General features: G+C 43.7%; 1 protein-coding gene across 1 annotated transcript; it reads left to right on the plus strand.

Annotated features, from left to right (window-relative positions):
- Positions 1-37,851: 37,851 nt before the first annotated feature.
- On the plus strand, positions 37,852-96,297 carry CTTNBP2NL (CTTNBP2 N-terminal like). Its single transcript, XM_075264062.1, has 5 exons — positions 37,852-37,963; positions 68,092-68,198; positions 86,608-86,841; positions 93,374-93,481; positions 94,351-96,297. The coding sequence occupies exons 2-5, from the start codon at positions 68,100-68,102 to the stop codon at positions 95,812-95,814; spliced, it is 1,905 nt and encodes a 634-aa protein (XP_075120163.1). The 5' UTR covers positions 37,852-37,963; positions 68,092-68,099; the 3' UTR covers positions 95,815-96,297.
- Positions 96,298-144,179: the final 47,882 nt, after the last annotated feature.

Here is a 144,179-nt window from a genome sequence, read left to right on the forward strand (position 1 = left end):
CCCACTATCTCCCATTTTCTATCGTAGCCTGAGGCCTCTCATAATGGACAGGTCTGCAGATCTGTCCTCCCAATCCCTAGAGAAAAATCATACACATGCAGCTTAGGCAAAGTTGAAGACTGTGCTGCCAAATCTTTAGATTGAATGGGGAGTGTAGCGATTTGCCACACAGATCAAGCCAGGTCACATATTTGTATCAGAAAGCTGCATGACAACATTAGTGATATTAGTAAGTATTGTAATATTTAACATATCAATAGAGTGTGATAATAAAACATCAGCCTATGTGTGCTGATATACAGATAGGAAAGACAAATAACAGTAATATATACAGCACAACAGATGTATTGTAAATGAAATAGTGAAGGCATTTAACTAATTCATGTACAAACATCTTTATGTCATTGGAAAGGTTTTCTGGTTCATGTAACTAAAATTTAGTAATTATAAAACCCTTGCCCATGCTTAAGACCCCCTCTATGAGCCAGAACAGAGATCTGCATTGTGGCGATGAAAGACCCTTGGGGGGCATGAATGGCTGAATTTATTTGTTTTACACTACATATTTCCTCCATAAGTACAAGTGATTACAGCCCTGTATTTGGATGGCTGTCCTGGCTGTCACTGGGATTAACAGGGGCAGTAGTGCTCTTTCGTAGAGTACACAGCAATTGTTGAGCACAGTGCACACAGAGATTGAGAAAAAAGAAACTGTATGAAAACTTCTAACTTCTTTAGTAAATGACATATAGCTGGACACCTACCGTATTTTTCGGACTATAAGACGCACTTTTTTTCCCCCAAATTTGGGGGGAAAAGAAGGGTGCGTCTTATAGGCCGAATGTGGCGCCTGGCACCCGCTCTAATAGAGAGGCGGAAGCCGGCAAGTGATAGACGCCATTACAGGTGCCGGGGCCTGAGACATCGCTGCCCTGCCCTGCATGAAGCCAGCAGCAGGGGCGATGCTATTCCGCTCCTCCGTCTCCCCGCCGCTGGCTTCATGCAGAGCAGGGCAGCGATGTCTCAGGCCCCGGCGTCTATCCCTCCCCGGCATCCGCCTCTCTAGTACAGCGGATGCCGGGTCAGTATCAGCGGCCCCTTCTCCCCCGGGGCCGGTCCCCACCGGCCCCGTACCTGTAAAGATGCAGGCCGGCTCCTGCGTGGCGATATCGCAGGAGCCGACCTGTTCGGGTGACAGCCGGGAGCCTAATGAGGCTCCCAGGCCTGTCACTGCTATATTAGTATTGCGGCTGGTCTTTATGACCAGCCGTAATACTAATAGACAGAATGTCCCATAGACGGCAATACAGTTGTATTGCCGTCTATGGGACTTGCAATCAAGTGACCGCAGGTTCAAGCCCCGGGGGGGGGAATAAAATAGTAAAAAAAAAAAAAAGCTTTAAAAATATATAATAAAAATATGAAATAAATAAAAGTTCTAAATCACCTCCTGTCCCTAGAATATATATATAAAAGTAGAAAATCATATATCATAAACCACCGGGTTTTTTTTTTCAATAAAAGGTGATCTAAGCAATAGATATTCCCCAAAATGGTATAACTAAGAAGTACTTCTGGCCCCGCAAAAAAAAACACTCTATGCATCCCCGTACAGCTGCAGGGTCACCTGTCAATGTGGCCTTGCAGCTGTTGCAATACTACAACTCCCATATATTAAATATTTTACCAGTTTTTGCTTCAAAATTTTTTTCCCCTATTTTCTTCCTCTAAAACCTAGTCCGAAAAATACGGTAGTTGTGTTTTTACATCACTGGAGAATAAAGCCCTTTAACAGTTATTATTATTATTATTATTATTATTATATGCCAATTAAATGCCAATTTAGGGTCCATTCACACGGAGGAAAATGGTGAGGAATTTGGTGTGGAATTTCAGCGCTGAAAAAAAGCCTCCCATTGACTTCCACACCAAATTTCTCACGTACAAATTCCACACCAAATTCCTCACCATTTTCCTCCATGTGAATGAACCCTTAAGCCGAGGCCCAATGTTACGAAAATGCAGTGTTTTGGCCATGGCAAAAAATGTTGTGTTTTACATTACCTCCAAAGTGGATAGGATTCTGGTGAATCCCATCTACACATTGCAGAAAAAAAATCTGCATCGGAAAAGCTGCAATTTCAAAATCACTTGCATTTTTGGAAGTCACATCATGCTTATGGGATTCTACCATTAAAAACTTTTTTTTTCTCATTGACACGTCGGAATAGCCTTAAGAAAGGCTATTCTTCTCCTACCTTTAGATGTCTTCTTCGCCCCCCCCCCCCCCCCCCCGTTCAATTAAAATTCCATTTTTCGTCGGTATGAAAATTAGCTTTCTCGTAGCACTGGGGGCAGGCCTCAATGCTCAAACAGCACTGGGGGCACCCCTAATGCAGTGAGAGAACTCTCTCCAGCGCCGCCTCCATCTTCTCCTGGAACGTCCTCTTCATGGGTCTTCTTCTGGTGCTGGTCCTCTTCTGGCATACAAGTGTGACCCCAGTGCCGGAAGAAGACCCATGAAGCGGACGTTCCAGAAGAAGATGGAGGCGGCGCTAGAGAGAGCTCTCGTGCAGCATTATTGAGCAGTGTAGCTGTGAATCCAGCCCTGTGATGAAACAGTAAAACACCCACCACTGAAACCAGCCACTCTGAGCAGGAGGTAGAGGAAAGAGATGAAGTGGTGGAAAAGTGAAGAATGCTAAATTTTCTTTAAGATATATTGCAGTGTTTCTCATCTTTTTGTCTTTCATTTTGTATGTTTTCGGGTTTGTGAAAAATTGATGGCACACGGAGGTCATCCATTTTTTTCATAGACCCATAGACATTCAATGATGTTATGCATCAGAATCAGTGAAAAAAAATGCTAATTTTTTGTGGATTTACAGTTCACAAAAAACTGATGTCTGAATGAATACATTGAAATGAATGGGTATGTATGGCTTCTGCGAAAATGTAGACACCACATGCACGTGTGAATAAGCCCTTAGCGATGTGCAACCTCCTTGGTCACACAGGACATATCACCTGCCCTGCCAGTGTAGAGGATAAGGGGATGTGTCTGTGACTTACAGAGAGTGTCCCTGGATTCCTGTGACCATTTAGTAATGAAGAATTGAAAGAGCTCATATCTGCGAAGACAACACAGTAGCCTAAAGCGAGGGCACCGGGTAAATATCCTTCACTTAGGTAATGGATGGTTAAACAATGGAACTGGAAATGAATGGAACTGAGCTGCAGCATGGCCTTATGACCATGTTTTCTACTGCCTTGGTACCAGCACTCCCCCCATTTTGCCCAGGTGTTTTTAATTAGCAGGAGACTGCAAAAAGGGACCCACCTACTAGCTCTCAGTCCTCTGACTGGGGCAATATGGTAAGGTGAATTTTTGAGATCTGTTCACATGGTGTGGTGTTGCGTGGTGTCTGCTGCTTCTGTGGTGCGGTGCCCATGGGGCGGCGCGGCCCGGAGCCCTGGGGGCTTGGTCTGGTGGCAGGGGTGTTGCCGGACCGCTGGGTCGCTCGCCCTGTGGGCGCCGTGTTACGGTTGTGGCGGTCGCTGTGCGGCACCACACCCAGTAGAGTAGGGACCCACTATAAAGAGGTCGCCGTGAAGTGGCTAGTGGGCTTATACACCTTGATCAATATGTATACTAAGAACCTCATGTTCAGTATTGTAGAATTTGCTGAGAAGCACTACTAGATCAATGTATAAGATTGGGATGTGCGGGCCATGTTTTTCTCTTTTTGTATAAATCACTATGAAAAGCATGCTGTTCTAAGCTCGATAACAAGGATCCTCAAACTACGGTCCACAGGCCTCATGTGACCCGCTGAGGACATTTGTCCGGCCCGCCACATGTAGCCCATGCGCCGTCGCCCGGATCCTCAGTCTACCGGGCTGCTATGACAACCTAACAACCCCCTGTCATTCTATCATGGGGGGCCATAGAGCGACAAAATAACAAATTTCCTTTTAATCTTTATTTACAAAAATCTAGAAAACCTCTTTCTGTGCAGTCCCTGTAAAATTCCATGTAGTTATACTGTTTGCTATCCGATACCAGCTGCAATGCAAATGTTGCTGTAAACAGGACATCAACATTTTTATAGATCTCATAGGTCAAAGCACACAATGTAAGATCATCATTTTCTATTTCCTCTGAAAAAGCAGTAAAAGTCACATTTAAGACAAATACACATGCAATCATTTTATGTCATCATGAGCACACGTATAAGAGCCAAATAAACATTTCATTGCGCCTTGTATGTGTGTGTAGAAAGTTTACAGAAGCTGATGGGGAAGATTGGACATCATACTCAGTTTATATGTGGAGTATTTTATTAGATAGATTAGTGTAAACTGTAAAAAAAACTATCCACTAAATTCAGCAAAATGATCCCACTTGGTATAAACGCTTCGGTTTGGCCGCGGTGGGAACGTTGCAGAAAAAAAGCTGAATTTTACAAACTGTGCAAAGTGGATTCTAGTGAATCCCATCCACATGTTGCAGAAAAATATACGCGCAGCGGTGACGCTGCAGTTGCCAAAACTGTTGTGATTTTGGAAATCAAAGAATGTCACTTTTTCCTACGCAAATGCCGTCGGTTTCCCTATAGGTATTACGGAAGCAGAAAGTCCGCTGAGTAAACCTCTGTGGCCTGGCTTGGCACCGGTTTGGAGAGCGTTGGCTGCTCAGTGCTGTTTTGCGTTAGTAAGCAGGGGTCTCTGGGTGCTCGGGACTAACTGTCCATTATATATTGAACTAGGTTCCCTACAGCTATAGAAATACCAGCCCCCATTTATTGTTCAGTTGATGCCCAGAATTATATCAGTGCTTTGGAGAAGCTTAGTTGGTACACCATAGTTGGTACACCTGCTCCAAAGCATTGATTTAGATCTAAGGAACCTTTAGGACAGGGGTCTCAAACTCGCAGCCCGCGGGCCAACTGCGGCCCTCGGGAAAATAGTTTGCTGCCCCCGGCGGATGCCGGGTGTTTAACCCCTTCCCAACATCCGCCGTAATAATCAGTCCCTGGACCGATCGGAGGCATTAACCCCTCCGGCACCACGGTCAAAGGCGCCGGAGGTGCCATTTTCCCAGCGGCACATGGGCACCACCATTTTGCCGATGATCGCCGGCGCCTGGAGCAAGCTCCAGGGCCGACGTCATGTTGCCATGACAGCCTTGTTAAAGGCTCCCCGGCCGGTCTGCAATCTCTTTCTTTTGCAGGCTGGTTTATGCACCCTGCAAAAGAAATGATGATTTTTTGCAATGCATTAGCATTGTAATGCATTGTATTAGTGATCAGACCCCCTGGGATTCAGCACCCCTAGGGGGTCTAATAAATGCAAAAAAAATTTAAAAAAAAAGTAAAAAAAATATAAAAAAATTTAAAGAGTATTAAAAATTCAAATCACCCCCCTTTCCCTAGAACACATATAAAAGTAGTTAAATACTATGAAACACATGTTAGGTATCCCCGTGTCCGAAATCGCCTGCTCTACAAATCTATAAAGATATTTTTCCTGTTTGGTAAACGCCGTAGTGGGGAAAAAAACTCAAAAGAGCCAAACCACCATTTTTTCACTCTTTTGCCTCTGCTAAAAATTTTAATAAAAAATGATCAAAGCAAAAGTAATTTCCCAAAATGGTAGAATTAAAATGTACACCCAGCCCCGCAAAAAAAGACGCTCTATACAGTCAGAATATGACTTAGAAAAAAAAATTGGGAAAAACCTCATGCGGCCCAGCCTCACCCAGACTTTACCTCTAGCGGCCCCCGGGGTAAATTGAGTTTGAGACCCCTGCTTTAGGATTACCTTTAGCTTGACTGGTGCTGCATGAATGTGTAGCTAAGAAGTTCTGGATTGAGTCGATATTGGACCTGGAGGAAATAAAACGGCAGAAGGAACAACATGACCATGTTTTTATAGGTGTAATTTTTTTCACTGTCCATTTGAGCAATTCTATGGGGGTTCTGTCTCAACTATTCTCTATCAGGCATCACCAGCAGAATATGGAATTGATAGCTTAAAGGCATATTTTTATGTACATATGTTAGAAAAGATTCGCACAAGCGCAGGGCTCTCCATTGTTCATGTCTGCCAGGGGGACCTGAAAGTTGGCGAGACCATTAAAACAGAGGTTACCTGCAGACACCCACAAACCTGCCAGGTGTCCATCAGGTTTCCACCAATTTTATACAGAAACCTGTGGAGAGAAAAATCCTCTTTTTGACGGAATCTGTGGTGGATTCTCCTACGGAATCTCCAACGTAGATGTGAAACTAGTCTAACCTTGCAAATTAAATAATACAGGTTGTATCACAACCTGAAATCACTTTCCTTACCATTAATCGTTTTGTTGTTTTTTTTTATGTAGATTGTGAGCCCCACATAGAGCTCACAATGTACATTTTTCCCTATCAGTATGTCTTTTTTGGAATATGGGATGGAAATCCATGCAAACACGGGGAGAACATACAAACTCCTTGCAGATGGTTTTTTTGCCCATGGCAGGATTTGAACACCAGGACTCCAGCGCTGCAGGGCTGCAGTGCTAACCACTGAGCCACCATGTGGCCCCTTGTTTTGTATAATAGTAGTGTCTTGTATGATTGCGATAAGATACTGTTCAGATCACAGTAGATGTAGATTATAGAAATACAGGATATTTAGAATTACTTCTTGCTAAAAATTTCCATATATATGCAACTATATATTAAAGAGATTGTATAAAATAAAAAAAATGGCTGTTTTTGAGGATACAGTACAACCTGGGCTTTGCCTGGTATTGTTGCTAAGCCATATTAAAGATAAATGTTAGAGCTCCGGGCCAGAATTAATAGTCTACGGGGATTCCAGTTTCCTCCTGGGACCGGAAACCTTGGTTCTGGGGTCAATGGAGGTGAGCGGCAGGCCGGAGGATATTTAGGCCTCGTTTTGGCTCCGGTCCACCACTGGTTATTCAGTTCTTCTGACTACAGCTATCCTACTCCTGATTCATCCTGACTCCATTCCTTCTGCTCCTCCTTCTGTGTTCCCTTTGTTTGACCTTCTGTGTTTGAGCTCGCCTTGCCTTCCAGACCACCTCCCCTTGACCTTCTGATTTCAATACCTTTAGACCTCCTGTGGATGACCTCGGCTTGTTTCCAGACTACTCCTACTTTGCTTAGCTACTTCGTAACCTCTTGTGTATGACACGGCTCTCCTGACTACTCATTTGCTATGCCCTCCTGTTACCTTGTGACCTCCTGTGTACCGACCCAGCTTGTTGACTTCATCTTAGCTTTCCCTGGAACCTGTACCGACTTGGCCTGTATGACCTTCCTGCAGTGCTTCCGCTATCTCCTGGCATTCTGAACATGACTCTCCTTGTGGACCAGCTCCTTCCATTTCTTCATCTGCTGAGGTTGGTGTTATCAGGTTTTCTGGGTCCTCTGCTACTTGGGGTGTGCTGAGCGTGTGGTGCTCTCTGGATGGTTGCGGTTCTGGGTCCCAGAATTTACCAAATCCAACTCCACCATCAGGAGCTCTGGTGAAGACCTCTGGGGTCTGGTTCCACTCTGGTTAGGAGAACGTCGTACACACTCGGTGCTGTTTGGCCTCAGTGTGTGGGGATTCTGGTTGCCCAGGACTAACTGTACATTGTTGTTGCATCAGGTTCCTAACAATAAATGAGGCTGAACTGCAGATTTACTATAAGTGGAGTGGTATTATTTTAGGAACAAATCAGCTATGTATCGCATGCAACGTTTTAATAGGTATCTTATAAAATGGATCTTCTTATTACTTTTTATGACAGATGACATCTTCATTTTTTTAAAAAATTTCAATTAATTTCTGATATATTTTAAGTTCTATATATAATGTATTTCACAAAAGTAAGCTCACCATCGTTGGCTTGCTTAGTCACACTTACAGGAAATGAGTACAGCAGTAAAAAAGGAAAGGATGACAGTAGATTTCTGACACACAGTATAGAAAAAATCTGATTTCTGCTCTTTATGTAAATAGATGAAGCCAAAAATTTACAGACAAGGTATATACAACCCTTTCATTGCCAATAATCTGATTTTGTCTAAGGCTGTTGTGCAATAGAGCTGCTTCATCTGTATACCGAGTGCTTAAATACAATTATTACCTGACAGTCAGTCTTGTTACTGAAAAATCTTTTGGTTTTTTTGGGAAAGGGTTTTATTTTTTTCCCTTAAATACATAGAAAATGATGATTCTGACTGTACTAATATGAAAAAAAAAACCCTCTAAGTGGGGGGTTTTATGCTCATAAACACATTCTTGTAGCCTGTGCTAATCTAAAAAAAAAAAAAAAAACCTGTTATAGGCCTGGGCCCCACAGGACGTAAACGCAGCGATTTTATCGCAGCAGAGACGCTGCGGGAAAAATCGCAGTGTTTTACAGTGCAAGCAAAGGAGATGGAATTCATGCGAATCCCATGCCCACTTTTCGGAAGAAATCGCAGTACGGACATGCTGTATTACGTTGGGATCCCTGTCAGCTTGCGATATGCGGGAGCTGACTTTTTCCCATAGGAATGCATTGTCCAGTGTTGATTGGCCGAATGCCATACAGAGTACAGCATTCGGCCAATCAACGCTGGTTCTGCCGGAGGCTCGTCTGTGAGGAGGCGGAGTCTAAAATTGGACCAGAATGGAGACTGCTGTGGACCGATCTTAGACTTCGCCTCCCCCGGCAGAACCAGCGTTGATTGGCCAAATGCTGTGCTCTGTATGGCATTCGCCCAATCAACACTGGTCAATGTATTCCTATGCCGAGATGTAACAGTGCTGGCCGTGCGCTCAGCCTGGCTACATCGGAGATGCAGCCGAGCTGAGCGCATGGCCAGCACTGCTACACTGGAGATGTGAACCCTGCTGCACACTCAGTTCTTCTGCATCAGAGATGTAGCAGATCTGAGTGTGCGCTGAACCCTTCTGCACACTTAGCTCTACTGCATCAGAGATGCGCTGAACCCTGCTGCACACTCAGCTCTGCTATAGCTCTGATACATCAGAGCTGAGTGTGCAGCAGGTTTCAGCGCATCTCTGATGCAGCAGAGCTGAGTAACATTCCCACCTAAAAAAAGGTAATCCCTAGCTAACCCTGCCTGTACATCTATCCCTGTCTCACAGTCACATAGTTCACAGTCTCAAATTAACTGAATGTTAAATCCACCATTCGTATAAATTGGAGGTCACCTGATTTAGCCAGCCAATTACTTTTTCCGATTTTTTTTTCCGATGCCTCCCTTGTCGTAGTTCTTGTCTCACCTCCCCTGCGCAGTTATCGGTGCAAAAAAAGCGCCAGGGAAGGTGGGAGGGGATACAAATTTTTAGTGCGTTTGCCTTGTGGTATTCGATTGGAATGAAATACCAGTGTTCTCTCATCTCTAATCCTTAAGTGCTTTTGTTATTAAGCCTTGCAGCATGCACTAATCTAAAAAATTCTTTTATATGAGGGTTTTTTTCTGGTCTACTCACACAATAACAGTGTGAGGGAGTGTGCTAATCTTAAAAAAAAATATTTCTTTAAGGGTAGTTTTTGCTGCTCATATACATTCTTACAGCCTGTACTAATGTGAAAAACTTTCCAATTGTTAAGGGTCTTTCTTTTTTTGGTTACCTAACATACAAACTGTCACCATTGTAAAGTCAAAATAAATACAAGCTATTACTCTTCTATTCTGATCACTTGGGGTGTGTGTAGTTTTAACTTATAGTATTGTGACGTCCAGTAGGAAAATGGCTACTGGTCGTCAGTTGTCAAAGCAGCTTAAAAGAAGCTGCAATAATCTCTTTAACATCTGTATCTGAACATTTCTTTCTAACCAAATGCAATGTACTTGCTGACATAGCTATAATACATTTCAGAACAACATGAGTAAGCTCTATTGGTATATAAATGACTGTAGTGTGAGAGTAGTACACATAATGATATTTTATACGTCATTCAAATGACTTACCAAATCTATACAAGGTTCCCAATGTACCAGACATGTCTATTGTACTTTCCCCCTTGTGTAATGCAAATGAATTCCAGAAATAAAAACAAGTTTGGTGGTGCGTCAGTAGACAGCCTGTAATACTGAACAGTCTGATCTGCATTTAGATAGGATGTTAAAGAGCAGAAGGAACTGAACAGATTATAAATAGATAGATAGATAGATAGATAGATAGATAGATAGATAGATAGATAGAGTCAATGACAAAAATTCTGTCGCTTATCCATGTTGTGGAATCAAAAGCTTATAAACTGACTTTAAATCCATCCATTGGTTTTAGAAATGGTATGAAAAGCTGAAACCCTCCCAAATGTTTTTGTTATTAAGAAAATAAATTGGCTTCACCGCTGAAATATTGATCATTTAATGAACACAGAAAGGTCAGATTTTGGCAAGACAAAAGTTTTGTCGCCCACATAAAGTAATGTGAAAATCAAACCAATAGTTCAGTTCAACTACAAAGATAGTTTTCATAACATTGGTGAATGAAGTTGTGGTGCTATTAGAGCCATATTTAATATTTTGTGTGACATCCATGAGCTTGAAGGACGGCATCCATGTGTTTCGATAATGATTCATACAATTTATTGATGAAGTCATCAGAATAGTAGAAAATGCAGTCTTACATTATTCCCAGTGTTCATCAAGATTCTTTGGTTTTGTCTGCCAAGCTTCCTCTTTCATCCTACCCCGAACATGCTCAATGATGTTCATGTCTGGTGAGTGGGCTGGCCAGTCTTGAGTACAGACCTATAGGAGCGTATTGCGCATGCACGCATATGCGGCCGGCCACCAAAAAAATGGCCGCCCGCATGTGAAGTCGACCCCGCACGCGGCCCGTGGGCAGAGATGACTTGCACATGCGTTTCACTCTCACCCAGCCAGAAGAAGACGAAGATGGAGGCGGCACTGGAGCGAGTTCTCTCGCAGCATTGGCGCCGCCCCCAATGTTGTCTGAGTGCAGAGAACCGCCCCCAATGCTGCGAGAGAACTAATTTGCATACCAACAAGAAACGGGATTGTAGGTGAACGGGGACACTGAGAAGACGACGAAAGGTAGCAGACGAACCGCCTTTCTTAAGGCTATTCCTACGTGGTACTCAATAAAAAATGACGTTCAATGATAGGATCCTTTTAAATGAATTGAGTTGAAGTAGTCAATCCTTTCCGCAAAAAGATATATATCATTCTTCCAATTCAACACGGCAGATTCCCTTTACCTGTATCACTTTTTACACACTTTCCATTGTAGATTTAAAAAAGGGAAGTAGCTCTGTCTTCATTATTTACTCAGTTTACCATCAAGTGGTTCCTATTATCATTATTATGTTACTAGGGAAGTACAACGTCTCTATGATATTACCTAAGAACTGTTCTTTGACTATAAAAAAAAATCCATAAATCATTTCATGCTGTACAATTGCCTAGTACAGAAACTACTTGGATGCTCAAAACTTAACCCCTTCCCGCCGATGGCACTTTTTGACTTCCTGACCAAGCTCGATTTTTCAAAACTGACATGTGTCACTTTATATGGCAATAACTTTGGAACGCTTTAACTTACCAAAGTGATTTTAAGATTGTTTTTTCGTAACACATTGTACTTCATGTTAGTGGTAAATTTTGGTTGATATGTTTTGTGTTTAATTATGAAAAAATTTGAAATTTGGTGGAAATTTTGAAAAATATGCATTTTATAAAGTTTGAAATGATGTGCATTACATACAGATAGTCAGACCTCCAAAATTATATCATAAATCTCATGTCTCAGATCTCTGCTTTATGTCGGCATCAAACTTTAGGCGCCCTTTTAATTTTTACGGACATTATAAGATTTACAAGTGAAACAACAATATTCAAAATTTTCAAGAAATTTCCAAAACCCATTTTTTAAAGGGCCTAATCCAGTTATGAAGGGGTTTTGAAAGACCCTTGTATTAAAGCCCCTCATAAATCACCCCATTTTCAAAACTGCACCCCTTAAATAAGCCAAAACAACATATACCTAGTAGTTTAACTCTATAAGTGCTTAACAGGAATTAATACAAAATGGAGGTGAAATTTTCAAATTTGAATTTATTTTACTAATATTTTTGTTTAGCCCTAGAATTTGCACATTCACAAGGGGTTAAAGGAGAAAACGCATCCCACAATTTGTTAGGCAAGTTCTCCCGATTACCATAGTACCCTACTTGTGGGTGTAAACTAATATATGGACGCACAGTGAGACGCAGAAGGGAAGGCGCGCCAAAGAGCTTTTAGAGGGCAGATCTGGCTGCCATCAGTTTCAGGAGCCATGTCGCATTTACAAAGCCCTTAAGGTGTCAAAACAGTGGAAACCTCTAGAAAGTGACCCCATTTTGAAAACCGCACCCCTCAAAGAATTCATCAAGTGATGTAGTGAGCATTAGTAACCCCGAAGTGAATATGTAAGCTGTGCGGAGTAAATTGGGCACACCAAATCCTATTTTATTTTCCCACTAGCTCCTATGACACGGACGGGGACGAGGGGCATTCTGGGGGGTCAGCGCTGGTGTATTATCTCTCATAAGCTCTAAATATGCCCTGAAAACACTCGCACCGCTTACACGTTTCCTTCTAGTCGCAGCCACTTATGTCCTAATGATTTGGCGACTTTTGGGGTTTTTGTCTTCACATTGTACAAGCTAGATTTTTATTTTATTTTCTGGCAATGTGGCCATATGAGGGCTTCTGAAAGGCATAACATTTTTATTTTTTGCTAGACAGAGCTGGTTGAGGGCTTATTTTTTGCGGGAACACCTCTTCTTTTTATTGGTACCATTTTGGTTTTCATCTGACCATTTGATTACTTTTTATTGAGCATTTTGTAAGGGAAAGGTGGTGAATAATCATTATTTTGTGCGGTTTTCTACGGGGTTTTTTTACGCCGTTCGCCGTTCGGGTTAAATAATGTTTTAATTTTATTGTTCAGGTTATTACGGACGCGGCGTACCAAATATGTAATGTTTTTTTCTATTGTTCTTTATTTTACATAATAAAACATTTTATATGGGGAAAATGGGATTTTTGGGGCTTTATTTATTTATAATTTATTTTAAACTTATTTAAACTTTTTTATTTTTACTTTTTTCTAACTTTTTTTTTTCTGTCCCCATGGGGGATTGAAGCAGTGATCGGCTGATCACTGCTTCACTACATATACACTGCAATACACGTGTTACACGTGTATTGCATTGTATAGGAAGCTGTCAGCCTGTGTAGACGCACAGGCTGACAGCTTCATTTACGGTAGGATCAGCCAGGAGCGAGGACGGGGTAAGTGATGGGGCAGACCCGGGGTCACTGATCAGACCCCGGGCTGCCCCCTACGAACACCGGCACCCCCCGAAACCGGCGCGGGGGGTGCCGATCGGCACCATATTACACTGTAACCCCGGAGGTGCCGGCGGTCATGTTGACTGCCGGCATATCAGGGGTTAACACCCGCGATCGGACCCGGTTCCGACCGTGGGTGTTACAGGGCATTGTCAGCCGTGTATTACGGCTGACACCCGCTGTGCATGGTGCGCACACAGTTTCTGTGTGCGCACCATGCATCCGCAGTAATAGTACGGCGGTTTGCGGGAAGCCCTTCCCTGCAGCGCCGTACTATTACGGCGAATGTCGGGAAGGGGTTAAAGGACTTTACTCTAACTTTTATTCAAATATATATATATATATATATATATATATATATATATATATATTAGAGATGAGCGAACACTAAAATGTTCGAGGTTCGAAATTCGATTCGAACAGCCGCTCACTGTTCGAGTGTTCGAATGGGTTTCGAACCCCATTATAGTCTATGGGGAACATAAACTCGTTAAGGGGGAAACCCAAATTCGTGTCTGGAGGGTCACCAAGTCCACTATGACACCCCAGGAAATGATACCAACACCCTGGAATGACACTGGGACAGCAGGGGAAGCATGTCTGGGGGCATAAAAGTCACTTTATTTCATGGAAATCCCTGTCAGTTTGCGATTTTCGCAAGCTAACTTTTCCCCATAGAAATGCATTGGCCAGTGCTGATTGGCCAGAGTACGGAACTCGACCAATCAGCGCTGGCTCTGCTGGAGGAGGCGGAGTCTAAGATAGCTCCACACCAGTCTCCATTCAGGTCCGACCTTAGACTCCGCCTCCTCCGGCAGAGCCAGCGCTGATTGGCCGAAGGCTGGCCAATGCATTCCTATGCGAATGCAGACTTAGCAGTGCTGAGTCAGTTTTGCTCAACTACACATCTGATGCACACTCGGCACTGCTACATCAGATGTAGCAATCTGATGTAGCAGAGCCGAGGGTGCACTAGAACCCCTGTGCAAACTCAGTTCACGCTAATAGAATGCATTGGCCAGCGCTGATTGGCCAATGCATTCTATTAGCCCGATGAAGTAGAGCTGAATGTGTGTGCTAAGCACACACATTCAGCACTGCTTCATCAAGCCAATACAATGCATTAGCCAGTGCTGATTGGCCAGAGTACGGAATTCGGCCAATCAGCGCTGGCCAATGCATTCTATTAGCCCGATGAAGTAGAGCTGAATGTGTGTGCTAAGCACACACATTCAGCACTGCTTCATCAAGCCAATACAATGCATTAGCCAGTGCTGATTGGCCAGAGTACGGAATTCGGCCAATCAGCGCTGGCTCTGCTGGAGGAGGCGGAGTCTAAGATCGCTCCACACCAGTCTCCATTCAGGTCCGACCTTAGACTCCGCCTCCTCCGGCAGAGCCAGCGCTGATTGGCCGAAGGCTGGCCAATGCATTCCTATGCGAATGCAGACTTAGCAGTGCTGAGTCAGTTTTGCTCAACTACACATCTGATGCACACTCGGCACTGCTACATCAGATGTAGCAATCTGATGTAGCAGAGCCGAGGGTGCACTAGAACCCCTGTGCAAACTCAGTTCACGCTAATAGAATGCATTGGCCAGCGCTGATTGGCCAATGCATTCTATTAGCCCGATGAAGTAGAGCTGAATGTGTGTGCTAAGCACACACATTCAGCACTGCTTCATCAAGCCAATACAATGCATTAGCCAGTGCTGATTGGCCAGAGTACGGAATTCGGCCAATCAGCGCTGGCCAATGCATTCTATTAGCCCGATGAAGTAGAGCTGAATGTGTGTGCTAAGCACACACATTCAGCACTGCTTCATCAAGCCAATACAATGCATTAGCCAGTGCTGATTGGCCAGAGTACGGAATTCGGCCAATCAGCGCTGGCTCTGCTGGAGGAGGCGGAGTCTAAGGTCGGACCTGAATGGAGACTGGTGTGGAGCGATCTTAGACTCCGCCTCCTCCAGCAGAGCCAGCGCTGATTGGCCGAATTCCGTACTCTGGCCAATCAGCACTGGCTAATGCATTGTATTGGCGTGATGAAGCAGTGCTGAATGTGTGTGCTTAGCACACACATTCAGCTCTACTTCATCGGGCTAATAGAATGCATTGGCCAGCGCTGATTGGCCGAATTCCGTACTCTGGCCAATCAGTGCTGGCCAATGCATTCTATTAGCTTGATGAAGCAGAGTGTGCACAAGGGTTCAAGCGCACCCTCGGCTCTGATGTAGCAGAGCCGAGGCTGCACAAGGGTTCAAGCGCACCCTCGGCTCTGATGTAGGAGAGCCGAGGGTGCACTTGAACCCTTGTGCAGCCTCGGCTCTGCTACATCAGAGCCGAGGGTGCGCTTGAACCCTTGTGCACACTCTGCTTCATCAAGCTAATAGAATGCATTGGCCAGCGCTGATTGGCCAATGTATTCTATTAGCCTGATGAAGTAGAGCTGAATGTGTGTGCTAAGCACACACATTCAGCTCTACTTCATCGGGCTAATAGAATGCATTGGCCAGAGCTGATTGGCCGAATTCCGTACTCTGGCCAATCAGTGCTGGCCAATGCATTCTATTAGCTTGATGAAGCAGAGTGTGCACAAGGGTTCAAGCGCACCCTCGGCTCTGATGTAGCAGAGCCGAGGCTGCACAAGGGTTCAAGCGCACCCTCGGCTCTGATGTAGGAGAGCCGAGGGTGCACTTGAACCCTTGTGCAGCCTCGGCTCTGCTACATCAGAGCCGAGGGTGCGCTTGAACCCTTGTGCACACTCTGCTTCATCAAGCTAATAGAATGCATTGGCCAGCGCTGATTGGCCAATGTATTCTATTAGCCTGATGAAGTAGAGCTGAATGTGTGTGCTAAGCACACACATTCAGCTCTACTTCATCGGGCTAATAGAATGCATTGGCCAGCGCTGATTGGCCGAATTCCGTACTCTGGCCAATCAGTGCTGGCCAATGCATTCTATTAGCTTGATGAAGCAGAGTGTGCACAAGGGTTCAAGCGCACCCTCGGCTCTGATGTAGCAGAGCCGAGGCTGCACAAGGGTTCAAGCGCACCCTCGGCTCTGATGTAGGAGAGCCGAGGGTGCACTTGAACCCTTGTGCAGCCTCGGCTCTGCTACATCAGAGCCGAGGGTGCGCTTGAACCCTTGTGCACACTCTGCTTCATCAAGCTAATAGAATGCATTGGCCAGCGCTGATTGGCCAATGTATTCTATTAGCCTGATGAAGTAGAGCTGAATGTGTGTGCTAAGCACACACATTCAGCTCTACTTCATCGGGCTAATAGAATGCATTGGCCAGCGCTGATTGGCCAGAGTACGGAACTCGACCAATCAGCGCTGGCTCTGCTGGAGGAGGCGGAGTCTAAGATCGCTCCACACCAGTCTCCATTCAGGTCCGACCTTAGACTCCGCCTCCTCCAGCAGAGCCAGCGCTGATTGGCCGAATTCCGTACTCTGGCCAATCAGCACTGGCTAATGCATTGTATTGGCGTGATGAAGCAGTGCTGAATGTGTGTGCTTAGCACACACATTCAGCTCTACTTCATCGGGCTAATAGAATGCATTGGCCAATCAGCGCTGGCCAATGCATTCTATTAGCGTGAACTGAGTTTGCACAGGGGTTATAGTGCACCCTCGGCTCTGCTACATCAGATTGCTACATCTGATGTAGCAGTGCCGAGTGTGCATCAGATGTGTAGTTGAGCAAAACTGACTCAGCACTGCTAAGTCTCTGCATTCGCATAGGAATGCATTGGCCAGCCTTCGGCCAATCAGCGCTGGCTCTGCCGGAGGAGGCGGAGTCTAAGGTCGGACCTGAATGGAGACTGGTGTGGAGCGATCTTAGACTCCGCCTCCTCCAGCAGAGCCAGCGCTGATTGGTCGAGTTCCGTACTCTGGCCAATCAGCGCTGGCCAATGCATTCTATTAGCCCGATGAAGTAGAGCTGAATGTGTGTGCTTAGCACACACATTCAGCTCTACTTCATCAGGCTAATAGAATACATTGGCCAATCAGCGCTGGCCAATGCATTCTATTAGCTTGATGAAGCAGAGTGTGCACAAGGGTTCAAGCGCACCCTCGGCTCTGATGTAGCAGAGCTGAGGGTGCACAAGGGTTCAAGTGCACCCTCGGCTCTCCTACATCAGAGCCGAGGGTGCGCTTGAACCCTTGTGCAGCCTCGGCTCTGCTACATCAGAGCCGAGGGTGCGCTTGAACCCTTGTGCACACTCTGCTTCATCAAGCTAATAGAATGCATTGGCCAGCACTGATTGGCCAGAGTACGGAATTCGGCCAATCAGCGCTGGCCAATGCATCCCTATGAGAAAAAGTTTATCTCACAAAAATCACAATTACACACCCGATAGAGCCCCAAAAAGTTATTTTTAATAACATTCCCCCCTAAATAAAGGTTATCCCTAGCTATCCCTGCCTGTACAGCTATCCCTGTCTCATAGTCACAAAGTTCACATTCTCATATGACCCGGATTTGAAATCCACTATTCGTCTAAAATGGAGGTCACCTGATTTCGGCAGCCAATGACTTTTTCCAATTTTTTTCAATGCCCCCAGTGTCGTAGTTCCTGTCCCACCTCCCCTGCGCTGTTATTGGTGCAAAAAAGGCGCCAGGGAAGGTGGGAGGGGAATCGAATTTTGGCGCACTTTACCACGTGGTGTTCGATTCGATTCGAACATGGCGAACACCCTGATATCCGATCGAACATGTGTTCGATAGAACACTGTTCGCTCATCTCTAATATATATATATATATATATATATATATATATGGTACCTCAGTAGAAACAGTGGTGCGGACCCAACCAGTTAGAGACAGGGACACAAGCCTTGTTGCACAAACCAGTTCATTTATAAAATAGCAAAATAGAAAAACCTTTATGTCAGGAACAGGATAAACAAAATAAAATACAGCCGTAACTTCAGGCAAAACAAAACCTGCTCATCTGAGTGCTAACTAAACAGCAAATACTAACTGTATGAGTGGCTTACTATCAACCACATAAATCAACCAAAACAACACTGTACTGGAGCACAAGGCTCTCAGTGTCAGGGCAGACCCAGCCACTTCCTCTCCTCCCAGGATCTGCCCTGAAGTGAAGGATCTGCAGGATTTTATGGCCCAGTAACAAGCCTATGACTCACAACCGGGCTGCAGCTTATTCAAGATCCACCCAGGACCACACATATGTCAGGAATCTGGGGGAGATATACTGGGACTCCAGCACTCTGCCTGTCACGTTCAACTTTATATATATATATATATATATATATATATACACACACACAAAGTACAGAGCAAAAGTTTGGACACACCTTCTCATTCAAAGAGTTTTCTGTATTTTCATGACTATGAAAATTGTAGATTCACACTAAATGCATGAAAACTATGAATTATATACTTAACAAAAAAATGTGAAACAACTGAAAATATGTCTTAGGGTAAGTTCACACGGAGTAAAATGGAGTGTAATTTGGAGCGTTTACGGAGCGTTTACGGAGCGTATACGGAGCGTATATGGAGCGTTTACGTAAACGCTCCGTAAACGCTCCAAATTACACTCCATTTTACTCCGTGTGAACTTACCCTTATATTATAGATACTTCAAAGTAGCCACCTTTTGCTTTAATTTCTGCTTTGCACACTCTTGGAATTCTCTTGATGAACTTCAAGAGGTAGAGGTAGTCACCTGAAATGGTCTTCCAACAGTCTTGAAGGAGTTCCCAGAGATGCTTAGCACTTGTTGGCCCTTTTGCCTTCACTCTTCAGTCCAGCTCACCCCAAACCATCTTGATTAGGTTCAAATCTGGTGAGTGTGGAGACCAGGTCATCTGGAGTAGCACCCCATCACTCTCCTTCTTGGTCAAATAGCCCTTACACAGCATGGAGGTGTGTTTGGGATCATTGTCCTGTTGAAAAATAAATGATGGTCCAACTAAACGCAAACCAGATGGAATAGCATGCTGCTGCAAGATGCTGTGGTAGCCATGCTGGTTCAGTATGCCTTCAATTTTGAATAAATCCCCAACAGTGTCACCAGCAAAGCACCCCCACACCATCACACCTCCTCCTCCATGCTTCACGGTGGGAACCGGGCACATAGAGTCCATCCGTTCACCTTTTCTGAGTCGCACAAAGACACGGTGGTTGGAACCAAAGATCTCAAATTTGGACTCATCAGACCAAAGCACAGATTTCCACTGGTCTAATGTCCATTCCTTGTGTTCTTTAGCTCAAACAAGTCTCTTCTGCTTGTTGCCTTTCCTTAGCAGTGGTTTTCTGGCAGCTATTTTACCATGAAGGCCTGCTGCACAAAGTCTCCTCTTAACAGTTGTAGAGATGTGTCTGCTGCTACAACTCTGTGTGGCATTGACCTAGTCTCTAATCTGAGCTGCTGTCAACCTGCGATTTATGAGACTGGTGGCTCGGATGAACTTATCCTCCGCAGCAGAGGTGACTCTTGGTCTTCCTTTCCTGGGGCGGTCCTCATGTGAGACAGTTTCTTTGTAGCGCTTGATGGTTTTTGCAACTGCACTTGGGGACACTTTCAAAGTTTTCCCAATTTTTCGGACTGACTGACCTTCATTTCTTAAAGTATTGATGGCCACTCATTTTTCTTTACTTAGCTGCTTTTTTCTTGCCATAATACAAATTCTAACAGTCTATTCAGTAGGACTATCAGCTGTGTATCCACCTGACTTCTGCACAACACCACTGATGGTCCCAAACCCATTTATAAGACAAGAAATCCCACTTATTAAACCTAACAGGGCACACCTGTGAAATGAAAATCATTTCCGGTGACTACCTCTTGAAGCTCATCAAGAGAATGCCAAGAGCGTGCAAAGCAGGAATCAAAGCAAAAGGTGGGTACTTTGAAGAACCTAGAATATAAGACATATTTCAAGAAAACAATATACAGAAAACAATGGAGACTGCTGTGGTCCGATCTTAGACTCCGCCTCCTCACAGACGAGCCTCCGGCAGGACCAGCGTTGATTGGCCGAATGCTGTGCACTGGCCAATCAACGCTGGTCTATTCATTCCTATGAGAAAAAGTCAGCTCCCTCGTTACATCAAGCTGCCTGCTCTCCCGACTAGCAAGGATGAAGCTGCTGCAGAACCAACGTTGATTTGCCGAATGCTATACTGTATAGCATTCGGCCAATCAACGCTGGTTCTGAATAGAATATTTACTGCGAATAGCAGCAGTAGTATTCGATCGAGTACGAATATTTCGAATACCGTAGTATTCAATCGAATACCTACTTGATAGAATACTACTCGCTCATCTCTAATTGTAGATATTGCAGCGCTGTGCCGTAGACTTCAAAGGGACAGCGCTGCAGTACCAATACTTGCTGTTACAGTTTGTACAATGAGAGCCACACTGCCTTGGTACTAGTGATGTAATGTGGATGACCTATCCTAAGGATAGGCCATCAATTGCAAAAATGGGTAACCCCTTTAATGCTTTAAAGGAAAATATTTAAAAACCTACATAGAGCAAATGTGCTACTTAGTCAATTTTTATTCATTTTTCCCTAGTCCCTCATCTGTAGTTTCTGCCCTAGTTCCAAAGAAGAACTTGGTTCAGCACCCTAGGTTGGTGTCCCCAGGGATCAACCACATTCCCCAGCTTCATGTCCCCCCCCCTACAACGGCCCCAGTGTAGTTGGACTCACCTTGCCACGCTCCCCCGCCGCTCTCTCCGCTCGCTCACTGCACATAGGTGTTGGGCGGCTGGCTGCGTATGGCAGGTAGACTATAATAGAGGCGCCGGTATTCTGCAATGCACTGCAGAATACCGGCGCCTCTATTGCAGTCTACCTGCCTAGGCTGCAATAGAAGCGAAAGACTGACAGGCCAGGGAGGCAGCGCAAGGCTTCTGGCTGTCATAACAACCTGACGCCGGCCCCCGCTCTGCCTCATATATGCCACACACAGCCAGCCGCCCAACAACTATGTGCAGTGAGCGAGCAGAGAGAGCGGCGGGGGAGCGTAGCAAGGTGAGTCCAACTACACTGGGGCCAATGTAGGGGGGGGGGACATGAAGCTGCATAATGTTTTCTTTTTATGGAATGTTAATATTAGTATTTTACTAGCCTCTGCTCGTGACTTTGTATGCGTGTTGTTGATGTCGATGAGATGCCTATATTCAGCAAATTACTGCCATCGATGGTTTGCCTTCTTCGGCATTTTAGCAGCTGTCAAGTTGTCCTGCTGCTGAACTTGTCGCTCACACCGTGCCTGTGATTGTTTCGGCATCTCAGCAGCTAGCTTGAAGACTATATAATGAGCGTGTTGATGATCTTCATGCTCTGGCGTTTCAGCAGCTGTCAAGCTGGCATGCCGCTGAACTCATTCCTCGCGCTTTGCCCGTGATTGTTCCGGCATCTCAGAAGCTTGCTGGGAAGCCATGTAATGAATGTGTTGTTGGTGTTGATGATCTGCATGCTCCGGCATTTCAGCATATGGACCAAAGCAGCACTTTTCTCTCTGAATCTTTTATGCGGAAACCGAACGGAAACCAAATAGACCTCATTATAGTCTATGGGGTCCATTTGGTTTCTTAGGTAACTGCTTTTTAATGCTTATAGGTTTCTGTTCGGGAGGTCCCTAAGAGGACTCTTCGAATGGAAACCCGAACTCTGATGTGAACCGCGCCTGACAAACCTGTATATGTCATCAAACTTTTCACCTGAATGGACTTCCCATTGAATTCCATTGAATTCTGCATCTCAGTCTGTTATTCTCATACATGCTCAATCATGGCTGTTTTATAGAAATATAAAATAGCCATGTTGGATTCTGAGCAATACTTGCCTTTGCTAAAACAACACATTATAAACCTATTTAAGACTGTTCTGCAAATGCTGGATTAGTTGGTTAAATACAATATATAATATCAATTACATTGCAATATTGAGTCATTTACAAAAATATTATACAATGGCTGGAAATGTATTGAGACCTCAGCTGAACTCATTTCACAGAGCTCTGGACTGTAGACAAGTAGCATAACTTTACCTGCATAATACTATATCATGTGTTCAAATGATCTATGAGAGCGAAGTTTCACATCTGGAATATTGTTACTGGGAGGTTTTCTGCTGAACAGTGATAACTTTCCTGCGGTATGTCTCATTCTTTAGTTTCAATGCCATACATTTAACCTACACCAGGCTTGCTGGTCTCTAGTGACCATGATACTATGCGGGGAAAAAAATTTTGACCATCTCTAAAGACAGCACACACCATATGAAAGCAAAAGCAATACATCTCTATTTCTCACAAAAGATACCTTGAATTAAGCATATGGCCTGGATCTATTTCTATTTCTTATCTTATCTTATTGTACCAGATGGGTCTGATTTACCAGCTTGCTTATCTTATTCATTTTGGTATTGCAAGTCATTCTTAAAGGGATTCTACCACTAAACTAACATTTTTTCTAATTACCACGTCGGAATAGCCTTAAGAAAGGCTATTTGTCTCTTACCTTTAGACGTGGTCTCCGCGGCGCCGTTCCTTAGAAATACCGGTTTTAACCGGTATGCAAATGAGTTCTCTGCAGAAAAAAAAAAGCGAAACCAAAAAATGGCCTGGTCCTTAAGGGGTTAATATTTCACTGCAATTCCAGCTGCAAGTCTTTTGGGATATGTCTCTACCAGCTTTGTGAATCTACATCATCTTTGCTCAAGCTCAGCCAGAATGGATGGAGAGTGTTTGTGAACAGCAATTTTCAGGTCTTGCCAGAGAAGTTCAATAGGATTTAGGTCTGAACTTTGACTGGGCCATTCTAACACATGAATATTCTTTGATCTATGCCATTCCACTGTAGCTCTGGCTGTATGCTTAAGGTCATTCTCTTTATGGAAGAGGAATCTCCTTTCCAGTCTCAAGTCTTTTGCAGCCTCCAACAGGTTTCCTTCCAGGATTGCCCTGTATTTAGCTCCATCCATCTTCCCATCAACTCTGATCTGCTTCCCTGTCCCTTCTGAAGAAAAGCCTCCCCCCAGCATGATGCTACAGTCACGTTTCACAGTGGGGATGGTGTGTTCAGCGTGATGAGCAGTGTTATTTTTCCACCACCCATAGCACTTTGCTATGGTCTCAACATTAGTATCATTTGTCAGAGCACCTTCTTCCACATTTGCTGTGCCCCCTATATGGCTTGTGGCAAACTGCAAATGGCACTTCTTATGTCTGTCTTTCAACAATGGCTTTTTTTTCCCACTCTTCCAGCTGTGGATTTCTGCAGCTCCCCCAGAGTGACCATGGACCTAACAAACCACTGAGGCCTTCACAGAACAGGTGTAATTATACTGAGATTAAATGACACACAACTGGACTCTATTAACTCATTAAGTGACTTCTGAAGGCAATAGATTGTGCTGGATTTTATTTAGGAGTATCGGAGTACAGGGGGCTGAATACTTATGCACGTCACAGTTTTCAGATTTTTAATTGATTAAAATTTTGAAAACCATGTATGATTTTCATTTCATTTCACAATTATCTGCTACTTTGTGTTGGCCTAACAAATATCAATAAAATGCATTTAAGTTTGTGGTTGTACGGTAACAGAATGTGAAAAAGTTAAAGGGATATGAATACTTTTGCAAGCCACTGTATGGATAGACAGATAAAACTACTGACCTGTACTGATGTGTGTAAAATGCTTTTATTGTAATAATATTTCTAAATATTAAAGATGTAAATTCTTTTTTTCTTTCTCCATTTGCTCACTGTTCCGTTCTCCATAAACGTCTATCGGCACAAGTCATCAGAGTCATGTCACCTATGGTATGTCTCGAGACAAATATACTGTAGCAAGGATTTTCAGAGTGATTTAAGCAAAGGAAGGGAAAGCAGTGAAACAGTCTAATAATAACAGAAAGAGGCATTTCTCTTTGATAGGATATGTTACACTCTTTCTTATAGTCACTGTACTATTCAAAGTTTATGCAAAATTTATTAAAATGACAGTCTCTATTTAAATAAACCCTTACTGCTTCCATAGCAATTAAGAAGGTAGGAAGTAGCCAGGAGCTGATGATCAAATGATCAGCAAGTATGACCACTAGAGATGAGCGAGTACTGTTCGGATCAGCCGATCCGAACAGCACGCACGCATTGAAATGAATCGACATAGCCGGCACGTGGGGGGTTAAGCGGCCGGCGTCAAAGCGGAAGTACCAGGTGCTTCCATTCATTTCAATGCGTGCGTGCTGTTCGGATCGGCTGATCCGAACAGTACTCGCTCATCTCTAATGACCACCTCTATGAAGTAGATTTAGAAGTATACTGGTCTGGGGCATTCACTCATGCCTTGACCCCTGCATTGTTATGATCTTAATATGAATAATAATAATACATTTTATTTATATAGTGCCAAGATTTTCCGCAGCACTGTACATTTGTAAAGTTCAAATACAGATAAAAAGATACATTACAAAGAAATAGTCACTTCACACAATGGGACTGATGGCCTGCTCGCAAGAGCTTACAATCTACAAGGTAGAAGGGGTGACACAAGAGGTAGCAGAGGCGCCATCGGAGGTAGCATTGCTTATACAGTGGTCATACAATTTTGTAATAGACATTACTACTGTCATTACACAAACAAAACTTTATAAGCTGTCACCAGTTGTGTCCCTATGTTGTTAGATTATTGGGATACCAATATCCATGTTATCATGTTCAATTATAATGCACTTTTATCACCTCTGTTAGCTACATGCTTAGGTACTTGTATTGCTGTACTCTATGCTGTATAGCAATATGTGACTACAAACCCTTTCTAAGAGCGAATCATCCTTTACAGGTATTACGTAGCACGGCAGGATGCACAGCACATGAGAAACCCTGTCGTACACATGAAATGGCCATAGTTTGGCATGTCAGCTATAATGCCTGGCAGATTTTATGATTTGAAGAAATAATGGACTTTTTATGGACTGGTGAGTGCCACCCTTTTACTCTTCTCTTTTATTGTTAGTCATGTGTTAACACAATGCCAGGAAGGAAGGACATCAGCAAGGATCTTAGAGATGTAAAAGTTGCTGCCCATCAATCTCGGGAAAGGTTGTAAGACCATTTACAAACAGGTTGTGAGAAAGATATTGACAATCTGCCCATGGGTCCCAGAAAATTCACCCCAAGGACAGACTGTGCAATGCTCTAAGGTTTTGCAAAATCCCATAAGCTATAGATTGAACAATTACCAATAGAAAGTCTCTTCTTTCTAAAAAGGACCTGGAAGCATGGCTTAAGTCTAAAGGTTGCACCTGAACAAACAAGAATACTTCTGAAACAATGGAGCAGAGCCCTCACTGGCACAGGGAACAAATGATTTATGAAGAGGATCTGGCCTCTTCTTAAATCTGCTGTACACCCCTGTGCCAGAATGGAGAGATACGCCATTTAGGAACTGGTGTAGATTTTCATAATAACTCACGTCAGAAAACTGGTGTGAATTCTAATGAATATGTTGAGCCGAGGCATCCCCATATGAACGCCCCAGGGATATGGGTAAATATACATTTTTTTATTAATAATGTTATTTAGAAATTAGGAGGGAGGAGGGTGTTTAGATTAGTGTAGGGACTTCAAAATATCCCGGACAACCCCTTTACGCGGCAATAAATGTATTATTATTATTATTATTATTATTATTATTACAATGGTCCAGTCAAAGTCCACACCTAAACCTAACTGAAATGCTGTGGCAGGACTTTGAGAGTTTTGCATAAATCAATGCTCACAAATCTGAACTGAAGCAACATCATAAAGAGTCAGCCAAAATTCCTCTATCACAATGTAAGAGACTAATACATAAAACCATTACTTTAATAGGACTATCCGACCTATTCGCATGGATTTCAATGGGACAGCGCTGCCGTACCTACACTCGCTGCTATAGTTTGCATGGCGAGTGAACAGCCCGGATCGCAGTATGTAAACAATACTTCGAACTGCACTGTCTCGGGGGTCCTGGGTCACTTGCAGATCTAATATTGATGACCTATCCGAAGGATAGGCCATCAATGTTAGAAACCTGATAACCCCTTTAAGTTATTATAGTTAATGATAATTCTACTAGCTATTGATTCATGGTGCGCACACATGGATTTTCCAGTTTGACTTCATGTTTGTTAAATAAATAATGACTTGGTGAAATCTGTTGTTTGTTGTTGTTCATCTTAGGTTGTATTTTCCTAATTTTAAGACCTTCTAAGCATGTGATTTTTTTATGTTGTGACAGATCACCCACATAATAGAATTCAAAGAGATTGTACTTTGAATTGTACTGACGACTGTATATATATATATAGCATAAATTACTGTATATTTATACACCAGATAGTCCCTTCATACTTTATAGAAAATCTACAATATATGTGGTTCCTTTATATTACTGCTGTACACGATTAGATGATATAGATCACATATATATCTTGTAGCCCCTGATTACAGTAGATTTATACACATAGCATAAGCTATAAGAGGATATATACTGTATCTTTCCCTCTTTATAGTATGGCTCCTATTGCTTAACCCTGCTGGAGTGTACAGATGTAATGAGTAGTGGGGGAGGAAGGGGATGGACAAGATGATCCTAAACTATTGTTTCCCTGTGTGGCTGTGTCAGCTGCCTGCAGCTTTGTATGTATGTGGCCTCTCTCAGTCATGTGAGTGGTCCAATTATTTCTGCTGGCTAATGCAAGTCGGTCCCGGATCTGTTTACTTGATGATGTACAGCCTTGCCTTGATGGTTGAATCTAAAGGACCAGATCCCTCTACCCACTAGAATGTAGCTTATTCTATAAAGGGATGCTAAATCATATTAATCTAAAAGATTAGGTCCCTCTGCCACTAAGATTTACAGTAACTTGTCCTAATAAGGAATCTAGATCCCTGCAGGTTATTAACTAAATAAATGTTTTTTAAAAAAGAAAATGGTAAGGACAATGAATATAGCTTGTTTGGGGTTTAAGGACCTGGTCTCTCTGCCCACTAGAATACAGCTTGTTTTATCGTAATATGAGATACTAATTCTGGAATGTCTAGAGGGACTGCAGAATCTCATATCCTGTATAAGACAAGCTGTATTCTTGTGGGAAGGCCTTTTAGACCAGTTCTATATAGAGCAGGATCAATCGTAGTAGGCAAAGGGACCAGTACTGATTTAGCTTTGATGATGATGATTTGGGGAGCTACCTCATACGACAGTTGGTCACCACTTGGAGTGATACGAGGGACACCATTAACTCAGAGACATCTTTCATCCATATATGTTGTCTCTCATTTTCAACAGAATAATACTCACCCTCACAAGGTAAGAGTTTTCCAGGAATGTCTCCAAGTGATTGTAATACTTCCTTGGCCTGTCTGGTCACTAGATTTATCGTCTATTGAGCATACATGAGATCAACTGGGATACTAGATCAGAAACTTATAATTGTACAAGATCTTCAACATCTGTGGGCAACTGTGCCGCAAAATACCATACAAAACCTGTATGCCTCCATGCCCAACTGTATCTCATCTAGAGGTGGGCCAAAAGGGTACTACTGCAAACACAACTGCACTATGTGCCCGCTTATTATTTGTGCACTAGAGCTAGTCACATTTAACCGGTTAAGGACCGCCGTACGTAAAATTACGGCCTGCGGTCCAGGTACCTAAAGACCGGACTATTGTAAAAATACGTCCTGTCTTTAGGTACCTATTTCGCGGGGGGATGGGTGCGGGGAGGACGGGGGTTAGGTGTTACTAACACCTAACCCCTTCCTCAATAACGTCCAGTCGGAACTGAGTCCGACTGGACGTTTTAACCCTTTCGATCGCGCCGTGAAACATCACGGCGCGATCGAAAGGCATCCGCCGACAATTGAATCAGATCGGCACCCCCCGCGGCGAGATCGGAGGGTGCCGATAGCAGTAAAAGGTAGTCTGGGGTCTGGCCAGTGACCCCAGACTGCCCGGAGCCCCCACATACCTGGTGATCCTGCCAGGACCTTCTGATGTCAGGCTGTGCGTCTACACAGCCTGACATCCTGCTACGGAATGCCATGTGGGACACCTGCAGGCTGTGTCTCACATGGCATTCTATATCAGCAAAGTATTGCTGATTGAAGTGTCCTAAATGGACACATGAAAAAGTAAAAAAAAATGTAAAAAAAATAAAATGAAGTGTATGAAAAAAATTAATAAAGTTATAAAGCCCAAAAATCCCTTTTTCTCAATAGAAAATGAATTATATAAAAAAAGAACTAAAAAGTAATAAAAACAATGCATATTTGGTATTGTCGCGTCCGTAACAATCTGTACAATAAAACTGAAATAATATTTAATGTACACGGCGAACGCCGGAAAAAAAAAACGGAAAAAACTCGCCGGAAGTAATGATTTTTCGCCATCTCACCATACAAAATATGCTATAAAAAGTGATCAAAAAGTCATATGCATCCGACAACAGTACCAATAAAAAGCGCAGGTTGTCCCGCAAAAAATAAGCCCTCAACCAACTCTGTCAACCGAAAAATAAAAATGTTACGCCTCTTAGAAGATGCGATGCAAAAAACATTGATTTATGTCCGCAAATGTGTTTTTCCTCTGCAGAACTAGTATCACATAAAAAAATACTATAAATGAGGTATCGCCGTAACCGTACCGACCCGCAGAATAAAGGGAACATGTTACTTATACTGTACGCTGCATGGCGCAAAATTAAAAAAGTAAAACTCAATGCCAGGATTGATTTTTTTTTTTTTAAATCCAGCAAAAAAGGGTTAATAAAATGTATTCAATAAGATGTAGGCACTCAAAAATGGTGTCATTACGAAATGCATCTCATCCCGCAAAGAATAAGCCCTTATATGGCCGCGTCACCAGAAACATAAAGAAAATATAGCATCTCACAATGTGAAGACAAAAACCCTCAAAAATCGCCAAATTATTAGAACACAACTGGGTGCGTCATGTAGGGAATATATAAGCTGTGTGAGCGGATATCAGGGGACACCCCAGATTTACAGCTTATGAGGGAACAGACACCAGAAGTGACCCCTAAAGTGACCCCCAGAGTGACTCCCCCAATCATAGGAGCTACGGGGACATAGTAGGGAATTTGGTGTTTGCAATGTCCTCCGCACAGTTTATACATTCCCTCTTCGCCATCCGCTGTGCAGTCACGTCCGGGATACTAATACTCACTACACCCCCTGATAAATTCTTTGAGGGGTGCAGTTTTCAAAATGGGGTCACTCCTGGTACCCCATGGAATCCACTTTTCTGGTACCTTACAGGCTCTACAAACATGACATGGCGTCCAGATACCAAACATCTGAATCTGTGCTCCAAAAGCCGCATAGCGCTCCTTCCCTTCTGCACCCTGCTGTACGTCCAAACTGCAGTTTATGACACATGTATGACACATGTATGACACTGGTGTACCCCCGGATAACGGACATAATGTCATATGTGGGTATAAACTGATACTAGGGCACAGCCGGACACAGAAGGGAAGAAGGGTCATTTGGTTTTTGGAGCACAGACGGTTTGGTTTTTGGATGCCATGACACTTTTGTAGAGCTGAAACGCCAGTAATTTGGAATCCCCTGATAAATTACCTTATTTTGGAAACTACACCCCTGAAGGATTTATCCAGGGGTACAGACAGCATTTTTAACCCCCAAGTGTTGCTATAACTTTATATATATAACTATAACTGTAGTGGATTGTGAGAGGTGAAAATGACCATTTTTCCAGGAATACGTCCTTTCAGTGCCTAATATATTGTGCCCGACTTGTATCAGAGATGAACGCTCTAAAAGCTGTTGTGCCTGGGATACCCGTTTAACAGTTTTTGGAGTGTCTCTGCTGACATAAGTCAGGCACAACATGTTGCACACTGAAATGGCAAATCTGTAAAATTTTCATTTTTAACTTCTCTATCAGTTGCGATTTCATTTCTGGAAACTAAATAAATGCAACACTCAAGGGTTAAAAATTCTCGCTACACCACTTGATAAATCCCATCAGTGGGGTAGTGTCCAAAATAGGGTGACATGTCTGCGGATTCCACTTTATTGGCAATTCAGGGGCTTTGCAAAAGTGGCAAAAAAACCCAAACTGTGCTCCAAAAACCAAAATAGCGCTCCTTCCCTTCTGTCCCCGGTTGTGCCCAAACAGCCGATTCTACCCACATATGGCATTAAGTACGTTATCCGGGGTACACCAGTGTCATACATGTGGGCATACACTGCTATTTGGGTACCCAGCAGGGTGCAGATGTGAAGGAGCAATATGTGCTTTTGGAGTGCAGATTTAGATTCTTCGTTTTTGGACACCACGTCACATTTGCAGAGACCCTAAAATTGCCCCTACAAAATGGGGTCACTTCTTGGTGAATTCCAGTTTACTGGAACCTCCAGGGCTCTGCAAAAACATCATGGCGCCCAGAGGGTCCCTCTAAATCTGTATCCCAAAAGCTAAAACGCACAGTGGTCCTTCCCTTCTGAGCCCTGCTGTGTGCCCAAGCAGCAGTTTACACCCACATATATAATTTTTTGACCCCCGGGATGGCCCACTTAATAGTTTTAGGAGTGCAGGTCTCTGACAACACAAAGTGGGTGCAACGTATTGGGCACCGAAATGGCATATTTTTAAAAATTTCAATTTTCATTTTGTACATTAATTTTTGGGAAGCATTTTAGGCTCAAAATGATAATACCCCTTGATACATTCCTTGACAGGTGTAGTTTCTAAAATGGGGTCACTTTTGAGGGGTTTCCATTGTATTGATACTTTAGGGGCTCAGCAAATGCGACATGGCACCTGAAAACTATTCCAGCAACATCTGCCCTCCAAAATCCAAATAGCGCTCTTTCCATTCTGAGCCCCAGCATGTACCCATACAGCAGATTTTGGCCACATATGGGGTATTGCCGTGTTCAGAAGAAATTGTGTAACAAACTGTGGGGGGCTTTTAATTCTTAAACTATTTGCAAAATTAAAACTATGGCGCTAAATGGACAATTTATTGGGAAAAAAAGTAATTTTTCATTTTCACGTCCCAATGTTAATAAAATCTGTGAAACACCTGTGAGGCCAAAATACTCACTCTACCCCTAGACAAATTCTATGAGGGGTGTAGTTTCCAAAATGGGGTCACTTATAGGGGGTTTCCACTGTATTGGTACTTTAGGGGCTCTGCAAATGCGACATGGGACCTGAAAAATATTCCAGCAAAATCTGCCCTCCAAAAGCCAAATAGCCCTCTTTCCATTCTGAGCCCCGCCATGTTCCCATACAGCAGATTATTACCACATATGGGGCATTTCTGTGTTCAGCAGAATTTGTGTAACGAACTTTATGGAGCTTTTTCTCCTTTATCCTCTTGTGAAAATTAAAAATTTGGGGCTAAATTGACAGTTTGTTGAAAAAAAAGTAATTTTTCATTTTCATGGCCCAATGTTAATAAAATCTGTGAAACAGCTGTAGGGTCAAAATGCTCACTCTACCCTTTAATATGTTCTGTGGGGGGTATAGTTTCCCAAATGGGGTCACTTTTAGGGGGTTTCCACTGTATTGGTACTCTAGGGGCTCTGCTAATGCGACATGGCACCTAAAATTATTCCAGCAAAATCTGCCATCCAAAAGCCAAATAGCGCTCCTTCCATTCTGAGCCCCGCCATGTTCCCATACAGCAGATTATAGCCACATATGGGGTATTGCCGTGTTCAGGAGAAATTGTTTAACAAACTGTGGGGGGCTTTTACTCCTTTAACCCCTTGTGAAAATGAAAACTTTGGAGATAAAGTGACATTTTAGTAATTTTTCATTTACACATCCCAATGTTAGTAAAATCTGTGAAACAACTGTAGGGTCTAAATGCTGACTATACCCCTTGATGAATTCTGTGAGGGGTGTGGATTCTAAAATGGGGTCACTTTTGGGGGGTTTCCATTGTTTTGGTACTCTAGGGTCTCTGCAAATAAGGCATGGCGCTGAAAATTATTCCAGCAAAATCTGCTGTTCAAACACCCAGTGTCGCTCCTTCCCTTCCATGCACTGCCATGTGCCCAAAAATCAGTTTACACCCACATGTGGGGTATTTCTGTGCACGGGAGAAATTGCACAATAAACTGTCAGATGCATTTTCTCCTTCAACCCTTTGTGAATGTGTTAATTTTGGGTCTAAATGTATTAGTGAAAAAAAAATGAAATGTCTAAATTTCACTGCCATATTATTTTTATTCTTATGAAATGCTTAAAGGGTTAACAAACATCCCAAATGCTGTTTTGAATAATTTGAGGGGTGCAGTTTTGAAAATGGGGTAATTTATGGGGGTTTCTATTATACAGGCCTTTATAATTACTTTCAAAACTGAAGTGGTCCCTAAAAAATTGGTTTGGAGAATTTTCTTGTAAATCTGGAAAATTGCTGTTACACTTGTAAGCCTTGTGACGTCCAAAATAAATTAAAATACAATCAAAAGATGATGCCAATATAAAGCAGAGATATGGGAGATAATATTTATTCATGTATTTGGATGGTATGACTATCCGCCTGAAAAGCAGAAAATTTCACATTTTGAAAATTGCAATTTTTTTCAAATTTCCATCAAATTTCCTAGTTTTTTTATAAATAAATGCAAAAATATTGATTAGTGTTTACCACTAACATGAAGTATAATGTGTTACGAGAAAACCATCTCAAATTCATTTGTGTAAGTTAAAGCGTCTCAAAGTTATTGCCATTTAAAGTGACATGTCAGTTTTGAAAAAAGAGGCCTGGTCTTTAACATACTTTTGGGCCTGGTCCTTAACCGGTTAAAGGCAGTTGGAACTAAGCTCCACAGCATGTTTCACTTGGGAACTGGCTTCCTCAGGGTTATGGGGCTTGCTGTTCACAGGGGTTATAAACCTCTGATGCCACCAAGACGTGTGTCTAGAGTTCAGCCAATTGGTGTCACATTCAGGCAAAAACCTGTGCTTTTCTTTTAGTTGCATTCAGCTTGCCATTTTCCTTTAAATTGGGTGGGGCATAGGTAGAAAGGTGGGGCACTTCACGACAGAAAAATTGCATAATTAATGGATGGAATCTACGGGAGCCCCAAGTGGACATAGATTTCAATTTTTGTTGCATGGAACGCCAGAGATGTTCCAAAATTGAGAGGCCTATGCTAAAAACTGTAAAAAAAAAAAAAAAAAAAACCTGTAATAAAAAAATATCAAAATGTGTCTGGACCCCAGAGTGGTACCAACAATGATTGTGCATGGTAACTGCACCCCTGTAGCTATAGCCCTCACTGCAGAAACCAAGAATTCCTAGGGATCGCTTACAGACAAGATACAAGCTACAGTATGCAGGAACTCCATCTCATGTCCAGCATTGATGCATCCTTCAGTCAAGTGAACTCCACTTGGAAGGGTGAGGTTGTGCACAGGCAGGATGTCCACACCAGGGGATGGTGCTTGTTATAGGTTTTCCAGTATAACTCTATTTTTTAAATATCATATTGCTTCACCAATAGAGTTTCCCCATTGAGTCTTTCTGCATTCACATGAAGCAGCCATGCTGTATCATTACATGTAAAATAAAAGGAAAAAAGATCTGTACAATATTGGTGCTGCCATTGTGTTTGTAACAACCTGTAAAGTGATCAAAAAGTTATATATACCCTAAAATGGTAATGAAATGTACATCCTATCCTGCAAAAACAAGCCTACATCCAGTCTTTACAGCAAAAAAACATTATGGATTTTAGAAGATGGGGATAATAAAACATGCTAAAAAAAAGGAAAAAGAAAATAGCATTGTATAAAATTAGCAATACATAAAAAACTGTGTAAATTAGTTGCTGCAATCACACACCCTGGGTCAGAAATGGGTCAGAAGAGAGATTTGACGGACTCTGAAAAGTCACAAATTGTGCGGTGTCTTGCAGAGGGATGCAACAGTCTCCAAATTGCCAAACTTTTGAAGCGTGATCACTGAACAAGCGTTTCATGGCAAATAGCCAAAAGGATCGCAAGAAGTGTGTTGATAAAAAGGTAAGGCGCAAAATAACTGCCCATGAATTGAGGAAAATCAAGCGTGAAGCTGCCAAGATGCCATTTACGACCAGTTTTGCCATATTTCAGAGCTGAAATATGGAGGTGAAATGAGATGGGTATATATTTGGTTTTTATTAAGTTGCCTAATAATTCTGCACAGTAATAGTTACCTGCACAAACAGATATTGTCCTAAGATAACCAAATCTAAAAACACTTCCCTCCAACTTTCACAAATATTATGCTTTGATATTTATGAGTCTTTTGGGTTGATTGAGAACAAAGTTGTTGAACAATAATAAAAAGAATCCTCCCAAATATAACTTGTCTAATAATTCTGCACACAGTGTATAATGTGAGGGCGTATAATGTACGGGTGACTGTAGAATTATACTTTGTGGGGGTACATGGAAAGATGATTGAGAATGGGCGGGGTCAGCGTAGAAGTGGGTGGAGCTAAATTTGCCACGGCACGCATGACCCTATAGAACCGTTACAATTTCTCATGTGGCCCCATGGGAAAATTAATTGCCCACCCATGACATAGAGGGATTTGCCACAGATTTTTGTTTTCAATGCGGCAGGAAACTGAACAAAAATTCCACTATTTCTCACACAGCCTGCTCCCCCATCTTCTCACACAGTCTGCACCCCATGACCCATCTTTCTCCTTTATGCTGCACCCCGTCTCCTATTTCTAACACAGCCTGCTCGCCATGTCTCCTATTTCTCACACAGTCTGCTCCTCCATCTCTCACACAGCCTGCTCCCCCATCTCCTTACACAGCCTGCTCTCCATCTCTCACACATCCTGCTCCCCATGTCTCCTATTTCTCACACAGCCTGCTCCCCCATCTCTCACACAGCCTGCTCTCCGTGTCTCCTATTTCTCACACAGCCTGCTCTCCCATCTCTCACACAGCCTGCTCTCCCATCTCTCACAGAACCTGCTCCCCCATCTCTCAGACAGCTTGCTCCCCAATCTCCTCACACAGCCTGCTCCCCCATCTCCTCACACAGCCTGATCCCCCATCTCTCACACAGCTCGCTCCCCCATCTCTCACACAGCTCGCTCCCCCATCTCTCACACAGCTCGCTCCCCCATCTCTCACACAGCTCGCTCCCCCATCTCTCACACATCCTGCTCCCCCATCTCCTCACACAGCCTGCTCTCCATGTCTCCTATTTCTCACACAGCCTGCTCCCCCATCTCTCACACAGCCTGCTCTCCGTGTCTCCTATTTCTCACACAGCCTGCTCTCCCATCTCTCACAGAACCTGCTCCCCCATCTCTCAGACAGCTTGCTCCCCAATCTCCTCACACAGCCTGCTCCCCCATCTCCTCACACAGCCTGCTCCCCCATCTCTCACACAGCTCGCTCCCCCATCTCTCACACAGCTCGCTCCCCCATCTCTCACACAGCTCGCTCCCCCATCTCTCACACAGCTCGCTCCCCCATCTCTCACACATCCTGCTCCCCCATCTCCTCACACAGCCTGCTCTCCATGTCTCCTATTTCTCACACAGCCTGCTCCCCCATCTCTCACACAGCCTGCTCTCCGTGTCTCCTATTTCTCACACAGCCTGCTCCCCATCTCCTAACACAGCCTGCTCTCCCATCTCTCACAGAACCTGCTCCCCCATCTCTCACACAGCTTGCTCCCCAATCTCCTCACACAGCCTGCTCCCCCATCTCCTCACACAGCCTGCTCCCCCATCTCCTCACACAGCCTGCTCCCCCATCTCCTCACACAGCCTGCTCCATCTCTCACACAGCCTGCTCCCCCATCTCTCACACAGCTCGCTCCCCCATCTCTCACACAGCTCGCTCCCCCATCTCCTCATATAGCCTGCTCTCCATGTCTCCTATTTCTCACACAGCCTGCTCTCCCATCTCTCACACAGCCTGCTCTCCCATCTCTCACAGAACCTGCTCCCCCATCTCTCAGACAGCTTGCTCCCCAATCTCCTCACACAGCCTGCTCACCCATCTCTCACACAGCCTGCTCCCCCATCTCTCACACAGCTCGCTCCCCCATCTCCTCATACAGCCTGCTCTCCATGTCTCCTATTTCTCACACAGCCTGCTCTCCCATCTCTCACACAGCCTGCTCTCCCATCTCTCACAGAACCTGCTCCCCCATCTCTCAGACAGCTTGCTCCCCAATCTCCTCACACAGCCTGCTCCCCCATCTCCTCACACAGCCTGCTCCCCCATCTCTCACACAGCTCGCTCCCCCATCTCTCACACATCCTGCTCCCCCATCTCCTCACACAGCCTGCTCTCCATGTCTCCTATTTCTCACACAGCCTGCTCCCCCATCTCTCACACAGCCTGCTCTCCGTGTCTCCTATTTCTCACACAGCCTGCTCCCCATCTCATCTCCTCACACAGCTCGCTCCCCCATCTCCTCATACAGCCTGCTCTCCATGTCTCCTATTTCTCACACAGCCTGCTCCCCCATCTCTCACACAGCCTGCTCCCCCATCTCCTCACACAGCCTGCTCCCCCATCTCCTCACACAGCCTGCTCCCCCATCTCCTCACACAGCCTGATCCCCCATCTCCTCACACAGCCTGCTCCCCCATCTCTCACACAGCTCGCTCCCCCATCTCTCACACATCCTGTTCCCCCATCTCCTCACACAGCCTGCTCTCCATGTCTCCTATTTCTCACACAGCCTGCTCCCCCATCTCTCACACAGCCTGCTCTCCGTGTCTCCTATTTCTCACACAGCCTGCTCCCCATCTCATCTCCTCACACAGCTCGCTCCCCCATCTCCTCATACAGCCTGCTCTCCATGTCTCCTATTTCTCACACAGCCTGCTCCCCCATCTCTCACACAGCCTGCTCCCCCATCTCCTCACACAGCCTGCTCCCCCATCTCCTCACACAGCCTGCTCCCCCATCTCCTCACACAGCCTGCTCCCCCATCTCCTCACACAGCCTGCTCCCCCATCTCCTCACACAGCCTGCTCCCCCATCTCCTCACACAGCCTGCTCCCCCATCTCCTCACACAGCCTGCTCTCCCATCTCCTCACACAGCCTGCTCCCCCATCTCCTCACACAGCCTGCTCCCCCATCTCCTCACACAGCCTGCTCCCCCATCTCCTCACACAGCCTGCTCCCCCATCTCCTCACACAGCCTGCTCCCCCATCTCCTCACACAGCCTGCTCCCCCATCTCTCACACAGCCTGCTCTCCCATCTCCTCACACAGCCTATTCCCCCAACTCCACACGCAGCCTGCTCCCACTCGTCCCATTCTTCCACCGCTTTCCCCAGGCTCAGCCGCAGCCTCTTCTAGTGTCCTGTAAACTCCAGACTTGCTCCTCCCACAGAAGAGTGCGGTCACATGGTCATGACGTCACCAGAGGTCCTTTAGCCCACTAGCAAATAGCATCTACCTTGCCGTGATTGTGTGGAGCTGGGAGGAGACGTGCCCGGAGCCTGGCTCACTGTGTCCTGCTCTACAACAAAGGACGAGAAGTGTGAGTACTGCGCCGGGATTACTTCTCTAACCGAGGTTTATGGGGGGCACTGGAGGGGCAGCTGCTCCGGGGGTGGCGGGGATGCTGTAGTGATGATGGGTATCGGCGGCCTCGCTGGCGGCTGCTCTCAGATGACACTGGAGCTGGATGCCCAGTGCAGGGACTGCTGTATAGTATGTGCCGAGGTGTAGAAGATACACAAGAGACTGGTGCTAGGTGGGCCCTATGTGACTATATGTGTGTGACACTGTATATACTGCTGGAGCAGGACTGGTATATACTGCTGAGACTGGAGCTGGATGTAGTGACTAGTATATATGTGTGTGTCAGGGTATATACTAATACTGCTGAGACTGGAGCTGGATGTAGTGACTAGTATATATGTGTGTGTCAGGGTATATACTAATACTGCTGATATTAAAGCTAACTATAGTGACTAGTATATATGTGTGTGACAGTGTAAGTATTAATACTGCTGAGACTAAAGCTGTGGATGCCCTGTGTACAGAGTATTTGTATATGTCAGGGTATATACTCGTGCCAATAAAGCTTGTTTGATGCTTGATTCTTACTACTGGTCCTGGAGCTGTATATCCCCTGTGTGGGATAGATGTGTGTGCCAGGTTATATACTAATACCGCCTGTCCTGGAGCTGGTACTTGTATGTGCCACAGTGTATTCTCATACTTCTTGTACTGGAGCTGTATACCCCCTGTGCGGGATAGATGTGTGTGCCAGGGTATATACTTATAACGCCTGTCCCGGAGCTGGATGATCTGTGTACAGGATACTTGTATGTGCCACGGTATATTCTAATACTTCTGGTACTGGAGCTGTATACCCCCTGTGTGGGATAGATGTGTGTGCCAGGTTATATACTAATACCGCCTGTCCTGGAGCTGGATGATCTGTGTACAGGGTACTTGTATGTGCCACAGTATATACTAATACTTCTGGTACTGGAGGTGTATACGCCCTGTGCAGGATAGATGTGTGTGCCAGGGTATATACTAATACTTCTTGTATTGGAGCTGGATGACCTATGTACAGGGTACTTGTCTGTGCCACGGTATATTCTAATACTTCTGGTACTGCAGCTGTATACCCCCCTGTGCGGGATAGATGTGTGTGCCAGGGTATATACTAATATCGCCTGTCCCGGAGCTGGATGATCTGTGTATAGGGTACTTGTATGTGCCACGGTATATTCTAATACTTCTGGTACTGCAGCTGTATACCCCCTGTGTGGGATAGTTGTGTGTGCCAGGGTATATACTAATACCGCTGGTCCCAGAGCTGGATGACCTATGTACTGGGTACTTGTCTGTGCCACGGTATATTCTAGTACTTCTGGTACTGGAGCTGTATACCCCTGTGCGGGATAGATGTGTGTACCAGGGTATATACTAATACTTCTTGTATTGGAGCTGGATGACCTATGTACAGGGTACTTGTCTGTGCCACGTTATATACTGATATTGCTGATCCTGCTGGATAACCCCCCTGTGTGGGATAAGTTTGTGCTCCAGGTATATACTAATACTGATGGTACTTGATGCCCTATGTGCAGCAACTGATACACAAATACCGCTGATACTGGAGCTGGATGTCTCCTGTTCAGGTATCTGTACCTATAATATGTGTGTGCTGCTGTTTTGATGAAACTGTGTACCTCTCATGCAGGGTACATGCAGTAATTGTCAGTTGTGTGCTAGGGTGTAGACTTGTACTGCTGACAGTGAAGCTGGATACCCGCTATGCATGGTATAAGTGTGTTGTATGCCAGGGTATACACTAATGCTCATTTTCATTGCATATTACCAGATAACCTGAGCCCACCATTCTTTTGCCTGGTACCTACTTTAGACTGGGTACCGTGTGAGCGAAACTAGAAGGTCACATGTCCAAACACCGCTCAGCTGATTGGTTGTCACTATAGATGACAACCAGCTACATAAAGTGGATATTCTCTGCGGTGAAACTACACAGTACCCTAACCAAACTGAGTGGAGCCGGTACTATACTGTGGAAAAGGGGGCTTAATACTAATAACAATGCCCCCTCCCTCCTTATGATACTAGAGCCAGGTGCTTTCTATGCAAGGACTTGTTCATATGTGTGCTTGGTATACACAAATGTTGCTGATGCTATTCAGGGTATATATGTATGTGATGTGTGGGGGCATATGCCCGAATGCTGTTTACATTGCAGTCTTATACCTCCTATGCAGGATATACATGTCTCCTGTATACCAGGGGATGCCCCTTTCAGGAACTGGAACATATGTGTTTGCTGTGTGCCAGGTTATCTACTGCTAAATCTGGATGCTTCTCATGCAGGGTATACGTGTTTGTGCCACACAGTGCAGTAGTCCTTCAAGTTACAATATTGATTTATACCAACCATTGTAATATAAAACTTTTGTAACTTGAGACCATATTTGTATGGAAATATAGTAGATTATTCTGCAGACCCCCAAATCTTTACCCAAAATAAGAAAAAAACTGAAGATTAAAAGTAAGCAGGAAACCAGCCCAGCTTACAAGAAGCTTTGTGATACCTGTAAAGGGCAGTACAGGGCATGTGACATTTTACTAGGCAGTGCCCATTGTATAACTTTGTGACCCTAGTGTGATCTCCCCATCAGTTAGGGAGCGTTCACACTACCGTCGGTGTCCAACAGGTAGTGTCCGCTCCTAGTGTCCGCTCAAAATCTGTCACGGACACAAGGAGCGGACACTAGCTGTGTCCGTGACACCTGTCATTCATTTCAATGGGCATCGGGTGCGTTGTTTTGCACTCCGTGCCCGTCCTTCCCTGTCCGCAAGTGAAGATGTCCAACTTCTCAAGCGGACAGAAGAACCCTGGGGTTTTTCTGTCCGCTTGAGAAGTCGGACATCTTCACTTGCGGACAGGGAAGGACAGGCACGGAGTGCAAAAGAACGCACCTGATGCCCATTGAAATAAATGACAGGTGTCACGGATACAGCTAGTGTCCGCTCCTAATATCCGTGACAGATTTAGAGCGGACACTACCTGTCGGACACCGACGGTAGTGTGAATGCCCCCTTAGATACTGCCCGCTGTTGGTGTTGTTGTTTATTAATCCACATTAAACAAAATTGAGTGAATGTAAAAAAAAAAAAAAAAGACTGCGTGTCTGGTATTGCTGTAATAAATGGCCATTGACGTTTCTGTCCTATTTACCTGGGGTCAGGCTGTGTGTATGGGGGGGATAGCTATGGCACTAGATGCACTTTTTAGCTAGGAGTCTTAAAACATCACCTACCCCCCTGTTGATCTTGTTACAACACTGCCCTTTGGTCTCTTTCTTGCTTCCAAAATGATACGCCTGATGGGCATTTTTAGGAATGTGTTAATTTGGGACCTGAGCAGTGTCAGAGGTGAGTTCTGCGAACTCCTGGAGATCTTATATTGTTGGCCTATCCTAAGGATAGTCTGTCCATATATATTAGACAATGGCTGAGTGCACCCCTTTAAATACCAAGCTAAGCCTTTTTATAAAAATACCGCAGCACACTTAAGGAATATCATTCTACTATAATAAAGTAAATGCTATGTACTACCCCCGCTGTGTGCCCATCAATGGATGGCTCTTCTGCCCTGTAACGTCGTACCTAACATTTTCCAGGCAGGCAGTAAATTAGAATAAAGCTGCGCTATTAATACTCCAGAATAATATTTTCCAGTTGTTTTGTCTCCTTTGCCTCCTGCACATAGACTATTTTTTCTCACACACATTTACTCAGGGATCACTTAGATTTTTCACTTGACTTTGTGATTTTGCAGTCTTGTAGTTCACCATCATTACTTCTATGCACGACTCCCCATTTGGGATGTCCACCTGGGTACCCCCCCCCCCCCCCCAAGCGGAAGCCTATATACATAGAAAAGCGGTTACCTGGGAAAACACATGAACCCCATAGACTATAATGGGGTCCGTGTGGTTTCCATTCGGTTTCCGCATGAAACATGCGGAGAGAGAAGTCCTGCAAGCACCACTTTTCTCTCCAGATGCGGAAACCGAACGGAAACCACACAGACCCCATTATAGTCTATGGGGTACACATGTTTTCCCAGGTAACCGCTTTTCTATGTGTATAGGTTTCTGTTTGGGGGGGATGGGGGATCCCCAAGCAGACTCCCCTAATGGAATCCCAAACACAGATGTGAACCGGACCTAATGGAGCGCTTATACTTCTCCCTTCTGCTTAATCCACTCCTGGCTTTGGCTCAAAAACCACAGCAAAATCTGCAGCAATAAAAATCTGTGTTTCCACGATGTGGGATTTAAGACTAAGGCCTCATGTAGCATTCCTGATCTGATGTTGTCCAAGTCCTTGGTGGTCTTTACTTCCTGGTCCTGTCTTGATGTATAGGAAATGCCCTCGAGCCAATGGCTGGTCGATAGAGGTCACTGCTGCAGCCAGTCATTGGGCATTTGTCACAGTTTTCACCTATAATGCAGATTAGGAGACCATTATAACCAGGAGCCTCCTGACAAGCCAGACCCATTGAAAAGATGATACTTATTGGAAAAAAAGAAAAAACTTCTATGTTCTGAGTCACCCTCTATTTATAGTGCTCTGAATATGGAACCAAACTGTTATACCTGTGAGTGACAGACAGAAAACAGCGCGTTCCACTCTTCACAGCTCTGTTCCCACCAGATGAATATTTCCAGCGCACGACTACTCGTGTACCATCTGGCCGCCTGCCACTAAGAGGAAAACACATCACTCACGTGTCCACAATGTACACATAGATTAGACATCCCTACTCGGCCACGGCAGTTCATTCCTGAGATTAAAACCTATTCATGTTATGATGTGACCTGGTTATTATATATGGCATCTCGTGTTCTGCATTTCCCTATCTATCTATCTACCTATGGGCACGGGAAATACTAACCTGGTTTTTGTTTTTTTCCTAATTTTTGGCTTCACTATAATCGGTGACCACCGCATTGTCTGATTGGCCTGTTGATGCAGCTTGGATCCCTCTTCCTGTCTCACCCACGACTACTACTTGTCCCCATACTTTACACTGCAGTTTTTCTTATTAAAAGAATTGCCCTGTTGTAAACAACTTTTCTTAAAGGTATTATTAAGAATTAGAAGAACGTGGTTGATTTTGGAAGAACGTAGCCATGTTTTTCTAATTCTTGATAATGCAGATCCATTGGTACTCAGCAACTTTTCCCATGTGTCTGGCTGCTGAAACCTTAGCAGACAGCTGACCTAGTATATAGCTGTGTTGAGACTCTCTGTGTCGAATAGAGATTTATCATGGGGAGCCTGTAAATGATGTGTGCCAATGTAAGCCTGTACGGTGTTATGCATAGGTAGTATTTGTTGCCTGTATTTTACAATGTATACCTCTGATATACACAAAGTAAGGGCTAAGGCTAGGTTCACCTCTATGCATGGGTTTCTGTTTCGGGAGTCCGTTTGGGGACACCCTGAACGACAACCTAATCCACATAAAAAAGCGGTTACTTGTGTGGTTTCTCTCCGCATTTTTTGTGCGGAAAAGTTCTGCACACCCTCCTACTCCTTCTCGGGTCGTGTGCTGTCTGTGTTCTTTGGTCTGTTTTTTATGTCCAATGGATTAATTGTTCCTTATCTCTCTCTGGATCTGTCAAAAATGGACAGCACATGGGTGACATCTTTGTGCTGCCTGTGATTTTTCAGACCCATAGATTTTAATGGGCATCCCCGCTGTACAAAAAAAAAAAGACCACAAGAGAGCATGTTTCCACTCTTTTTTTTTTTAGATGACTGTATACATGAGTCCCCCTTTGACAACAATAACAAAGGATTAAGTCCCGCCCTTCCTATTTCCGGTCGAAGATCTCTTTCCGGTTTTGAGAGTTTGCCATGTCTAGCAGGGGTATAGGCATACTGTTTCGTGGTTACGACGAGCCTGCTGCAGAACCTCATTTGCTAAATGCTATACAGTATATATATTTATTTGCCGAATGCTATATATATGTATAGCATTCGGCAAATGAACACTGATTCTGCAGCAGGCACGTCCTTGCCACGGGCAGGCAAGAGTTTTTCTCATTGGAATGAATAGTCCGATGTTAGACTCCGCCTCCTCAGACGAGCCTCTGGCAGAACCAGCGTTGATTGGCCAAATCACTGGCAACTGGCCAATCAACGCTGGTCTATTCATTTCAATGAGAAAAAGTCAACTGGTAACAGCATACTTACCTGCTCGTAGCAAGGACGAGCCTGCTACACAATCAGCCTTCATTTGCCGAATGCTATACACTGTATAGCATTCAGAAAATGAGGTTCTGCAGCAGGCTCGTCGTAACCCGAGGACCATACCCTGAAGTACATACCCAGCCCTGGTTAATTCACTAAGGAACAGGAAGTCTTCTTGCCGCCCTTCCATTGCGCATGTGCCAACCGGAAGTTCGCAGGGGGACTCATGTATACGGCCACTAAATTCAGTTGGTTTGCATGCATGCTGGGATTAACATGGACATCACATGTTTCTTTATAGACAGGTGAATAAGCCCTAAGGCATGTAGAAAGGGGTTTCCATTATAAAACAACTAGCCTCTGCCTGCGACTTCGTCTGCTTGTTGTTGGCGTTGATGATCCGCCTATATTCAGCAAATTGCTGCCGTCAATGGTTTGCTTTCTCCGGCGTTTCGGCAGCTCTTAAGCTGTCCTGCTGCTGAACTTGTTCCTCACGCCATGCCTGTGATTGTTCTGGCATCTCAGCATTTTGCTGGGACACCATATAATGAGCGTGTTGTTGGCGTTGATAATCTGCCTTCTCCGGTGTTTCAAGCTGGCCTGCTGCTAAACTTTTTCTTCGCGTCGTGCCCGTGATTGTTCCAGCAGCTTACTGGGATGCTATATAATGAGCGTGTTGTTTGCGCCGATGATCCCCGTCAGCTCCACTTGAGGAGAACTCTGTTAACTTCTGGCTTCCTTCATAACTCTCGTTGTTTTAGAATTTTGCAACAGATTTTCTTTTTCCCGTCGTGTTTAAATGTAGCAAACTGCCAATTTGTATTAAAGGTGTTTTCTCATCCAGTGTGTCGGCACTGTCTGGAGCAGATCAGATAATACGCAAATAAATGTACAGAATGGACTGAGGGTCAGCTGTGTATTTACATAGAGAGATAACAGACCTGGCTTTATCAGAACCTGATATAAACTGCTGCAAGAGCAGTGTAATATAGTATGTGAACATAAATTCATAACAGTCGTGAAGTCATGTCATTTACCGGGATAAAAATTAGCCTATGTGTTAATTGAGGTTACAAACTATCTATTTGCCAAATTTCACATTTATAATATTAGTAGGATTTACTTCAGTGGCAACACAAGAAGCAACCCATGGAGATATGCGATTTTTGGAAGAAAGTGGCTATGTTTTTGTAATGACTGGCTGTTGTGTATACACATGAGTACATTAGTTCAGAAATTGGGAGAATTATCTTATCCTTTCTATGTTATCACAAGTTGATAAGTGCAGGAAGTCATGTGAATACAGGATGAGCGCCCTGCCAGAGACCTGTCACTTCAGCCTCCACCAAGGACTAAGCTCTTTCCCCATTTTAGTATACATCTTTTGGCAGTTCTGTACTCCTCTTTGTGCATTTAGATGCGCCTATTGATTGCTGGCCCAAGGGGTGAAACAGCATATGTCTAGCACAATTATAGGATTATCCTAAATGATAGGTAATTCTGTTCTGACTCATTTACCCTGAGGTTTTAATGTCTTTAGTTCCAATGGAAAAGTAAAGTTCTTGACGCTGCCCACACATATTAGATTAGAGGAAATAAAGATATTGATGACCAGTCCTTAGAATCAATATCAGATTGGTGGGGGTATGGCACTCAGCACCCCCAACTCCACAGATCAGCTGTTCATGAGGGCCCTGGAAGCAGAGTCATCCATTCTCCATGTAGTGGCCAAGCTGAGTCAGTGGAAATGAAGGCAATGGGAGCTGATCTGCAGTAACCAAGCTTGGCCATCACATGGGGATGGAGCCATTCTCTGTATATCTTTCAGGGCCAGCATTGGGAGTATAGGGCAGGGCTGTGGAGTTGGAGTAGGTTATCAACTCTGGCTTCAGGATGAAATGACTATATCATACAATTTTTAATATTGTGTAATTAATTTGTTGCATAGTTCGTGTATTTCCTTTCATAGTAATTCAATCACTGGCTTTTGGGTTTGTAGCTTCTGTAAGCCATTTATGAAGTTTGGCTTCCACAGGCTTGACTGCCCTCTGAAGGGTAATGTTGGGTATATTTCTGTATACTGCTTTAACCACTTCATGACACCGTTTGGCCTTCCAGGCGAGGCATAATGTTTTTCAACCTTATCTTTAGAGACCCATAACTTTTTTAAATTTTTCCATTGACATAACCATATGATTGTTGGATTTTTGCCAAGGCAAGTTATATTTTAATGGAACCATTTTGGAGTACATATAATGTTTAGTTTTATACTGTATGGTATAACTTTATTGAGCTGCTGGGAACCAAGGGACTGGCAGATGAAACCCCTTCCTTTTCTCCATCTGTTTGACTTACCATAGACCATAGTCACTTTTGACTGTGCCATGTAAAGGCCTCAAGGGAAGTCTGTCACCAGCAAAATCAAATCAAACCAATGACATTACGTGTAAAGCGCGTTCTACACTTTCAAAAGATGCCTTTTTTATTCCTCATTGCGACTCCAATTTTATGAAAAATCTTGACTTTTCTGGATATTTTTATGCTAATTAGATGAAAAGGGCTATAGGGGAGTTTCTTCTCCTGCTGACTTCCTTTAAACTGCTGGGGATCAGTTATCTGCCCCAGAAATGTGACTGGGACCTGGCTATATGTGACAGCCAGGTCCTGCCGATGATCCTGTGAATACATTCACAGTGCCTGTGACACCACCATGACAAGTATATCAGTCTCTAAGCACATACTGTCTGTCTGTCCAGTCCTAAAGAATATGTTGGTGCTCTATAAATGATGAATAGAACAAAGCATGTGAGGGAAACTGCTATGTGTATACGTTCTAGTATTTATAACAGGGCTGGACAATTCCCAGTAGGTTATCCTCTGTTTATGTCTTTGCAAATTTGTATTTTTAAGCCACTAAACAATTTAGGTTGGCTCTTGGAGTGATCTAACTGGTTCTTAAAGAATACAAGAACCTGATCTGTTGCATTCACTAATATGTGTTGTAGATCTTGATGCAAAGTCTCCGTACAGGCATTCTGTTTGCCTCTCCACATGAAAAATATGGAAATCACACAGGCCCCATTCTAGTCTATGGGGTCCCCAGGTTGCCTAAGGTAACCACTTTTTTTATGCAGGGGGACCCCCCGAAATAATTTTTTTATTTTTTTTTCCTTTTGAGTTATTTTGGTCAGGCAAAGGATAAAATAATACTACTTTGACCTCTGTGCGGCTAATACAACACTGTAGATTTGTTTCCAATGCTTTTCAGGAGCTTTCCCAGCATACATCCTAAACTTGTATCACAAATGTGACGTGAACTCAGCCATAGGTGAAGTTTTGCATAAGCGAATTACCTAGACCGGATATCTTTGTATGCATTTCTTGCCTGTGAGCAGTACTGGATATGTGCACGTCTGCCATCTGTGAATGTAAGCTATTAATAACCATCTCAATGAGAAGCTGAAATACAAAGAGTTCACGTTTATCAAGGAAAATGCGGCAGAATTCTGGCAGAATTTGCACTAAAAAAAAAACTGTATTGCTCTATTGAGATCATTATTTTTTTTATTTTATTTTACATTTGTCTTACAGATGCAACAAAACAGACACAAACTTTTACATAGACATCATTGTTTAAAAAAATAAATAAATAAAAAATCATTGATGTCTAGGTAAAATGACGTCTCTGTATCTGTTTGCTTTAATTCTTCATATAAATGTAAAAAGGTGATATGATTAGAGCCTAAAATGCCACATTTTTTAAGTGTGTGAAGCACTTTTTAGACACTTTCACAACTTATGCGAAAGTCCTAAAGAGAAAGGGGTAATCCAGCATTATAAACCTGACATTAGGAGTCCTCTTTATGCCTCCTGTACACAGTTGAATATAGTCTGCAATATCTGGTCGTTGTCTTGAGACCTGAACTCCGAGCATCATAGTCATCTGTGATGCTAAGCGTCCCGGCCTCCCCACTGGATAACCGTCTAGTCCTCTATTCATGACCCTGCTGGTGTGCACCGATGCCCCGGAGGTGATCCTTGCAGCCAATCACAGGAAAGCTTTCTTTGCTTTTAGTTCTCTTGATAAAGGAAAGTTGTCCTCTGATGGGTTGTTAACTCTTTCAGAAACCTACTCCGCTGTATTTTTAGGGGAGAGAGGAGAGAAAGCCTCTAGTAGACACATACACCATTGACTTGTCATCCTTTAGAACAAAAGGTTTGGTAATGAAATCCAACATACTCATTGCTTCTATCTCTCCACATCAATTGTTGCCTTCTCAGTCTTGGGTGGAAATTAGATGGTGACTGCCATGTAGACTATCTTTCTCTTTCTGGCTCCTAGAGCTTCCTAGAGAGTCCTGTTTTGGCTGGAGTTGAAGGGAAAAAAATGATTCCCTCTAACTCTGGCTTCTAGATAAAATAATTTTAAGTTCTTTTGTACAATTATTCTGATTGTGTACGTGATTAGATGCATAGTTTGTTGCATACTTTTACTTAAGTTAAGCTTTGACCACGGCAGGGGGAGAATAGGAGCGTGTGCTTTGGCCTACCGACTCCACAACACTGGTTCCTAGTACTGTACTTCTAATTAGAGATGAGCAAGTAGTATTCCATCGAATACGACTATTCTATTGAATACTCATATCGGTCGAATACCTCACGGGAAAAATCCATTGAATTCAAAGCAAAAACCTCCTCGTGCTCCTCATCCTGCTACTTCCGAAACTTGGAGGATCCAAGGTGTCGAACTTTGGTTTCCATGGAAACCGGTACAACATTCCCATTTTTTCCCATAGACTATAATAGGATTTGATATTCAAACGAATACTACTTCTGAGTGTTTGGTCATCCCATATTTGCTGTTCAGTTTCTCATGTAGGACTGTCCCTAGAAAGGATGGCTTCTGCATCTAATTTCCAGGCAATTATGGACATCTGATTGAATCCGTATGGCACAGGCCTATATTTAGTCATGAACGGAGCTCTGCCTGTTTATTTTCCTTAAATTCCTCACTGACCCAGAGTCATAGGGCTGAAATTTCCATTATGTGTACAGAGAATGAATAGGGCATCTCATCACTGGAGAAACACACAACGTTGCTCCAGATTTATTACAAATCTCGCTTTCCATACAGAAGCTCTTATGAGTAATAGTAAATAAAAATATCATAAAACTGCCGGAGTAGAAATTTCCAGGATTTTTCCAGTTTTATTAGCATCTGACCTGTTAAAAAGTAGCATTCAAAATAATTTAAGACCTTTTTTTTTTTGCAGGCTTTTAATAAGTCTTGTGTATGTTCAGAGACATTTGGTGGTCGTTGCTTTACCTTACGACGTAGATGTCAATCTCTGGCCCATAGTGTAATTCTATTTGGCCCGTGAGAACATGCTAAATGTCTAGTAGAGTAGATCAGAGTGTAGCAAATTGTATTAAACTGCTTGTCCCAGATTCTTCGTTTAAACAAAACTTAAGTTTGTTTCCTTATGAAAAGGGTCATCGTTCTATCAGATAAGGAAAAGCTTCCGCAATTGTAGATGTTTTTTCAATGAATATCAAGGTTGGCTTGCGACTTAGTCCAAGTTCTTAATTTTCTCCGACTATGTATTTGAGTTTGACACCCTTGCCTTAGGATATAAGATAAATTTCTTCACCATGAGTCATATTGCAAGGCCTTTAAAGGGTCAGGCATTGACTTATGTGGAAGGGAGCCAGTAGGCGGCACTAGAGGCAGTTACTTCCTTCTGGATAAGAGCCAATTTGCATACATTTGTCAAGACATTAACTACCCACGAGTCTTTATGGCCCAATTGTAATGTCATTTGTGCCCACATTCAAAATGAAAAATATTTAACTTACCCATCATTTGTATTCCTGGCAGCGGCTCAGTTGTGCAGTAAAGCCAGAGGAGTACACCTTGGGGTTGGTGCATATCGGGCTCTTGCACAGGGAATCCAGACTGTATGCCCCTGTTTTCATTGAACAGCCATCGGGAGCATAGAGAATGAGTGCAATGAGACTCTTCAGACTCCTCTTTAGGTTGATTGATTTTGTTGATTTGTTTCAGTGATTGATTTGTTGATTCCAAGCAAAAAGATTTCTAGTAAGGGTTTCTGGGTATGAGTTAGACTCAAAGGCACGTCCATGACAGGTGTAGAGTCGCTAACCACTTTCGGTGCCAAGGTGTTAAGTACTTGCTAGAGGAGGCATAATACCCTCTCTAACTTATGTGCACTTCAGAGCCTGTCTTCAACAGGTCTTATAAATTCTTAGGTATCACCATAAGCATTCGGTTTCACATAACAGAAAATCCTAGGAGGATAGGTCATGAAAATCATGCATGCCAAGGCGCTCGATTCAGGTTTATCAGCATAAGTAAAAATAAAACTTGTCTGGACTTTACTGAAGTATCAGGTAGTGTTGAGTAGTGACAGCAGTATAGTATTTCTCCCATACTACAGAATGTCTGCACTACTGTAGCCTAACCATGATATGTAAGTCAGGAGCAAGATTGCAGGAATTATACATTATTGAGTGGTGATGGTACATTTGTGTGTATAATTTCCAACAGAAGCCATATGTCTGACTATAGTCATTGCAGAAATTCATTTCGTCATCTATTTCATATTGGAAATTCAATTTCATATAACATTTGAGGCTTGGCTAATGTGTTAAGGCTGCCTCAATGTTGTCTGAAACCGTCAGTCTGATTTTTTTTTTTTAATGGCCATACAGTTCACGGTTTACTGACTGACCATTAACCAAATTGTTGTTAGTTGCACATTGAAAACTGGGCCAATATGTGTGTTGGTAATCCTAAGATTAGGACATCAATATCAGATCATTGGGAGTCGGACATCTGGCACCCCCAGCAATAAGCTGTTCTTTCCATCTGATACACAGAATATAGCAGTGATGTAAACCTCTTGTGTAGTGGTAGTACTGAGTCCCTGCAGCCTAGCTTCCATTCAAGTGAATGGGTGCTGACCTGCAATACCTGTTCTGGCCACTACATAGAACAGAGCTGTTTGCTTCCTGCTCCACTTACTAACTCATCTGTGCCAGTTTTCTGACATAGATGGGTTTAGATGGATGCATCTTGGGCACACAGACGTTTGGCTGTTTTGACTGGTCTAGATCGCCATTTTGGAGCACTGACATGCTTTATAGAGTGGCCATTCTTACACTTGTAGGGCCCTATAAGACTAGTGTGCAAAATGCAAGTCTTAATTCACTTGCCTCAGTTTGTCACCCTCCTCCCCGCCCTTCTGACTGAAGTTTTGCTGTTAATGAGACAAGTAATGGGTATGGCCTGCAGTTCACCAGTGTTTCACTTACTAGGGAGACCCCTGTGTCCCCAGATATAACTGAGTGGCGGCACCCTAAATCCTGGAGAAATAATCTATGTCAGACAGTGATATCATTTATAGATCTAACCTAAGCTTATAGTCACTTGATTCGGGGCAGTGTAATATAAATCTGCCTCCTCATAAAGTCCATTATCAGTCCAATGTCTATTACCGTTTGCAGATTTTCCTGTCATTCTGGAATCAATGTTTAGAGCATTTCCAAGCTCCTGAAGCCCTATAAACTGGACGCAGCCATCAGTTTGCCCAGATGTCCTCTGTTCCCGAGTACACAGTTATTTTACTGTTCGTGGCTTGTAGGAGGCTTAGCCAGGTGTTCAGCACATAAAGGGCTTCAGTTTCTCCTCCATGGAGACGTAAAGCTCTATATGATTCTCTGACGTTATGTCCTGGGTACTTTTCCTTTCAGGATTGAAAGAAAGTATTCTAGTAGGACTATGTTTGTCTAGTGTGGGGCGAAGCCCTTTCCTGGGGTTCGCGTTCATAAAAATGCATTAGTGGGCACATGTTCTAATATATGGCGTTACATAGAGTGACAATTCTGTAACACAGCCCCCCATAAAGACTCATATATGTCTATATTTCAGTCATTCCTGAATAACGCCTTCATTCTCTTCTCTATGTGACAGACATGTTGTCCATTAGTCACATATAGTGTGATATATTTCTGTGGCAGAACATAGCCTGGTCCTGCCATTGTCTCTTAGCTAGGAGTAAGTGCTGTGCAGTTTACATTTGCTTTCCTGTTGCTTATATAATGCTACCATTTTTTTACGGCTTTGTATATACACTGTCAGCATTCACTTCAGGCCTTGTCCACTAAGCAGCTGAAATCCCTATCTCCAGCACACAGGGCCAGTTAAAAGGGATGACTTTTGTGGACTTGTGTGGTGCATACAATTTGGTAACCCTATTCCTAACCCCTGCCCTGACACTGAAGGCCCCCTGCTACTCTGGTACATTGTGAAGGCTGGCACACTTTGTGTCCATAGGGTACAAGATGGTGGCAGTCTTGCTTATCCATTTCAAGGATGGTTCCGAAGATAAATGAGGGCATCTCCTGTACATGAGCCGAACACCTCAGCCAAAGAGGAGAGGAGGGGATGTCCTTAGGACGTGATCTTATTAAAGGGGCGTAATCAACAAAATTATGCTGATAGAGCCCCACATATGTGTGAATAGCCTTTAAAAAGGCCGTTCAGGCATTGCTAATGTTATATTAAACTACACACACCCCCCCCCCCCCGCCGCCGTTTTAAAATGATTCCCTAAAAAATAATATGATAATCATACCGTATTGTGCACGCTGGGCGGGCATGCATGGTCCGATGTCATCTCTAGCCACACCTACATCTTCTTGCAGCGATGTCCTTGGGTCCCGTCTTCCTCGTCTTCTTCTTACGGCGTCATTGCTTGTAATCCGACGCAGTAGCAGGGGAACTGAGCATACTGAGCATGCTCAGTTCCCCTGCTACTGTTCCGTTGCTACTCCTCGGTTCCCGTCTTCCTCGTCTTCAATCCCGCACCGGCACAGTAGCAGGGGAACAATAGGCGCGGGATTACAAGCAATGACGCCAGAAGAAGAAGACGAGGAAGACGAGGAAGACGGGACCCGAGGACATCGCTGCAAGAAGAAAGAAGGTGTAGGCGTGGCTAAAGATGACGTCAGACCATGCATGCCTGCCCAGCGTGCACGATACGGTATGACTATCATATTCTCTTTTAGAGTTTTATTTTAAAATGGGGGGAGGGGGGGATAGTTTAATATAACATTAGCAATGCCTGAATGGCCTTTTTAAAGTCTATTCAGGCATATGTGGGGCTCTATCAGCATAATTTTGCTGAGAGCCCCTTTAATAAACTGCATAAGTGCTGCCATCTTGTGTTGAGGATATTGGCCATTATTGTTGATACAAAGGCAACAGGGGCTTTCAGTGCAGAGCTGAGGTAAAGTATGGATTCATTTGTAACTGTATGCACTAAACATTACACTTTGTGGCCTTTCTGAAATTTTTATAAAAACTGGAAGAAGATGGGAATACCCTCATGCAAAAGTGTGACAAGATTCACACTCTGCAGATGTTGGTCAGATATAAAACCTGAACTTTAGGGGGACTCCAGTCCTAACCACTGAGCCTATGGCAGAATATTATTTATTTCCTGAGAACAGAATTTGCCAGTGACCACCTGAGACTCCTAAAAGTATAGACTGAAGGTGGTATTGGATTTGTGAGTTTTACTGTGACTTTACAGCAGTGCTGGTCTGAAAACGGTTGCTTGTAAGCGACATTCACAAGCCGTGCTGGGATTAAAATAAGAGGTTTTAATGTGCAATTTGTAGCTGTAGCCTGGCATTATGTCATTGTGAAGGTACCACTGGGTCATGAGCCTCCCATTGAGAGAATCTTGCGTAGGTAGAGCCTGCAAATCCCATTATTCAATTCGCATTACAGCTCGGTGACCTGCCGGCTCTCCTTACATAACACTGTTTTCCGTTTGTTTTTTTGTGAGGTCGGTTAAGGACCTCCTAAATGCAGAACAGTAACCCATCCCTAAAGGTAAATATGAGAGGATATTGGATTACTGTCTTCTCTTTTATGGTTTGCTGGTGACAAATTCTTGCCATGTGGCATGGAGGAGCCACTAACTTTACTTGCTTATTTTGGCGAGTAAAGTAGCAGCCATATTAAAGAGGATCTGTCACAACTTGAATGTTTTCCCCATAATATAACAAAGATACAGCATTTTTATATCTGGTGTTCCTTGTTTATTCCTCCTGGTTATGAATAAAATGACACTTGGGTGTTACCTTTCTGAGGCGTGATCTGCACACTTTGATCCTGTCTAGTCAGTACTGACAGTACCAGACTGTGTAGGAACACTCCCTATTAACCAAAGGGATGGATAACCCCGACTGCCCGGTTGTGGGTATCAGGTGGCAGTATAAAACCAGATTCATGCTGAACTGGAGATTATGTAATGAGGAGTTAATGGCACCATGTGGAACCTCCATCTATCATCCAGACTAGACAGTGACTAAAAAAAGGCGCCCCCTCCTGAGACAGCCCATTGATTTCATTGGGATTGCTTCGTTGTCCCTGTGGTATCCATACACCTGCCAACCAGATTGCTGTGTTTGAAACTGTGCACCCCCTGTAATGGCGGGCTTGAGAGCCATTCTATGTGACCTGTGTGTATATCTGGCAGGCCAGGTGTTTTTGTCTTCCCTTCCTCCATGAATCACAGCACGTTTGGGTGGAGGTGCGGATGGCTGGCAGAGCCGATGTACTTGTAAAGTGATGCAAAGCCTGTTCCTACTGTAGTGAAACTCCCGGCTTGAACAGGAGCCAAGATCAGGGCGGCTGTCACGGTCGAGACTAAGGGTGCGACATGCAGAATGCAGTTCAGTAAGTGACAGCTGCTGTCCCCATGTCAGTGAGATAAGCATTTGGGACAATGTCATGTTTACTTAGATGACACGTTTACTACACCTCTGCCAGTGTTGGTACCCCATCTACATGGTGCTAGTTATGGAGACTATTAACAGGCCTTGCTTTTAGACATCTAGGTGTGACTTGACATTTCGCTTCTCCTAACATAGCTGTTTAAGACTCTGTTCAAATGACTACATTTGTCCGGGCGGCTTTAAAATTGCTGCTTTTCTATCAGGCTTTTTACATGTCCGTTTTTGTACTGGACTGTGTGAAAAACCACAATGGAGGAATACATCATGTCCTTAGTCTTTTTCCCGTTTTCATGAATTTGTGATAATACTGTATGTCTGACATGAATGCAAATCCACCATGAAAACAGCTGCTTGTCCCTTCTGATTTGCATGACGGTTGTCAGAACGCAGCTTAGTAAATAATTCCCCATGAGGTAACAACCCTGGAGCATTTTTTTTTCTTGTCAAAGGGGTGTGCCCGTGTACCCTCACACTGATTGGACTGCCTGTAAGTGTGCAAGGACACGCCCCCATCTGGAATGGCCAGTTGTCAATTTATTGATTGATTTCTAGGAGGAAGAACAGAACAACAGAGTTATATTATGGGAATACAATAATTTACTAAAATAGACTTGTCGTAAATGGTGATGGCTCCTTTTTAAAGGAGATACTCTGATGAGTTATAGGGTTATAGTAATATGCCAGAACAAACCCAACACCAGAGCCGGACCATGACGCTCTGGATCAGAAACCACTCAGACCCCCAAGAACTCAGACCACAAAACACACTGTAAATCTGATGTACCCCATGAACATAGGGTAGGGTTCTGTAAATCTGTCATTACTCTTTTAAGAAGGGAAGCCTTGACATTAATGTGAATTAGAGTCTAAGGAGGAGACTTCATGTCTCCCGGCTGAATGTCTTTAATCTATTGTTAAGTGGCTCCATCTTCTCCTAACCATTGATTTGGATTTTATTTGCTTCTGTATTGAAAGACAATGAAAGCATTTTGTTCATTTTTGCGGTTGTCGTACATGCAAGATGATTATTCTGTTCAGTACGTTAGGCCAGAAAATGAATTTGGTTTTAATTACATGCCACTTTCTCACTTGTCTTGCAGTCTTCCTCTAATACAGTACATGGTAGAGTGTGTACATTGATTCCCTGGGAATACATAGAAAATTCAAGGAAGAAAAGCAGTATGTTCCTTCTAAACAGGTCTCAGGTGGTAGATTGTGTGAATGGCCAATATGTCTATTGTGCATGCAGTTAATTTGGTTTCCCATATGACTACCCACCCATTAACATCAGTATACCCTAATGGGTACCCTGTATGTCCTATATCATTGTTTTTGTGTGTGTGTGTATGTGTGTGTGTGTGTATATATATATATATATATATATATATATATATATATATATATATATAATTAGTCATACACACACAAGCCCATACACTTGAGTACGGTGCTTATTTACCTCTTTGTGCCTTTCAGACGGAGATTGTATCTGATTAAACATTAAACCTCTCCGAGCTGGACGGGGTCAGGAATGTAGCCACATTATTCTGTAGCCTCGGGCTTTAGACTCCATTTACAAAAGACATTGGTGTTGTGTGTGCCTGCAGCAAGCAGAGTCTAAAAAAAAAGTTAGTCCTGATGAAAATAAGAGGAAGCTAAGATCAGGAGCGAGCTGAGTGATACATGTAGAAACTTGTAAGTATTGTTCTGCAGTGTTATATTCCGGATTACATAGAAGAAAACTACTTTTATCTTTAGACTTCCCTCATTTATGCGTTGTTTCTTCTTTTTTTCTTTACTGAAGAATAACTTTTATTTTAGTGGCATTTAGAAAAGAAAATGTCTTGTCTGTTTTTTTTTTGTTTTGTTTTGGTTTTATAATAAAGTTTGTAGTCAGCAGAAATAAAACCTGGTTCACATCTGCGTTCGGGTTTCCATTCAGGGAATCCCCTGCCAGGATCAGTAAGTAAGTAGGGCCCGTTACCGGCTGGAGTTACTCCAGCCCTATTAAAAAAAAATAAAAAAAATGCAGGGGTAGTGGCTGTCACCCTGCCCCTAATGTCCCGGGCCCGGTGGCAGCTGCTATCCCGGTAGTTACGCCACAGTCCTCGATGTATGACCGTGCATGCAGGTATGATCCTTCACAGATAGGGCTGCCCCATGACTAGAAGACTGGTACCAAGATTATAATGAATCTCTCTCTTCTCTCTCTCTCTCTCTCTCTCTCTCTCTCTCTCTCTCTCTCTCTCTCTCTCTCTCTCTCTCTCTCTCTCTCTCTCTCTCTCTCTCTCTCTCTCTCTCTCTCTCTCTCTCTCTCTCTCTCTCTCTCTATATATATATATATATATATTATAATAATAATAACACATTTTATTTATATAGCGCCAACATATTCCGCAGCACTGTACAATTTATAGGGTTCAGATACAGACATACATAACAAAGAACGTCATTTCACACAATGGGACTGAGGGCCCTGCTCAAAAGAGCTTACAATCTATGAGGTAGAGGGGGTGACACAAGAGGTAGCAGGGGCGGCATTGCTTATACAGTGTTCAGACAATTTTGTGCATTAGGAATTGTGATAGGCCTGTCTGAAAAAATGCGTCTTTAGTTTGCGTTTGAAACTGTAGAAGTTGGGAGTTAATCTTATTGTCCGGGGTAGAGCATTCCAGAGAAGTGGTGCAGCTCGGGAGAAGTCTTGTATACGAGCGTGGGAGGTTCTGATAATAGAGGATGTAAGTGTTAGATCATTGACTGAGCGGAGAACACGGGTTGGGCGGTAGACAGAGATGAGGGAGGAAATGTATGGAGGTGCGGCTTTATGGAGAGCCTTGTGGATGAGAGTAATAACTTTATATTTTATTCTATAATGAATAGGCAGCCAGTGTAGTGACTGGCACAGACCAGAGGCATCGCTGTAGCGTCTACCCTGATAGATGAGCCTGGCCGCTGCATTCAGAATAGATTGTAGAGGGGAGAGTTTAGTGAGGGGAAGACCGATTAGTAAGGAGTTACAGTAGTCAAGGCGAGAATGAATCAGAGAGACAATAAGTGTCTTTAGTGTATCTCTGGTAAGGAAAGGGCGTATTCTGGAGATGTTTTTGAGGTGGAGGTGACATGAACGTGCGAGTGATTCAATATGAGGGGTGAAGGAAAGGTCTGCGTCAAATATGACCCCGAGGCAGCGGGCCTGCTGCCTAGGAGTTATAGTAAGGCCTGAGACTGCAATGGATATATCAGGGACAGATCTGTTAGATGGTGGAAACAGTAGTAGTTCAGTCTTAGAGAGATTTAGTTTCAGATAGAGCGAGGACATGATATTAGAGACAGCAGAGAGACAGTCACTGGTGTTCTGTATGAGTGCAGGGGTGATGTCACGGGAAGATGTGTATAATTGGGTGTCATCAGCATAAAGATGGTACCTGAAGCCAAATCTGGCGATTGTTTGTCCAATCGGGGCTGTGTAGAGAGAAAAGAGCAGGGGGCCGAGGACCGAGCCCTGAGGAACCCCAACAGCAAGGGAAAGAGGGGAGGAAACAGAGCCCGCGAATGATACACTGAAAGTGCGGTCTGAGAGATAAGAGGAGAACCAGGAGAGGGCAGTGTCATTGAGGCCGACTGAGCGGAGCATAGTGAGGAGAAGTTGATGGTCAACAGTGTCAAAAGCTGCAGAGAGGTCCAGAAGAATAAGAAGAGAGAAGTCGCCATTGGATTTAGCCTTTAGTAGATCATTAGAGACTTTTGTGAGAGCTGTTTCAGTAGAGTGCAGAGCGCGGAAACCAGATTGTAAGGGGTCAAGCAGAGAGTTAGCAGAGAGATAACGAATTAACCGAGAATAAACCAGGCGTTCCAAAAGTTTAGAGATGAAGGGTAGGTTAGAGACGGGTCGATAGTTAGCAGCACAGGATGGGTTCAGGGAGGGTTTTTTCAGTAGCGGGGTTATAACAGCATGCTTGAAGGAGGATGGGAAGATTCCAGAAGAGAGAGAGAGGTTAAATATTTTAGTAAGGTAAGTAGTGACAGCAGGGGACAGAGATTGGAGAAGGTGTGAGGGGAAAGGGTCACTACTGCAGGTTGTGGGGCGAGATGAAGAAAGTAGCTGGGAGACTTCCTCTTCTGTAACAGGTTCAAAAGATGAGAATGGACAGTCTGAAGTGCGGCTGGTGAGGGGATCAGTACTATCGTAGGTGTGGGAGTCAATGCCACCTGGGGCTTGGGCAGTAATTTCCTGACGGATCTTATCAATTTTATCATGGAAATACATGGCCAGGTCATCAGCACTAAGGTCTGTGAATGGCGTCTGTTCCTTGGGTGTGAGTAAGGAGTGAAAGGTTTCAAAAAGCCTTTTAGGGTTGCTGGAGAGAGAAGAGATGAGGGCGGTGAAATAGTCTTGTTTGGCGAGGTAAAGGGCAGAGCTATATGTTTTAAGCATAAACTTGAAGTGGAGGAAATCTGCAGGTGAGCGTGATTTTCGCCAGAGACGTTCGGCACACCTAGAGCATCGCTGGAGAAATCGTGTCTGTGGCGTGTGCCAGGGTTGCTGCCTCCTATGTGGGACTTTACGAGTGGAGGGGGGAGCAACCTCATCCAATGCATTTTTGAGGGTTTCATTATAGTGACTGGTGGCCAGATTGGGACAGGAGATTGAAGAGATGGGGGACAGGGAGGACTGTAGAGTATCTGAGAGGTGCTGGGTGTCAATAGCACGCAAGTTCCTATATGTGTGATGGGTAGGGGCGTCTTGTGAAGGGGAGAGAGCACTGATGGTGAGAGATAGAAGGTTGTGGTCAGAGAGCGGCAGAGAAGAGTTAGAAAATTTAGAGACTGTGAGGAGTCGATGGAAGACTAGATCAATCGTGTTACCATCTATATGTGTGGCGGAAGAAGAACATTGTGAGAGACCAAGAGAAGTGGTTAATGAGAGAAACTGTGAGGCAGCTGGGGAGTGAGGGGGGGCAATAGGGATGTTAAAGTCACCCATGATGAGGGTAGGAATGTCACTGGATAAAAAGTGGGGAAGCCAAGAAGCAAAGTGGTCCAAAAATTGGTAGGGTGAGCCAGGTGGGCGGTAGATCACGGCTACACGTAAGGAGAGTGGGCGGAAAAGTTTGATAGTATGGACTTCAAATGAGGAGAATGTGAGTGAGGGGACCTGGGGAATGGACTGAAAAATGCACTGCGGTGACAGAAGTAATCCTACCCCACCACCCTGCCTATTGTCAGGCCTAGAGGTGTGAGCGAATTGTAGGCCACCATGAGACAGCAGCAGGGGAGGCCGTATCTGACTGCTGGATCCAAGTCTCAGTAAGGGCGAGCAGGCCAAGGGATTTGCTAAGGAATAAGTCATTAATGTATTCTAGTTTGTTACACACTGAGCGGGCGTTCCAGAGAGAGCAGCTAAAAGAGACAGGGGAGGGGTGAGGGGAAGGAACACGGTAAATATTGATGAGGTTTGTAGGCCTTCTATGTGTGCAGGAAGAAGAGTTAGTGAAGGAAGGAGGGCCGGGGTTAGGAGAGATGTCCCCAGCAGCTAGGAGGAGCAGAATGGACAGAGACAGAAGGTGGTTCAGGGATTTATGTGGGCGCTTATGTTTGGTGTCACTGCTAAAAGAAGTAAAGGGGTGATTACAGAGTGTGAAAAGTGTGTGAGAGCTGTACATGGGAGAAGGAAGAAGAGAGGGACTGATATGGATGGTGTGTGCTGGTGGTAGAGGTGAAGGAGAGATCTGCAGGAAGCCAATGGCTAAGATAGTAAGAGACAATGCAGCTACAGGATACCATGTGGTAAAACTTCTTGTTTTAGGTTGAAATTTACCTGGTGTTCTGCCATGGTTAGCCTGTTCCGTGCCATGTATAAGTGCACTTTGGTTAATCTGCACTTCGGTTAATCTGCACTTCGGTTAATCTGCACTTCGGTTAAGATGCACTTCGGTTAAGATGCACTTTGGTTAAGATGCAATTTGGTTAAGATGCATGCTGCAGATGAGATGCCCCCGCATATGAGATGCACCCCATAAGCTATATCTACTTATATAGGAAAGCACAGCTTCAGACTAGCACTAATTTAAGTCGTTAACTAATTAATCTACAAACTGTGACACATGAGGAGACTGGCAGTGTGGATCCAAGTAAGCACTTGGCCAGAACAGCAATAAAATCATTGATGATCAAAAGACTGACACTAGTGCAGATAAGAAGACATGGAAGTGCAAAAAATATACAGCCTGGATGAAATGCTAGGATATAGTTCAGTAATCATGCAGAGGTGAAATACAGGATTATATATCATTGAATATTACAGCAGATGATCGAAGGGAGAATTCAGACAGCAAAGCAGAGGTGGGTTCAATAGCAGATTATATACCATTGAATATTACAGCAGATGATCGAAGGGAGAATTCAGACAGCAAAGCAGAGGTGGGTTCAATAGCAGATTATATACCATTGAATATTACAGCAGATGATCGAAGGGAGAATTCAGACAGCAAAGCAGATCGCACTGCATTTCCATGACCTCAGGTTCTCCTTATTGATAATAAGTGACATGCTTTGTACAAGTATACATGTCGTTTGCCTTGTTTAAAGGGATACACCAGTTTTAATAAGTAATGATTTGTGCATTGTATAGTGAAAGTTTGGGTCAGTAGGTGCACCGTCCATTTATCAGAACTAATTTTGGTAATGAACAGTGCTCCTAGTATGCTCCTTGTGTGCCCATCTTAAGACCAGGACTGGTTTTAGGAATTGAAGCAGAAAGTACATTGTAAAATTATCCACTGCAGAGAATATCCTATAGTCCGGGTAACCTCATTTGTGTGAATTTTTAATATATTATATGGTAGAGTTGGGCGACTTTGATCTAAAGCAAAATTATGATTAATTCAGATTAATGAACAATTATTTTAGGACACTTCCCTTTTTCGGCACCCTGTATTTATAAGCCATGTCATAGCACTGGTTGTTGACATATCTGCAATCCTGACTGCATAGCGTAGTGTGACCTATCTTTTACATATGTGACTGGATGTCATGGATGCAAAATAAAAGATATGATCGATGTCAGCAAGTTCACGTCCATTCATTGAGCAGACTTCTGTTTTTGGTTATATAGAGTTTAGTTTCTCAGCCCTGTTATTTATCACTATTCTGTCCCTGATTTTGGAAATGGCCACATGTAAAATTGGCCTCAATTTAACCATCAGGGACAATGCAGATTTTACCCCAGAGCGAAGGCTTACAGCTCACCCCAGTAAGTTGTATTTACCAAGCCCCCTTGACTGTTTTAAAGATCCATCCTTCCAAGTGGCCCCTTCATCCAGACAGCATGTGTAAATCCAGTAGTCACAATCTGCCTCGGAAGCTGTCCTGGGTAGATCCGTGTATGACAGCAACGGACATTAGTAACGGTAGTGTGAACTCCGCCTAACACTTTTGATATTTCACTGTCTATAACCATTTGTTTTGTGTTGCATGTTGAGCTCTGTTATTAAAAGTCATATATTTGAGAAAAAGTTCTCAGTCCCTGACATAGTCCTTGACTTCAATGGCATTGTGGACTGAAAAAAAATATATTAAAGAAAATATAGATAAACAGACATCTATAAGTCGACCTGAATATAAGCCCCCCCCCCCCCCCCCCAGTTTACCACCAGAAAACGGGGAAAACTTATTTACTCGAGTATAAGCCGAGGGGGGAAAATGCATGACATTCTGTTTGTGCTCATGTAAATCCTAGCAGGCTTTGGGCCTGTATGATAATGCCCCAGACGTCTGGGATATTATCATACAGGCCCAAAGCCTTATGGTAGCAGTCACAGCCTGTTTCCATACAGGCCCAAAGCCTGTGCTAGCAGTAACAGGCTATTACTACTAGCACAGGCTTTGGGCCTATATGGTAATATCCCAGACCACGTAACGTCTGGGATATTACCATATAGGCCCGAAGCCGGCTAGGATTAACATCGGATCCCGGAGAGGCGAGTAAAACTTTGTTCTCTCACCTCCCCTGGGGCTCTTATTATTACACTTAGAGGTCTGTAATGACCCCTGAGTATAATAATAGCGGCAGTGGAATCGTGGCCAGGGCTCGGGCCTACTCACTGCCGGCCTCCGCTGCCTATAGTATAAAGTGCAGCGAGGGTTGGCAGTGAGCAGGCCCCGGGAGGTTGGTAAATAGGCGCTACCTGCTGGGAATACTCCAGCAGGAAGCGGCCTATTATAAAACAAACAAACATAAAGTTCTTATACTTACCAACCTCGTGCTGCTCCCACTGCCACCGCCTCTTCTTCTCCTGGCAGTACGCTGCGTCTCAGCGTTGGGGCCGTGATGACACCGCCTGCGCTGAGACACAGTAAGACGTCAGCGACACATACCGGGTGCTGGCCTGATCTTACGCGGCCACGTCACCCAGCGTGTGATGTAGCCGGGGGAGGGAGCGGGGACTGGAGCGGAGGCCCGCCGCTGAAGCACCGCTGCTGCTGATAGGTGGGTGGTGAGGCAGCACTGTCTCCAGGGCCACCTTAAGATGTTTCCAAGGCAGAAAAGACGCTCTGGAAACCTCTTAGGGCGGTCCTGGAGACGGCGCTGCCTCATCACTCACCTATCGGCAGCAGTGCTGCTCCAGCGGCCTCCCACAGATGTTTTGCACAGGGAGGTCCTAAGTGACCCCCAGATCTGCTGGTATTTTGAGCACAGCTCATGGGAGCAGCTGTCATGTCGTGTCTGCCTCATTCACTATAAAGCAGAAAGTTTCTTGCATCCCCCAGTGTCTAAAAAGTGTCATTACCGTTCCACCATCCGCCCCTGACTACAGGAGTTTACCATATTGACGCGAGTATAAGGCAGAGGCGCACATTTTCAGCACAAAAACTGTGCTGAAAAACTTTGCTTGTACTCGAGTATATACGGTATATAGTTTTTATACAGTGGGTTTGCTACTTAGCTAGAAATTATATGGTTTCCGCTATACTTTGCCCTTCCTTTTGCATTTTGGACATGAAGTGTTTGGCAAGTTCATGAATTCAGGATGCTTATGGACAAATTCCTGATATATTGCTCTGTTTTTCTAACCTTCTTCATCGGGTTGTACAAACATATGTAATAAGATGAGCAGTGCAATTCCTATAAACTTCATTGAAGTATTTTGTTACATAATGACCAGTGTTGCTCAGCACTAGACGTTCTGCCGCGACTACTGTCAATCCGCACAAACTGTGTTGCTTACCTGCTTACGCTGTTTCTGTAACTCCATTCACCTCTATGAGGGTTATAGGAACAGTGTGGAGCCTTGCAGGACTGTTCCCATAAGTCATGTTAGTTTTTCTCATTTTATACATATATATGCTTTATACAACTTTGCTGACATTTTGAGGCCAGTGTAGATGTTGCGCTTCTTATTGTGCATTTGCACTTATAGGGAAAGGACACACAGAAATGAAATGCAGGGGAATATGCATTTCAGGGCCAGGAAGCTGTGCTGAAATCTGGCCTGGATCTGTTTTTGTGTTCACATTAGTGTATTAGAGCAGTTTGGAGCAACAGATCCACCCTCAATACTCCAGATTTCTTATTTGCATATTGGGTAAAAATTAAATATCTTGCCTACAGAGGCACAATTTTTTTTATTTACCGTATTCATTTTTTTTTTTTTTTGGCGGGGGGGTACATTCAGGTTTGTCTGCTCTATCTTACTGTGTTGCAGGTTTAATGTGCTCACTATTACTTCCCCTTTTCCTGATAAGCCATATGACACTCCCCTTATTAAAGTGAAGCTTTTTGATGTATTCTTCACTACGTCTGAGAATTTCTGTTTAGTCAATGAGACCTATTGGGTTCGACTAATGTTTGTCTCATTTTTTCAATTCTTAGCTTACATTCCATTTTTCTGTTTCACCATATACTCAACTAAGGTGTAAAACCTACTCATAAACACAATGGGTACCCGTTACTTACTGTGTAAGCGGCCATGTTCTTGTGGCCTGTGGGCATGCGCAGTCGGCTCTGCTCGAGGCCTACAAGTTTCACCGCCTTTCTTAAGGCTATTCTGACGTGTCAACAACAAAAGAAAAGTTTTTAATGGTAGAATCCCTTTAACAACTAAATACTTCTTGATCTGGCTGTTTAGCTGCTGATGGTGGGAGATTTTCATTCTGTTCTTGGCCTACTGACCTATTCCTTCTTTTTTTTTTTTTTTTTTTTTTATGCAATATGTATATATTTTACGTGTGTGTGTGTGTGTGTATATGTATGTGTGTGTGTATATATATATAAATATATATATATATATATATATATATATATATATATATATATATATATATATTATGCAGCTACACTTGTTGAAAATGAAGCATACCAAGAGGGAGTTGTTGGAATTGAATAAAACTATAATTGTGAAAGTAATGATGATATTCTGAAAAAGTTGGAAGCAGCCCTGCTATGAGAGGCTTCACATGTGGCCACAGGATGTCCTGCACATATCACTGAGCTGTTTCCCTTGTATCACATTATCTGATCCTCACATGTGATAGCTCCGCACATCATCACATCAGTAGTTGGGGCAGTGTGTTACTCTACAGTAGAAGACAAGATTGAAGCGCTCACTACAGCCCCTCCTACTGTAATTCGACTATTGTCAGGTGCCAAACTAAAGCAGTCCAAGTTTCTCAGTAGCACTTTAAACCAAAGTGACTGTGGTTAGCTATCAATGCAGGACACATGATGGTTGCTGTGACACCAAATTTCTTTCTGACAAGAGCCTGAAAATGGGCCGGGCTATATGGGTTTGTAATGAAGGTGCTTCCATTGTCTGGTGAACAGGGAAAGTGTGGGAGCTTCTTGTGCTTGTCAGTGGATCAGATGGTCCTCTCTATTGGTCCAGTCTATACCATCTGGGACCTCTTTGGTAAGTATGCATGCCCATGTGTAATTGCCACTGCTCCCGACACCATCTGTCAACGGTCAGAACAATCTAGATGGAAGGCAATATGTCAAAATAACCATCCTGCTTCTCTCAGCTCCATGATTCACAACCTCTTGTAGTCTACTAATTGTGCAAAATGTCTTCTAGAGGCTTTTCTCACCAAGATGTACACTACCCAAAAGTAGCTTCTGAGAGTCTTTTTTGTAAAGTACATTCTCTTGTGGCAAGATCCGGTGCATAAACTGACCATATCTGTAGTCATTTACATACCTGCCTGAGACATAACTGTATGTTGAATTTATCTTGGCACGTTTTTGCTCTCATTGGGAAAAAAAATACACTACACCCATACACAGCAAGGGTTACACAGGAATGTCTCCTGAGAGTGCAACACTTCATTGGCCTTCCCAGTTGCCATATGTACCACAAATTATGAGACCAGCTGGGACCCCACTTTGGCATCCCACAAGTTTGCCATATCCATGTGCCACAGGATACCATGTGGAACCTGTATGCCTCCATGCCCAAATGTGCCTCATCTTGTGTCCAGGTTAGAGCGGCCCAGAAAGATACTAGAGCCCTCTTTCAATTGTACAATTTTCCCAATAAACACATCCCTTCACTCTAATATTGCACTCGCTTACATAGATCATTGTTACATTCACACATACAATTTCAATCAATTCCAACATCTTATTGGTGCACGCATACACACACACACACACACACACACTGTCAATAAAGTGTTTTTGTGAGAATGTTCGTTATGAGCACAGAAGTCTCCTAAAAATGTTCTACCATCCTACAAATGTTTTAACCATGACACTTTTGGCTGTGACACTTATTGTGAGGTGTTCTTGTCTACACTGACACCATATATTAGTGGGGAGTGAATCATTGTCTGTATATTGCCTCATCTGTGTATGAGTACGGTGACCTGTCTGGGTGTGGTAGGGGAGGTTAGTCTTGTGCGTTCTGCCCGTATTCTGAATCTGACTGTAAAAAAACCCAAAACTTTTATATGCAATTTAAGGCATGTAGAGGCCCAGTGCACCTCAAATTCAGGTAGCTACTGTATAAGAAAGTAGGGTCATGGTATAACCTGTCTTTAGGATGTGCTCAGTATTGTTATATCTGAGCTCTGTATTATGGACTTGTCTTCCTCTCATTTGTTTGTGTTGAAAGTGTGTTTAGTGTCACATCCCAACCATTAGATTAAGATCTGGGTCTTAGTATGTGTTGTCTGGCAGCTTGATAAAGGAATTTATGAAGATTTTCAGACACACAAAGTGCTGAATTTTTGGCGCACAGCCCCATTCGGCACCGCTATGTCCTTTTTCATACACCCTTACCTACTTTACAAAACAGGGCAGTGCAGGGCTCAAGACAAGCTGGGATGGGAACTGCTGAGCCCGGAAGAGTTACTGTCATGTATGTGGTTCTGGGGATATTATCACTCCTTAAGGCGAGATCATGTATGAATCAATTAAAACTGGTGTAGAAGACATACATTCTCTATTATGCTTCATACTATACTTCTGTATGCCTCTGACGTCATACGGTACTATTTTTTTTTTTTTTTTCTTAAATCCAGCACAGTGATTTCACATTGGACGCTGTATTAGTGATATATTCTCACTCCTAACCCTTGTAACCTGAGGGATTGCAACGCACCATATGTACACCCATGCATGCATTAGTCCATGTACTAAATGAAATAGCTGGTTCTTTACTATAAGAGAGATTTGACATCTAGATGACTCTGGAATAAAAATATATTCTGCACCATATATATATATATATATATATATATATATATATATATATATATATATATATATATATATATATATATATTCTTGAAGTTCATAATTCTAGACTGCCATATCTTTCTGATGGCATCCGGGACCAGATTTTCAATGTAAAAATACTTACTCCGTGTGCTGAGTATTGATCACAAGCTATGGTACAATCGTTTTTTTGTTTTTTGTTTTTTTTCTTCTAATTCATCCTGGGCCTGATTCTGTTGAAAACCACAATCTTATTTGTGGGCATAATGAAACATAAAAAAAAATAAAATAAAAATGAAATGTTCATATTCAGACCATCTCATTTGCACTTTTTTTTTTATCTTTAGGGGACACAATGAATCTAGAAAAACTCAGCAAACCAGAGTTGCTGACGCTACTAAGCATCTTAGAAGGGGAGCTGGAAGCCAGGGAGCTGGTGATTGAGGCAATAAAGGTAAGTTACAGCTCACTGATCTTGTACAACTACCCACAGAGACATAAAACTGAAAAATGAACAGTAACAAATATTGGATCCTCCTTGCCCCAGACTTTGGCCATCAGCGCTTCAATCGATAATAAGTTTTCCCCTTCTTGATTGTTTTCCAGCCTCAGATTCACTTTTGATTCTCTATCTGAAAAGATCCTGTCCCTGTAAAGGTGTGTTCCCATCTGATGTAATGGCATCTCTCCTGCACAATGACCCGTAACACATAAAACTGGGTGCCATTCCCTGTACCATACATTTCTTTTTACTCTGCGGCTACAGCAAACTAATGACAAAATTGTCCTTGTGGTGGACTAGTCTGACAGGGGTTTTCCAAATAATTAGATTGATCCCAACAATCATGTGAGTGCAGCATTGGTGCACATGCTCAGCTACCCTTCCACTCGCTGCTGTGCAACTTCAGAAACAGCAGTCTTTGGAAGTCCTACAAAGGCAAGTAGATTGTGTGTACTACCGATACATCCACATGAGCCACTTATAGGCCCTTGTGGACCCCTTTTCTTATGATCACTGTGGTCACACTCTTATAAGTGATAGTTAGCTAGTGGCCATATATGTCACTAGCTGTCCACCAAATGATTGTTTTCTCCCAACATCAGTCTTCCTCCATCCAGATGTAACCTTGTACATATGTTGTGAATACTGAGTGTGGGAGTAAGTTGCTGGCAGGCACCTCTCCTGGAAATTCAGGCATTGAAATTCAGTATACCCAAATATTTTTCCATCTTCTGTCAGTGGAAGATCCAAAGATGGTCAGCCAAGCCTGTTGGGATCAGAGGGTTCAACCATGTTTACTCTAATGTGCATAGAGGGCGTCTAGTTACCTTTATGCCTTACTCTTAAAGGGATTCTCCCACTAAAGCAACATTTTTTCTAATTACTACGTCGGAATAGCCTTAAAAAAGGCTATTCGTCTCTTACCTTTAGAGGTGGTCTCTGCTGTGCCGTTCCTTAGACATACCGGTTTTATCTAGTATGCAGATGAGTTTTCCGCAGCAATGAGGGCGGGCCCCAGCGCTCAAAAGGCTGGCCGAGAGCTCTTTCCAGGGACGCCTCCATCTTCAGCTGCAACCCCGCCTCTTCTGTCTTCCGTCTCGGTCCAACTTCCGACGCCTGTGCAGTACGCTCCTGTATTGAACTACAAGAGCGGCCTCCCAAAAATAGTTCAATTCAGGAGCATACTGCACAGGCGTAGGAAGTTGGGCCGAGACGGAAGACAGAAGAGGTGGGGTTGCAGCTGAAGATGGAGGAGTCGCTGGAAAGAGCTCTCGGCAGCAGTGGGGATGCCCCCATCACCATTTGAGCGCTCAGGCCTGCCCTCCTTGCTGCGGAGAACTCAATTGCATACCGGTAAAAACCGGTATTTCTAAGGAACGGCGCCGCGGAGACCACGTCTAAAGGTAGGAGACGAATAGCCTTTCTTAAGGCCATTCCGACGTGGTAATTAGAAAAAATGTTGCTTTAGTGGTAGAACCTCTTTAAAGGGAGTCTACTACCACTGCTATTGATTCAAAACCACTATATATATATATATATATATATATATATATATATATATATATATATATAATAAAATTTTATGTAGATTGTGAGCCCCATATAGGGATCACAATGTACCTTTTTTACCTATCAATATGTCTTTGTAGGGTGGGAGGAAATCCACGCAAACACAGGGGGAACATACAAACTCTTTGCAGATGTTACTCCTGGCGGGATTCGAACCCAGGACTCCAGCGCCACAAGGCTGCAGTGCTAACCACTGAGCCACCGTGTTGCCCTGAAACCACTTCTATTCTGTTATTTGTATCAAAATACAATCCTTATGATTATAATGAGAAAATATATGCAAGTTATCTGTTTGGTGCATTTGGGTGGTGGCCACATCTGCTGGAGTCAGGGGTGCTGGGTGCTGAACACAGGTTGCAGGCCAAATCCTAGGCTTACAGTGCATCTAATTTTCATACAGATTAAAAGTTATCTTTTTGAACGAAAGATTGCAGGTTGACACACAAGTATGTTCACTATGCCGCTAACCACTCCTACAACAGCACAAAAGTGGTTTGGAGGAGATGGCAGTGTTGCACAATCCTTAGCAGAGCTTGTATATTTCTCAGCGATGAATCATTACATTGCATTCCGTTTTTTAGTTTGTTCAGTATTATTGCCGTTCCTTATTTGTGACACTTCACTGAGCTGGCCTCGATCTGTCATTTCTCTATGTCCTTTTAAGTCTCCTTATGCCATACATTGTGTCTGAGCTATTCATTTTGTCCGTTACTTGAAGGGTTAATTCTGATCCATAGCTCACACCTACATGGCATTTCCCCCGGTGCTGACTACAATTCAGGTGGCATTGTCATACATTTGAGCAATTTCCAGCACAAAAATATCCTTTGCCTGAAGTGATGTGTGGGTGTGCAGTGAAGCCTCTCCACGATACGGTATAGATGCAGTTTCTATCTGGATTAAATGCACGTGTGACTTTAAGATAAGGAATAGTAACACTGATTTATTTATCCCAGCGAGACTGCCCTACCCACATGCTCTGTGCACGCTATCCAAGGATTTGACTTCCCAATATGGGCCATTTACAGAAGCCCAGCCAAGCTGTGAGCTCTTTAGCAGGACTCCGAAAGGCTTGTGTGCCAAGATTAAGACTCTGAGCTGATGTAAATGCCTTAATAAGGGCTCAGAGCAGTAAATATTTAAATCCACTTGTTAGAAACAGAGTTTGTTGTCGTCCTGTGGTGTGATCAGCCGCAGCGCTCCCGAAGTCAGCATTGCCCGAGCTGCTGCCTATTGGGTCTAGTACCTTTCTATATCAAGCTGTTGTAGCCTGATATAATATTTAGCTCAGGGAAATCCTTCTTATCACTACATCTTATCGTTGCTAGCTTCTGTGAAATTACATTCCTAGGCACACAATGTATGATTGTAGCTTTTGGAGTACTTTATTAGAGCTAGGGTGTTTGGCTCCCCCCCCCCCCCCATTCATGGTTATGTTCCATTAGACCAAGATGTGGTGGACTTGGCAATCTGTGTATAACATTGTCCACCATTCATTTCAAAGGGGAACATATTCAACCCTTTTAGTTTACATATAAGTGAAGTGTCTGATGCAGATCGCTCTAAAATCATTGGAAGAGAGCTTTTTTCCCCAGTGAGTTTAGTTACAAAGAACAGTCACCTTACACAGTTACAAATATACTCAGTGAGGGTCCCTTGTGCTCCATTGGTGTCCACTATTTCAGTGGTCCATTCTTCTGGTCCTTCAGGTGTGTACTAGATGTAATAGTGCTATAACTACGTTATAACATAGGCTGGCTGTACACACTACATTAACGTAAACCAAACCATTAAATTTTGGCATTGTTCCCAACTTTTTTACTTTTTGACTCTGCACACCTGGAAAAAAAAATCCTCAGAGCCCCCCTATCCACTGAAAAGACAAAAAAGTTGGGAAAGATAAATGTTGTCTAAACAACTGTGTAATGTGTTTGGCCAGCCTAAGGGGGCATTCACACTACCCTTGTGAACGTCTATTGCTCTTATCCATCATAGAATGAGAATAATGGACTTTAAGAACAATAAGGTGACCATTGACTATAAAGCTTTTTTCTGTTGTCTGTTTATTTTTGTAACTCAGGAAAAGTAAAAAAAAAAAAAAACTCGACCGAAGAAGTTTTTAAGATGAAAGTGAATACAGACAAAGGTGATCAGTCTGAATTCTGCATTTGATGTCCATTGCTCTCATCCCATAAATGTTCCCTTCTGCCGGTGAGAAGCCATTTTTGCTTTTGTGTTCTGAATTATTGGTACTGCATAAAACCTCTTAGATTACGAATATGTGACCTTGTGTTCTGGTTTAGTAAAAAATTATTTTTTGAAGACTCCCTTCCCACCATCAACCAATGCTTCCCCAATTTATAAAGTTCCATTTTAGGGTCCACTTTCCACAATATCTTGAAGATGATCCACGTGACTGTTTCTGCCTAGGGGTTTGTCTTCTGTGACATTTAACTCTAAAAACCTCAATTTCTATGGATATTCTTCTTAAATGATTTTGACTTCCTGGATGACTTGATGCTGCACCCTTGGGATTATTTTGGCAAGCTGTCCACTTGTGGGAAGTCTTCTTCATTTGGCTCCCATAGTGGTTTGATGAGGTCACATATGGTTAGAAATATCTGTATAGCCCTTTCCAGACTGTTACATTTCCATAGCTTTTTATAACTCTTTATTCACATGGGCTATGGCCATTGGAAGCCTTTGTTGCTGAAGCCTCCTGTTTAACCCAAGCTGTGCCTTACACAATTAAAGGGACAGTACAATTTTGACCAAGTATAACTCGAAAAGACTACTTGTCATAGACAAGCCTCTGGAAAGAGGATAGGCCGTCTGGGCTGTCACTTATTTTGGATAGAAATAGTTAGTCATGTAGGTGATGATGGGTCTAATCCTTGTGCAGATCTGCAATGATACTGTCTTGTGAACATGGCTTAAGAGTTAATGCCATATGGGGAAACAGATAACCAGTCTTGGCAGGCGGCAGTCAATAAAACCTATACAAATAAATGGGAACCAAGGGACCGTAATGTTGCCCAGCAGTAAGAACATCAATGCCAATGACCCAAAAAGTTCATCAAAATGTATTGTCAGCACATACCAGTTCTATCTATTATTTTTTTTGCTTATTTTTATACATTTCCTCGGGGCCATTCTTGTTTCTAGCGCTTTTTAATCGAGAATAGTGATGGGTTTGTGTATACAGGACAGAATTTTCTGTAGCAGTTTATTGATCCCTTGTGTTATCTTGTGTTTTATGTATTTAGTAATATATGCCGCGGAGCAGACCAGGAAGGAGGGTGACTTAGGCTGACGGAGCCGCAGAATAGGAAGTCTTTAGTGTGCTAGGCAATGATTTCATCAGCATCTGGAGTTGTGGCCAGCAGCAGAAGTGACAGACGGCCAGGAAAAAGCCACAAAGACCAGTTCAGCAAAACTGAGATGTCTTTGTCTGACTGTAGTCAGATATCCTCTGAGCTTCTGCTTCACGTTTCTCTGCCTCCAAACACACTGGTCATCCCATAAACCGTTTAGAAGATAGCATTACTCGTTTTGCATTCTGTAGATTTTTGCTCAGCAGATAAGATGTATAAAATCTTTGACATGTGATAGGGGTATACATCTGAATACTTCTACGTAATTGCTACCTTTGTTTCATTGCATGAAGTCCTTTTTGTTCTTTCTTTGATCATTCTTGTATGATCCGAAGGCTTTTCTTCTCCGTGGTGGTTATGCTTTAGGAACTGAAGCTCCTTGTTTTGAGGATATAGTAGGCTATTGATAAAGACCTATTCCTTTTTCTAGAATATTGTACATTCATTGCCGTGAGGGTGTAAGACAGACATGTGGGCTTCTTGTGGATACCCATGAACAGATAACAACATATTGCTGTGTGTGGTATCCTCTTATCTGATGACAAAGCCATGTTTCTCAAACCTTTCCTTGGCATTTCCTTAGGTTACGTTCACATATTGTGTATTAGTTACAACAGAGTGGAGTACAGGTAAATGGGTGGACTTCAGGGACTTGATCCTTTCATTGGTGTACTATAAGAGGGCGGGGAATTAAATAATGCGATTCTGAATAGCCTAATGACCTAGTCATTTGCACTGCACCTCCATTTTCATGAAAATTAGTGTATTATTTGTATGCAATTTAGCTGAAAAGGACTTTAGGGGCATCTTTAGAAAGCACCCCCCTAGATACTGTCAATAGCTTTATACCAATTTCCTGCTGACAGTTGCCCTTTAAAGGTAATTAGATAGATCAGTATTTTATTTTTGCTTACTTATATAGCGCCATCATATTCCGCAGCGCTTTACAGATATTGTCAGTCACTGTCCCCTATAGTACTCACAATCTACATTCCCTATCAGTATGTCTTTGTGTGGGTTTCCTCCCATACTCCAAACACAGGGAGAACATACAAACTCCTTGCAGATGTTGTCCTTGGCCGGATTTGAGCCCAACACTCCAGCGCTGCAAGGCTGCAGTGCCAACCACTCAGGATCTCAGTTTTCATACTTGGCTTTTTACCTCTCACTGTAGGTTGATCCTTTGTGTCGCTCTCTCGTCTTGTGCTGTATGAACACCTGAACTAGTTAGAGAATATATCGTAATCCTGACCTTTAATACTCTAATATTATGATCTATAGGTGGATCACTTCATCTTCATGTCGCAGAGAGTATGCCCACAACATCTTAGAATTCATATTTGTTTATTATCTAAGGCCTGGTTCACATCTACATTTGGCAAATCCGTTTGAAATCCGTATTTAACCTCTTCAAAAACTGATTTCAAACTGTCCGGATGAAATCTGTGTCAGTATGTAATCAGTTTTTGACTAATCAGTGTTTATTTTTCTTCCCCCTTCTTCATTCTGAGCATGTGCAAAACAGACACAAACTGATTGCTATCAATATGTAACCGGGGCTCGTTCACATCTGCGCCACATCTGGGTCTCCGTTATGCAGGTTACCGTTTCCTGCCCGAAACGGAAACCTGAGAACGGAGACCGGAAGCTGGTGTGAACGCAGCATCAGTATGTAATTAGTTTTTAATCAGTGTTCCATAGATCTCAATGTTAAAACAAAACTGATTGCTTGCTATCTGTCTGTAATCCTTATGCTTGGTTCACATCTGCGTTGGTATTCCATATGGGGGAGTCTGCATGGACCCCCCCCCCCCCCCCAATCCAATGGAATACTAAATGTAATTGCAAGCGGTGTGCCAGTGAAAGTACACAGACCCCATAGACTATAACGGGTCTGTGTGCTTGTATCATGCGGACAGGAAAGTAGATTGTGAACTACTTTCCTGTCTGTGGGATCCCTGCGGGGATCTGGCTGCAAGCACACGGACCCCATTATTGTCTATGGGGATCCGTGTGCTTTCACTGGCACACTGCTTGCAGTTACGTTCGGTATTCTGCATACCTCCCAACTTTTGAAGAACCGAAAGAGGGACAAAATGTGCAAATTTAGCCCCACCCACTTGTGTTGACTCCGCCCACTCATTAATTTTTCATGTGCCCGCACACAGTATAATCCTCCTACAGTCACCCGTAAATTATATGTCCCCCCTCTATCTCTCCCCCAGTTTCATATATACCCTTCATCTGCCCCCAGTTTCATGTCCCCCCTCCATCTCTGCCCCCAGATTCATGTCCCCACATCTCTGCCCCCAGATTCAAGCCCCACATCTCTGCCCCCAGATTCATGTCCCCCCTCCATCTCTGCCTTCAGATTCATGTCCCCCCTCCATCTCTGCCCCCAGATTCATGTCCCCTCCGTCTTTGCCCCCAGATTCATGTCCCCTCCATCTCTGCCCCCAGATTCATGTCCCCTCCATCTCTGCCCCCAGATTCATGTCCCCCATCTCTTCCCCCAGATTCATGTCCCCTCCATCTCTGCCCCCAGATTCATGTCCCCTCCATCTCTTCCCCCAGATTCATGTCCCCCCTCCATCTCTGCCCCCAGATTCATGTCCCCACATCTCTGCCCCCAGATTCATGTCCCCCCTCCATCTCTGCCCCCAGATTCATGTCCCCACATCTCTGCCCCCAGATTCATGTCCCCACATCTCTGCCCCAATGTCATACCGTCCCCTCCTTCATCTGCCCCCAGTGTCATGCCGTCCTCTCTTTCATCTGCCCCCAGATTCACGTTCCACCTCCACATTAAACTTACCTTCTCCTCCGCTCCCTCGCCGCTCTCGCCATTCAAATGAATGGGTTTGAAAAATGACTGCAGGTTTCTGTCTCCTGTCCAGTTTCGGGCAGGAAACGGAAACCTACAAAACGGAGACCGGGGCGCAGATGTGAACCCGCCCTCACTTTTAAAACTAATTGAAATGAATGGGTTTTCTTCTGGACTGTTTGAAATCAGTTTTTTAAGATGTTAAATACTGATTTTGAACAGAATGTCCAAATGCAGATGTGAACCAGGCGTAAGGATTTATTATAGTAATAGAAATAATGAGATTTATGCTTATAACAATTTTATTCGGGGATAACCATTGGATGTTTTATAATACTTTTAAGGGTTCTCTATTTTTTTTTTTTTTTTTTAATAAATAAACAATAAACTTGGCTAGTGCAGGAAATATATAAAGTAGTTAAACCCCATTACTCCCCCTATAGTTTTCCTGTCCTACTCATCTCCCCCTGTGGGATATTTACAGGGAAAGCGTTTTTCCCCTTCGTTAATTGATTTGATTTCCTGCGTTTAGCAGATTTTTAGCCAAAATCCCAGTGGGAATCATAAAGCGATAAAGCATAGCGTTGAGCAAATAGTATTTGAAACTATTCGTCGAATACCTCGCTCCCATAGGAATGCGTGTAAGTGGCCGAACACCAAGGGGTTAAGCGCTATGAATCTTTGCCGGCCGCTAACACTCATTCCTATGGGAGTGAGGTATTCGAGTCTACTATTCGCTCAGCACTGAAAAAGCACAGATGTTAGTTACCCTCCTGGTTTTGGGCTCCAAAACTCCCTCAGAAACCTGAATGTGTGCCCCTCCCTTAAGCTAGGTTAAGTAAGATTTAATGGCGACGTCACTTCCTCTGGGTTCTATTTCTAGTTCTGACTCTGGGCCATATGATCGGAACCAAAACCTAATCCGCCTCCTCCGCCATGTTCATGCATAAGTTACCTGTACTATTTGGTTTTGCAAAGTTGATCATTTTAATAGTACATCCACCCCAGTAGTACATGTGAACACTGGAGGTGAGGTAGGAGGCAGATCAACAAATCAGGTGCTGATTGTAGGCTGTGATCATGTGACTCTGAGTCAGGACCAGCCAGGAGAGGTTCATCTGTGTGAAGTGACTTTAGAATAGTCCTTCAGCTACTCCTTTACAGTCCTAGTTGTAAGCATTGTCTCTGTACAGTCTGTCAATCTTATTCTCTGGGGAACTCAGAAGTGTCTGTGACTACCAACCTACTGGTCAGATTTTCTGAGAAAATTCCACAAAACCCCAACCTAAAAATCCTAAAGTGTCGGCAGAAATCTAGCGAATTACCACTGAGCACTTGTCACTTTGCAGTGTATAGTGTGACTAAAGGAAAGTCTTTTCTTCAGCTGCACTGCAGATCTCTGTCAATTCTGCTATGTCTGCATGTGGCCTAAATGTTGAACAGTCTTTGTCTCGCATGAAACTTTCTAGGTGAATATCGGTGCTCGTACTTGCATCCATAAAGATCAGCTATTCTTCATTGATATGCCATGGGTCAGCATGCCCTGAATACTTGGAATATTTCAGGTTATATAGCCACCTATAATGAAGTGCTTTTAAAGCAATGTGATAAAACATATGTCAGGTTTTGCTGCAGAGAGTTATCAGGCAGTGATAATATACCTCCCCCATGTCAGGTCTATCTCGCTGAACTCTCCCAGGCCCCTTCTCCCAGCTCCCCTTCCTGTTTACTATGCCTAGTATCATAAAGGCCTCTCTTATACAGACTGCAGTGACATTTGCAGGCACAGAACGTCTTTCATACAGCACTGGCTTCTGGCCCACTTCAGCTACTGTAAAGTTGGGCTCATTTTCTCTCTGCTTAGTGGCTGCAGATAGCGGTTAAATCCCAGGAGTCCTTTATTGCAAAGCCAACTTGTGAAAAGCACCATTAACCGTTTCTCCTATAGGGGACATATAAATTATAAATGGCAGATGTAAGGCTGTCTCCCGCCACATTCCACTTGCAATATGTGCGTACACCGCACGAAAAATGGCTCAATAACTCTATTTGTGAGCTGGTGTTCTAGTCTCGCCACACACTGACTCCTCTGCTAGACTAAATACAAGCATGAGATGATCTTGTCAAAACTGTATTTTCCAAGCTGCAAATGTGTCAACAGCTTTTTTTTTTTTTCTTTTTTTTTTTTTCAGTGAAACATAGGATCCCATTCAATAGAATTTTGCTTTTTATCCATAGGATAGGAAGTCAATTTTAGATTGGCCTGGATGTGACTGCATGAAGCTTTATGTAGTGACCATTATTAAATAGACAGGTAGGCAAGGGATGGTGTCATAGTCTATGAGCTTTATTTGTCACCTGGCCATTATACAGGGCACAGAGCCAACTACTTACAGCTTCATGATGTCACTCTCCCAATATCAGATGTTTATGGCCTATCCTAAGACAACCCCTTTAAAATAAATAACTTTCTGGAGATAGATTTGCTGTAAAGCTTTCAACCAGAGAACTTTAAGGGGGCATTCACACGGAGTAACGCCAGGCGTGTATCACAGCCGTACACGCCGGCGTTACGGCAGACTGCCGAACACTTCCCATTCACTTCAATGGGAGCGCTCGTAAACGCCGCTGTTACGAGCGCTCCCATTGAAGTGAATGGGAAGTGTTCGGCAGTCTGCCGTAACGCCGGCGTGTACGGCTGTGATACACGCCCGGCGTTACTCCGTGTGAGTGCCCCCTAAATAATTAAAGAGGATTTCCCACTATTTCAGTTCACTTTTGCCATAAACCATTCCCTCACCATTCCTGAGCAACTGGTGCTGTTAGTTTTAGCACCAAAAATACTCATTAGGCTTTTTACCGTCAAGTTGGTGGTCCTGGACTCGAGCAGACTGCCTACTTAGCAGTCTGCTTCAATCCAGTTGTCTAACAGAAAATTGCTCAGGAATGGTGGGGACTAGAGGAAAAATTGAGGTGAAGGAAGCAAAGACTTGGAGTTGGTGGTGAAAGGTCCTCTTTAAAGTAAGCAGACACATTTTTGTATCCTAATCAATTTATTTGGTTAAATTAGTGAAATATTTAGTTGGAGTATGCAAATCACTCATCATGTCCCTGTGTCCATGAGTTGCCAAGCCTGTCTTGGACACGATTCTCCCGGGAGGTGTTCTAAAGTAGGTCACACCTTGTATGTCACCTGTCCCATTTTATGAAGTTGTTTAAGGGAATGGAGTAGAGCGATTCCTGCTATTGGACAAGCCATAAAAAGAGAATTGATCTAAGTGATAGCATCTCAACAGCAAGCGATTGGATATATATATTAGTTATGTACTTCTTCAACCTTGTAATACACAGGGGGCCTTTGGCATATATGGTGAGTGATATATGTGTTCAGAATTTCTCTCGGTCATATAGCAAGCCCAGCCTGGTAAATTTCCCAGCTCTTAGGAAAGCACTTTCCCGCTTCTCATCTCCCCAGTCATTTCCTGTCATTCTTTGATAATACACAAGTATGTGCTGCTCCTACTTCCAGGACCCTTGTTTATTTCCTTCCCTGCTCTTATTTATGGAACAAAAGCAACTTCACCATATGTACTGTGAACGAAATAGTGGGATAAAACCTCTATAGTGCTAGTGAATTATCTATGATTTCATTTGTTTTTGTTTGCTTTTTATGGTGTTTTAACTGAGATCTCTAAAATGGACAATGGCTACAAATTGACAGAATGCCCTTAATACATTACAATCTATTAGTCATTATTTTGCTCATATAACTTTCTACAGTACCGCTAATGCATTAGACCCCTGGGCAGTAGTGGAACTACAGGATGTATCCCGTGTAACGTGTGTGTATGCAAATTACATGGGAGGAAAGGAGGCGGCATCTGTGTCACGTGACCCAGAGAAATCACTTAAAACTCCTCGTTCCTGATTCAAAATTTATAATGGGGCCCTACCTTGTGCCATTTTGAATAGTGGTATATCTTCTGTGGCAAGAGGAGCGCCTTAAGGTCCAGGGCCTGGTAAAAACTGCTACCTCTGCACCCCCTAGAGCAACACCCTTGGTGTGACCCCTGTAATTAAATGTCATGATACACGTGTTGGGTCCATATACGGGACACATCCACCAGAATGCCCTTCAGTCCAGGAGCCTGTCTTCAGGACATTTTCTTTTTCATTAGGACCCCTGTACAAGTTTGGCTTTTTCCATACGTATGTTAGAGGCTTTTTCATATTTGGCAGGAAAAAATAGCACATCATGTAGCTCTCTTCTTCCCATCATAACCTAATGGACCCGATAATAACTCAGAGGTGTTGAGCGGGTTCTGTTTGTTTCTGTCATACGACTGGTCCAGCCTGTTTCTCTGATGGACAAGTAAGCAGGTTGTGACTGACATGTGGGCCGGCCTTATCCGTTTCACATAAATAAAGACTAAAAATCTAGGTGAAGCTATATGCCTGGAAAAGAATAGGATGAGAGAATAATCTGCCATAAAGAAAGCAATGGTGATAAGCAGTTAGCGTATTGTAGTTGTTATGATATAATAATGCCTTTGTAGTGACTGTAGGATGGGTGAGTGTGTTGTGGCTACTGGAACATTTTATTAAAAGTAAGTCAGTATGTGGGAGTCAAGAGACATTAGGTTATTTATTAAAACAACAACTCCATCTGGAACTCATCTGTGGTCCCGTGACCTCACTACGCTTGCCAGTTCCCATGATACAAAAACATTGGTATCAGCAGAGGAAAACACTACATTTGCCCACAGGGTAAATACGATAATATGGAATGTGGTGGGATCTCCAGTAGACGTACCACAACTGCCTTATACACAGCCAGCAAATACCGTAAGCCTATTGACAAACACAATCCAAACCTTAGCCATAGTTATTTATTATGTGGTCATGTTTTTGTTCTTTGTTATTGCGCTCTAGTGCAGTCTTATTATTATGTACTACTACAGCAAATCATCATCTTTTCCCAAAAACTACATTGTCATTATGTGTTTGGGAGGATGGACACACAATAAATGTGCAGGTTGTACATACAGTGCAATAAAAAAAATCTTATTTTTATTATGATTTTATTTCTTTTTGGAAAATTTGTTACAATAAATTTTTTCAGGTTTGAGTCATATTTGGGACATTAAGACTGCATGCACATGAACATTGGCTTTGTCATGGGTCCGTACACTCACCCCTCTAAGACTACAGGTACATGTATGGGGCCGTGAGTCTGGAGTGAAACTTAGGACTGGTTCTATACCTGTTCGTTTTGCAGCCCGGGTTCCATGGAGACACGGGCAGCACATGTATATCGTCTATGTGCCACCTGCCCCATTTTACAAGAGCAGATCATGTAAAAGTGGTGCCGGTATTTTGCAGTTTATTAGCTTTGTAATACATTGCATTACTCAGTGGCGTAACCACCGCCATAGCAGCAGAGGCAGCTGCCACAGGGCCGGGACACTAGGGGCCTGGTGACTGCCGCTACCGCTGCTATCATTATACTTGGGGTCTTTTCGGACCCCAAAGTATAATGATTGGCGGACCGGGAGAGGTAAGAAACATAAAAAACACTATTACTTACCTCTCCACAATCCAGCCAGGCCTCCTTCCTGACGTCCTTTCTGACGTCACATGAACCCGGCCTGCATCCCGGGTCACATGACGGCAGCAGAGAAGACAGCGTAGGAGCCGGGGGACAGAAAAGAACCCCGAGTATAATAATTGTTTATGGGTGTCCACAGTGGGACATAATACTGTGTGCAGGGGCCACTATGGGGGATAATACTATGTGCAGGGGCTACTATTGGGGATAATACTGTGTGCAGGGTCCACTATGGGGGATAATACTATGTGCAGGGGCCACTATTGGGGATAATACTGTGTGCAGGGGCCACTATGGGGGATAATACTGTGTGCAGGGGCCATCATGGAGCATAACACTGTATGCAGGGGCCACAATGGGGCATAATACTGTGTGCAGGGGATAATAGTGTGTGCAGGGGTCACTATGGGGCATAATAGAACGCGCAGGAGGGAGTCGGTCGAGGTCTTCGGTGTCAAAAGTTCGCCACGGGGCCCTGCCATTCCTAGTTACGCCACTGACATTACTGATCAGATCCCTAGGGGTAATAAATACAGTGTTAAAAAAAAATAATAATCACCCCCTCTTTCCCGAAAATATATATATAAAAGTAAAAAATACTCTGAAGCACATAAACATTAGGTATCCAAAAACGCCCGATCTACAAACTTGTACAAATATTTTTCCCATACGGTGAACACCGTAACGGGTGACAAAAAAAAAAATGAAAAGAGCCAAACCCCCATTTTGTCTCGTATGACAAAAAGTTGAGTAAAAAGTGAGCAAAGCAATGTAACTAAAAAGTACATCACCCTGTGCATGCCCATACACTGACATATAAAAAAAAATATATGGTTGTCAGAATATAGTGACTGTAAGAAAAAATTTTTCATTTGTTTTAGATTTTTTTTAAGGGGTTAAAACACAAATAAAACTATATAAGTTTGGAATCCCTGGAGTCGTACCACCCAATTGGGTACAGTTGACATGTCACTTTGGATGCACATTTGGAAACCCATAAGAAAGTTGCACAAACTTTTTTTTTCCAATTCTCCCCCATTCTAAATTTGTTTCCAGCTTCCCAGTACATTAAATGTACTATTAATTTGTACCATTAAGGAGAACATTTTGTCCGGCAAGTATTAAGCTCTCACATGGCTACGTGAACAGAAAAAAGTAATGGGGCTTGGAAAGTGGAAAGTCAAAAACGATAATAGAAGGGGTTAAATAAATTTCAGAAAGTGTGTTCAATACTTTTTTTCCTGTGTCATTGCTAATAATTTATGGACATCTGTGTTTGATTTATTTTTTTTATTCTTTTTTTTTTCCTTATGTGGATTGGATGGGTTATCGGCATCTGCTAAGAAGTTTGTGTGTGTGTATATGTGTGTGTATATATATATATATATATATATATATATATATATATATATATGGGATTATTAAAGGAATATCTTATCTCATATATATATATATATATATATATATATATATATATATATATATATATATATATATATATATACGAGTGTTGTTTTTTCCCCATGAAATGGAGCTTGATAAACATCTCAGATGATGTCTCTAGTATGTAGGGCATCTTGGTAATAATTATCAGATGATAACCTCAGTTATGTATAGGGAATGTCAGAATACACCCCTAGGGGTTAATATCTTAACATGGTGACCTCTTTCGCCATAATTGTGTTGCTGAGTCACTTGTTTGTTCAGATCTCTCACATTAGCTGAATGAAATATCTCTTGTATCTGTAGTGTCCAAGCGACTAATATGTGAGTGGATCTATAGGAGAAATCCAATCTGTCCTACAAATCTGAAAGTTCTGCTCAAACATTAATCTCACTGAATAGAAGAATCCCCATAGGCTTTAGGGCTTAACCTTCAATTTTTTTGTGTGTGTGGTTTTGTTTTTGTTTTCAGTTACACAACAAAATTCTATGCTTATTTATATATATGTGTGTTATATATATTTATTTTTTTTCGCTAATGCATGTGAATGGGGTATGAATCGCACTGTTTACTTGTATTGGATGTGGAACATTAAGTGGGGATAAAGGTGGAGTCCTTGCTGAAATAATCATCAAACCTGATCTGAAGGAGACCAAGCATTATGATAAACTGTAACTGAATTCTTCACTTACCCTGTTGGACCTTTTGGATAGGACTTTATATCTTAAAACTGTCCTGACAGTTTTACTCAGTAGTGTAATATGCCAAGTACCTTAGGGTTGTGACATGAGCAGGAACCTTTGTGAGTGATGGGCCGTGCACAGGATGCTGTGTACATGTTATGGCACACCTACCAATACTGTACAATAGGTTCCAAAGGTCCTCACGCAGCATTTGATCAGGGCGGATCCCAGCAGCAATAATACGTGATTGTATAACCCAGAAGATAAGGGTGTGGTGCTATGTCATTCTTCAGGACAGATCTGTATGTAGTAAAGGAAGTCTGAGCTGCCTTCTCTGCAGTGCTCTGGTCTCCTACCCTTAGCTTGCTGGACCAGTTCTGATTTTAATCTTTATTTGTAAGATCCCATAAAGTTTTTTTTGACGGACTGAAAAAGTTGTAATACATGTAATTATATAATGGGTCTCTTCTCATGAAAGTGATGTCCAAAATGAATATCCGTTTGTATGTGGCAGGACATCCAACAATGGAAAGCCATTAGCCAGTCCTCATTTTCACTACATCATTGGGTCTTTCCATGTAATATATTCTTCCACCTCAAAATCTCCTCCAAAAATTCCTTGTATCAATGAGAGACGGTGACAGACTTCCGGCATTGTCTCACCATGGTTTGTATGACTGAATCATTGTTGAAACTGTTGTGGGTGGCTACAGCCTGCTAAACCCCTATTGAGATGAGGCAAATCTGTGCACAAATCCACAGCAGAAACCCAAGTATCGAGGTTTGCTTTATGCCAAGGATTCCACAGTTGTTTCTTGGACAGGCGGACCATTAAAATAGTGGTTACCTAGGCGGACCCCATTGACTATAATAGGTGTGCATGCGGGACTTTATCATCCTCTGATTTTAGGCTGACATTGCAACGTAGTCTCCTATAAAGACTGTGGACGTAGCCTTAAATATGTAAATTGGACCATTCATTAGATCTGTTTCTGGAGAAGCTGGGTGACTACAGTAGAGCTGCTTTGTTTCAGCTCTTATGAATGCAAATCTGCCTAGTTCCACAATGATCCAGCCCATGGTGAATGTAAAACATCTTAAATGGGCCAATCTATCATTCGATATTCCAGGAAAGCTGGATTACAACCCCTGCGGGGGCTATAACAACTGCTGTTAGACGCTGTTAATATTGAACAAGCATGTTCATGGTAACATGCACAGCACTATTGCTGCTTATCGCATATAATGTATATTGTGTGACCTGTCTCCATATAGCTTGTGACTATATCATTTATATATGTAGAGTTTTTCTTGTGTTGCTCCGGTTAGGGACGTATATCTCTGATGTGTCACAGGACATTAAAACCTTGAAGAAGTAGTGCACTATGGGAAACTGTGACTAACCGTGTTGTCTGCCCTCAGACATACAGAATACTCCTTTACTGCTTATGGGGATGCGTTGTACCTTTCATTTGTGTGGGATCTTTCTCATTAAGCTTCTCTTTGCAGTTGTGACAAGTTTTATGTGTCGGTGTGGGTTTAAGTTGCAGTCTGGTAACATGAGTTTATGGGAAAAATTATATATTAATGGCAGATGTTCACCACGGTCCCACCCAGTCTGGTGTATTATTCTGACTACTGTACAGTCTGAATAAGTGACAGTAATGGCTCCATTGATTTTGTTTTAACAATGATGCCATCGTTTTAAGACCTTTTTACAACCTTTATTTTAAAGGGCGGCTACCACCTCCACTAAGCGTATTGAAATCCCCCCACCGCATTATATACTGTAGTACAGTACACTGATGTACAGCATGCTTTTTGTAGATTTAGGGGACCTTCACTCTCAATCCATATGAAAATGAGGGAGTTGTCGCAGCGGCAGGCCTTCAGCTCCACATGTGCTGTTCTTACTGTTTGGCTCCCTTCCTCTCTCTTATATGAGCTGCACAGACAATCACAGGCCCTTCTGTTATGAGGTACATCCAGTACTGCAAAATGCTGTGCAGTTCCCGCTTTTATTCTTGTTTTTTTTTAGCTTAATGCACATGATTTTGCACTGTTGTATGGGTAATATATCAGTGGGAGACATGAGGCGGCACAGACAGAATAGAGGGGAGGGGGAATGGCAAGAGAGGTGCACAGGGAGCAGAAGGCATCCCCCAAAGCACCAACTTCCTCATTTGCATATTGATTCAAAGTGTATATTCTCCACATCTACAAAAGTGAAAGATATTCTAGACAAGAGTATGTTGTGTATCAGAGTACTGTGCTGTATAACAGTGGCGGCAGTACAGTATGCTTGGGGGTGACTGAGACTGTATAGTAATTCCTAGTAATCAAACTGTGCCGTGAAAGAGAACTTTCTCTCTCTAGTGCACGTCCCCTCTGTGAGGAGATCTTCACTTCATCTCCATAGACTTCTATTGTACATATTTGATCAGTGGCAGGAAGAAAATGAGTAAAGAAATAAGCTTACAAAGTTTGCTATTCACCTGTGCTATGGATTTATGGGAATAATAACCCATTTATATAGTCCTAACATTCCATAGCACTTTACAAAATGTAGGGTTCAAGTACAGACAAAAAGATACATTACAGAGAAATAGTCAATTCACACAATGGGAAATAGGATTGAGGGCCCTGTTCACAAGAGCTTGCAATCTATGGAGAAAAATAAGCTTGCTTAGGCATTCAATAGGTTGTATAACTACCTGCTGTACCTGTGTGTGTTTATGTGTAGACACATATATACACTTCTCTGTGTCATGTCTCATGAATTTTAGTAACAAATATTTTACATATTTGCTTGATTCATTGCATTGCATTTCCTCATATTTTTTCTCTTTGGTTTTCCAGGCGCAGCATAAAGACAGATTCATCGAGGAACGTTATGGCAAATACAACATCAGCGACCCCTTGCTTGCCCTTCAGAGGGATTATGAGATCCTCAAGGAAGATAATCATGGACAGAAGCCACCCCCTGTGTGTTCCAATCCTTTGTACATCTTGAGTGAAGTGATGAAGCAGTGCAAGACAATGCAGGAGCGGATGCTGGCTCAGTTGGCTGCGGCTGAGATTAGACACAGAAAGGTGAAGGTTTGATATACGGTTGTATTATCTCTCCCCCACTTGGGTGTCCTAGAAGTTCCCCAGGGCTTCCAACTGCAGATTCAGCCAGAAAAGTTTCCATTTTAAAGGATAGAGGAGCTGTGATGTGTGCAGACAGGCAGTGTTGTCTATATACGTAATGATGGTCTGAGGCTATATACTAGAGGTTTTATGTATATGTGTATACGTTTGGGGTTTAGAGCCTCATGTATCTGCCTGAGCCTTGTCAGCCGGATGGAATGTCAAGCACTCTGTGATGTCACCTACTCAGCTTTGTTTGTTCCTGAGGCGTGTGATAGACATGACCTCTGTACAAAAGAGCGTTATTCTAAAAGGCAATCCTCAAATGTCAGAATCGTTCAATCTCCGACAAACTGCTTTGGTTTTTGCTTTGTAATTTGTCAAAAGAGCAAAACTAATCCTGGCATATAGAAAATTGTGCTCTAGGACTTCACGGTTCAGTTGAAATTTACATAAACAACAAGTCAGTCCTTACCTTTAGTTATCTTCTACTTATTTTACCTATATGTTGTTTACGTCTCCATTTACATAGTAAACATGTGGTTTGTCGTCTAATAAAAATCCAGAGGAAGTTTACATTTAGATTTGTATATGAATAGAGAATAAAGCACGTACCGTAATTTAAAAAAAAAAAAGTAAATGAAAAATAAAGCAAAGCGTTTGCAAAGACTTTCAGCAAGTTGTCGAGCTTAAAACTGTGATATCCTGTTTCTAACGCTGATCGCTTAGGATAAGTATTGCAGTTCTGTCTGAAGTTTATAGGACAGTGCTGCAAAACACTCTGTATAATCTGTACCGAAGCTAGGCCATCAATGTTAAAGATCGATAACCCCTTTAAACAGTTCGTTAACAACAGGCAATGAACCATGGGGGCAAAAGTATGCAAATGACATCTCCTCTAGAAGTAGGAGATCTGTCTTATCCAATATCACCTATACATTACACTGTAAGTCATTGTCCAACTGTTAACCCTTTCACTGCTAATCACGTAGCTCTACGTCCTCCCAGGGCGTAAAATTATCTTCATAGGCCAAACGAGTCCTGAGATACAGGACTTTAAATTGTTCACCACCCCTCCTGTCTCGGGAAGTATTAGTGAGACAGGAAGGCGAGAAGGACTTGCAGCTGCAGCAGCTTGCAAGGAGACACAGAGATAGAGAAGCTTTTTCTCTAATCTTTGTGGACAACCTCTATGTGACCCTAGGAGGAGGGGGGAGGAGGGATTTAGTCCCTATTTCCCCCCCTCCTGTCAATCAGATAGCATACTGATTTGCTGTCTGATTGTCACATACAGGTATAATATAATTCCCCCTGAGCTTTACTAGTGGGGTATTCTTATGTTATACCTCCTGAACACAACCAGGAAGGTTATTGGCGCTGTGACCCAGACATTTACTATTGTCCAGGTCGCAGCGCCAAAAAAAAGTCGCACCAAACACTTACACAACACATACAAAGTCATGAATAAAGTTTACATTTCACCCAATCCCTGTCCATATCTGAGCTTTCTAGAGTAAAATATGCCTCAAGCGATATCCGTTACATGCTAAAATAATAGTAAAAACTATTATCACTAGAGATGAATGTATAGATTGCTAAAATTTTTATAGGGGGATGGAAAATAATATTTTTATGTAAAGTCCTATTTAATTTGCATGCACAAAATGGAATGGCGCATTTCTGCGATTTTGGTGTTTCTTTAACACCCGCCCCTGTAAATATATACATGTGTGGTATGTATGAACTCCTCACATATTGCAGTTTTATGGACAGTACATTATGTTTGCAGAAAGGGATTGCTTGAGCTGCACTTTAGTGGCAAATTTGAATTTTTGTGCAATTTTTGCTTGCAATCTCTGTTTGCCGCAACATTGCATGAAGGTGGTTGTATATATGAACTATTAAATTGTGTTTTTATATACGGTATGCTGTGCAATCTCAAAAAAGTTAGATTTTGGTATCACTGTCACAGTTTGGTAGGTGCAGTATAGCTTTATAACATATTAGTGAATAACAGCAAAATCCTGCCTATCTTCTGTATTAGGGTTTTTGGGAGTCCGAGCTCTTGTTGTAGTTGATGTTTGCGGTACATATAGTATATATACACACATTGTATACACCTTAACTTATTATTTTAGATGTATTTTGTATATGAATCTGAGATTGAACATGAGTTTTAGGTGCAAATATGTGTTTTAGTGCATTTTTTTTTTTTTTTAAAAATGTTTTGTGTTTGTCACTAAGTTGCATGAAGGTGGATGTGGCTATTGATGACCCATTGAGATATATGTAATCTTCAGGTTGTCTACTTTCAAAAAATATATAGGGTTTAGGGGTTCACTTGCTTTTGACGGTGTGTAATCCCTAGATTTTATAGGATGATACTTTTTTAGCATTTCCAGCTTCAAAGCAGATTTTTGTTCCTTCCAGTTCTAGCAATTTTCTGAAGACATGTGCATGCGGGTGCAGGCTATAGTGATATGTATGAACTCTGCACATGTTGAATTCTTATTTTTAGGAGGTTTGGTGCATATAATTTATTGTTTAGTTTCCACTTTTAACAGCTAATATAAATTTATTTGCATTTTTTCATAAAACATTCACTTTAAATCAAAATTGCATGAAGGTGCCTGTTCGTATACAGTACCAAGTTGCATTGAGACAATGCTGCAGGTGTCTACTTTAACAAAATATATAGGTATGGGGGGGTTGGATGCTTTTTTAATGTTGCAATTTAGCTTTGATTTATCCATCTCAAAACTGTGAAAATTGCTCTGGCTACTGGAGGTGCAAAATTTCCAGAGACCCTTGGCAGCGAAAAGGTTAAAGAGTAGAGATGAGCGAACACTAAAATGTTCGGGGTTCAAAATCCGATTCGAACAGCCGCACACTGTTCGACTGTTCAAACGGGTTTCGAACCCCATTATAGTCTATGGGGGGAAATGCTCGTTTCAGGGGTACGCAACATTCAATCAAATTCTACTTACCAAGTCCATGAGTGAGGGTCGGGCTGGATTCTTCTCCCTGCGCAGCGTCCTCTTCCGGCCTTGAATTCACTCTGCTAGGCATCGGGCCTGGGCAGAGCCGACTGCGCATGCCCGCACTACAAGCGGACATGTGCAGTCGGCTCTGCCCAGGCCCGATGCCTGGCAGAGTGAATTCACAGCTGGAAGAGGACGCGAGGACGCTGCGCAGGGAGAAGACTTCTAAAGGTAAGAGAAGAACCAGCGTTGATTGGCAATGTATAGCATTCTGCCAATCAACGCTGGTTCTGCATCGAATCTTAACTTCAAACAGCTAGTAGTACTCGATCGAGTACTACTCGCTCATCTCTATTAAAGAACTGTGAAATATAACTAAGGATACCATCCAAATGGGAAATGTCCATTGGTTGACAGTGCTGTTTTGGGGTTCTTACTCCTCTGTACGGTGTAGTGTACTGGAGTTGGATGCATATGACACAGCTTTTGGAACGTATAGTACTACGTGTGCTTTTTAATTTTAACGCCCTGCTTTACAAACGCTATAATTTTCCTATTTTTCCATTCACAGAGCCATATGAGGGCTTAATTTTTGCAGGACAAATTGTACTTCGTAGTGGTGCTGGGAAGCTGCGAAAAATATTCTCATGGGCTTTTTCATAGCATTCACTGTGCAGCCAAAATGTCATGTCACCTGTATTGTCTGATTCCAGGCATATATAGTTTTTCTTGTTTTCAACCCCTTAAAAAATTCTTGGTGAGTCCATATTGTCAATTGTTTTTGGGTTTTTTTAGCACTGTATATACTCGAGTATAAGCCGAATTTTTAAGCACAGGTTTTGTGCTGAAAAAGCCCCCCTCAGCTTGTACTCGAGTCAAGCAAAAAAGAAAAATATATATATACTTTTTTTTTTTTTTTTTGGGGGGGGGGGGGTGTATGTTAGGCCAGGTTCACACTGGGTATTTTGGACTGGAATTTGATGCGGAGGCCGCTTCAGATTCCGGTTCAAATAATGGGTAGCCATGACTGGATGCCAGTGCAGTGCACCGGCATCCAGTCGCGCGGCTCCGCTCTGGATTAGGTCCAAATGAATGGGCCTAGTTGGGAGGAGAGAGTGATTGATTTCAATGGGAGCTGGGATTTTGGGAGCTTTCCTAAATACCCTGTGTGAACGCCGCCTTAGTCATAGGAGGAAGTGAAAGCGGGACAGAGCACTAGAAAGCATAACTCTTTGGTGTGATGAGAACAACGGTGATGCCTTTGTTGCACCGAACCGTTCATTAACATATCAGGAAAAAAGCTAATATCTCAGCAATGGAGGCACTGCCTGGAAAACAGAAAAAAGCATTTATTAGAACCCATTGGCTATTTAACCATGGTTATAATTCAGTAGGGACTAATGTATTCACTGTTACTTATATAGTGCTAGCGTAGTCTGCAGAGCTGTACAGAGATTATATTCACTGACATTAGTACATGTCCACAAGTGACACTGACACAAGTCTCCTTGTTATACAAATGCATCAGCCAATGTAGAGAGTGCACAATCTGCATTGTGTTTTTCCTGGTTTAACTGTATTTTAGGGTTCCTGTTCTACAAGAATTCAGCCAGTGAGTTCTCTTCCTAATATAGGGGAGGGTCTTGGGTTAGGGTCCTAGAACTGAGAAATAGCTAGTGGTCACCTGTAAATAAATAGTATGTAAGCTCTTTGTTGCTGATGTTCTGTCTACTGACCCCCTAGAAGAGTGGTTTGATGAAAACGGGCATGTTATTAAATTATTAATACACTCCGCATTCAGTTTTATGTATAGATAGAAACCAAATACTAAAAGCTTTTATGCCACTTGGTTTTCATTCTATTACTCTACCAGGGCTCCCTCTAGTGACTGTTCTACAAATTGCTAGCAAATATATAATATACCCATGTTTTACCCAATCTTCTTTTTTTTTTTTTTTTAACTGACAGGCACCAATAAGATTCCAGTAATTTCGTACCATTCCATTTTTTTTCTATGGTAAAGGTCACATAATTTGCACTTAACATCGCTGCTTCTTGGCTTTTGGGACCATAAAACAGACACTTGATCCTCTTCAGTAAAATAGAATGAATTTAAGAAGCCCTAAGGATCGGTTTACACTACCAATTGAAGTCCATTATGATCCGTTAAGAGAAAACCTATCACATCTATCATAGCAGATGGTAAACGGATGCTAACTGATGTTAGTGTCTGTTTTTTTATTTTTTATTTTAACAGATTCATTTATTGGTTCTTTTTTTTAAAAAAAAGACTCGTTAATATCAGTTAGTGTCCATTATCATGAAGTACATTTTTTGTTCATTCTGAGAATGTGGAGAAAAAAAAAATGAATAGAAACAACGGATGCTAAAATGGATGACCATCCATTACCATCCGTCATACGTCTGTTAACTGTAGACATAAATGCTCACCGTATATACTCGAGTATAATCCGAATTTTTCAGCCCAGTTTTGGTGCTGAAAAAGCCCCCCTTCGGCTTATACTTGAGTCGGCAAATTTATTTATTTATTTTTTTTTTAGGAGGGGGGCAGGGTCTATGACCAGCCACAATATCATTGTATAGAATCTCCCATAAAATAGTGCAAAAAAAAAAAAAAAAAAAAGTTCTAAATCCCTCCTTTCCCTAGAATACATACAAAAGTAGAAAATGACTGTGAAACACATACACATTAGGTATCCTGTGTCTGAAAGTGCCGGTCTACTGAATATAGGATCTGCAGTGCTCCTATTCCGTCGGGAAGGGGTTAATAGGAGCACAGCAGATACTCTATAGTCAGCCAGACTGAATTCCAAGTGGAGGAAGAAAAAAACAGTCCTCAAGCTCAGGGAAGGGGCAGACAGACAACCAAAACACCCCCTCCCCTTTCCCAGCACCCAGCAACTACTGCACCCAAAGACTGCGACCATTTTAATTTTTGAAATTTTCCAGTAGTTGCTGCATTTCGCCCCCTAGGCTTATACTCAAGTCAATAAGTTTTCCAAGTTTTTTGTTGTAAAATTAGGGGCCTCGGCTTATACTCGAGTATATACAGTGATTTAAAAATTTTTAAAAAGTCATACATCTGTTACTTTGAACAGAGCCGACAGTCCTGCACCCTGCATTATCATATCAATAAAATAATGGATTTTATGAAAATGGACACGAATGACAGAACAAATTCCAATGACATCAATGTGATTTTTGACGGCTCTGTTAGTGTCCTTTGTTAATGCTTTTTGATGGACACTAACAATGGTAGTGTGAACGTGTGTGATTTCTTGGTAACTGTACCTACCCAGCATGATAACTGTGCTTGTCTAATGTAAGCCTAACCCTTAAGTACTATCATGGTGTCTATCATAATGATATGTGTATGATTGTGGTGTATGATGGTACTTATGGGTTAAGCAGGAGAACAAAGGTAAAGTGTGTCTTCTAGCTTTATCTGCCTTCCATTTGTTTCTTTACAACCTGTCTTTCATCTGCTACAGGTTATTCTGGACCTGGAAGAGGAACGGAGAAGGCATGCTCAGGATGCAGCTGATGGGGATGATGTGACATACATGCTAGAGAAAGAGAGAGAGCGGCTGGCTCAGCAGGTGATCACTACCTTCTTTTGAAATAAATTCCTGCTCAAAATCAGCGCCAAATTCGGCCCCGAATCTCCCTCCCAGTGTTTTCAGCCGGCTCTTGCTGCAGATTCTGCAGCTGATGTGTCACAGAACCCCTTATGCGAGACACTCAGCTGATCATTCCCATTTGTCTGGAAAATGAAGAGGAATCTGAGCTGGAATTCCTTTTCATTTTCCAATGGTTGAATGGGGCCTGAGAACAAAATGGGACTGTGGAGTCAGTACGCTAGACCGCCAAGTCCAACTGCTTCCTAAAAGTCTAATAGCCATGGTCAGTCAAAAACAAGATTAACCTCTAATTTAAAAGCTAATGATGAAATTGCTCTGAAAGTAAATATACATCTCATTAATTGTATAGCAGTAATAATCATATAATTGATTAAAAGAAGTCCTTTTATTTTGAGGCCGGAGTCTGTGTCTCGGACTTGTTGTTGTCTCCAATTCGTCAGAGCTGGAAGAAAAGATGCTCCAGAACTCTTAAGTCATGGGGATTGTAAGGATTTAATGAATGAGGCTTGTCTTGCGTGCTAAGATGAAAAGACCATTTTGGTACTTATTGGACTATATACTGCCTTTTTCAGCACCATATACATAGAGGCAGATTTTTCTGTTGGTTTTTGTAGTTAGTTCATTACCCTGTTGGAAACCTTGGTCTGCATTGGCTTTCAATTTTAATGTGGCCTAGTTTCTATAGTGATATAGCTGCAGAATTTTTGCTATCCGGCAAGGGTTTCCAAAACGAATTGTTGTGTACTGCAATGGAAATCTAGTCAACAAGAAGAATATAACTAATACTTGTTTTTTCTTTTTTTTATCACTGCGTTTGGTGGATCCAGTTGGAGTTTGAAAAATCACAAGTGAAGAAACTTGACAAGAAACAGAAGGAATTATCAGCTCAGCTGGAGGAGGAAAAGGCCCGTCACAAAAAAATGTCCTCCGTTCTTTTAAAAGAATGCACAAAAGCAAATAACAGAGCAGCCGAGGAAGGACAGAGGGTGGAAGATGTCAACTTAAAACTGGAGAAGGCTAGGAGCAAGGTGAGTCAGCTTGAGGAGGAGCTAGCCCTGGAGAAGAAACGCAGCTTGCAGATGGAAGCCCAGGTGGAGAAACAGCTTTCAGAATTTGATATTGAAAGGGAACAGCTAAGGGCCAAGCTCAATCGGGAAGAAAATCGCACCAAAGCTCTGAAAGAAGAGCTGGAGTCCTTGAAGAAACTTATCAAGGACATGACACCTGTTTCTGATGGCAAAGAGACCTCTGCAGAGACCATCAAGGAAATAGTATCAAGTGTAAGTGTGTCTACAGAGAAGCCAGAGGTGTCCTCTGTATCTTGCCAGACAGAAAGCGTACACCAAGAAAAGAATAGTACTGATGCTTTACCAAAAGCTCATATTTCCTTGTCAACACCTAGCAAAATTCCTCAGCCTTATTCCAAAATCAATGGACATTGTGGCACAGTAGCCCAGAATAATGAACATACCCTGAAGCTGAATGTGGGGGAGGGCCTTAAAGAGAAAGTGGCAAGTTCTGACAATGTATCTGAGAATGGAGGTTCACCTGTCAGAGTGGAATCTCCTCTACACATGATAACACACGTTCCTTCTAGCGGAGCCTCATCCTCTCCTAGCAGTACTGCGGCTTCGTCCTTAACATCATCTCCATGCTCCTCTCCAGTTCTCTCAAGACGGCTGATTGGGGCAACAGGCAGTCCTGGTTACCAGTCACCTTATCAGGCTGGCATCAACCAGCGATTTCATGCTGCCCGCCACAAGTTTCAGTCTCAAGCTGAACATGATCAACATGTTTCTGGACTGCAGAGCCCCCCTTCTAGGGACTTGTCCCCAACCTTGGCAGACAACTCGGCTGCCAAGCAGCTGGCTCGCAATACAGTCACTCAGGTGTTGTCCCGTTTTACCAGCCAACAGACCCCTGGTAAACCTGTGCCTCCCAATAGCTCACCCTTTGGTACAGACTATAGAACCCTTGCCAATGCCTCCAGCCAAAAGAATGATGGGAGCCACTCTCCAAATCCCTTGAAAGTTTCCAGTCCTCTCAGTCCTGTGTCCCCAGGAATAAAATCCCCTACCATATCAAGAGTGGAAAGAGGAAACCCCCCACCCATCCCTCCAAAGAAGCCGGGTCTAGCCCAGTCCCCTGCATCTCCTCTCCCACCAGCCAAAGCACCGACCCAACCCTCATCACTGGCAGCTTCAGTGGATGTATCCAGTAACCACTGCTCCAACAATGGCATTATAGCAAATGGGAAGGAAATCGAAGTAATGTTACCGTCTGGGAGCTAGTTTTCTTACAGAGTTACTTGGACTTTAAGATGCTGTCAGCTTTGGCAGCTCTTGCCTGAATAATCTATACAGTGTAGACGATCAAACTTATTTATTTTGCTAGTAGAAAATATGGTATATTATTATATATAGCATCTGTTTGTTTTTGTTTTCTTTTTATTTTGTAGCCCGCACACAAATTTTAGTCTTAATTCTGGTTAAAGTACAAAAGGATTTTTCACATCTCTTCTCTGTTTTGCTCATCAGAAGATGAGACTTGAAGGTGACAAATCGCTATTTTGTAACGTTAACTACAATTCCATGTGTTTCACATCCCGGACCATGGCTGATGATAGGAAAATTGGTGCTTGCTTTTCAAGAATCGGATTGGACATAACCAAATACGAAATACCATACTGACCCTGTTGGCAGTCGAGCTTTATTCTGTTTGCCAATAGGCTCCTCACTTTATTATATTTTTTTTTTTACAGTTGTTGAATTAGAATACTGGTGTCGATACATTGGAAGGCCTCCAGGGTAACAAGGGAATCCGACGCTATAATGATGCTAGACCCATGTCAGCCCTCCTTTATAGTCACCGGAGAGCTGCCGTGAGATGGCACAATGGCAACTGGCCGTATCGTATTGTGGAATATACTTTAACTCTTTCAGTTACCCGGTCACGGGATTACTATAATCACTTTTTCATTTAAACTGAATTGGACTTCCAAAGTATATCGGAAAAATGTTCTGAAAGTGTAGCTCTTCACTTTATATCAAGTTTCTATGTGCCAAGGTTCTTGCACACGTGACAAAGGGAAAAAAAAATCTGTATTTTACTGAAAGGAAGCACAATATTACCTCTAGTTCCAGCTTTTCTGATAAGTGGCCGTTGTCCTTATCGTGAACATCATCTGAAAACAGATGGTTTGAGGGTATTGCCAAGTGGCGGCTTATCACCCGAGAATAGCGGTTATCTACATGAGAGAATTTTCAGCTTTAAACGTTGCAATTTAGCAAAAAAAAAAAAAAAAAGAACCAATTTAAAATATGGAAAACAAAATTGTCTTTGCCCCTAATGTACTTTTTTAGTACTCACGTAGAATGCTGGATTTTTTTGGCCTACAGTGAAATGCCAATTTACCACTTATGAATTTTTTTTTTACATTGCAGTCTTATTGGCTAGGTAGCCATGCAAAACCCTCTCCACAAAAGTGGGCCGAAACAATGGGAGATCATGTAACAGGTTCTTAACAAGATGACACCGTTTTTAGAATACTATACATGATTTCATCGACGAGTGTGTCTATCTTGGTGCTATTTTGTTGGTGTACATCACTGCTGTAATGAATTGATATGTATGGAACAATGTGTATCCATGTTTTACAGAAGTGTCGATAGTATTTGGAGGTAAAACTGTATTATGTTGATAAATATGGCACCGATTTTGAGGGAATCCATCCAAAATTGAAGTTCTGATGTCTTAAAGTGGCCATACCCTTTCAACGCAAGATGTCAGATTGCACAATTGGCTGACCACTTTTCTTCCAGACTATATTCCATAGGTATACACATTCAGTTTGGTGTGCAGACCTGTTTCTCAATGAGGAGAGGAAAATGAGTCACTGCCAAACATCTGTGACAGGAGCACATCTGTAAAGGATGGGGTATGTTGAAATCCAGCATGTCCGACACTTCATTGACATCTGTTATCAGTATAGAGGTAGGACATGGCATGGTTGGCCCGCCCCACCCAAATCAGTGGATTTAGTCAAGGTTCTTCTGATGTGTATGGACACCTCTCGATAATGTCAGAAGATAACTTCAGTGCTGTCCATCAGCTTGAACTAATAGAAGTTTCTAGAATGAAGGGGCTGTGGTTTTCTTAACGCACCTCGAGCATGTTAAGAACTTCTCTCTGTATTCTGTCCATTTATACCAATGCCAGAATGTCGTGTTAAGAGACTCTCATTGGTTAACTTTGTGATATAGTCTATTAACGATCTATATAATTTGTTAAAAACATGCATTTTGGTTGGATTTCCCTTCTAAATGCCATATTTTTGTGAATATTTTCTTTTTCATAAAAATATAGATAGGTGAGCCCCTATGTATTATGCATTCCAATAGGCCGTTTTCCATCTCTTTTCCAACAAATGGAATTCAGTTCACCTGGGCAGAAGTATGTTATTCAGTATTACTACACTTTTATCCAATTTTACACAATATTGGATATTTGTTTGCCAGAGCTCAATTGATCTCATATTCGATTTGGGGCAAGTAGTGGTAGTGACAATTGCATTCACAATATTGTGCGGTTATTATATAGACCTGTCCTAAGACTTACTGTACTCCAAGCTTCATATTCTTGCACTACTGGAACCAAGGGATTATTGCACGAGAAATAAGGATTGGTGTCCCCACCCAAGTGCCTTAAAATATTATACAAACAATTATTGCAATTTAAGGGCCTCTTATTACTGTACGTTATTGGATAGGGAGGCAGCACACAAAATACATAACCATGATGAAATCAGAATATTACCCTTAACAATGCATGGTGTGAAATCGGCAGAAAATCCAAATATAGTTCTTTCAGATTTTTCCACAGATTCTTTGTAAATTTTGCTATGGCAAAATTACCAAAAGCCATCAGCACCATGACTGCAGAAATCTCCATTGGTAGCAAATCCTTGCCCATACATGGTAGTTACAGATAAGAGACGATTTGCACGACAGAAGTGCTAACCATTCTTTATAGTTTTATCTGCTCCAGTCTCTGCTTGTTAATAAGTAATGTATACTCTTATTGCATCCTTCCGTAAGGTGGAGGGGGGTATGTTTCACATAATATATTAGTGAGCTCTCAGTTATTTGAGAGGGGGGAGGGGGATGATTACCATGGAGGACCTGTTCTGTTCTGCATTACACAACCAACCTATTGATTTGAATAGATCTTGTGTAACACTGGGGTTTCATGTTAAGTTGACATATATACAGAGTCTTGCAGGGAAGTCTGTTCTCTAAGCCTTCTTCATACATGGTGTCCTATACATTCTTATTTCTATGGACTAAAGGGTGTGAACAATAAATTAGCTAGAAAGGAGACACCTAGTGGCAGACGAAAAAACTGCAACATTTTTAAAATAAAGTGCATTACATTTTGGCCCAGAATCACGTTCTATTAAATGAGACTAAGTTGTTTGAAAAGTTACTGACTATTTAATTTACCTTGTGTTGGCGCTGCAGGAAAACTGAGCACATACTGCTAGGTTTCTCCAAAGAGAATAGCTAATGGTTTGAGGTCCCAGCAGGGGTAAGCTTGGTGATCAATGTATTGCCAAAGGATTCTTCTAACAAGTAGGGATTGTCTAAAGCGAGAACTCTTCTAAAGAGGTCCTTTTGTGTCCTCTGGCAGCGGCAGTAGATACCACCAGTGCGCTGAATTCAGCATATTGTCACTTTTACCAGTACGTGTCCTAGTGCCGGCTATATACCTTCACTGTCAGAAGGGTGGGCCTTACAGCTCAACATAATTTCTCTCTCTGACAGTACAAGGCTATTGAAGTGTGTCGGGAACGGAGGAAGACGGCGGGGGTGCATATCTCACAGTCCAGCGATGACACTGAGCAATATAGACCTTTCTGACAGTGGAGAGATTTTGGTGCTGAAAGTAACAGAATCAATATCTCCACACTTGGGCACGTACTAGTGAAGCTGATAGCTTTCTAGCAGCATATAATACCGCTAGTGCCAGAGGATGTGAAAGGTCTTCTTTAAATAGAATTGTGATAGCTTTAATTTTTGGTAACCTTCCACTACCACCAAGTAATACCAAGGCAGAACAATACATTATGTGAGCAACCGTATTGTTGTGTATACATGCTGTATCAAAAGTCTAGAAAATAACTTTTATCATGAACTAAACTAAATTAGAAAAGATGGTCTACATATTATTATTTATAGAATTATGTCCTTTACACATTGTATTAATCTATAGGAAATATCAACATTCCATTATATTCCTATTCCACCATATAGTATATCAAGTGAAGCGGCCAAGTACAAGATCTCTCAGAAAATACTTTGCGCACTTTTTCCTGAACTTGGTACCTGATGCCAAGATGATGGGATAGAAAGGGTCAGCAAGTAACATTCCTGGTGATAAATCTGACCATTGAACGAATGCTTGAACAGCTATCCCTCCTTATTCCCCCTAATGTATGTTCTCAATAGCCACTGCTATTATGACTTATCTCCTCTGAGGACAAAGGACCAGAGATGGTGGATCCAGAGGTGCTTGGACGCTAATCTCATGTCAGTTTGTGCAAGTATTTCCCTATGGGGAAAGCAGATGATGCACTCCCTCTATACCGCAGCCCTGAGAAGACTTGTTATATTCCTGATATGATAGCTTGGAGAACTAATGGTTTATTCCCTATTATTTCTACATGAGCCTGTCCTATGCACTGATCGATATACAAACCACTGACCCTCATACCCTATTGTGCGGTTAATGCTACTTCTATTGGCAAGGGAATTCTAATACAACTTTATTTTTATTTGGCCTTTTTATGACCAAATCTAGAATATATAGATTTCTGAATATTGCATATTTTTATCAGTATACTATATTTTCTGGGAGACTTGTGTTATTTTTATGCCCTGTTTTATTGTTTGTTTTTTGTGCTGTAATAAAGATCCATTTTATTACGCGCGAGCATGACGGAAGCAAATGTGTAGAAATGTGCGACAGCCTGTTGTAAATCTGTCAGGAGAGCCGCTGACTCTTCATGTATTCCTTATAATACAAAGCCTTTTTATTTGTAAATGGAGGAAATATGTCATGCGTATTCAGTGTGGCTTTTATTAACCCTTTAAGCAGCCTTGTATCGTATAGGACACACCTCTTTTGATGCTGTGGAACTTCTTAAACTATTGTGAAAAGTGACCACTCAGAGCTGGAAGCTTTTAAGGAACATTATGTATTACTGTTTGTTTTTTCGCTTCCATACGCTGGTCAGTATTGTATGATTGTTATAATAAAAGCCAAATGTGTGATTGGGAATAACTGGTGCAAGTTTAATAAAGAATTTGTTCCGGCCCACAAGAGCAGTGTCCATTGACCTCAGATGACGCCCTTAGTACAATGGATCCATCAGATCTTCCTTTGGAGTAGGTCACTTAAAACAAGAGTCTATTTTTTATGAGTTAATTTAGATATAACCTATTAGACCCTATTGAGACGTCCTGCATATGTTGGTCACAATAAAAGGTATAATATGTACATGATATACATATGTTCTGTAGAGATGGACTCCTTTCCATTCTTGGGATCAAGAAACCTTAGTTGCAATGGCAGATTTTCATTACTATTCTTAGAAGAATGGCCAGATTAAGCTATTGGTTATCTTCAGCCAACACCAAACATGATTTTGGAGTACGGGAAAATTAAAGCATGTTTGGACCCTTAAATAAAGCTATTTCTGGGCTGCTTTTGAGCTTTAACGGCTAAATAGTATTGCACAAGCCATGTAACGGGCTGTTTCTGACCACAGCTTTATACCAACTTATTTTTGGTTGGTGGATGGAAGAATAAATTGGTCTTTGTCCTAAACCCTAATCCTCAATAGCTTATCTCCCTGAGAAGGGTAAGGCAAGTTCAAGTTCAACATGTCCAAAATTTTTTTTCCCCATAATCCATTAGATCAGCTAGTCCTGCCAATGGGTTTGGTGAACCTCAGTCGTATGTGAATGGCCACCGTAGGCTTGTCAATTGTGGGGCATGTGTCCACTCAGTGGAACAAAAGAGTACCTTTGTATTATATATTTTACAAAAATGTCCAACAGTAAGAGTTGTCTTTGCTCTATACTTCACTCAGGACTCCACTGCAAATAATAGCTCTATCTAAATGAATGCCATGTAAGGCTTAGGCCCCACGGGACAACCCGTAGCTATAAAGAGCTGTGGGAAAAACTATGGCAGGAACACATCGCGGTTCTTCCTGCAACGCTTTCAACAGAATTTTCCTCTGCAGACTTTTACAATTATATCTACAGGGAAGCTGCCGTTGTTTCTGTAGATATAACTGACATGCTGTGATTTCCAAAACCGCATATATTTAAGAAATCGTGGTTTTTAACACAAAGTGGGCATGGGATTCGCAAGCGGGCAAATTGCGGTGTTTCCAACCCATGAGGCCCCGGCCTAATAATACATTCTCCACTCCACTACATTCTCAACAGATCCCTAAGGCTAGTGCTACGTGGCCACTTTAACCGTTACTTCCCTTACCTAATTGAAGATCGGCAGGTGTTCCCGTGACGCCTTCAAAGTAACTTTGCAACCTTTAGTGTTCCATGACCACAACCTTAAGTCACAAAAACATTGAAAGCTACTAAATCTTTTTGCACCTAGAATTTGCAGTCACAGCACACTAGTAGTCGTGATGCAACTCCATTAACTACTTTTAGTGAACATGCTACAGGGCGACCCTACAATCTTTTTTTTGTGCGAGTTTTGAGCCTTAAAGTTACCAGTCAAGCTTGCCTTGTATCTAAGAAGGCATAGTCTCGTTGGGACAACCCCTGTAAAACTGCTGACCAACGCATTTTGGTTTGCATTACGTTTCTTTTAAGCTGGCATAGTCTATTGATGAAAATCAGATTTATGGCAACATTACACTTACAAATATGGCTGAAAAGACTTTTTGAGGTATATTTTAGTAAAAAAAAAAAAAAAAAATCCGGAGGCATAGAAATTAGGGAAAAATTAAACAAAAAACATAAAATAAGTTATTTTTTTTGTAAGAATAGGCATAATGTTCAAGGAAACCAAACAAACCCAGTTTCATCCCTTTTTTTTGTTAAATAAAATTACACCTTGTGATGGGTATTTGTGCACTAATAAAATGGACCTACATTTAGAAAACAACACTTAAAATATCAATGTAAGGCTAAGGCCCCATTGGATGATACTCAGCACTAAAGCGCTGTGGGAAAAAAACACGGCGGGAATGCATTGCAGTTCTTCCCGCAGCGCTTTGAACAGAAAGTTCAAAGAGTTTTCCCCCGTGGACTTTCTGTTACAATCACATCTACGGAAAGCCAAACTGATTTCCAAACCGTGCCGGTTTTGGAAATCGCAGCGTCCGCGTTGCGGTTTTTACCACAAAGTGGGCATGGGATTCGCATGAATCCCATCCACTTTACCTGTACTGTATAACGGTGTTTCTGGCCTGTGGGGCCCCGGCCTAATACCATGGAGACTCTAATTCTGCAGTTGGAGCTCCTTCTGTTTCCCGATTGGTGTTGTGAATTTGGGAATGATTCTACGACATTACAAATATTACAAACTACTCAGCTCAAAGGGATGGTAAGAAGGGACAAATGACAAGACAGACCTCTGTTATAGTAATTGAAGGAATCATCTGAACCAAAAGGGGCTACATTTATATTTGTTGTGGGATTTCACCTCTTTCTTTATCCCCTTGGATAATTTATAGTATGTCAATACTAGCGTCCTATACTCTAAAATCATCAAGTTAATTCTGTATTACTTTTCTAAATGTACAAAGAAGTTTGAGTAAAGCCATCATTGTTGCCCGTAACAGCCAATCAGTTCAGCTTTCATTTTTCAAAAATAAAAGCTGTGCCGTGATTGGTCAATATAAAGAGTTCCAGAAATCTTCCAGTGCCAATCACATCAGGGATTATAGAGTCCTGACTGTAGGCAGGACTACGTATCCCTATGGCGTATTCATATCCCTTCCCAAACTATATTCCAAAGATATCAAAGTACTTGTATACTGTGCTTCAAAAAAAATGTCTTTGCCCTTTCAGATGTTACCTATTACTGTATATTTATCACACTGAATGAAAGACATTACAATGAGAAAGTAAATTCAGCAAAAACTGTATATTTTGACCCCCCCCCCCCACTTCCCTTGCAAACATTGACTTTGTGTAAATGGATGGCCACCCATTTGCATCCATTTTTTTTTTTTTTTTTTTTTGCATCTGTGATTGTGGTGTGATTATACCCTTTCCTGAGTTTTGTTTAGGGAACTTTTTTTTTTTTTTGCCTTTTTCAAGGGACAACTAAAGGTTAATACAATTTTGATGAATCGTTGGACCAAAAATATGCTGATGGCCGTGTGTTCTGCTATACTCTCCTATATGAGTCCTGCTATACTCTCCTATATGAGTAATGCAGCCATATACTGCAGCCCAGTTTGGATTAAAAAAAAAAAAAAAAACGCCACAAAGCCTGCAACAAAAGCAGCTTTTCCGCAACGTGTGGCCTAAGGCTAAGACACCCGCTAGAAAAAAGTTCTGCAGAAAAGACCGCGGCAGAAACACATTTTTCACAGTAAGTCCGCACAGTTTGCCTTCTTCTGTTATACCTATATGTAAACCGCCTGCATTTCCATAGGTGTAAGTGGCATGCTGCGATTAGCAAATACACTTGCATTTTTGAAATCGCATCATTTCTGCTGCACATTTTTTTGTGCAATGTGTGGATAGAATTACTCAAAATCCCATCCACTTTGCAGGTAATGAAAAGTGGCTGAAACACTGTTTTCTTAACATGGGGCCACGGCCTTAAAGGGATTTTTACATTACTAACCTTTATAAATGTTTGATCACTGACCGGTCAACTGCTGGGACCCCGAGTGATCAGGATAGCTGGTGACTTTAAGCTCCTTTGGGTACATCAAATGACTGGAATGGCTTCAAACATCATGGTCACCACTCCATTTACTTCTATGTGATTACTGGATGCTGATCCTCCCTAAGGGAGCCTTTACACGGAGTAAACGCTCCACTCATTCTGAACGTATACTCGTTCAGAGTGAGTGGCATTAAAACAGACCCCATTGATTTCTATGGGTGCCGGCATACGCGCGTTTCACATTGAAAGCAATAGGTAAAAAAGCCTCCTATTGATTTCAATGGGGAGCGCGCGTATGCCGGCACCCATAGAAATCAATGGGATCTGTTATAACGCTGCTCACTCTGAATGAGTTTACGTTTACAATGAGCCGAGCGTTTACTCTGTGTGAAGGCTCCCTTAGAAGTGAATGGAGCAGTGGTCATGGCTGCACTGCACTTCTCTGTTCACATGAAGCATAAACCCCTTTTATAGAGTCCACCAGGGTATCCTCTTTTAAAAAATCTGAAAATGGTAAGTGTGACTGATCTGTTATGACTGGGATATCTGGGCAGGGTATGTACATTTTTGCAGCACTGTAGGACAAAATCTAGAATTATCCATACATTTATAAGTGGAAGCATTGCACATATAAAACTGTTTAGGAACAAATTACATTCAATGTACTGTTATTAAATATTGCATTTGTATATAATACCAGATTGTGTTTCTTGTATATTTGTCTTTTTATACAGATAAAAGTAGGAAATGACTAGAAATACAATTTTCCAGTAAAACATTGCATTGAGCATATCATTAGCCAGTGCAGGCTCCTCTGAGAGCTATGGAGTCACCCTGGAATTTCCAAGCTATATTCTTAGTAGCAGTCACTGTTAGATGGCTACCAATGCGTTTAGTAGCCCTGCATCATTTAATCCAAATTCTTACACAGTCCATGCGCGGGGACCCAGTTTGCCATAGAGTACACAGGGTCATTGTTCAGAATCTTGCATTAGGTCATTGTTATAAATAACACTTCTAAATGTCTATTTAACGCTATCTGTAGAACTGGCTTATATGAAGGCTAGGTGGATGGTGTAAATATGAATTGCATTTGATGTGCTGGCTTTTGTGACTTTATATGGGAATAATTATGTTAAGTGCCTTTTGTAATGGCCAAGATGTAAATATAACACTATTAGAAGAATACAAATTGTTCTCAGCAATACGTGAAACGTTACTCAATAAAGGTTTCTTTCTTCAAGTTCTGCTCTGTGTTTATTTACAAATGACTAAACTGGAGTATTGAAGCTATTAAAGGGGTTAACCTACAAAATGTATCACCTAGGCTGGGCCAAGTGAGGTCCGACAGACCTTGTTTGGAGCAGCAATGAAGCATGCCCATTGAAACTCAATCCAAATTCTGCGGTACTGAGAGATGGCCAAGGACTGTACTGTGCTTCTCTCTGCAGTCTCATTGAGCGATCATTGCTTTATTCATATGGGGACAGGGTTTCCCTATTGTCGTAATTGGTGATTGGACCTCCAGGGATCACTTCTCAACTATCCTGTGGCTATCTCTTAGGCCCGGTTCACATCTGCGTTCAGAATTCCGCTTGGGCACCCCTGAACAAGAACCTATACGCATCGAAAACCGGTTACCTGGGGTCCGTGTGGTTTCCGCACAAAACATACGGAAAGAGAAGCCCTGCAAGCAGCAATTTTCTCTCCGGATGTTTCGTGCGGAAACAACACTGACCCCATTATAGTCTATGGGGTCTGTGTGTTTTCACAGGTAACCACTCTTCTATGCATATAGGTTTCCATTCGTGGATGGAAATGGAATCCCGAACTCCTGTATATTGCCCACATAACTAGAGTGGAAAATGAAAATCTGCATGTGGGCAGTACCAAACCTATTCACAGGTTAGGAAAGGTTATGTCCCCATCCAGTAAAGTGGCATAGGCAATGCAAAAAAAATAAAAAATTGCACACACACAAAAAAAAATTTTTGTGCAAACCCTGATTACTGCAAAAATTCTGGGACTTTTTTTTACGCAGGAAAACTGACAATTGCAGAAAACAAAAGTGGGAAAGGAGCTGGCCAAGATGAGCCACTCAGAACAGACAAATAGGGTCATGAAACAGACATGAAAGCTGCTGCAATGTTTGCATTGAATGTTTGTTTTCATTCAATATCTCTACTACTCTTTGTGAATAAGGTGGCTAAATTAAAAAAAAAAAAAAAGCAACCAATCACAACGCAGCTTTCATTTTGAATTCTGCTCCTGAAAAATGAAAAGTATGTTGTGATTGGTTGCTATGGGCAACTAAGGCAATTTAGATACACAGGGAAGACAAAGACCAGGGAAATACAAAGAGGGGAGAAGGGAGCGCAAAGGGAAGAGGTTAAATTGACCAGCAACCTGCGAGAAAAAAAAAAGTGGGTACCTGCAGTCAGGAAAAAAAAAAAAAGAGAACTCTGATGACTCCTGAAACGCCACCCAAGGCCGCCAGAGCGTGTCAAATTTGGAAGGATCTAAGGAGTCCTCTGCAACCAGGGCCTCCATTCTCCTTATTCTCCTGTAGGATTTCAACCAGGGAGGGAGGAGTAGTATTACGCCAGTGCCTGAGAATGATGGCCCTGGTGGCTGTGAGAAAATGCCACAGCAGGTCCTTCTTCACCACAGAGATCCTGCCAGGAATAACTGAAAGGAGGGCCAGGTGCGGAGATGCCGTGACACTGTGTCCACACACCTTGGTATACAGGGCGAACACAGCATCCCAGAAGGGCCTAAGGACGTCACACTCACACCAGACGTGGTATAGGGTACCTCTCTCAGTGCCACAGCGCCAACACCGGTCAGACACAGCAGGATAGATCCTATGAAGGAGGTCAGAACACTGGAATTTTAAAGTTCTCTTGCGCAGGGCAAAGGCAACTTATGTGTGAATAGGAAGGACCTATCCCATTCGGCTGGAGACAGACCTGGGCGGATGTTGGAACCCCAGGGGCCAGTATACGAGGGGAGCCCAGGTGTAGTGTCACTAAGGAGAACGCCATAAAGGGTGGAGAGCGGGGGCGAAGTCAGGGTGAGAGAGAACAGTTTCCAAGTCAGTCAGGGATGAGGAAAGGAGGGGTAGCAGGGGAAATTGCAATAGGAAGGATGTAAGTTGGCCGTATTCCAACCAATACAAATGAAAGTCTGGGTGAGAAGCACGCAACTGAGCTAACGGGGGGAGAAGAGGATCCCCCGCAACTTGTTGAAGCCGGACATCATCACCCCTGTGCCAGCAAAGAAAACTGTCCGCTGAGGAGCCTGAGGGAAACATGGGGTTACCAAAACCGAAGCTAAAGGGGCCAGGAACCCGGGCCATCCTCTCATTGGAGCACAGCAAGTCCCAGGTTTTGAGAAAATGGAGGGAGAGGAGGGAGTGTCTGGTGATTCTCGGGCGAAAATCTACCGGAATCCACGGGAGAGAGGAGATCGGCCTCAACAGAGACCCACTGCTTGTCGTCTCCGCGGTAGCACCAATCAAAGGGACAGAGCAATACTGCAGAACATTAATATAATAAAGCGTCAGGCAGGCCCGTACCCCCCCTATTGCTACGGCGAGTTAATGTCTGGTATTTTATTCTGCTCTGCAATGTGCCCTGTACGAATCTTCCAAATAAGAACTGGATCTGGGTAAAAAGGAACACAGGAGAGGGACGACAAGCGCCTGGAATAGGTACAGGAACCAAGAAACCACATCCATCTTAAGGGTGTGAATACAGCCAAACCAGGAAAGGGCATGTGCACCATATTTCTGCAGGTCAGATGAGACTATCTCAAGAAGCGGGAGATAGTTGAGTCGGTACAAGTAGGAAAGGTCAGGGGTACATATGGACCCCAAGATATTTGAAGGAGGTGGTTTGCCACGTAAACGGGATAAATCTAGTAAATGGCTCTGTCATGCCTCTTTTTAGGGAAAGTGGCAAGGACAGTGTGAAAAAAACTTGTAAATCTTTTTGTGCAAGATCCCAACTTGCACAAAAAGTGTTTCTTTGTGTTTATTTTAATGCCTTGGAAGAAAGAAAAGTGTTGTACAAAGAATAATGAAAAGATCCAAAATTGTAGTCTATACTATGTGCAATTCCAAGAGCAGATCATTTAACCCATATGCATATCTGACTTAATTTGCCAGTTTATACCTCCCCAAATACCGAAAGGCCCAATCAATGAAAAAAAAAAAAAAATCCTACAGTGCAGTATGTTTTTAAACAGGCTACTTGTTAGTACTGGTTACCATGTGTTCACTCATAGCCCTCAGTGTCTTTCAAGATTTCCTCCTCTCCAGTCCACACCTGGTGTATTACATGCTGCTTTGGGCTCAGTTCACATCTGTGCTGGGGGCTCCAGTGAAGAGAAAAGTCCTGCACAGAGGATTTTTCCCTCTGCCGGTTTCATTATAAAACCTGAACACAAAATAATCTAAAATTTTATTTTTTTACACAAATATTGAGAGACAAATATTATTGCTTGTATAATAAAAAGTTATACCATTTTTCAATATACTTTCTGTATCAATTCCTCACGGTTTTCTAGATCTCTGCTTGCTTTCATTCATTCATTCTGACCATGGTCATTTGATATACAGTCTGTGATCATGTGATGAGCACACAGATGACTAATTACTCTTCAGTGACTATACTCATTTGAACTGTCTTTTTTTTTTTTTTTAACAAGGATAGATTCAATTAAATACCATGATTGGTAAAGATTAGAGATGAGCGAACACTATTCGAAACAGCCGTTTTGAATAGCACGCTCCCATAGAAATGAATGGACGTAGCCGGTATGCGGGGGGTTAAGCGGCTGGCCACCGGCAAAGTCTGCGTGCCGGTCACTTCCATTCATTTCTATGGGAGCGTGTTATTTGAAACGGCCGTTTCGAAAAGTTTTCGCGCATCTCTAGTAAAGATGTTTGGTTTAGTATTTCATTACCACTAAAGTACCACAAGAGGTCACTGTTGACTAAACCAAAATAAAGTCAAGCTCTTCATATAATACCTAATAATAGTAATATAATGGTGCACACATCATCAGCATTTCAGGACAATGGCTGCCTTGAGTATTAACATAAAACATTAAATGTTACACTTGCAATTATTAGAAGTATATCAATTGGTGTGAACCATTAGCAAAATGTACCACTGGTTTGACGTATGAGACTCTTCGAAGAACAGAAAGAGGGACAAAATGTGCAGTGTGCACAGCGCACCGTGGCAAATTTATCTCCACCCACTTTTATTTTGGCTCCACCCATTGTCATTAATTTTTCATGTGCCCCACACAGTATAATCCTCCTACAGTCATCCGTAAATTATGTCCCCCCTCCATCTCTCCCCCAGTTTTATATACCCCCTTCCAGTGGCGTAACTAGGAATGGCAGGGCCCCGTGGCGAACTTTTGACATGGGGGCCCCCCCCCCTTCCTGACCGACACCAAAGACCTTGACCGACCGACACCCCCCCGCATTCCTGCGCGCTCTATTATGTCCCATAGTGGCCCCTGCACACAGTATTATACCCCATTGTGGCCCCTGCAAACGGGTTTATGCCCCATAATGAACACCCATGAACAATTATTATACTCTGGGGTATTTTCAGCCCGCAGAGTATAATAAATGGAGACCGAGGGGAGATACAGACATAAAAAAAAAAAAGTTACTTACCTGTCGCCGGCTCCGCTGCAGTCTTTGGTGGTGTTGGCCATCTTTAACCCCTTCCCGACATGTGCCGTAATAGTACGGCGCATGTTGGGTCTGTAACTATGGCGACCACCCGGGAGCCGGGCGGCCGCCATAGCCGCCGGGTGTCTACTGCTTTAAGCAGTAGACAATCGGCTCTAATGCCTCCGATCGGTCCCCGGACCGATCAGAGGCATTAACCCCTCCGGCGCCGCGGTCAAAGGCGCCAGAGGCCGCCATTTTGCCCGGGATCGCCAGCTCCTGGAGCATGCTCCAGGGCCGACGTCCCGTTGCCATGACAGCCGGGAGCCTTGTACAGGCTCCCAGGCTTGTCTGCAAATGCTCTATTTTGCAGGCTGGTGTATGCAGCCTGCAAAAGAGAGGATGATTTTTTGCAATGCATTGCAATGCTTTAGCATTGTAATGCATTGCATTAGTGATCAGACCCCCTGGGGTTCAACACCCCTAGGGGGTCTAATAAATACAAAAAAAAAAAAAAAAAGTAAAAAAAAATATAAAAAGTATTAATAGTTCAAATCACCCCCCTTTCCCTAGAACACATATAAAAGTAGTTAAAAACTGTGAAACATATACATGTTAGGTATCCCCGCGTCCGAAATCGCCCGCTCTACAAATCTATAAAAATATTTTTCCTGTTCGGTAAACGCCGTAGCGGGAAAAATAGTCGAAAGTGCCAAACCGCCTTTTTTTCACTGTTTTGATTCTGATAAAAATTTGAATAAAAAGTGATCAAAGCAATAACATTTCCCGAAAATAGTAGAACTAAAAAGTACACCCGGCCCCGCAAAAAAAGACGCCCTATGCATCCCCGTACACTTACGTATAAAAAAGTTACGGCCGTCAGAATATGGCGACTTTTAGAAAAAAATTTTTTTAACACAGTTTTGGAATTTTTTTTAGGGGTCAAAATGTAAATAAAACCATATAAATTTGGTATCACTGGAACCGTACCGAAACACACAATATAGGGGACATGTCATTTTGGCTGCACAGTGAACGACGTAAAACCAAAGCCCGTAAGAAAGTCGCAGAAATGCATTTTTTCTTCAAATCCACCCCATTCTGAATTTTTTTCCTGCTTCCCAGTACATTCTACAGAATAATTAATGGTAGCATCATGAAGAAAAATTTGTCCCGCAAAAATTAAGACCTCATATGGCTCTGAGAGCGGAGAAATAAAAAAGTTATGGGGTTTAGAAGGAGGGGAGTCAAAAACGAAAAACGGAAATCAAAAAATGCCATCGGCGGGAAGGGGTTAATAACGCACGGATGTCACGTGACATTTCATGCCCTCCCTCCATCTGCCCCCAGTTTCATGTCCTCCCTCCATCTGCCCCCAGTTTCATGCACCCCTCATCTTTACCCACATTTTCATGTCCTCCCCTCCATCTCTGCCCCTAGGTTACTGTTTCTCCTCACCACACATACATACACACTCACACACACTCTCCATCCTGCATCTCACATCCCCTTCCCCTTCAGTACAATACAATACAATACACAGAGCGCCCTTGACTACTATTAGACAGTCATTAGTAACAGCAATTGCAGGCAAGCCTGAATACAAACAATGTGTAGAGTACTGATCCATCTACTGACACTGACCTCCCCCTCCTCCTAATACACAGATATCAGGACACTGAACTCTCCTCCTAATACACAGATATCATTTACAGACCTCTCCTCCTAATACACAGATATCACTCACAGACCTCTCTTCCTAATACACAGATATCACTCACACACACTTTCACACACACAGACACTATCCATCCTGCATCTCCCTTCCCCCTCCCCTTCAGTACCTAGCAGCACATCTCTCCTTCTCTTCCAGGACGGCACGGGCTATAGACACGCCCACCTAGTCATATGACAGATGACGTCACACAAGGTCCTACAATCTTTCCCCGCTCTTATCGCAGTTACAACAGTTTGTGATAAGAGCGGGGTACCAGAGGTAGCTGTCACCGGGCCCCTAATGTCCCAGGCCCTGTGGCAGCTGCCTCTGCTGCTATGACAGTAGTTACGCCACTGCCCCCTTCATCTGCCCCCAGTTTCATGCCCCCCTTCCATCTGCCCAGTTTCATATCCCCCCTCCATCTCTGCCCCCAGTTTCATGTCCCCCCAGGGGTGAACCTACCCCTTTCGCCGCCCGAGGCGAACTACAGAAAGCCGCCCCCCCCCCCCCCCGGAGGAGGGGACGGAGCGAATGGGCATGGCTGATCGAAGGGGGCGGGGCTTAGCGCCGTTCGCAGGCACAGAGAGGACTTGCTCTCTGCCTGAGCGTGAGGGGAGGCTGCCGGAGCAGCGCTGCTCCAGTGGCCTCCCCAAACCACCACTCGGTGCTAAGCCAGTCCAGGACAGCTTGTCCTGGACTGGCTTAGGTAATCAAAAATGCCGCCCTCCCTGGGGTCCTGACATAGCGCCGCCTGAAGCGCTCGCTTCAGGTCGCCTCATGGGAGGTGCAGCACTGTGTCCCCCCCTTCCATCTCTGCCCCCAGTTTCATGTCCCCCCCATCTCTGTCCCCAGTTTCATGTCCCCTCTCCATCTCTGCCCCCAGTTTCATGTCTCTCCTCCATTTCTGTCCCCAGTTTCATCTCCCTCCTCCATCTCTGCCCCCAGTTTCATGTCCCCCCTCCATCTCTGCCCCAGTTTCATGTCGTTCTCCCCCCCCCTTCATCTGCCTCTAGTTTCATGGGCCCCCTTCATTATGTTCCCCCTCAATGTTTAACACAAAAAAAACCACTGATACTCACCCTAACCTCACTCTCCCGCAGCTCTCTCCACAGTCTCACTCACAGAGTTGTAGGCCTACACATCCACTAGCCAGAGTGCAGTGGTAAAGCAGGAGCTGAGCTGTGACAGCTCCCGCTTTACTCACCTATGCAGTAAAGCTGGAGCAGATGAGTTGAAACCGGGACATACCTCCCGACGACCGGGACTGCGGGACAGGACACCGAATCCGGGAATGTCCCACAAAATCGGGGACGGTTGGGAGGTATGCTCTTGAACACAACGATATCAAGTATATGTCAATGCAGTGTGTGTGAGTTTGAAAGACATTCTGGTGTCCAGTTGGAAGGTGAAATAGATATCATTGTGGTCTCCATACTTTCCAACCATCCTGGCTTCACCAGCTGAAGCACTGGAGTCCTGGATTCGAATCCTGCCAGGTATAACATCTGCAAGGAGTTTGTATGTTCTCCCTGTGTTTGCATGCATTTCCTCCCATACGCTAAATACATACTGATAGGGAAAAATGTACATTGTGAGCTGTATATGGGCTCACAATTGAAATAAATGGCAGCCGCTCAGGTGTTTTTTTCCAGGAGGTGGCTTGTGCCAGCTTCCGGAAAAAGAAGCGAGGTGGTCATTCTTCAAGCCGTTTCGCCTCGCGATTCGGCCTGAAGACACTCCCGACTAGGCCCATTCACTTGGGCCTAATCCGGAGCAGAGCGCGCAGCTGGATGCCAGTGCAGTGCACCAGCATTCAGTCGCTGTTACCCGTCTTTTACACTGGAACCTGAGGTGGCCTCCCCTTCAGGTTACGGTAAAAAAACCCAAAAAAACATCTGAACTTACCCTAAAGGAGGGGAAAGTGCTCTGGGTGTGTCGTACCTTGCCTTTGTTTAGGTCTCAGCTCCAGATCCCCACTCAATAGCATACCTCCCAAGTGTCCCGCATTTGGCGGGACACTCACGCTTTCCTGCCCCTGTCCCACCCAGGCCCCTGCATGTCCCGCTCTGTCCCTTTAATGTTTTATTAAACAATCGTTCCTCCGATCAACAGATGAAAGTTTCTTGTGATCGGAGGTACGTTTCACTATTGTAGAAGGACCTTGTGTGACATCACACAGTCATGTGATTAGGTGGGTGTGTCAGTGTCCCGTGCAGTGAAAGACTACCTTTCACCGATTTGGGCACAGGCAGTTCTATATACTGCTGGAAAGCCGACAGTGCGCTGAATTCAGCACACTGTCAGCTTTCCCGATCTGTGCCCAGGCTATCGGTCCCGGTACCATAGTGCTTTACAGTCAGAAGGGCGTTTCTGACAGTTAGCCAGGGACGCCCTTCTTCACAGCAGCGCCTATCGCGCTGTGCTGTGTGAGTGGGGAGGAACGCTCACTCCCCTCCTGATAATACTCGTCTATGGACGAGCACTGTGAGCAGAGGGAGGGGGCATTCCTCCCCGCTCACACAGTACAGCGCGATAGGCGTTGCTGTGAAGAAGGGCGTCCCTGGCTAACTGTCAGAAACGCCCTTCTGACTGTAAAGCACTACGGTACCAGGACTGATAGCGCTTTACCCGGAACACAGATCGGGAAAGCCGATAGTGCGCTGAATTCAGCGCACTGTCGGCTTTCCAGCAGTATATAGAACTGCCTGTGCCCAATCTGATGAAAGGTCCCCTTGAAGAGATGAAGAGACGTGTGTAAAGTACTGACAGGGGTGAGGGGGGTGAGATGCAGGATGGAGAGAGTGTGTGTGTGAGTGTGTGTGTGTCTGTATCTGTCTGTGTGTATCATTATACTGGGGGCAGATGAAAGGGGATATGAAACTGGGGAGAAATGGAGGGGGGGAGGAAACTGGGGGCAGATATGGAGGAGGGGACATAAAATGGGGCAGATGAAGGGGGCACTTAAACTGGGGCGACATTAAACTGGGAACACCTGGAGGGGAGCATTAAACCGTGGCAGTAGCTGGAGGGGGACCTGTCTGCTTCTAGTTGCCCCCAGTTTAATGTCACCGTCCAGCTACCCCTATGTCTGCTTCTAGCTGACCAAGTTTAATGTCTCCCTCCAGCTACACCTACAGTTTAATGTCTGCTTCCAGCTGCCTGAGTTTAATATCCCCCTCTAGTTGCCCCCGTTTAATGTCCCACGTCAGTTGCCATTAATTTATTGTCCCCTCCAACTAGCCCTATTGCTAATGTCCCCCTCCAGCTGCTCCAGTTTCATGTTTAAACTTGGGCACCAGGAGAGGGACTTAATACTGTGGGGCAGTTGAAAGGGAACATTATAATGTGGGGACATATAATGTACAGGTGACTGTAGGAGGATTATACTGTGTGGGGGCGCATGAAAAATAAATGAGAATGGGCAGAGTCAATTTAAAAGTGGGCAGAGCTAAATTTTGTCCCTCTTTCTGTTATTCAAAAGTTGGGAGGTATGGTATACTGCATACCTCCCAACTTTTGAAGAACTGAAAGAGGGATAAAATGTGTGGCGCGCGTAGCGCGCCGCGGCAAATTTAGCCCCGCCCACTTTTGTGTTGACTCCGCCCACTTGTTAATTTTTCATGTGCCCGCACACAGTATAATCCTCCTACAGTCACCCATAAATTATATGTCCCCCCTCTATCTCTCCCCCAGTTTCATATACACCCTTCATCTGCCCCCAGTTTCATGTCCCTCTTCCATCTCTGCCCCCAGATTCATGTCCCTCCATCTCTGCCCCCAGATTCATGTCCTCTCCATCTCTGCCCCCAGATTCATGTCCTCTCCATCTCTGCCCCCAGATTCATGTCCCCACATCTCTGCCCCCAGATTCATGTCCTCTCCATCTCTGCCCCCAGATTCATGTCCCCACATCTCTGCCCCCAGATTCATGTCCCCCATCTCTGCCCCCAGATTCATGTCCCCACATCTCTGCCCCCAGATTCATGTCCCCACATCTCTGCCCCCAGATTCATGTCCCTCCATCTCTGCCCCCAGATTCATGTCCCTCCATCTCTGCCCCCAGATTCATGTCCCTCCATCTCTGCCCCCAGATTCATGTCCTCTCCATCTCTGCCCCCAGATTCATGTCCCCCCCATCTCTGCCCCCAGATTCATGTCCCCCCATCTCTGCCCCCAGATTCATGTCCCCCATCTCTGCCCCCAGATTCATGTCCCCCATCTCTGCCCCCAGATTCATGTCCCTCCATCTCTGCCCCCAGATTCATGTCCCCCATCTCTGCCCCCAGATTCATGTCCCTCCATCTCTGCCCCTAGAGTCATGTCCCCACATCTCTGCCTCCAGTTTCATGTCCACTCCATCTCTGCCCCCAGATTCATGTTCCTCCATCTCTGCCCCAGATTCATGTCCCCACATCTCTGCCCCCAGTGTCATGCCGTCCTCTCCTTCATCTGCCCCCAGATTCACGTTCCACCTCCACATTAAACTTACCTTCTCCTCCGCTCCCTCGCCGCTCTCTGTCCGCCTCTCTCGCTGACACATGCGGCTGAAGGAAGGAGCTGACACAGGTCAGCTCCTCGCTTAGCCGCTGCCCGCCTCTCTCCCTGACACACGCGGCTGAAGCTGCTCGCGTGCTCGCTTCGCCGCTGCGTCTCTCTCTCGCTGACACATGCGGCTGAAGCGAGGAGCTGACCTGTGTCAGCTCCTCGCTTCGCCGCTGCCGCCGGCTCCTGTCTTGTACATCGCGTCTACAAGCCAGGAGCCGGCGGCAGCGGCGAAGCGAGGAGCTGACACAGGTCAGCTCCTCGCTTCAGCCGCATGTGTCAGCGAGAGAGAGACGCAGCGGCGAAGCGAGCACGCGAGCCGCTTCAGCCGCATATGTCAGGGAGAGAGGCGGGCAGCGGCGAAGCGAGGAGCTGATCTGTGTCAGCTCCTTGCTTCAGCCGCGTATGTGTTCAACTCAGATCGGCGTCCTCTGGACGCCGATCTGAGTTGAAATCGGGACATACCTTCCTCCAACCGGGACCGCGGGACATGTCACCCAAATCGTGACTGTCCCGCGGAAATCGGGACGGTTAGGAGGTATGTATACTGCTAGGCCTCGTGTATCAGGTAGGACATGTTTCAGTATCATATTTCATTATGACATCCTTTTCTAATCTAAATCATTTTTGAGAACTTTGTGTTTTACAGGTGTACATATGGTCAATGGCTCTCCACATGGAAAACACAACAGGCAGAACCAGCAGTAGAGAAAGTAGCACAGAGCGAACACCTTTGTTTCTAGCAATCTACAGGGGACGCAGTGTTCGGACCCCCCCTCAAACAGATGTCAATCTATGTAAAAGTTATGACGAGTCTTTGATGTATTTAGTTCATTCAAGACCCCAACTTTGTCTTAGAAAATTGAAATTTAAACAGTGATCTTGTTAGAATAAAACCATAGCGCCACCTTGTGTTCAGTGTATGGAATTATCAGAAGTACTGTACACCTAGCAAGATATTTTACAAAAAATCAGCGTGATCATTTTTTAGGTTCACAGTATTGTCACCTCTCTGTTCGGATCAGTCAGGGGGATAGAAAGTCGGACTTCTAAAACAGCAGTAACACACAGAATCCAATGGACTATAATGGGGTCCATCGGATGTCTTTTGCTTTTAGACTTGGGTTTCTGGGGGTCATTGTAATTTTAATGGGAACATGGGGGTTGGGTTATGGGGCATTGTGGCTGACATAGGTGGTAGCTATCATGGGGCATTGAGGCTGGCATACAATGGCAGTACTGTAGTTATAATAGCAGCACCTTTGGGCTGTTATTTTGACATTATGGCTGATATGGGGGTATTGTCTACATCGCTTCTGTCCAAAGGGTATTGAGATTAACATGGGGAGATTGCGGCTAGTATAGAGGCATTTGACCACATAGTGGGTCATGGCTTGATTTCGGCCTGTATAAGGGACATTTCTGTACCATGGCACATTGGTTCATGACTGACATTGGCTGTATTTTGGTTGGTGAAGGGGAATTTAGAGCGTTTCAGCTGCATCATAGGAATCAATATAGTAGTCAATATTAATTTATGGCATTTACCAATAACTTATTATCACACCTCGATTTTCATTATCTTTTCCAGGTGTATATTTCATAGTGGACAGATACAAGACGGTGAGGGCTCTAACCAGCAATACTGAAGGAAAATGAGAGGACAGCTAATTGATGTTAATTATATCGGCCATCTCCAGCTCCAGTATATATATGTCTATTTAGCGGTGGTTGGAATCAGGGCCACTTTATCCGTAGGGCCAACAGTGCACCAAGTATTATAGTAGAGGGGGGCCCTGTTGGGACAGTGGGACAATCCTGCATATGCTGCCCCCCGTTCCAGGCTGCCTAGTTGCATTCAATAATGAAGCTCTGTGCTTTACCATTCATCCCCGGACGCTGCAAGCGCAATGTGATGATGTCACTTACATGTGTCTGTAGCTCCCAGAAGACTCCTGACCCGAGACAGCAGGAAAAGAGGAGAGGTGAGTATTTTTTTTATTTTTATTTTTTTAATTATTATTATGATTTTTTATTTTTGTGTGGTAGGAGAGGACGACTGAAGGGCTATAAAGATGATCTTAGATTAATTTTAAAGATGAGAATGTTGGCGACATTGTGGTGGATTGGGGCTGTCATTGAGGTATTGTGACTGGTATAAGGCAGTACTATATGATGACTGGACTGTCCTAAGGGCTTTGAGACAGGCATGGGAAGATCGTGCCTTATATTCATCCCAAAATCACTTCCCAAATCAATGGCACATTTATAGGGAATTTTTTATATTGTCATCCACACATTTATTTCTTGCCATGCCAGTTAGTTATATGCCAGTTAGATAGGGCACATTTACTAGCAAATTTTTACAGGAGGAAACCTAGGGGGACGGATTGTATTGCAGTATTGCAGTGAATAGCAAAATGCAATCACTTCTATTAGACGCTGCCTCTGCCAGAACTAATGCAATGACAAGCATGGAAGCCTTCAATAGACTTCCGGCTGTCATAGCAACCAATCGCCAATCGGCCTGTGCCGCCTGTGCAATTTAGACGCTGCGGTCCCTTTTGACCGCAGCATCTAAAGGGTTAACAGGAGTGATCGGTGTAAAATGGTTCTGTGTTCTGGTTGTATTTTCAACAATGGCAGAACTGGGGAGAACTACAGTCTCCTATAGTGATGCTCCATTCTCGCTGTACAAGGACACAGCACCATTCTCTTTGCAAAATGTCACATGATGCACCCTTTATTGGAGGGATTGTACACCCACAACTTACCCTACTTACCCTGGCTCTTCCCCTTTGGCCTCTCAATAATGAAAAATGGTCAAAGAATCCCCATTGGTGCTTGGGATATTCTTGGGCTTGATCCCGTTGTTGCTCCCTCCTGGATGCCTATTACAGATGACTCGTCTTTACCTCCTCTGCCTCAGTACCCACCGATATCTCTCCAGTATAACAGTCTTAGTTTGACCCTGCCCCAAATGGCATGATCCAAAGAGAGGGGTGACCCTATTCTCTCTGCTGCCTGAGGCGAACCATAGAAAGACATCCCCCCAAAAATATAAAAAAGAAATAGCCACCCAGCTATCTTTGGGTATTGTTATGGAGCCCCCCCCCCAGGCCCCACCTCCCACTTGCAGATCATCAAATTCCCTTATTTGGCCCCCACGTAGTATAACACCTCCTTTATTTGGCCCACACACAATATACAACCCCCTTTTTTTTTACCACAATGTGATACCTGACCCCTTTTTCTTGCCCCCCCCCCCCCCTTTTTCTGGATCCCAACCATCAGAGTGTTCAGGGGATTTTATAAAAGGCGACACCACACAATAAAGAAGCCACAGACACAATGAATAAATTAAATTAATCTAAGTTTTATTACTATAATAAATCTAAAATAATTAGAAACCATCCAGTATGTATATGGAATAAGTATATAATATCTGACATATACTATATTGTGTACCTATAACTATGCACTCTATAGAAATCTATATTATACTAAGCTTACCTGACAAGGCTCTTACCTCGTCCTCAAAGTCTTCATCTTCATCTTTGTCATCTGCATCCTTGGAGAAGTAAAGAGATAAAATATCTTATTAAATATACTATATCATATTATTTCCTATGTTATAATGATTTGCTGATATCACTTACGTAGTTCTCAAAGATCTGGATTCCGATGAGCATTGCCTGGAAAAATATGGAAATGAAAATAACATGAGACACTGGCGAGGTCATTTACTTCCAATGTGAACAGAGTCTTAACCCATCATTTCCCTTTGCTGATCACTTTAGAGGTAAATGACATTGCAGTGTTAGAGAGTAGGATTGTATAAAATGGATGTATAAAGTGTTGCTTTACATAGTTTTTTCTCTCCTCTTCTCAGATTGTCTATCTGTGATGATAATGTGGTCACGTGTCTCTAGTATAGTGTTGTGTCCACTGGTGTCACTTACATATTCCTCGCCTCTCCTCACCATGTGCACTCCGACGAAAACTTGGTAATGCTGCAAGAAAATTACTTACCGTATTTTTCGGACTATAAGACGCACCCAGGTTTTAGAGGAGAAAAATAGGGAAAAAAATTTTCAGGCAAAAAATGGTAAAATATTTAATATATGGGAGTTGTAGTTTTGGAACAGCTGCAAGGCCACATTGACAGGTGACCCTGCAGCTGTACGGGGATGTATAGGGCGTTTTTTTTGTGGGGCCAGGTGTACTTTTTAGATATACCATTTTGGGAAATGTTTATTGCTTAGATCACCTTTTATTTAATTCAGAGGCAAAACAGAGAGAAAAACCCGGCAGTTTAGCACTTTTGATTTTGACGTTCACTGTACATAAAAATATTAGTAGACCGGGCATTTTCAGACACAGGGATACCTAATGTGTATGTTTCACAGTAATGTTATACTTTTATATGTATTCTAGGGAAAGGAGGTGAACTTTTATTTATTTTATTTTTTATTATATTTTTTTAAGTGGTTTTTTTTTTTTTTTTTACTATTTTATTATCCCCCGCCTAGGGGGCTTGAACCTGCAATCATTTGATTGCAAGTCCCATAGACGGCAATACAAGTGTATTGCCGTCTATGGGAGATTCTATACATTACTATCGCGGAGGGTCATAGACCAGCCGCGATAGTAATATATATCTATGACAAGCCTCCGAGCCTTCATTAGGCTCCCGGCTGTCATCGGAACAGGTCGGCTCCTGCGGCCTCGCCGTGCAGGAGCCAGCCTGCATCACTAAAGGTATGGGGCCGGTGGGGGGGGCTAACTGACTGCCGGGACCTGCGGAAGAGGAGTGGACTTGCAGCATGGCCGCGCTTCCACCGCTGGTTTTCTTCAGCGGCAGTAGCGCGGCAATCTGCAGGCCCCGGCAGCTAAGACAGTCCCCGGCATCTGCTGTAATAGACCGGCGGATGCCGGGGAGTGTCTTAAATGCCGGGGCCTGCAGTATTGTCACACTCCTGCCGCTGAAGAAAACCAGCGGTGGCAGTAGCGCGGCAATCTGCAGGCCCCAGCAGCTAAGACACTCCCCGGCATCCGCCGGTCTATTACAGCAGATGCCGGGGACTGTCTTAGCTGCCGGGGCTTGCAGATTGCCGCGCTACTGCCGCTGAAGAAAACTAGCGGTGGCAGTAGCGCGGCCATCGCACATTCAGACTATAAGACGCACCCTCATTTTCCTCCGAAATTTTGGGGAAAAAAAGTGCGTCTTATAGTCCGAAAAATACGGTATGTTTAGTTGTCCTGAGTTACATTTGCATGTAACATTTGCATGTAGTGTAGACCTGTTATATATGTTCAATATTACAATAAAGACAAAGTAACAACTATAGATAAAAGACTCGGACACTGACATTGATGGTGAATCCAGCCAGCAGTGTCATTGCCATCATGGTGGGGGCATTGTAGGTCCCCTCATCCTCGGGAAGGTGCTCCATGTCTCCTCGGCTTGGCTCCTGAACAGAAATATATTGTATAATGATAAAAAAAGGGATAGAAGATGTGATACAAGATATGTCGTGTTCATGTAGTGTCATATATATATATATATATAATTCTGCTGCACTTTGGAGCTGTGAATGGGAATACATGAAATCCTATTCACTAACATGTTTAAAGGGATTCTCTCAAGCTCTCAAACAGCTTGTGTAAGCGGCCATTTTCTTGTGGCCGGCGGGCATGCGCAGTTGGCTTTGCCCTAGGCCCGAGGCCTAGAATTTTGAAGCCAACCCCCGGAAGAAGACGCGGTGAAGACCCCATTCCTGAAGAAGATGGAGGCAGTGCTGGGCCGCCCCCAGTGCTGCGAGAGAACCCATTTGCATACCGGTTTAAAGGGGCTCTATCAGCAGATTTACGGGTTATGAGCTAAAGATATGCCCGAATAGCCTTTAAAAAGGCTATTCAGGTGCTGCTATTAGTTTGTAAAAAGATCCCCCTATTTTTAATTACTTTGGTAATCAATATGTAAATGAGCTTGATCGTGCATGGTGAGTGTGTCGCGCACCCCTTAGAGTCATAGCTTCTGCACGCCCACCGGTGCCTCCAAGTCCTCCTCCTCCTGCTTATTCACAGCGGTTTTTATTAAAAGCACGCACGTGTGCAGTTGCGCTCCCTCCGGCTCGCTATTTCGCACGCGCCAGCGCCATTTTCCCATAGAGAACATTGTGAGCTGGAGCATGTGCAGTAGCGCGCCGGAGGGAGCGCTACTGCGCACACTGGTGCTTTCAATAGCTTTTAATAGAAACCGCTGTGAATAAGTAGTAGGGGGGGGGGGCGCTTGGAGGCAGTGGTGGGCGTGTAGGAGCCATGACGCTAAGGGGTGCACGACGCCCACTGTGCACGATCAAGCTCGATTACCAAGGTAATTAACAAAAATGGGGGGGTCTTTTTACACACTAATAGCAGCACCTGAATAGCCTTTTTAAAGGCTATTCAGGAATATCTTTAGCTCATAATGCATAAATCTGGTGATAGAGCGCCTTTAAAGTCTGTCACCAGGGTGACGCCTATTAAACCAGCCACATGGTTAGATAGTGTCACATCCAGGTGAGCCTGACCTATGTAAATTTCTGCCTCCATTGATGACATATTAATATTTTTTACAATATGTAAATGAGCAGTCTGGAGCACTGAGGGCGGCTCTGTTGCTCCAAACAGTATGGGGCCTCCAAACTGCTAGGCCCCATACTGCTCTAATACACCAGTGTGAATGAGAGAACACAGGGCCAGGTGAGATTTCAGCATCGCTATCCCTGTCACTCATAGAGAGGTGCGGGCGTATTAGAGCAATGTGGGGAGCAGCGGTTTGGAACAACAGAGCCGCCCTCGGTGCTCCAGATTGGTCAATTGCATATTGTAAAATAAATGATTATCTTAGCAATGGAGGCAGAAATTTCCATAGCAAAATATTAGGGCTAGTTCACATGTGAAAACCGCATGGCGAATTTTGGTCTGGAAAAAAAATGTTTTTTTGAGCTTGAGGTGTTTTTTGGAGCATTTTCTGGCGCGGTTTTTCAGAAAAAAACCCCAAAAAACGTAAAAACCGCTTCAGAAACCGCCAGGCGGTGTCCCCCCCCCCCCCCCCGAAAGTGAATGGACCGTAGGAAAAATGTGCCACGGTTTTTGGTTGTGGTTTTTGCAAAAAAAAAAAAAAAAAAAAGCCGAAAACCGTGACACGTTTTTTGGCGAAAAACTGCGTTGCGGTTTCCGCCACCTGTTCACTTCTATTGCCTTCCTGAGGCGGAATCTGCCTCAAGAAAGGTCATGTCGCTTTTTTTTTCCGCTAGTGGCAAAAAAACGCTTGCGGAAAAAAGAACGCTAGCGGTCTCCTTAGACCACCATTGTGAGGGGTGGATTATGACGTGGATTCCGTGCCATAATCTGCCCCCTCTGTGCCCGTGTGACTGGGCCCTTACATTCAGATGAGCCAGATCTAGCTAACTGTGTTGCTGGTTTAAAAGGATCCTGTCATTAAAACTTTTTTTTCTCACTAACACGTCTGAATAGCCTTAAGAAAGGCTATTCTTCTCCTACCTTTCGATGTCTTCTCCACGCCGCCGTTTGCTTGAAATCCCGGTTTTCATTGGTATGCAAATGAGTTCTCTCACAGCACTGGGGGCGGGCCCAAGTGCTCAAACAGCGCTGGGGCGTCCCCAATGCTGTGAAAGAACTCTCTCCAGTGGCGCCTCCATCTTCTTCCGCAATGACTACTTCATGCATCTTCTTCTGGCATGCGAGGGGTCAAAATTCAATACATGCGCAAGTCGGCCCTGGGCAGAGCCGACTTCACATGCGGGCAGCCATTTTTTTTACGCGAACAGGTGCAGTATGCTCCTGTAGTTCCATGGAGTACAGAGCGTACTGCACCTGCTCGTGCCAAAAAAAAGAGGCCTGCTGGCAGAGCCGACTTGCGCATGCGTTGAATTTTGACCCCCCGCGTGCTGGAAGAGGACGCGTGAAGAGGCCATTGCTGAAGAAGATGGAGGCGGCACTGGAGAGTTCTCTCGCAGCATTGGGGACGCCCCCAGTGCTGCGAGAGAACTTATTTGCATACTGAAAAAAAACAAATTATATACCGAAGGGCGGCGCGGAGAAGACATCGAAAAGGTAGGAGAAGAATAGCCTTTCTTAAGGCTATTCCAACATGTTAATGAGAAAAAGAAGAGTTTTAATGATAGGATCCAGAAAATAGAAAAAGCTGGGCACTCACGTTGGAAGAGTATAAAAATATTTCAAACCTTTAATTCAAACATCTGTGTATAATACAATACAGGAGGAGGCACGCCTGGGAAAGGAGAGCGACAGCCGTTTCGTGCTGGTAGCACTTTTTCAAGCTTGAAAAAGGGGCGACTGGGGCATGTATTGTATTTTACACGGATGTTTGAAATAAAGGTTTGAAATATTTTTATACTCTTCCAACGGTGAGTGCCCAGCTTTTTCTATTTTCTGAACTGTATATGGACTTTTTTACTTGCTGTGAGCACCACCAGTGAAGTATATGGAATTTACCCCTGACCTTCCATAGCATAGTTTGTGTGCATGCAGTAGTGCCACCTCATCCTTTACATTTTTTAATGATAGGATCCCTTTAATATGATACACCCTGGTGACAGACTCCCTATAACAGTAGGAGGACGGTGTCATTTTTTGATCCCCCCATGGACCTCCAGTGGTTCTATTGTGTGACTTGTTCCACCACAACAAGCCGCCCTGAAGCTGCAATACAAAAAATAACTAGTTTATTTAAAAAAAAAAAAAAACGGTTTTTATTGCACAAAAGTAAGTAAAAATAGAAAATCTACAGGTCGCTGTAATAGTACCGAACCATAGAATAAAGGGGACAGGTTATTTATAACACATAGTCAACGGAGTCGCGCAACCCCCCCAAACCTTGAACCCCCAGTGGTGAGATCCTCAGTGATCAGATACATGTAACCCCATGTGGATAGGCAATAAGGGGTAATTGTGGGAAAACCTCCAGTTCCCATTATAATATGTCAGTACCATAGATGTGCCAGTACATGTCCATTACATACCAGTCACATGACCTCGTCACTGTAACCAATTACTATCCCAGACACATGGAAGATTGGAGCAAAAATCAGAGTGTGAACACGGATGTGTAAAATATGTTGGTCATTTTAGCCTAACTGTAACAAATGTGCTGGAAACGTCGCTGAGCATTTACTAATATACTGTAATAAGCCCGGCATTGGGGTTGTCCCCGCTGAGCAGTGCTGCCCCCTTGTGGAATACAGACAGCTTCCCTGTTCAGTTACAAAATGACCCCTTATGGAGGAGTATATACCCAGATCTGTCCAATAGCGCCCTCTATTGAATAACCCTGTGCATGGCGCTGTATATGTGCCAGTTATCTATAGTGTGATGGACAGGTCTAAAGAGGCCAAACTGGACACAGGTCATCTCTGCGTATGTACACTGTGTGCTATGGCTGTATTACCCTGTGTGTAGTGTATATAGTGTGAGGATTAGGACTTAGCATTCGGTGGTGAAGATGGTACCTGCAGAAAAAAATAGCACAAAGACACAAAACCACTCACAGACACACACAGAACAGCAGACAATACAATACAAAGAACAATAAAGTGCCTATGCGGCTCCGCAATCCAAATAATCCAAATCGCTCCTCGTATAATACGAGACGCAAAGATCCTGCTACAGCTCTGTCTGACAGCTCAGTAACAAGTGAACCGAGAATTCAAATCATAACAAGTCATAGCAGTCAGTGCAGGTGCCGCAGCTGATCAGCCGCATGCCAGTCACAGGAGCAATGTATCCAGGTGGTGTGCGAGTATTCCAATGGCAAGTATAGATATAGAATTTATATATATATATATATGAAGAGCTCAACGGAAAAATGGCCTAAGTCCACATTTTGTCATATTTCAAAGTATTACCTAGAAAGCTTCTTTGTACCTCGTTCTATGCATTGGGTTTACAAGGTACCTAGGATTAATTACCTAAGTCCATATATTTCAATGCAGAAGAATTTACATTCAATGGAATAATGGCCTAAGTCCAATACAAACTTACTTACTTCACTCTCGTTGGTCATTTTTTCATTGAAATCGTGACTTCCGGTCTGTTGTTTATATTAGTGTAAAAACTTTGTCTTATTGTTTAAAAGGCTCTAAATCGACTTTTGCACATATTTAGCGCCGAAAAGGGAGGCAGGTAATTATTATTCTTCATCGTTTAATAATTTTTACGGTATATTTGACGATATTAGCATAAGATTGCACTTAAGCCGACTGCTGCGGCAACCATAAAGATACGTGTGCTGTAGCGCCTTCGATGTGTAAGCCATATTTAGCTGATTACATTGGATAGATATATTCCACAATAATGCCCGTTTGCTTTAGGCTAAAACTTTAAATTTCGTTTTTCTCACAATATTGATTTTTGGACTTAGGCCATTTTTCCGTTGAGCTCTTCATATATATATATATATATATATATATTTATTGTTATTATATCATTATCATTTATTAATGTGTATGTATATATATAATTATTAATAAAAATTTTCTGGCATTGTATTTTTTCTTTGTATAATTATATATACCGTGTTTTTATAATATTTAAAAACTTTCTTTGCTTTTTATTTCCCCTCTCCAGGGGACTCTAGTAGTAGCTGGTAGTATTGCGGGCCATTAATCCGTCTGAAGACAATTTTCTTCATTTTAGGGGAAAACTCCATCTTGACTCCAATCTGTCAATCAGAATAAATTATCAACATCAAAAATCTACTGTGTCCTAGTGTGGCAGGGCTTAATAGGATTGCTGCAATTTATAACAAGGCGATTTGGGACACCAAACCCACAGTCCATAAGGACTTGTACTGTACTCTATAAGGGGGTGCTCCTTACTGCCCAGCTTTTACTAGTGATCCCCAAAGTGACCCCCTGAGTAACTCCCACAATCATAGGAGCTACTGGAACATAGTAGGGAATTTGGTGTTTGCTTACATATTCCCTCTTCACCATCCGCTGTACAGTCACGTATGAGATACTAATACTCATTATACCCTCTAACTTCTTTGAGGAGTGCAGTAATCAAAATGCGGTCACTCCTTTGGGGAATGCACTTTTCTGGTACCTTACAGGCTGTACAAACATGACATGGTGTCCAGATACCAAACATCTGAATGTTCTGTACTCAAAAAGTCGCATAGCGCTCCTTTCCTTCTGCGCTCTGCTGTGTGCCCAAACTGCAGTTTATGCCACATGTATGACACATGTACGACACTGGTGTACACAGGATAACGTACATAATGTCATATGTGGGTAGAATCTGATATTATGGCACATGTATGACACTGGTGTACCCAGGATAACGTGTGTAATGTCATATGTGGGTAGAATCTAGTATTAGGGCACAGCCAGACACAGAAGGGAAGAAGGGTTATTTGGTTTTTGTAGCACAGACTTAGACAGTTTGATTTTTGGATGCCATGACACTATTGCAGAGACCCTAAAATTTCCCCTACAAAATGGGGTCAGGAGGGGGCGGAGCGGCGGCGTGGCTTAGCGGAGGGGGCGTGGCATCTCGAAAGGGGGCGGGGCTTAACGCCGTTCGCCGGCAGAGAGCAGGCCCGGAGGCTGCCTGCACTCTGCCTGAGCGTGAGGGGAGGCTGCTGGAGCAGCGCTGCTCCAGTGGCCTCCCCAAACCACCGCTCCGTGCTAAGCCAGTCCAGGACAGCTTGTTCTGGACTGGCTTAGGTTAGCAAAAATGCCGCCCTCCCTGAGGCCCTGGCATAGTGCCGCCTGAAGCGCTCGCTTCAGGTCGCCTCATGGGAGGTGCGGCACTGCTGACAACACAAACTGGGTGCAACGTATTGGGCACCGAAATGGCATATTTCTTTAAAAATTTCAATTTTCATTTTGTACATTAATGTTTGGGAAACATTTTTAGTCTCAGAATGATAATACCCCTTGATACATTCCTTGACGGGTGTAATTTCTAAAATGGGGTCACAGTTTCTAATGTATTGGTACTTTAGGGGCTCAGCAAATGCGACATGGCACCTGTAAAAATTTCCAGCAAAATCCACCCTCCAAAAGCCAAATAGCACTCTTTCCATTCTGAGCCCCACCATGTACCGTTACAGCAGTTTACAACCACATATGGGGTATTGCCGTGTTCAGGAGAAATTATTTAACAGACTGTGGGGGGACTTTTTCTCCTTTAACCCCTTGTGAAAATGAAAACTTTGGGGATAAAGTGACATTTTTGTCATTTTTCATTTACATATCCCAATGTTAGTAAAATCTGTAAAACAGCTGTAGGTTCAAAATGCTCACTATACCCCTTGATGAATATTGTGAGGGGTGTAGTTTCTAATATGGGGTCACTTTTATGGGGTATCCATTGTTTTGGTACTGTAGGAGCTTTGCAAATGAGACATGGCGCCTGAAAACGATTCCAGCAAAATCTGCTGTTCAAAAGCACAGTGTTGCTCCTTCCCTTCCATGCACTGCCGTATGCCCAAAAATCAGTTTACACCCACATGTGGGGGATTTCTGTGCACGGGAGAAATTGCACGATAAACTGTCAGATGCATTTTCTACTTTAACCCTTTGTGAATGTGTTAATTTTAGGTCTAAATGAATGTATTAGTGAAAAAAAATGAAATGTCTAAATTTCACTGCCATATTATTTTTATTCTTATGAAATGCTTAAATGGTTAATAAGCATCCCAAATGCTGTTTTGAATAATTTGAGGGGTGCAGTTTTGAAAATGGGGTGATTTGTGGGGGTTTCTATTATATAGGCCTTTATAATTCCTTTCAGAACTGAAGTCGACCCTAAAAAATTAGTTTGGGGAATTTTCTTGTAAATTTGGAAAATCGCTGTTACACTTGTAAGCCTTGTAACGTCCAAAATAAATTAAAAGACAATCAAAAGAGGAGGCAAATATAAAGCAGAGATATGGTAGATAATATTTATTCATATTTTATATTTATATTTATTCATATTTGGGTGGTATAACTATCTGCCTCAAAAGCAGAGAATTTCACATTTTGAAAATTGCAATTAAATAAATAAATACAAAAATATTGATTAGTGTTTACCACTAACATGAAGTATAATGTGTTACGAAAAGACATTCTCAAAATCACTTGCGTAAGTTAAAGCGTCTCAAAGTTATTGCCATTTAAAGTGACACATGTCAATTTTGAAAAAAAGAGGCCTGGTCCTTAACCCCTTCCCGACATGCGCCGTAATAGTACGGCGCGTGTCGGGTCTGTAACTATGGCGACCGCCCGGGAGCCGGGCGACCGTCATAGCCGCCGGGTGTCTACTACTTTAAGCAGTAGACAACCGGCTCTAATGTCTCCGATCGGTCCCCGGACCGATCGGAGGCATTAACCACTCCGGCGCTGCTGTCAAAGGCGCCGGAGGCGCCATCTTCCCGGCGGCGCATGGGCGCCGCCATTTTGGCAAGGATCGCCGGCTCCTGGAGCATGCTCCAGGGCCGACCCCCCGTTGCCATGACAGCCGGGAGCCTTGTTAAAGGCTCCCAGCCGGTTTGCAAATTCTCTCTTTTACAGGCTGGTGTATACAGCCTGCAAAAGAGATGATGATTTTTTGCAATGCATTGCAATGCATTAGCATTGTAATGCATTGCATTAGTGATCAGACCCCCTGGGGTTCAACACCCCTAGGGGGTCTAATAAATGCAAAAAAAAAATTAAAAAAAAAGTAAAAAAAAATATAAAAAAATATAAAAATTATTAAAAGTTCAAATCACCCCCCTTTCCCTAGAACAAATATAAAAGTAGTTAAAAACTGTGAAACATATACATGTTAGGTATCCCCGCGTCCGAAATCGCCCGCTCTACAAATCTATAAAAATATTTTTCCTGTTCGGTAGACGCCGTAGCAGGAAAAATAGTCAAAAGTGCCAAACCGTAAGAAAGTCGCAGAAATGCCTTTTTTCTTCAAATCCACCCCATTCTGAATTTTTTTCCTGCTTCCCAGTACATTATATAGAATAATTAATGGTGGCATCATGAAGAAAAAATTGTTCCGCAAAAATTAAGACCTCATATGACTCTGGGAGCGGAGAGATAAAAAAGTTATGGGGTTTAGAAGGAGGGGAGTCAAAAACGAAAAACGAAAATCAAAAAATGCCATCGGCGGGAAGGGGTTAAGGCACTTTTGGGCTGTTTCCTTAAGGGGTTAAAGGGGCTATGCCATATTCAACACTCATGACCTATCCAAAAAATAGGTGTTAAATATGTGAACACTTGTGGTTTCACCACTTGGCCCCCACCATTTGCAAGCTGGACACAGTATTATGTCTCATAGTGGCCCCTGCACACAGTATTATGTCTCATAGTGGCCCCTGCACACAGTATTATGTCCCTTAGTGGCCCCTGCACACAGTATTATGCCCCATAGTGGCCCCTGCACACAGTGTTATGCCCCATAGTGGCCCTTGCACACAGTATTATGTCCTTTAGTGGCCCCTGCACACAGTATTATGTCCCTCAGAGACCCTGCACAAAGTATTATGCCCCATAGTGGACCCTGCACACAGTATTATGTCTCATAGTGGCCACTGCACACAGTATTATGCCCGATAGTGGCCCCTGCACACAGTATTATGTCCCATAGTGGGCCTGCACCTTATTATGTCCCTTAGTGGCCCCTGCACACAGTATTATGTCCCTTAGTGGCCCATGCACACAGTATTATGTCCCTTGGTGGCCCCTGCACACAGTATTATGTCCCTTAGTGGCCCCTGCACACAGTATTATTTCCCCTAGTGGCCCCTGCACACAGTATTATGCTCCCCTGTGGACACCCATAACAATTATTATACTCTGGGGTCTTTTCAGACCCCAGAGTATAATAATCGGAGACCCGGGTGAATAAAAACATAAAAAACTGCTGTTATTTACCTATCCCCCGGCTCCTACGCTGTCGGCCTCTGCCGTTGGCATTCTTCAATGACGTTGGATGTCACATGACCCGGGACGCAGGCCGGGGACGTGGGACGTCAGAGATGTCAGACAACTAGGCCGAAGCCTGCCTGGAGCCTTGAGAGGTAAGTAACAGTTTTTTTATGTTTCTTACCTCTCCTGGGCCTCAGATCATTATACTTGGGGGTCTGCAGGGCCCGCGGTGTCACTTACCGATCCTGGCCCAGGCTATTAAGAAAAAAGAAAAAAACGCAGCGAATGTCACCGGGCCCCCTAATGTCCCGGACCCTGTGGCAGCTGCCTCCGCGGTAGTTGCGCCACTGACTGCGCACTTGGGCACATTTGAACTTTTTTGCACTATTTAATTTATTTCTCTATATCAGGGGTCCTCAAACTTTTTAAACAGTGGGCCGGAGGCAGAGCAGGTCGCACAGACATCGGGAGCAGTGCCCTCCAATAGGTAAAGTGAAGTGCGCTCTATGGCCTGGCCCAAGCACCCCAGGAGCTTCATTATAAATGCACACCTGCCGGCGTTGTCGGCGGGGCCAGACAGAATGCTTGGCGGGCCGCATGTGGCCCGTGGGCTGCAGTTTGAGGACCCCTGCTCTATATCATTGATTTATTGTATATATATTTTTTATATTAGGCTTGATTTGTATTGATTAGAGATGAGCGAACAGTGTTCTATCGAACTCATGTTCGATCGGATATTAGGCTGTTCGGCATGTTCGAATCGAATCGAACACCGCGTGGTAAAGTGCGCCATTACTCGATTCCCCTCCCACCTTCCCTGGCGCCTTTTTTGCTCCAATAACAGCGCAGGGTAGGTGGGACAGGAACTACGACACCGGTGATGTTGAAAAAAGTAGGCAAAACCCATTGGCTGCCGAAAACATGTGACCTCTAATTTAAAAGAACAGCGCCGCCCAGCTTCGCGTCATTCTGAGCTTGCAATTCACCGAGGACGGAGGTTTCCGTCCAGCTAGCTAGGGCTTAGATTCTGGGTAGGCAGGGACAGGCTAGGATAGGAAGGAGAAGACAACCAACAGCTCTTATAAGAGCTAAATTCCAGGGAGAAGCTTGTCAGTGTAACGTGGCACTGACGGGCTCAATCGCCGCAACCCAGCTTTCCCAGGATCCTGAATGGAATACACTGTCAGTGTATTCCCGTATACCCGATATATACCCCCGATACCCGTTCCAACGGTGTGCCCCCCCACCTTCACCCCAGAAATACCCTGCAAGTCCCCTAGCAATAGGATTGGGGCTATATACACCCACTATTTTTGCTACTGCCATATAGTGCCATTGTCTCACTGGGAATTCAAAGAATATATTGGGCTTACATATAACTTCAATTCCAGGGAGAAGCTTGTCAGTGTAACGTGGCACTGACGGGCTCAATCGCCGCAACCCAGCTTTCCCAGGATCCTGAATGGAACACACTGACAGTGTATTCCCGTATACCCCATATATACACCCCAAATCCCCGTTCCAACGGTGTGCCCCCCCACCTTCACCTCAGAAATACCCTGCAAGTCCCCTAGCAATAGAATTGGGGCTATATACACCCACAATTTTTGCTACTGGTATATAGTGCCATTGTCTGACTGGGAATTCAAAGAATATATTGGGGTGACGTGCACCCACAATTTTTGCTACTGCTATACAGTGCCATTGTCTCACTGGGAATTCAAAGAATATATGGGGGTTATGTGCACCCACAATTTTTAATACTGGTATACAGTGCCATTGTCTGACTGGGAATTCAAAGAATATATGGGGGTTACGTGCACCCACAATTTTTAATACTGGTATACAGTGCCATTGTCTGACTGGGAATTCAAAGAATATATGGGGGTTATGTGCACCCACAATTTTTAATACTGGTATACAGTGCCATTGTCTGACTGGGAATTCAAAGAATATATGGGGGTTATGTGCACCCACAATTTTTAATACTGGTATACAGTGCCATTGTCTCACTGGGAATTCAAAGAATATATTGGGGTTATGTGCACCCACAATTTTTACTACTGGTATATAGTGCCATTGTCTGACTGGGAATTCAAAGAATATATGGGGGTTATGTGCACCCACAATTTTTAATACTGGTATACAGTGCCATTGTCTGACTGGGAATTCAAAGAATATATGGGGGTTATGTGCACCCACAATTTTTAATACTGGTATACAGTGCCATTGTCTGACTGGGAATTCAAAGAATATATGGGGGTTATGTGCACCCACAATTTTTAATACTGGTATACAGTGCCATTGTCTGACTGGGAATTCAAAGAATATATTGGGGTTATGTGCACCCACAATTTTTACTACTGGTATACAGTGCCATTGTCTGACTGGGAATTCAAAGAATATATGGGGGTTATGTGCACCCACAATTTTTAATACTGGTATATAGTGCCATTGTCTGACTGGGAATTCAAAGAATATATGGGGGTTACGTGCACCCACAATTTTTGCTACTGCTATACAGTTCCATTGTCTCACTGGGAATTCAAAGAATATATGGGGGTTATGTGCACCCACAATTTTTAATACTGGTATACAGTGCCATTGTCTGACTGGGAATTCAAAGAATATATGGGGGTTATGTGCACCCACAATTTTTACTACTGGTATACAGTGCCATTGTCTGACTGGGAATTCAAAGAATATATTGGGGTGACGTGCACCCACAATTTTTGCTACTGCTATACAGTGCCATTGTCTCACTGGGAATTCAAAGAATATATGGGGGTTATGTGCACCCACAATTTTTAATACTGGTATACAGTGCCATTGTCTGACTGGGAATTCAAAGAATATATTGGGGTTATGTGCACTCACAATTTTTAATACTGGTATATAGTGCCATTGTCTGACTGGGAATTCAAAGAATATATGGGGGTTATGTGCACCCACAATTTTTAATACTGGTATACAGTGCCATTGTCTGACTGGGAATTCAAAGAATATATGGGGGTTATGTGCACCCACAATTTTTACTACTGGTATACAGTGCCATTGTCTCACTGGGAATTCAAAGAATATATTGGGGTTATGTGCACCCACAATTTTTACTACTGGTATATAGTGCCATTGTCTGACTGGGAATTCAAAGAATATATGGGGGTTACGTGCACCCACAATTTTTGCTACTGCTATACAGTTCCATTGTCTCACTGGGAATTCAAAGAATATATGGGGGTTATGTGCACCCACAATTTTTAATACTGGTATACAGTGCCATTGTCTGACTGGGAATTCAAAGAATATATGGGGGTTATGTGCACCCACAATTTTTACTACTGGTATACAGTGCCATTGTCTGACTGGGAATTCAAAGAATATATTGGGGTGACGTGCACCCACAATTTTTGCTACTGCTATACAGTGCCATTGTCTCACTGGGAATTCAAAGAATATATGGGGGTTATGTGCACCCACAATTTTTAATACTGGTATACAGTGCCATTGTCTGACTGGGAATTCAAAGAATATATTGGGGTTATGTGCACCCACAATTTTTAATACTGGTATATAGTGCCATTGTCTGACTGGGAATTCAAAGAATATATGGGGGTTATGTGCACCCACAATTTTTAATACTGGTATACAGTGCCATTGTCTGACTGGGAATTCAAAGAATATATTGGGGTTATGTGCACCCACAATTTTTACTACTGGTATACAGTGCCATTGTCTGACTGGGAATTCAAAGAATATATGGGGGTTATGTGCACCCACAATTTTTAATACTGGTATATAGTGCCATTGTCTGACTGGGAATTCAAAGAATATATGGGGGTTACGTGCACCCACAATTTTTGCTACTGCTATACAGTTCCATTGTCTCACTGGGAATTCAAAGAATATATGGGGGTTACGTGCACCCACAATTTTTAATACTGGTATACAGTGCCATTGTCTGACTGGGAATTCAAAGAATATATGGGGGTTATGTGCACCCACAATTTTTACTACTGGTATACAGTGCCATTGTCTGACTGGGAATTCAAAGAATATATTGGGGTGACGTGCACCCACAATTTTTGCTACTGCTATACAGTGCCATTGTCTCACTGGGAATTCAAAGAATATATGGGGGTTATGTGCACCCACAATTTTTAATACTGGTATACAGTGCCATTGTCTGACTGGGAATTCAAAGAATATATTGGGGTTATGTGCACCCACAATTTTTAATACTGGTATATAGTGCCATTGTCTGACTGGGAATTCAAAGAATATATGGGGGTTATGTGCACCCACAATTTTTAATACTGGTATACAGTGCCATTGTCTGACTGGGAATTCAAAGAATATATTGGGGTTATGTGCACCCACAATTTTTACTACTGGTATACAGTGCCATTGTCTCACTGGGAATTCAAAGAATATATTGGGGTTATGTGCACCCACAATTTTTACTACTGGTATATAGTGCCATTGTCTGACTGGGAATTCAAAGAATATATGGGGGTTACGTGCACCCACAATTTTTGCTACTGCTATACAGTTCCATTGTCTCACTGGGAATTCAAAGAATATATGGGGGTTATGTGCACCCACAATTTTTAATACTGGTATACAGTGCCATTGTCTGACTGGGAATTCAAAGAATATATGGGGGTTATGTGCACCCACAATTTTTACTACTGGTATACAGTGCCATTGTCTGACTGGGAATTCAAAGAATATATTGGGGTGACGTGCACCCACAATTTTTGCTACTGCTATACAGTGCCATTGTCTCACTGGGAATTCAAAGAATATATGGGGGTTATGTGCACCCACAATTTTTAATACTGGTATACAGTGCCATTGTCTGACTGGGAATTCAAAGAATATATGGGGGTTACGTGCACCCACAATTTTTGCTACTGCTATACAGTTCCATTGTCTCACTGGGAATTCAAAGAATATATGGGGGTTATGTGCACCCACAATTTTTAATACTGGTATACAGTGCCATTGTCTGACTGGGAATTCAAAGAATATATGGGGGTTATGTGCACCCACAATTTTTACTACTGGTATACAGTGCCATTGTCTGACTGGGAATTCAAAGAATATATTGGGGTGACGTGCACCCACAATTTTTGCTACTGGTATACAGTGCCATTGTCTCACTGGGAATTCCACAAATAATTTGGGGATTCATTCACCCTACATCTCAGGCTCTTGCCATATTCACCCAGGTTGTCAGTGCTGCACCAGCTCGTTCCCAGACAGCTCGGCCCGAAAAACACGTTACCTATATAGAGGATTTGGACAATGAAGACAACATGTTCTAAATCTAATGTCTGCACCTTCTCCAGAATTAAAATAAAGGCAGCGTTTAACTTTCAAATAGCACTGCACAAAGGAAGAGCTTATCAGCTTGTCTCATGACATGCTACTGAAAAGTTTCATTTGTGTATCTTAATGTAAATATAGTTGTATAAGCTTTTTGGGTTTTAGGCACTGCCAAGTTATTTATTACCACCCGCTCCCTTATAATGATGATGACGCCAAAGTCACTGTGGGTGTTCAGAGCTCACAGCTTTGGGTGACATTTGTCTTGCTCTCTGTCGGTACCAGCTGTCTTTTTGGATACCGTAAAGTTATGTTGACTTTATTAACAGCTATAGAAGCTTTAGCCAGGTTGTGACGGTGTGTAACCCTAACAACACTAAGTGGGATACACATTAATAGTCAGTCTATGTACGCTAAACGTATCACTGAAGTAATTTTTTTTCCCTCTCCCCTAATATAAGAAAGGAACAGACATTAGACCTAGACCGGGGTTCGAGGCTTGAAAAAATCCAGTATTATTTGTTCTTCATGATGTGAAATATGTGTTGAAAAGCAACCCAAGATGAAGTCAGCCATGTGTGCCAGTGTGTTACTTGGCATGCCTTTGCTGGCCCCAACTGTAAGGGTCACTCTCCATTTCCTCCATTTTCCACTCCCCTTCACACCATTTGTGGTGAAGCAATGGGATGCACTGAAGTGCACCCTCTAGCCTCGTGTGGGATAGGGACATCAGATGCCACTCCAACCCCCTCGTCTTCCTCCGCCAGCCAACGGTGCGAAGATGAGAGGAGTGTGCTCTGAATGTTTTCTGCCTAGCAGAGGCTAGTTCTCACTTACGAAAATGGCCCCACTTTGACCTGTATATCAGGCACAATGGTGTAGGTTTCAAAGAAACATGGCACCAACAAGTTGGAAAACGTGGGCCATGCGTGGACCGTGTTTGAGTCTGGCAAGCTCCAGATCTGCTACCAGGTTCCAGCCATTATCACAGGCGCAAAAATGCCAGGCCCCAGGTGTAGCAGGGAAAAAAAAATGCCATCTCAGCCAGGATGGCATCCCTGACCTCGGAGGCACTGTGCTGTCTGTCCCCCAAGCTGATCAGTTTCAGCACGGCCTACTGACATCTCCCCATGCCAGTGTTACAGTGTTTTCCGCTAGTAGCTGGGGTGGAGGTTGCAGCTTCGTAGGGTTTCAGTCTACTCCTGCCATGAATTTTGGCCTGGGAGAGGAGATAGGCCACCCCAGTTTGCACCCGGGGAACAGACTCCACCACATTCACCCTGCCTGTCATTAAAGATAAGCACTGCAGCATCCCTGACCACAGGCGCTTGTCCATGTGTCGGTGGTCAAGTGGACCTTGCAGCAAAGCGCAGAGCTCTGGGCCCGACTGATGTTATGGGACACATGCAGGCGCAAGGCAGAGACAGCACACCAAGAGAAGTAGTAACGGCTAGGCCCAGCATAGGGAGGTGCCCCAGCTGCCATCTGCTGACGGAAGGCCTGGGTCTCCAGAAGCATAAACAAACACCAACATCTCCAGGGCCAGCAGTTTATCGATGAGGCTGTTACAGGCTTGGGCATGGGGGTGGGTTGTATTGTACTTCTGCCTGCAATGAAAAGCTTGGGAAATGTGGAGTGGCTGGGAAGAGGCGCATGATGGTGCAGGCCAAAAGGGCGCATGAGGGTGAACTCCCCAATGTGTCAGAGATAGGTGTGTAGGTGTCCTTGCATCATATACTTGCACCATATTTGGCTTTGGAAGTTAATTTTGTGCCAAAAAGTGGTTAAGACAGCGATCCCTCAGCTACTCCCGTTACACTGTCTATTGAAGTTACCATCTGTGGAAGTGGACCACCATTTCTAAGATCCCAAAGGAAGCAGGCAAGAGATGTGCAGTTCAGAAAAAAAGATGAGAAAATAAGTTTAGGCTGTAGAGCACAGAGGGATCGGAGAGGACAGAGCTGGTGTCGGCCAGGTATTCCCACAACATGCGCCTATACTTGTCCCTCCTGGTGACACTAGGCCCCTGAGTGGCAGTAATTTGTCCAGGGGGGCCATTAACGTGTTCCAGACCTAGGAATAAGTCTTCCAACAGGGTAGAGTTTTGCATGCCTTTGCTTCTACCCACTGTTTTTGCTGCTTAGCTTCCCTCCACATCTACTCTGCTTTCACCCCTAAACATCACCCCAGTTTATGCCTTTGCTTCTACCCAGGTTTTTTGTTGATTTAGCTTCCCTCTACATCTACACTGCTTTAGCCCTTAGACATCACCCCTGTCCATGTGGGGTCGGTGGCCTCGTCATCCACCAACTCCTCTTCCAATTGCGCACTGCCCCCTTACTGCAAACCGCACATGACCACAGCTTGCCTTGATGGCAACTGTGTCTCATGATCCCCACTTAGGTCCAGACAAGTCGGTGGCGGGTCCAAAACCCCAAAATTGGAAGGAAATGGCAGATGCTGCAGTATTTCTAACACCTGTTCCTGGTGCTCGGGCCTGGTCTGTGTTGTACCCTGCACCCTGCTTAACGCATCTGCCATATCCGAAGTTGTGCTGAGCGCATGCTAATGTTTCGTGTCCAGTGCAATGGATGGGATGGGATTTCACATAAGTCTGCCACCCATGGCCACTCATGGTTGAGCAACTGAGGGAGTTGACTTTGACGAACCCGAGGGTTTTGGAGTTGGAACTACATCAAAGGTCTGTGCTGCTCACACACTCTGCTCAACACATGATATGTTTAGTGCCAGCAGTGTGGAGACGTCGCACAACAGCCGTTGTTCCAGCAGGTACAGGCGTTGTAGGAGTGCATAGAGGCTAGCAGTGGCAACTATACACTTTAAAAACTATCCGCACAAGCGCCACACTTTCACCAGTAGCTCAGGAACATTGGGGTACCTTTTTCAAAAGATTAGCAGCAATGAGTTAAAAACGTGGCCCAGGCATGGAATATGTTGCAGGCTGCCAAGCTACAGAGCCAATCCCAGGTTACGGCCATTATCACACATGACAACATGCCTGGGCCCAGGTGCAGTGGCAAAAACCACATTGCCGTCTCATCGAGGATGGCATGACTCACTTTGTAGGCAGTGTGCTGTCTGGCCCCCAAGCTGATGAGCTTCAGCACGGCCCGCTGACGTCTCCCCACACCAGTGTTGCAGCGTTTCCAGCTCGTAGCTGGGGTCAATTTAACAGCGGAGGAGGGTGGTGTTTCAGCCCTCCTCCCAGGAATGTTGTGTGGGGAGACAAGTCAGGCCACCACATTTTGCGACCCGGTCCACGCCTCAACTACATTCAACCACTGTGCCCAAATTGAAAGGTAGCGTCCCTGTCCGCATGCACTTGTCCATTCGTAACTGGTCACATGGAACTTTAGGGCTAAGCGCTGAATTTAGGGACCGCCTCATGTTTGGGGGAAAGTGCTGGTGTGGACGGCACAGTGCGGTGGCGCAGTAGACACTCTGCCCAAAAAGGGCAGAGTGTCCCCCAGCCGGGATTCCAACATCTCCTGGGCCAGATTTCTTGAGATGAGGCCGTTGAAGCCTTGGGCATGTGGGTGGGTTGCGCTGTACTTTAGCATGAAATGAAAGGCTTGGGAGATGGGGAGTTGCTGGGAAGAGGCGCATGATGGCGCGGGCAAAAGGAGAAATGGCAGGAAAAGGTGAGGATAAGGGTGAACTCCCCAAAGTGTCAGAGGCAGATGTGGAGGTGTCCTGGCTCCTGGTCTGGACTGCAGCGCCAGCCCTGTCAACAGTGGAAGAGGCAGTGGCCGCCAGGCCAAACGACGATTATCCTGCGCTTGCTCTCACCCACTGAGCCCAGGGCTTGCCTTCCAAATGATGGCACCCGCAAGAGGTGGTGAGATTCCTCTCCGCAGATCTCCAAACCATCTTGGACTTGCAAATTGCACTAAATTTGTCATGTAACTGACATGTATATGATGAGTCTATCCATTGTCTGTTCATTTTGGTGAAAGTCAGCCTGTCAGCTGACAGACAGCTGTGCTTGTCAGTGATGATGTCACCGGCTGCTTGTACCCCCAGTTTTTGCTGCTTAGCTTGCCTCCACATCCACACTGCTTTTGCCCCTACACATCACCCCTATCCATGCCTGTGCCTCTAGCCATAAGTCTGCCACCCATGGAAACTCATGGTGCAGAAAGTGAGGGAGCTGACTCTGAGGAACCCTTGGGTTTTGTAGCTGGTACTCCATCAAAGGTCTCTGCTGCTCACACACCCTGCTGAACATACGGTATCTAGGGTTAGAGCGTGTGGTGACCTCGCACAACAGTAGGTGCTTCAGGCAGATGTAGGCCTTGCTGGAGTGTATTGCGGCTAGCTCCAGGTACTGTAGACTTGGGAAAGTGGGTGTCCAAGTGCCGCACTTTCACCCTTAGCTCAGCTAATTTGGGGTATGTTTTTAAAAATCATTGCACCACTACATTGAACATGTGGGCCAGGCATGGAACGTGTTGGAGGCTGGCAAGCTCCAGAGCCCTCCAACAAGCTAAAAAACCTGGCCCCAGGGGCAGCGGGGATAAACAAATTGCCATCTCATCCAGGATGGCATCCCTGACCTCAGAGGCAGTGTGCTGTCCGTCTCCCAAGCTGATGAGCTTCAGCCCAGCCTGCTGACGTCTCCCCACACCAGTGTTGCAGCGTTTTCAGCTCGTAGCTGGGGTAAATCTAACAGCGGAGGAGGAGGAGGGTGGTGTTTCAGCCCTCCTCCCAGGAATGTTTTGTGGGGAAACAAGTCAGGAAAATTCTTGAAACGGGAGAGTTTTGCATCTTTGCCCTTGCTGCCTATGGACATCCCTTTGCCTCTAGCCACCATTTTCCCTGCTTTGCTTGCCTCCACATCCACACTGCTTTTGCCCCTAGACATCACCCCAGTCCATGCCTTAGCTTGTACCCCCAGTTTTTCCTGCTTAGCTTGCCTCCACATCCACACTGCTTTTGCCCCTAGACATCACCCCAGTCCATGCCTTAGCTTGTACCCCCAGTTTTTCCTGCTTAGCTTGCCTCCACATCCACACTGCTTTTGCCCCTAGACATCACCCCAGTCCATGCCTTAGCTTGTACCCCCAGTTTTTCCTGCTTAGCTTGCCTCCACATCCACACTGCTTTTGCCCCTAGACATCACCCCAGTCCATGCCTTAGCTTGTATCCCCAGTTTTTCCTGCTTAGCTTGCCTCCACATCCACACTGCTTTTGCCCCTAGACATCACCCCAGTCCATGCCTTAGCTTGTACCCCCAGTTTTTCCTGCTTAGCTTGCCTCCACATCCACACTGCTTTTGCCCCTAGACATCACCCCAGTCCATGCCTTAGCTTGTACCCCCAGTTTTTCCTGCTTAGCTTGCCTCCACATCCACACTGCTTTTGCCCCTAGACATCATCCCTATCCATGCCTCTTCCCCTAGCCATAACTCTGCCACCCCTGGAAACTCATGGTGCAGAAACTTTGGTTGCTGACTTTGAGGAACCCTTGGGTTTTGTAGATGGAACTCCATCAAAGGTCTGTGCAGCTCACAAACCCTGCTCAAGATATGGTATTGTAGGGTTTCAGCGTGTGTGAATGACGGACAACAGCCTGTGTTTGGACAGATGTAGGCCTTGCTAGAGTGTTTTTAGGCTAGCAGCGACTCCTGTGCACTTGCAAAAGTGGGCGCACAAGCGCCGCATTTTCAACAGTAGCTTCGGTACATTTGGGTATGTTTTTAAAAAACTTTGCACCACTAGGTTAGACGTGGGCCAAACATGGAACGTGTTGGAGGCTGGCAAGCTCCAGAGCCGCTACCAGGTTCCAGCCATTATCACAGGCGTAAAAATGCCAGGCCCCAGGTGTAGCAGGGAAAAAAAAATGCCATCTCAGCCAGGATGGCATCCCTGACCTCGGAGGCACTGTGCTGTCTGTCCCCCAAGCTGATGAGCTTCAGCACCGCCTGCTGACGTCTCCCCACACCAGTGTTTTAGCGTTTGCCGCTAGTAGCTGTGGTGGAGGTTGCAGCGTCGTAGGGTTTCAGTCTACTCCTGCCATGAATTTTGGCCTGGGAGAGGAGATAGGCCACCCCAGTTTGCACCCGGGGAACAGACTCCACCACATTCACCCTGCCTGTCATTAAAGATAAGCACTGCAGCATCCCTGACCACAGGCGCTTGTCCAAGTGTCGGTGGTCAAGTGGACCTTGCAGCAAAGCGCGGAACTAAGGGCCCACCTGATGTTGAGTCACACGTGCTGGTGCAAGGCGGGGACGCCACACCGGGAGAAGTTGAGACGGCTAGGGACGGCATAGTGAGGTGCCACAGTTGCCATCAGGTCCGGGAAGGCGGGAGTTTCAACAAGCCGGAACGCCAACCTCTCCTGGGCCAGCAGTTTAGCGATGTTGGCGTTCTAGGCTTGCGTGGGTGGGTGGTTAGCGGTGTATTTCTGCCGGCGCTCCAATGTCTGAGAGATGGTGGGTTGTTGTAAAGAAGCGCCTGATGGTGCCTTTGATGGTGCAGGAGAAGGAGATAAGACAGAAACAGGGGAGGATGAGGGAGAAGTCAACAAAGTGGCGGAGGCAGATGAAGTGATGTCCTGGCTCGTCCTCTGGAGTGCATCGCCAGCACTGTGAGCAGAGGCAGTGGCATGAACGGCGGGCGACGTTTGTCCTGCCGTTGCTGCCTGCCACTGATTCCATTGCTTGGATTCCAAATGACGGTGCATTGAAGTGGTGGACAGGTTGCTCTTCTCAGGGCCCCTACTCGATTTCGAGAGGCAAATTGTGTAGACGACACTATATCTGTCCTCGGCGCATTCCTTGAAAAAACTCTACACCTTCAAGAAACGTGCCCTCGATGGGGGAGTTTTTCTGGGCTGGGTACAAAAGGGAACATCTTCGGACATTCCGGGTCTGGCCTGGCTTCGGCAAAGCAGCTGACCTCTGCCTCTGGACATGTCTCTGCCTCTAGCTACCCTTTTTGGTGCTGCACCTGCCTCAACATCCACACTACTTTCCCAGCTTGACATCTGCCTTGTCCAGGTGGGGTCGGTGTCCTCGTCGTCCACCACCTCCTCTTCCAACTCCTGTCTCGCCTCCTCCTCCTGCACAATGCGCATGTCAACTGGCTGCCCTGACAGCAACTGCGTCTCATCGTCGTCGATGAGGGTGGGTTGCTGGTCATCCGCCACCAAATCGACCGGAGATGGAATGGAGGAGACTCTAGTGTTTGAGCATCTGGACACAGATACTCGTCTGTTAGGTCCGTGGAATCGCGAAATGGAGGGGCAGGTTGCGGTACAGTCAAAGGAAGGGAGAACAGCTCTGGGGAGCAGGGACAGTTGGGGTTATTGTTCTGGGAAGATTGGGAATTTTGGGTGGAAGGAGGACAAGACTGTTGGGTAAGAGGAGGTAGAGGCTGACTGGCTGGTGGACAATGTGCTTTAAGCGTTATCCGACAGCCATTGCAAGACCTGTTCCTGGTTCTCGGGCCTACTAATCTTTGT

The sequence above is a fragment of the Leptodactylus fuscus genome, chromosome 2, assembly GCF_031893055.1.
Source record: "Leptodactylus fuscus isolate aLepFus1 chromosome 2, aLepFus1.hap2, whole genome shotgun sequence".
NCBI lineage: Eukaryota > Metazoa > Chordata > Amphibia > Anura > Leptodactylidae > Leptodactylus > Leptodactylus fuscus.

Bases quoted from the DNA above. Each gene is read 5' to 3' on its own strand.
- CTTNBP2NL (XM_075264062.1), top strand. From the start codon at position 68,100: ATGAATCTAGAAAAACTCAGCAAACCAGAGTTGCTGACGCTACTAAGC. The intron at 68,199-86,607 runs GTAAGTTACAGC...TTGGTTTTCCAG, and splicing joins TGGTGATTGAGGCAATAAAG to GCGCAGCATAAAGACAGATT. The intron at 93,482-94,350 runs GTGATCACTACC...TGGTGGATCCAG, and splicing joins GAGAGCGGCTGGCTCAGCAG to TTGGAGTTTGAAAAATCACA.